This window comes from Pseudorasbora parva, chromosome 7 (genome assembly GCF_024679245.1).
Source record: "Pseudorasbora parva isolate DD20220531a chromosome 7, ASM2467924v1, whole genome shotgun sequence".
Taxonomy (NCBI): Eukaryota; Metazoa; Chordata; class Actinopteri; order Cypriniformes; family Gobionidae; genus Pseudorasbora; species Pseudorasbora parva.
In genome coordinates this window covers 35,104,610-35,248,788 of record NC_090178.1, presented here as the reverse complement: position 1 = coordinate 35,248,788, position 144,179 = coordinate 35,104,610, and the positions used below count along the sequence as shown (strand labels likewise).

Genomic DNA, 144,179 nt, shown 5'->3' with positions numbered 1-144,179 from the left:
TACGGGTAGAGTTGGGGACAGTTGTGGTGGTGTAGGTGAGTTTAAGGGTAGGGTTAGGTGTAAGGGAAGTGCCAACTGTGTAATTACAAATGTAACTACAAACATTTATTACAGACGTAATTACATGCGGGTATTTTTTAAATGTAAGTACAATTTAAAAACATGTATGTACACAATAAGTGCATTGTATCAAATGATTAATTACAATGTTAGTACTTAGTAGTTAAGGCCACCTAATATAAAGTGGGTCCAAAAAAATTTTTGTAAATGCCAACTACATACATTTTGGCACAGGTGTGTATTTTTATTGGAATACTATTTAATCTCGATTTCTTAAAAAAAAAAAAATTGCACTAGGTACACAAAATACTCCCTCTCAGCCCTTTTGGACAAAAATGTCCACATTGAACCCCATTACCCCTCTGGTCTTCTTTGTTTTAGGATCACACTTGTCCTCCTCCCGGTCAAAAGTGACCGAAGCCTTAAAATGTAACTCTCTCTTTTTGATTATAGTTTAGAATTGTGATAGATTTTTATTGATAATATGCAATATGTATAAACATTGTATTAGCTTGTTTTCCCCATTGAAAATTATACAATTATTTTTTAATTAAAACAGTATTCCATGTTAAAATATAGACAGGGCATTCAAAATAAATAAAAAATTTAAGTTAGTTATTGCCCTCTGGTGGCAGTAAAAAAAGAAAAACGGATGTAATGCCCTGTTATGACCACTAGGTTCCTATATAACTCTATATAAAGTGGCTTATAAATTCTTTAGTGTTTTTAGACATAAATACTTATTTTTATTTAGTTGTGGATTTGGATTTATACTTAGATGTGTTTTGGTTTTGTTTTTGTTTTGTGTTTTTCGTCTCATGTTTGAATGAATGAATGAATGAGGCATTTATATAGCGCTTTCAAATGTACAACTGTACACCCAAAGCGCTTCACACTCATGTCAGGGGTCTCTCCTCAACCACCATGTTTAGTGTCTGTATATCTCTTTACCGAGTAATATCCATTCAAATTCTCTTTGCAGCTGGCTTTACCCTAGATATTGTATTCCATGACTATTTGTACAGGGCCATCACCTAAAGGTGGCAATGTTACTTTTGCCAACTGGAATGTCTGGGGATTAAATAACCAGATTAAGAGAGCTAAAGTTTTTTCCTATTTGAAGTCCATCCCTGCTGACATAATATTTCTACAAGAGACACACATTAAGCATTCGGAACAAAGACGACTGAGATGTAATTGGGTCTCACAAGTATTCCAATCTACTTTCTCATCTAAGGCTAGAGGAGTAGCTATATTGTTTTGTAAGTCAGTACCTTTTAAACATATATTAACTAATAGTGACCCTAATAGCCATTATTTTTGTTTCTGGCCTAATTTCTTGATTACATATCACACTGCTTAATGTGTACAGACCTAATTTTGATGATCCTGCTTTTTTCTGCAGAGTCTTTAATGTTTTACCAAACACTCTGAATACACACCTGATAATAGGCAGTGATTTTATCTTGGTGTTAGACCCTACTCTAGATAGATTTCCTTCTCCCCCTGGCACACCCATGGCTAACTCTGCCATTGTTCTTACTGATTTGATTACTTCTCTTGATCTAGTTGATATATGGAGACTAAAATATCCAACAGACATGCAGTATACTTTTTTTCACCAGTTCATAAATCATACTCCAGGATAGATTTCTTTTTAGTCGACTCTAAAATGATTCCCTGTGTAAAATCATTGAAGCATCACAATAGAATAACCTCTGATCATTCACCAGTGACAATATCTCTAGATCTCTTGGAAATTAAGCCCAGTTATAACTGGCGTTTTAACTTTACCCTGCTCTCGGATGTTACATTTTGTGAACAATTAACAGGTCAAGTTGCTTGATGAGTTCCTCAAATTTAATGACATGGGCAAGGTTTTAGATTCGACACTATGGGAAAGCCTAAATGCTGTCTTAAGAGGACATATGATTTCATACAAGTCCAGTCTAAAAAAGCAACGGGTTAAACGCCTTTTAGAAATTGATAATTGTCTCACTCGGTTGGAGGATGCTTATAGAGATTCTGTAGACCCTGATGTGTTCAATGAAATTACAGCACTTAAATTAGAATATAACCTGATTATCTTGAATCAAGTTAATAATATGCTGTTAAAAGTCAAGCAAATGCAGTTTGAATGGGGATAAACCAGACAAATGACTTTCTCGTCAGCTGAGGGGGCTACAAGTCACAAGTGCAATTCATAAAATCAAAAATAAGAATGGTGTTATTCAAACAAATCCCAGGGAAATCAATGATACATTTAAAAAATATATATATAAAACTATAAAAATCAAAGGGCTGTTCTGACCCCTAAGCATTAGCTAATTTTCTCCACTCATTATGTCTTCCAAAGTTGGAGTGCAGATCAGACAGCACTGAATGGCGATATAACTGTAGAGGAAATAAAAGATGCTATTAAATCTTCCCCTAGTGGTAAGGAGTCTGGCCCAGACGGTTTTGGGATTGAATTTTTATAAAAGATTTGTGCACATGCTCTCTCTTTTGTTGTTGAGGATGTTTAATCATTCATTTGGAGAACACAAACTCCCCCAGTCCCTGTATGATGCAAATATTTCCCTAATTCTTAATAAAGGTAAAGAAGAAACTGACCCTTCATCATATCGACCCATAGCTCTTTTGAACTCTGACCTTAACATTTTTACTAAAATTTTGGCTACTAGATTAAATAACTGCATTGGGAAAATTATTCAACCTGAACAATCCAGTTTTATTCCTGGCCGCTTCTCCTTTTTCAATGCGAGGCATTTAATGAATATTTTATATACCCAATTTGAATCTAAAACTTTCCCTAGACGCAGAAAAGGCGTTTGACCAAACTGAAGGAACGTAATATGGGTGACACCTTTGCCTCTTGGGTGAAGATGTTATACACTCACCCCACGTCTTCGGTTCTTACTAATTTTAACAAGTCACCACAATTCCAATTACACAGAGGCACTCGTAAGGGCTGCCCTCTCTCGCCCTTGCTCTTTGCAATCGCAGTTTAACCTCTTGCCCTCGCAATTTAAAAGAGCCCTTTAATTTTGCCTTTGAATTTAGGTAGAATTAATCACCAAATTTCCCTTTATGCAGATGATATCATTCTTTATCTTAAAAACCCAGAACAGTTTCCCACCCTTACTAAATCTATTGGAAACAGTCTGTAAACTTTCCGGATACTCTGTGATTAGGCAAAAAAGTGAATTTTTAGCTGTGACGAACAATATCAATCCAAATTTTATACAAACTCTACCTTTTAAAATAGCCATAAATAGTTGGAAATATCTTGGAGTTAACATACCTAAAAACACTAAGGATATGCTTAATTATTTAACAGTGCTTGAAAATCTAAAGAACAATGTAAAATGCTCGAGGACCCTACCACTGTCAATGACGGGGCGTGTTTTTCAGAATCTTCCTATTTGTTCGCCCAAAATGTTTTTCAAAACCTTAGATTCCATTGTGCTGCCATTCGTCTGGGGCTTCAAAGCACATTGAATATCTAAATTTCACGTGTGCAAGCCTAGGATGCTGGGGGGTTTGGGTTTACCAAATTTCCAACATTACTATTGGGCTGCTAATTGTAGAGCCTTAACTTACTGGCAGGACCCACCCCCAGATGGCCTTCATCTGATGTACCTTCATGGCTTATGATTGAACGGGGGGCTTCAAATTGGTCTCTGTCTTCATTACTTTTTGCCGCCCCTGAGACATTTAAAGTCTCAGCAAGATCCCACTTTATGATAAACAATTCTCTTCGGATTTGGCTACAGATTGTGGAGACATTTAAATTGCCAAATACCTCCTTTTTTGCTCCTGTCTGTCATAACCATGCCTTTAAACCTTCGCTATTAGATCCAGTGTTCAAAGGTTGGGCTAGAAAAGGAATCCTTACCCTGAGAGATTTATTTACTGACAATAATTTCATCACATTCACCTCAACTAAAAGAGAAATATTAGACTCCCCGCATTACACTTCTCCAGATACTTACAAATCAGAAATTATGTTCGTTCCTCTCTGCCAAATTTTGAAATATTATCAGCCGATAATGAAGTACATAAACTGTTTACTTGCATTCCCAACACCCCAAAGTTAGTTACAAAATCTTTATTTTTTTCACAAGTCATTTAGATATTTCCACTAGCCATTTGAAAAACGGAACTAGATATTCAGATCTCTGAGGAGGACTGGGGAAAATGTCTTAAAAACATACACACCTGCTCTATCAATACTAGGCATCAACTAATTTAGTATAAAGTGTTGTAAAGATTGCGTTACTCTAGGGTTAAACTCAACACTTTCTATCCTACTAGGCTCTCTTGGTCATCTTTTGAATTTTGAATATTCTGATCTAATATGATTTCTGACCTGTAAGGTTGCCAGAATAATAATCATACACTGTTTGTTCGTCGGCCAGAGGAGAACTGACACCCCGACTGAGTCTGGTTTCTCCCAAGGTTTATTTTTCTCCATCATGCCCTGATGGAGTTTTGGTTCCTTGCCACTGTCGCCTTTGGCTTGGCTTGCTCAGTTGGGGACACTAAAATTATGATCTAAGTTATTCAACTAAATATACAAATAAAATGAATTAATTAGGTCTTAATTAATTCTATAAACTATAAAACTGATCTGCCAAAATTGTCGCTATATGATAAATTAAAATAAGCTGATAACATCACTGTTTTCTCCAGAACGACTATACAGCCGAATCAAATTGTGTTGCAATATTGTCCCTGTGACAATATTTTACAATTATTAACACGGTGAAGCTGCTCTGAAACAATCGTCATTGTAAAAAAGTGCTATATGAATTGTTATATGAAAAGTTGATTGATTGATTGATCTTTTCTGGGCATGCCCAAAACTTGTGGTCAGAAGTTTTTTAATTTCTTTCTGAAGATTATTTGTGTGAGCTTCCAGTAGATCTTGCGACTGCCATTCTTGGCTGGTCAGCTTCCCTGCAGTGTCTTAATCATGGTTCTCGATTGTCTATACAGTATGGTATGATTATTACCAAAAAAACAAAACTATACTCTGTGTTTGAAAGAAAAATTCCAAGCCACTATTCAAGATCTGGTTGTCAGAACTTTCCTCCAAATCTTTTAATCGTGATAACTGATTCTTCAAACGAATTAGCGGATTGGATTAAAATATCTGGATTAAGTTATCTGAGATCACTGCTCGTGCCTGTGTTCCCTGAAGAGGGCAGATGCATCGATACTCGAAACCATGATCAGCAATGCAGTGATTAGCTGGCGTCAAGACAACGTAATGACATCATATAATTAAAAATGCCTCCTGGCAAAAAAACTTGTCAAAGAAAAAAAAAGAAGACAAAACTGTACCCGAAAAAACTGTACCCGAATTTCTGGACCTTTATAAGGAAACAGACAAACGACCAAACCAACATAAAAGTTAGATAAATTAAATGTGCACTGTTTTGATGAACATGATTCCCAATGATTTATATTCGCGATTTTATAATATTTGTACACACTTTACATTTTTATTTCAATGTTGTAATTTCATTTTTAAGCAGATTTGTTATGTGACAATATTAATTAAAGATTCTTAACGGTCAAGATCAAATTATCTGCATCTCTTGCCGGCATCAAGCCATCCCATATTATCCGTCATCACTCACATTAATGCACGACAAAGATTAACTGTACAACAAGTGAGCACACCTCCAATACAACTATAAAGTAATAAATCTCTCAATCAAGTGACTGTCTATAGTATTATACGCAAATTTTACACTAAATGTAACATTTAAATTAACATATTTTATTGAACATTAAACTGAGTTAGCCACATACAAAGAACGGCCCCAGATGTGGATTACACCGGCTACTTTGATGAGGAGGATGGGGAGTGTGATCATGTGCTAGCGCCATCAAGTCTGAAAATGTTCTAGCACATCTGAAATGACTGAATTTGAATAAAGTTTGTGAGACACAATTTTCCAAAGACTCATCAATATTAATTTATTTTCAAAATAATGCAAATCACGTTCTAATCGCAATACAAATGCCTTACAACGGGGGCAAGCGCGATCAGAGCTCGATGTTTTCTGTTCGACCGTCAATCCGAGATATTTCAGTCGGTCTGATATGATATGAGGGTTTTCCAAATTTTGCTAAAATGTTGATGGAGTGGCAGTGGACACCAGCTATTATCATATTTCTTTTACAACAACGGAAAAAGTCTTCAGAAGCCATTGCAACATCTTCCTCGAAATCACAAACGGAGAATTGCTGTCTCAGATGTTTCTCCGTCGCTCTGCATACGTCATCGTCCGTTGGTGACGCTCCTTTGGAAATGATTTGTCTATGAAGCTTTGCCAGACCATAACTCAGTTACTACTGAGAATGCTCTGGTTTTAACCAGGCTATTAGGGATGCTGAACAAGGTCATTTTCATATTACCAACAGTTTCCCAATTTGTAGTGAGCCAGGGTCCTCTGATTTGAAACCTCCTATACTGATTCACAAAGATTGATTGAGATGCACCCCATGCCGCCATACCTGGCATGTGTGTTTTGTTTTGCTTTGAAATTATTTGTTTTAAGCTTAAATAGGCGTTTTAATTTTGTATTTGGTCCTCATACAAAATCAGTGTGTTGTTTCGGGAGAATATAGCAGTCGAGTATGTTGTAGTTATAGTGTTTTGGTCCTCGCTGATTTCAATAAAAACATCTAAAGCATTTGTTCAAATGATCTTCTTTTTTGTTCAGCAGTGGCAAAATGAGATTGGATCGACATGAGGGTTAATACATCATGCATATTTCCCATTTTTAAGTGAACTGTCATGGAACATTATGAATGTTTAGGAATTCCGGCTTGAATCAAACTGAACATATTGGATTAGTAAACTAATTGTTGGTATTAGAATTTCAACCAACAGGTCGCGGATACAAGTTCAGGGTGTTGTAAAAGAGACCCATGCTCTCGCGGTGAGATCGATACAGTGTTTCTGCACCATTAGTGTCGTCTCTGTGCTGATAATAGCTACAGCTCATGCTTTCTGTTGCTTTAGTAGCCTCTACTGTCTTCATTTGCTTAACATGGTCAGACTCATTTTGCTGACTCGTTTTCCATTCCCAGAAATATTACAGAAGCACCAACAGTAATGCATACTATTCACACTGTATTCCCCAACAGGTTGAATGAACTCAAAATATTTGATGAAACTGATTACCTCAAAATATTTATCTATGTTAAAGAATATTTTAAGCAACTTCTACTTAAAATTAGACTTTTTTTAATGCTCAAAATCTTTAAGGACAAGGATAAAATTAAAAAGAATAATGTGAGAAATATATGTTTTAAGTAATTACTACATTAGTCAGACAAGCTCTTTAGACTCCAAATCTTTGAGAAAATGAACAACATTAAAACAAATAATTTCTACAAACAAATATTTTAAGTAATTACTACTCTAAAGTAGAAACATTATTCACACTCATTTTTTTTGAGGAAGCTGATGAACTGAAACATAATAATTTGACAAACAAAAAATTTAAGTAATCAGTACTTAAAGTTTGGTTAAGTTCAATGAACCTGATGAATTTGAAACCATTGTTAAAACTAACAAAATTGACACTGGAAACAGAGTTGTTTTTTTAAAGTTATCACTCCTAATAATATATTGATGTTATGTTATGACTCATTCAGTTTCTCACACCTAAACATTGTCAATTCAGCCTCTTATATTTTTAAGTTAATTTAAGTCTATTAAAAACACATTTTTTTAACTGTTTATGTTTATTAATTTCCTCAAAATCAAATATATTTAAGTTGTATGATTCAAATAAAAAACTATTCAAAAGACAATTTCACTGCAGATTCCTTTTCTTTTTATTTAACAGAAAAACCTCCCTAGCAATGGGGTTCATACAGAAAATCAAAGAAATAACAACAAAGGTAATAATACTCAAAAAACAAAATTAATAGGCCAACATAATAGGCCAATCCAAAAATAATAGGTCGACAATAATAGGCACACACACATTAATAAAAAGCGGGGGGAAATGGTATTCCATTTCTTGCTTGATTACAAACATGCTGGCAGTCCAAACAATGACATTTGGAAAACAGACTTAGTACTCATCCATCATCAACTCATTTTTAAGGCTAAGCAGTCTTGGAGGTAACCGCTTCAGGTCATCCAAACCCATTATAATTTTCTGAATGAAATTGAATGTGTATGACAATTGTTTTGGATAATCAAGGTGAAGTGCATAAATTAAGCCGAACAGCAAAATGAACGCCTCGGTCAACTCCGCTATATCACGCACAACAAAATCTCCCTCAAGAACTATAGAATTGATAGCAGGACCAAACTTCACAAGGGAGTCCGTATCACTTGAGACAGTGAGAATAGCAAGAGCTGCATCCGAGATGTCTGGCAGGTCAATTTCATCTGCCTGAAGAACATGACAGTAATTAGTTAATGAGTAGAGTAGTCAATGAAAAACACTACATGTGTATTTAATATAATATGAAATACCAGTGAATGAAAAGTTCAGGTGAAATTTCCAAATATGACATTCTTGGTGAATTACTGTGGTATGATTAAATTGCTATTCTGGTGGCTAGGAAGATGGTTGGGGTTGTTGTCTTTTGGTTGCAAGGTCAGAGAGGGTTAAATAGAAAGAGATATACAGAGAAGACAAAGTAAGAAAAAAAAAAGAGAGTGAAAGAGGACAAAAAGTTGAATCAAAAACTTACATTCCAGGTCTTAAAAAATCCAGCAGCATCTTCCCGCAGGAAGATGGGAAGGGCCCGCAGAGTAACTGTCCGTCTGCTGTTGATATCGACATCTTCCTAGAAAGACAGAGGGATTGTGGGGTAATAGGAAGACAAATCAGTAGAATATTAATCCTATGTATATATTAAAGGTGCACTATGTAATTTCTTTTCAGTAAAATATTCAAAAACCACCAGGCCAGTGTTATATATTTTGTTCCGTTGGGTACTTACGTTGGGAATACCTCCCAAATGTTTCCAACTATTTGTAAATCGTGAGAAAATTGCTATTTTAACCAAGGAACCAGGACGTGTGAGGGAGTCGTCTGTCAATTGCGCCATATCTGAGTTACCCTCGGTTTACAGTTTTATTCTGCAGAAGCGCTTTACTCTCACTGCAGTGTGAACAAGAGTCACAGCAGCCGCTGAGCGAACGCACAGAGTAACGTCATAACATCATTTTAAACACACTCAGATGTGTCTAATATGATAAACAGAGTTAACTCATACTCATGAACGGAAAAGCAGAAATGGTGCCGGCAACTGTGGCATAATAAAAGTCCCGCTGCTCACAAGGCCTGTGTAGCGTTCATCTTATTAACAATCGCTCCAGCGGTTCCTCAGCTCCACAACACTCGGTCCTGCTCTGCTTAATACTACAGTAACATTAATAATCTCATCCATGAGCATGATTTCTTATCCAAATTTACTTTTTCATCGCCGATGAATTCATACTCAAACTTGGCGTCATCAAACTACACCTTTGTTTTGAATAGGCGACCTCTAGCGGATGGAAAAGTTACATAGTGCACCTTTAAATAATACTATAGTACAAATTGTCATGAGGTAGGAAATGTTACATACAAGGAGATCATAGGTCCTGAAGATGTTTCTTAGCAATTCAGAAGTTTTACCAGTGCGGGCCGCTTTTTCACGGTACATCGTCATTAGGCGTGGCATGTACTTATCAAATGCAGAATAAAATGTACTCTTTAAGTTTTTACTTGTTATTCGATGGAATTCTGCACAAATCTGAAAATGCAAAAAAAAAAATTGGTCACGATGACATTAAGTTAAATATCGCTGCAGCATGGCATCACTGCCCCCTACAGGTCAAATTACACAAAAAGTGTTGCACAACTGGGTGTGTGTGTCAAGTTTGGATTTGAACTAAATCAAGAAATTAGATCACTTAATGATAGGTGGCTTTACTGCTAAATATTATTGGCTTTAGAGCATGTACGATTTTGTTGACGGAAACTGCTACAGATAACTTTAGTGGGGGTAAGTCTGTTTCTTTAACAACAGAAACATTATGCTATCGCTGAAAAATTTGTTGGCATGGCAAAAATAGGGGGTCAACAATCCCAATGGTGTCTCGTCTTTTAAGATTTGATACTTGGTTCAAAAGATACGTACATGGGTGAAAAGCCAAATTTTACCTATTGGTGGCACTGAAACTCTTCAGCTGCAAAAATGCAATTTGGTGAAATGAATCATATGACTGACACTCATCAATCGGGTCAGTCATATGATTGGTGCAAATGTGATGTTAACATTGCCCCCATTAGTGTGCAACTTACGGATGTCTAATTATACGGTCATATGAGCTGCCGCAGACTTCAAGTGCAGTGGAGAGATGAATAATAGTAAGAAGTAGAATACATAAAAACACAGTGAGTGCATTCCCATCTTTGCTGCTAGGCCCCCAATTAAATGTTGTATCAGCGATTGTGGGTAACGTCACTACTGTTGACATTCAAACAAAACAGAGTTAGTTCGCTACTCCCTCCCTTTTCTCTCCCGTGCAATTTAAAGTCTCCTAAAGGCGCATCTTGTTGGTGATTGGTTGGAACTCTATTTATTTTGGTTTTGAGTGGTTAGTAGCACCATTTGTTTTTCTGTACAGATCTCGGAGCCTAGTTTGCCTACAGAGATGTGTTTTTTGCGGTCTGCTTATGGGGCCAGCTAGTGAATTGTGAGGAAAGATTAGATGAATGTCTCCTTTTTAGATTGGGTCACCTTTCACCCAATGCCTCCCACCTGACCATCTCAGAATTTCAGTCCATTTCAGAATTTCCTGAAAAAATCTGAGTAAAAAGATACACTTCACAATAAGAAAAATTAAGAAAAATACTAATAGCATCCAGAAATGGAATGTCAGGGGTGTAGTGCAATTATAACCCAGAATGGTAGCTACTTAAACTTCTTCCAAAATTTGGCTTGGCGAAATAAAATAGCACATTTGAAGAGTTGTTGAGCTCCCAGTTTTACAGAAAGAAGACTTAGATTTTAGAGTGAAGGCTACAGGTGAGAAAGTTTTCCAAATATTGCTGTTTAAAAATGGCTTTTCAGAGTATGATGCCAATAAATGGCTCTCATTAAAAAATAATAATGAAAAAAGTATAAACAGTATAGAGACTTCATATTTGTCTTATTAAGAAGTGTATCTTTTTACAATAATTTTTCCAGGAAATTCTGATGATCAGGTGGGAAGATTTTCAGAATTTAGGTGAAAGGGGAAGGAATGACCCTTATGTTTGGGCCTGCAATCACTGATACAACCTTTAAGCACACCAGATATAATACGTAAAAAAATTCAAATTACTTGTGACTCCATTCCAAGAGCAGGCCAATTTTCCAGGACTTCACTCACAGGTTGTGACGAGTTCTCCACAATAATGTGCTTTCTGCGCAGTGCAAAGGTACTGTTCATGAGCTTATCAATTAAAACTGGATCTCTCTCTACCCTTGAACTTTCTTCGATAAGTTGCAGTCTTAACTGTTCAGAACTACTGGCATTTTCTCCTTTGGGGAAGTTTGGCAAGTAATTTAATTCAGCTTTGCGTGCTTTTTTTATGTTCGCATGGGATGCTGCTCCATCAGGGTTAGACTGGCTTCTTTTGCCCGAGTTAACTGCTACCTCTAGACACCCAGCTCTACTCAACCTGTGACGGTAGTTACCCATTTTAAAAGATAAGCTGGTCTGCCATGCCAACCAACCACAATCACTCCCACGCTGTTTTAGGCAAGGGTGCTTGCGCACTAATGCCTCTGCAGCATTTGCCAACTCCTCATCACCGGCATAGGCATTGAAACTAAAAATGACCTCAGCCATTTTTTCTAAAACATTATGTTTCTGCCCTTTTGTGAGTTTTATGGGTGTTTGTGTGGCATTATATGCAGTGTTACCTGCCTCCAATATGTGTTCCACATCATATGAAAAGTTTGGAACTGGGAACTCATTGGGCCATCTCTGAGTGCGTTCCTGGGTCTGGGTAGTGAATTCTGTGTCTGTGGGAGGGGAGTCATTTAAATTGTCTGATCTTATTATCCTGACCACAGCCTTTGAGGGCAACTCCGACATCTCTGTCAAGACGCAGAGTTCCCCATCAAAGTCAGGGTCTTCATATTGAAGAGTAAAATGGCCTTCTAAGTTAAATCTCCCTTGCATAAATGATATAAATTCATCTAATGTGGATGGTCTGGTTGGTAAGATAACCTTGTGAGCTGTGTCTGCATTAATATAGACCCTTAGCAACAAACCAGGGGGTTGTGCCATCTAAAAAATAATAATAAAAAGAAAGGAAAAGTACAAAAAATTTGTAATTCTCAATTACCAAAACATGAGTATTATTTTATGTGCAAAATGCAGTACCTTTGTTCTTGCTTATGTGAAAGTCTTTCTACGCGAGATAAATCTTCTTGGTGTCAAGAACAATCTTCCTGAAATGTTATATGCAGAAAGAGGATATGAGTCATTGAAATCATGGATAGTGTGCACAGAGATGTTACCTGGCCATAACTCATATGCCCTTAAGTGTTCAACATAATCTGACTTCTGCTGCCTGCAAATGAAGACAACTTCACTGTGGACCGAAATAATTGTGTCAATCTTACAAAACTGAGGCAGTCCTGCTTCAAAGCCAACTGAAACATATGACCCAGTGCAGAAAGCAGTTCCATCAATTGTGATCTGTTGTGTGCTGTCAACTGTAGGGCTGTCAGTCCTTTCGCTCACAAACTGCTTGGCAACTTCGGGTAATTGAGAAACCAATACAGTGGACATGAGTGAAGTGTGTTGATATGGTTTAAAAAAGGACGGAGAACTGAGATGGTAAGCCATCATGTACTGATGTCTCCTTGCGAGTGTCAAGAGAACATTTTTAAAGTTTTGAGCATCATGGACAACCCGCTTAAAAAAGCGATGTTTTCCCTCAAATCTCATTGTCCATAGGTTGACAAGTGGTCCAAAACGTCTGATAAGTTCAGGGTAGTGTTCAATGTAATGATGTTTGGGCTTCAGAGTAAACTGTGGAAAGACCTCACTGAGAACCTGCCTGTGATCAGTGATTTTGCTCTGTAAGTAGCAAATAGTTCCTTCTGTGAATGTAGGGGACAGGGACAATTCCACAATGTCTTTCAAATCCATTAACACCTGCCAGGAATAATCACCCTCTGGTACTAGACTTCCAACCAGGAAGGGCAGAAGGCGAAGCAAAGCAGCATTTTCATGTGCATTGCCACCAATAGTCTTTTTTGCCACAAAAGTCTTTGGTATTGGTTTAGGTTTGTCAGACTTGTCAGTGCCTTTGTACGGGAATGTGCATATTTTTGTGTTTAAAAAGTCAAGTGTAAAATACTTGAGACGAATCATCTCCTGCAAGCATAACGTCAACTCCACTGGCACAATGCCCTCAAGGAGGTCGTGAAGAATGTCAGGTGGGAAACCTGTGATGGGGTGAAAATGTCTCAGGCTTTGTCGAAAGACACAATCTGCCTTCACCCCACACTCAGGTGTGCCATCACCACACAAAACATTCTGGACATTCAAGTCATGGCTAGTAATGGTTCTCAGATTGAAAGTTCCCTCTGCCACCTCGTGACTCTGAATCAGATTTTTTGTGGCCACACACCACCTACATACATGCCCTGCTTTGAAGGACTTGACAAAGCCTGCAAGTGCATGTGCAGCCAGGTTATCAGCAGCAACACAGAGAACAGTGCCTTTGATACATTTCCCAAGAGCCTCTACGAAAACACCATCCTCCTCTAATACACGAATATCTTTAATTAGTGGACCAAGTACTCGATCATAGCCATAACTCTCCACATCAGATACTTTACACAGAACTGCAAGCTGTATCGCATGTAGAGCTGATCGGTATTTGATTGGTAGATCAGCAAAAACCCAGTAAACTGCACACAGTTTGTGAATTTTCCTAGAAGTACCTAGTGGGTTGGCGATTTCTAAGTCATCAATGTATAACAAGAGAGGTATTTTAAGGTCCCCTGGCATTGATAGAAAGGTGTTTTCTTGAAAGTAAGACCCATCTCTGTGGCTACTGTAATGATCACAGCTAGAGCTATTTGCTTCTTGAATTATTTCAAGAACCGCAGTGTGTTTAAACAGAGCTTGCATCATATGAAGCACAGGGACATACACAGCTGTATGATCAGGTTGTATGATATACTGCTGAGGCATAACAACAGGGTAGTTATTCTCAAAACAACTTTTTCTCCGCTTGGAAGAAGATAATTCTGCTCCTTTAGCTGTAGCACTGACAAACACATTATTGTCCATGACAACCTTTACTATTTCGTCAAGAGCAAAATCACTTACATTACTGCTATGTCTTTGCAGTACATCTCCAATTACCTGCCTGAGAAGAGGTCTGGATAAGAAAAAAATCTCTCCGAATTGGTCCACTATTTCCTGTGTGGCCATCTCTGACACATGCAGTATAGCTTGCATTTTCAAAAATACAGTGGTTAAATTATTATGCAGCTGATCTTTCAACTGTCTACTATCACACTGACTATCGTCAACATCCAAATCATAAACAGATTGGGAAGGGCCCTCCTCAACTGGCTCTGCACTATGTTGACCCTGAGAACTCTCACCATCTGCACGGGCCACATCATCAAACTGTACATTTACCTCATGTCTATGTGCTCTACTCTTGTGTGCATTGAATGAAGAGTACACATTAGTCCTATAACCACAGCCTTTGTAAGGACATGCTACCATTTCGTTGGTTCTCAAATGGCCTCTTAAATGGGCAAATAGTGCTCTCTCTGAGAAAGGTTCTTTTAAATTGCACAGGCGACATGTAAACACAAGATTAACTCCTTCACGCTCCTGATATGCAACCTCCTGCTCTGTTTTTCGATGGAATCGTGAGAGATGAATTTTAAGGGCATTGATAGACTGGAATGTGCAAATGCATGAGTGGTGTATACATGGTAATGGGCTGACCCTTGAAAACTGACTGTGACTTAACCGATAATGGCAAAGTAACTGAGCCTGTGTCTCGGAAGAGGCGTCACACAACCTGCATAGCCAACCCATTCTGAAAATGGTACATAAAATATAGCCCAAGGAGTCATCCCTTCTTTAATAAAACATAAAAAAAATACACAAAAATAAAATATTCACTCAACCCTAGACTTTGTGTATCCCTGTGGAGAGATACAAAGGGATAAGATTAGGCTAGGCTATTGTCATTGGGAAATAAATGCATACAAAACACTTATAATAATTTATGTACACTAGTAATGGACGTTAATATAAGACAGATGCAATCACTGCAGTGTTACTTTTCATTACATCTAGCAGCTAATGCGAACCATGTAGCCTATGGCAACTAGCTAGGTAGTCTACTAATAAAATGTTTAAAAGCGTGCTGCCTGTGTGCCTGGCATGTCATGTGTTTGACAAAAGTCGTGTAAGTTATGAAACATTGCTTTGTATGGGATGATTTTAGACTCACACAATTACTCATGAACTTGATAAATGTTGAAGAGCTTTTACTATCCGTAAAAATTTACTATTTTACTATCCACAAACAAATGCCTTTTAACTTGTGCAAAATACAGAATTACATGAATGTGCAGCGATTTGTACAAATAGAGACATTGTGAATACAAAACTTCGATTTTGTATTAATGCAAGTCAGGGCCGTTTCACAACGCAAGTGTGAGCGTCGCATGAGCAGCAGTGAAGCAGGGGTTTCGGCGGCGAGCCTATTTTGCTGCGCTGCTGACGCTCAATTAAAGTGAAATAACACTTTTAATGGACAAAATAAATATGATTTCACACAAAAAGTGCTTAAAATGCACACAGAAGCACGTGTAGTGTACTTTAACAATAACGAGTGTGACAAAAAAGAAAACGAAGAATAAAAAATATCTGTAGCAGATTTACCCATTTAAACTCGTTTCACTTATTCAGTTTGGGTGAAACAATAATGGTTATGATTCTAAAAAATAAAGTAAACTGGAGTATGTCATTAAAGAAAACGAAGAATAAAAAACCTCTTTAGAAGATTTACCCATTACCCAACTTGTTTTAATTAATCCGTTTCGGTGAAAGTATGGTTATGATTATAGAAAGTAAAGTAAACTAGCCAGAAAATATAATAAACTTTCTTTAGTTTAGTATTTAATACTCAGAGGTATAGTAGGCTCTAGCATTGTGGGAGCCGCTGCACAAAGGCTTCGGCCGTCTGCAGCTGCAGTGACGGTGTAGTTACGCTTGCGGTGTGTGTGCATTCGCGGATCCGGTGACGCGCGTGCATTCATTGACTCGTTTGTGAGTCGATCCTATTTGATTCATTTGGATTTTGAGACTTTCATTTCGCCGGTTTTGCCTTGCACGACACACACACACACACACACACACACACACACACACACACACACACACACACACACACACACACACACACACACACACACACACACACACACACCTGCTGCCTCTAGATGACAGTATTCTGCCGAAACAGACAACGGAACTATGAGCGTTATTCTGCCTATAAGACGCATGTGTACTCGTTATAAAGACGAGGAAAACGCTTAAAAGTAGGCTAACATTAAAAAGGTATTAATAACGCATACTTTGTATGGGCAAGATTAAATCAAGTTATGAACATAAGCGTTTTCTCCCATAAAAACGTTTATTCCTGCAGTAAAACATTAAAAGTAGGCGTACACTTTATTGAACGTGCTATTGCATAATACGCATTTTATAATGGTTTTCTATGGGAGAAAAATGTTGTGATGAATGTAGTGTTCATAACCTGATTTAATCTTGCCTATACATAGCCTATCCGTCAACTGATCCACAAATGCACATCACGCTGCATGCACAAATTCTGACTTCTTAATATAAAATCTAAGTTTTGTTTTCACAATTATGTCTCTATTTGTACAAATCGTATTTTGCACACACAAGTTATAAGGCATTTGTTTGTGGATAGTGAAATACGTCTGCAAAATTTATCAAGTTCATGGACAACATGTGTGCATTTATTAATCATATTGAGTCTAAACTCATCCTATACCTTCAGTGTCCGTCGCCAAAGTAGGCCTATCACCAGTAACGGAAAAAAAGGATATTTGGTAGTGCTAAAACCATACGGTTTGTCTTTCCAGTTATCCCACTAAAGTAACGTAGTGCAAGGGCTGGCTGGCTGACAGCTGAGACAATTAACTTTAGTTAACTCGCTAAAACATGCAGGTAGCCGCAAAAGGTCTCTCTCACAAAGCCTACACTTTAGCTGAGGTCTGCCTGGAAGACGGTAAACAAATAAATAAACAAAGTACATTAAGGCGTGACCTTACCTTTGTGTAACAGGCGTTACGGTCAGCATGCAAGCTGATGTTGTTGATGATGGATCTCTTGATGTTGCTGCCTACATCCGGGTGCGCGCAGCAGTCCTTGCAAACAATGTAAAAGTTTATTTACATCCGCCATAATCGATCATAGACTAGGTCATTCACCATTTATTGGAATGTCCGATTTTTTTTCTTTGTTTATGTTGGTTTGTATAGGTTATTAGGTTATTTGAATTTGCCATGTTGATATGAACCTCCAATGAAGTTGCACGTCATTATTACGTCAGACGTAATTTCAATCCACTCTTGAACGAAATGAGTTAGGGGGTCAGTTCTACTCATAAACTAAGAGCTAATCTTGTCTAAATAATCAATAACTGGAAACTACTTAAGTGAACTTAAAACTTTTGTGGTGCCTGAACAATATTGCAGCTTTGAGTACAACTCTGCAATTTTATTGAGTTAAGAACACTGTTGGGGAATACAGTGCACAGTAATCCTATTCTATTATTTTCATGTGTTGTTATGTGTTTAATGGGTGTTTGTGTGTCACTGAATCAACATCACAGAAGCAACTGATTGTGTTAGTGTATGAGATATATGGGGCACTAATGGACAGATTTTGTGTAATGAATTAAGTATGTGACAAAAAAATATAGTATTTCATGACAAAAGTTAATGGTTAAAAGTTAAAAGGGCCCTATTTTAACAATCTGAGTGCATGTTCTGAATCGCATGGAGCCGTTCCGCTTTGGGCATGTCCGAATCCACTTTTGCTAATTTTACAACAAATAACCTTGTCGTGCCAGGCGCGTGGTGCAAAGGGTTGTACCTACACCGTAAAAAAAAAAAAAAAGATTTTTGTTGGTTTAACTTAAAAAAGTAAGTAACCTGGTTGCCTTAAAATTTTGAGTTGATTGAAAGTAAAAATTTGAGTTGATACAATGAAGGAAATTTGTTTAATAAATAGAAAAAGAAAAATATTTTTGTATCTGAACCACATAAAAAATGTGATAAATCATTAAAAAAAATAGCACAATTTGGCTATTTCACTGCGTCATCAGAAATAAAACACACACAATTACCTAATATGCTTACAAAATCTTTTAATAATATTTTAATAAAGGTTGTAAAATCTCAAAAAATGTTCATTGTATTAACACAAAATTTTAATTTCAATGAATTCAAAATTTGAAGGCAACCAGGTAACATTTTTTCTAAATAATTTTTTACAGTGTAGTTTCTTAAAGGGGGGGTGAAACACTCAATTTCAGTCAATCTCACGTCAATCTTGACTACATACACTCTAAAAACTAATTCAGAGGACCTTTAGTCATTACTTAAATATATATATTGTTGTGAAATAAAAAATCAAGTTCTGAGAAACTATTAGACTTTTTAATTGTAATTGTTATTTTATTGAGTTGGGATGACACACAAATTATGCCTATTGATGAAATATACTATCATGACTTGTCAGAGTTTAACATTTTCAGTTAATCAAGAAACAATTTAATTTTAAGTTCTGTTAATGTAAAAAACAATTTGATGACGTGCAAACAGCTAGCCCACAGTTTCCGCGCGCAAGGCCATGCAACGAGACGAGTGAAGCATGTGGTGAATGGTAAGTAGTTTTATGCTTAATTACACATATTCGCATTCGCTCAGGATTCAGTTGGTGACAGCCTTCAGTGGTCGGCAACTGGCGGCCCGCGGGCCAAAAGTGCATGGCCCGCCAGCGATAATATCTGGCTCGCGGCGCGCCCCGCATCTGCCGAATCTGGCAGATTGTTTTGATAGCGGCTGGTTCTGAAATATATCTGTCAGTGTAACGGAGGCGAGTTAATGAGAACTGTGCAGGTAAACTCCCGTTATTTCAAGAGACGATCACTTCGTCTAGTGGCCAGTGGAAAGTTGCACAGCATTTAGTCTCATCGTTAGAGCGTCAGACTCCCGTGCAGAAAAGACCCGAGTTCGAGCCTCTCTCAGAGCGGGTAGTGCGAATTTATTTCAACATTCAATCAATTTTGTCTTTAGTGATTTTGCCTTTTTTTTAAATACAGCAACGTTTTAGCAGTAATGTTTTATTTTAGGATAAATTCAGAGCTTTCAATTTGAAAAGTTCTGAAAGACATTCAAGAGTCTGTGGAATAGATCGCTAGACACGCCTCTAAAAGAGCCGTCATGAAATGTGTGGTATGATGACAAAACGAACAGTGAAATATTGAAACGTTTGATTATATCGCGAGGCGTCAGCACCAACACGTGAACAATAACAACTCAAATTCAGCTTCCTTTTTATCAAAAAATATTGGCAAGAACCAGCAAAAAGGTGCAATGCGTAGATTAGACACACCAGCTTTGCATTCACAAAACCAGGTAGGATGCATGCACAGATGTCTTCCCATTCTTCTTTGTATGCCCTGTTTTCGCTGTTAACTTTCCTCTTTAGACTCTTTGATAGTGCTATCTTAAATGTTAACATCACTGGTCTGCACTCGATGTAGTAGCCTAATCGTTTAGCCTGCCTCTAAAACGCAAACGATTGCAAAAAAAATGCAGTTTACTACGTGAGGATGCCAAGGAATAATTCTGAGCTAAAATTAAGCTACATGACGTCAAATAAGTATTACAATAGGTTCCATGTGTAACAAGCAAATTAAAATACATTTATAATTCACAATATGGAAAGTGGAAATAATAAAACATAGTTCGTTAAGAGCAATCAAACATGCCAATAATGGGCTTATTCAAATCCTCTTTTATGTTTTGACTTATTTTTATTTATTTATTTATTTATTAAATTATCCCTTGACTATATTCTGGCCCGCCATCTAGTGGCATTTTTTTGGCCCATGGCCAAATATACTTGTAACCAAATACTGAAATCTGTAAGTCCTTACTCTGAAATCTGCGCAGTGTTGATAGTAACGTTATAACTAGTCTGTGTGCCGAGGAGGTAAAGTTAGCTAACGTTATAGCTGTAGCCTGTCACTAAATGAGCTAACTTAGCTACACTATTTGTTCAGATACTTTGCTCAAAACCAGTCGGAATTATGTAGGGCCCAATGAATTACGTTTTATTTTTTCCTAAATTTCGTTTTATTTATTTCTCCAAATTTCGTTTTTTTTTTTTTTACCTTCTGCTCGTATTTTACCACAAAAAAGTGTGTTTTACAGCCTGCTCTCGTCTGTTAAGAATTTATTTTGGAGAACCATATTTCATAAGGTTTAATATTCACGTTAAGACCGTGAATGTGATAATTAGTTAAACACATGGGTTACAGTGGGGCTGGGCGATAAAACGACATGTCTCGAGATAGACATGTAATCAATAGGCTATTAATAAAAATGCGTTCGATAAAACGTTCGATATATATTTTTTATTTATTACATATACGTTATATTTTTCTTCGTCAGAACAAACGGGAGGCTGAGTGTGGCTAAAGATTTTTTCTCACGGTCATGACAGAAGAGCAAAAACATGGTAAGCCTGAATATCATTAGGAAAAAAAAAATATCATTAATGGTGTCTGTTTATATTTAAAAAATTGCCTCCTGGAAAACACAGGAAAAATTATTTTCTATAGGACAGGGCTCAACTTAATTATTAAGCTCATGTTACTTAGAAATGTGTTTTATTGTGGCCAAAAAACTTTTTCACCTAACTTAAAACATTATGTTGGATCAACTTAATTACTTGCATTCATGTAGAAAATTATGTCAATGTCAATGTCAATGTCAATGTCAGCTTTATTTATATAGCACCATTCAAACAACACACGTTGACCAATGTGCTTTACAACATCTATATATAAAAGAAATAAAAACAATATTAGTAATGACAATACACATATTAATAATCATAATAAAAATATTCTCTATCTATGTATTAATATCCATTTCAACACTAGGGATACGCCATGGAAAACAAGTGTGTCTTAAGTTGTATTTTAAAAACGTGTATGGAATCAGCATCCTTGACATTTATTGGTAAGCTATTCCAAAGTCTAGGTGCTACTGCCGCAAATGCACGATCCCCTTTCCGGCTTAATTTAGTCCTTGGAATTTTAAGCAAATTTTGAGTTGTAGATCTCAAAGTTCTTCCTGGTTGATGTTTAATTAACAGGTCTGATAAATAAGACGGTGCAAGGCCATGCAGGGATTTGTATACAAGTAGAAGTAATTTAAAATCAATTCTGTATTGTACTGGGAGCCAATGTAAAGAGACTAGCGACGGAGTAATATGTTCATGTTTTTTAATATTCATTAATAATCGCGCAGCAGAATTTTGGACCTTCTGCAGCCGTGCAATAGAGGCTTGACTAATTCCTTTATATAAAGAGTTACAGTAGTCCAATCTTGAAGATATAAGAGCGTGGATTGCAATTTCGAGACTCTTAAATGTCAGGCAAGATTTCATCTTTGCCAAATTTCTCAAATGAAAAAAGCTAGACTTTACAACATAATTTATCTGTTTGTTTAGATTCATGGAGCTATCAATAAACACGCCCAAGTTTTTCACACTTTCTTTAACGTTCATTGACAGCGAGCCAAAATTCAATTCTACTGCACCCTTAGATCCTCTGGGACCGAACACTACAACTTCTGTCTTGCTTTCATTCAGATATAAAAAATTAGAGGCCAGCCATGCTTTAATATCAGAAAGACAAGACATCAAGGATTGTAGGCTGTTTCTTTTAGTTAATGGTAGGTATATTTGTAGATCATCTGCATAGCAGTGAAATGCTATATTGTGTTTTCTAAAAATATCCCCCAATGGGAGCATGTAAAGGGAAAAAAGCGTGGGAGCCAGGATGGAGCCTTGAGGCACACCACATATAAGCGATGTCGCTCGCGATGTATATGCTCCATATTGTACTGCCATGCTTCTGTCAGTCAGATATGATTTGAACCAATTTAGGGCTTTGCCCTGCAACCCTACATACTCTTCTAGCCGTGAAAGCAGCACCATATGATCTATTGTATCAAATGCTGCAGTTAGGTCTAATAAAACTAACACTGCAGAATCACCAGCATCCACAGTCAGCAGTAAATCATTAAAGACTTTTACAAGGGCTGTCTCCGTGGAATGATACTTCCTAAAGCCAGACTGATAAAGTTCACCAATCTTATTCTGTTCTAGAAAAACATGTAGTTGGCTAAACACCACTTTTTCTAAAATTTTTGACACAAAGGATAGGTGAGAAACTGGTCTAAAATTTGTCAAATCAGTCGGATCTAAGTTTGGTTTTTTTAGTATAGGTTGCACAAAGGCCTGTTTCAGCATGTTAGGAAAAAACCCTGTATCTAAGCTTTTATTTACAATCTGAAGAATATTAGGTCCAATGGCGTCAAAGTTTTCTTTCAAAAACCATGGAGGAACCATATCAATAACTGACCCAGTTGGTTTTAATCCACTTACAATTTCTCCTAACTGCTCAAATGTAATACGTTCAAACTGATTAAAAATGGTGGTCTGTATAACAGGAAGTAAAAAGTCACAACTCAATTGCGGGATAGTCCCTCTAAGATTCTCAATTTTTGTTTTAAATGAGTTAAGAAAATTCTCACATATTGATGGAGATGAATCTACATTTAATATCGGAGGGTTTACTACTGTGTTTATAATATTAAACAATGTCTTAGGATTATTAGCATTTTTTTCTATTAGCTCGACAAAGTATTTAGATTTAGCTGTTTTTACGGTCCTCTGAAAATTTTTAAGTGCTTCCTTCAAAATATCATAATTAATATGCAGCTTATTTTTCTTCCACTTTCTTTCTGCCTGCCTACAAATTTGTCTAAGACCTCTTATCTCATCATTTAACCATGGATCAGACCTAGCTTTGCGTGGTTTCTTTTTTTGGGGAGCTACTGTGTCTAATACTTCTCCACAGGCTGAATGCAACCAGTGCAGGTGCTCATCAACACCCATATCCTGAAGAGAAGAGTCAGACACTTCACACACCTCATTAAACCTTGCAACAAATTCTGTACTAGTCGTAGGTGAGAAGCTGCGAAAGCTTTGCAAAGATTTCACAGACTTTACAGAACAACATGAGACAGGGATAATAAAAAGTACAGGTTTGTGGTCAGAGATAACATGGTCAATTAATTCTAAGTCTTCAGTAGGAAGTCCGTGTGTTAGTACCAAGTCTAATGTATGGCCTTGCATATGAGTGGGGCCATTTACTAATTGTGTTAGGTCAAAAGAGTCAATCAGGTTGAAAAAGTCCTTCGTCATCACAATATCTGGGCAGCACACATGTATATTAAAATCTCCTAAAATGAGCAGTCTATCAAATTTTGAAAACAGACCTCCTAAAAAATCCCCAAATTCACTAATAAAGTCTTTCTGTGCTTTTGGAGGCCTGTAAATAATAGCAATAACAATCGGACTACCAATGTCCAGTAAAAGCAGCTGTCGTTCAAAAGAAGCATATTCTTCTGTTGGAATTAGTCTGCACTTAAACTTATCTTTAAATATAGACGCAAGTCCTCCTCCTCGTCCCAATGAGCGAGGTGTATTATAGAAATTGCAGCCCCGTGGTGTAAGCTCAGAAAAAGGACTCATGTCCCCAGTTGTAATCCATGTCTCAGTAATGAACATAAAGTCTAAGCCACGTGCATTAAAAAAGTCATTTAACAAGAATGTCTTATTCATCACTGACCTCGCGTTGATCAAACCGATCTTCAGCTTTATTGTATCATCATCAGTGCGAGTTGTTGTCCGAGGCAGCGGTTTAATATTACATAATCTTACCCCGCCGAGGCGAAGACGCGGTGAGCGAAGCACTTGTTTCGATCCAGTAAAAGTAGGGAAAATCGGGACATTCCAGTTATACGACGATTCCATGGAGCGCCATCTCACAAAGCGGGAGCAGTCCTTTCCATCAACAACCAGAGCTCGAAACCCGTATCTCCTCCAGTTACTTCCAAGGGAAAGTTTAAGTTTAACCGCGAAACCACCTCTTTTCCCTCTACGCTTCCGTCGTTTCTTTTCCAGCGGCAAACATTGCACTCGACGAAGGAAGTGCGGCACAGACGCCAACAGTGGCGGAGGAGTCCCGCCAGTACCCGGCACTAACCGTGTCTGTCCATCCGCCACAAATCCAATACTCAGCAGAGTTTGCCGGTCATAAACCAACCCAGAAGACACGCTTTGGCTTAAGACAACAGGTGAATTAAAAATTCCATGGTTTAAAAGGTAATTAAAAAAACATAGTACAATCAGCTTCAGAGACTGACGGCATGCCAGGAACATCGGCGCCATCTTTCCATGAATTATTAAGTTCATGGTACCTAAAAATGCATTTTTATTGTGGCCTAAACTTCTTCACCTAACTTAAAACATTATGTTGGATCAACTTAATTACTTGCATTCATGTAGAAAATTATTAAGTTCATGTTACTTAAAAATGTGTTTTATTGTTGCATAAAAGGTAATTCACCATACTCAAAATATCGTTTAGAATTAATGTAATTTTGCCAGTAGTCTTAACATTAAAATTCTAGTGGAAAACGTTAACATATTTTTTTTTGTTGACCCAATGTTTTATTTTTTAGAGTGTAGAGTAGTATTACATCCTTCATATCTCCGAAAAGTCTTTAGTTTTATTATATTTATAAAAGAAAGAGCGGGCGAAGCTATTGCATGAGAGTGTCTGAAAGCTGTGACATCCTCAAGCGTGGAGAAGAAAACGTTACTCTAAATAAACCATGGCTATCAATCAGATTCAACTAATATATATGATCCAGAATCAGATCCGGAGGCTGAAATAAATTGAACAGGAACAGAAACAGCAACAGCAGGACGTCCGTCTCTGTGGTATGTACTGTATTTAGTGGCCTGTCAACATTTGTGTGTCTTTACTCGCAGTTTATGAGGACATGATTTGGTTTATGGACTATTGTATGCGACTAAACATTAGCTGTAGCAAGCAAAACGTTTTTGCATGTCAAAATAGTGTAACGTTATACATAAAACAACAATGGAGTAACCGTTAGCACATTTGAATGACGAAGCACGCTTTGTGAGAATGTCGCCTAGGTTTATGTTTGGGTGGTTTTACAATAATCAAACTGACACCTCTAGTGGTCAGCTAAACAAATGTATTTAAACACACACCATAGATCGCATGCTCCATTGATAAATTAACTAACATTATACACGATCGTGTTGTTTACTGATGTTTACTTACGTGACGATAGCCAACAACTTAGATATTTGAAGCAGTTTTACTCACCGCCTGCTTCCAAAGCACGACCGTGAACCTTTATCATTGGGACCGCTCCGTCAAAAACACACTTCTTTGGTAACATTGTTGATTTGGTGAAGTCATGTGACAGCAGTGACCGAGGAGATCCACTTTTGCAACATGACTGAAGAGTGATGTTGTGACGCTTCCTGTCATTTGTGCTTTCAAATCGGTTCAAATGCAGCGCTGCCTTCCCGGAATGCTAAACGGGAGTGTTGAAGTCGCTTGACGTCACCCATAGGAATAAAGTGGAGCGCGGCGCGACAGAAGTGTTGCACGGACAAGTGGATCTGCACCTTGAGAGCAGTGTTTATGGGCGTGCATTTGCTCTGGTCGCACGTGCGTGCGCACCCTTCCGGGAGGTGGGGTGCGCGCGCCCATACAAGGACATTCCGCTCTGTTGTCAAGCGGACCCATACTCGAAAAAAAACTCTCCAGCACCCCCCTATATTACTATATAGGGACTCGGAGAGGATAGTCTACTCAAGCTCCAATTAACCCCATAACAGGCAAATTGTACAAAAAGGAAGAGAAGGGGAGGAGAAGGAATGGCGAAAGAATTAACAACGTAAAGAGGAAAGATGCTGTTTTTTTATCTTGGTATTAATGGAAGATTAGAAGGGCATACTCCTTCCCAAATGATGTTTAACATACTAACACGCCCTCTTTAAATAACAAAAAATAAATAAAAAAATACTTTGCTATAGATTACCAGGAAAAAAACAGGTTTTTGTTAGTCAATGGCGCAATCATTTTCAGTTGCCTCAAAATAACAACACCAACAATGTGCCTGAACACACCCCATTTTCAGACCAGCATGGACATGGGCGAACAGATGGGCACGAGGGCATTTGCTATTTTATCAACTTGGTTCTGGATGTGAAAATGATTGAACTAGAAAAGTGAAACTAGAAAAAGAAAAAAAAAACACTTGTGTTGCACCGGGTGTATGATAGGGCCCAAACAGTGATTGCATTTTGCACAACAGCACATGTCAGCTGTTGTCATATACACACCCGAACTTTCCATTTTGTGTACATAAAGTGAATGCACTTTATTATTTTGTGAAGGACACTATTCATAGACAAAATGCACTCAGAATGTCATAAAATGTATTTAACATTCTAATTCTCTAAATATGATATGAATTTTATCCACAAAAAGTGGTCATCTGGGTCCGGAAAATAAATAAATATTGAATTCACAGAATTAATATATTGTTGACAGAATTCATTTTTTGCCATTCTGAATTATGGAATCCACATTATTTGCCAATGTGGAACTAGGCCTGTGAATGTGCGAGACTTCCAATTCATTTACAACTATAGGTAAATAACTAGAAAAATAACAAAGATTATATGTTATATTATATGTTTTGATGGGTTTTACACTGGCAAGAATCCCTCATGGTTTCACACACAAACAAGTTGTATCTTGTATACATTTTTAGAGTATTTAGAATCAATTAAATGCTAAGAACTAATTTCCGATATTCTTAAGAGCCATTCACACCAAGAACGATAACCAAATATAAATAATATAACAACTATATTAGCGACAAATATATAACTATACTAACAACAAATGATAAACTTTATTGTTATAGTTGGTGTGAATGGGCCTTTAAAATGATGTTATTCCTTCTTTTTTAGCTGATTCCAACACTCATCTGGTATTCTTGTTTGTACTGCTAAATAATCAACTAATATATATATATATATATGTCCTCGCTATCATCATCAGAACTGCTCTCATGCTGTCCTTCCATGGCCATGAAGATCTAGTCTTTCTGACAGCCCTCAGACTTTGGCCATTGACATCCGCCCAGAAGCCTCTGAGGGATCCCTGTGGCAAGAGGGTGGGTGGTGACACTAAGGCTGCAGTTTGTCTGACTCACACACTCAAAGTAATTGCTACACTTGTACGCCAGCATCCTCATATCCACTTCAAATGATGGACTCTGCCACTGGATTATTTAATGAATCATGTTGTCCTATTTTCACGGAGATTGTTTTGGAGTGTCGAACACTGGTTGGCTGCTCTGTAGGACTGAAGCTTGTTGCTATTCATTATGCAGCTGTTGTTCTGTTGAAATGCTGAGAGGAGATGCTTTAGAGGCCTGCAACCTTGACCACAGGTTAACCAAAGCCAAGAGGCAATTATCAGAAAGACAAAAGCTCTTTTGGAGTATGTGTATTTTTTTAGTGTGTGAATCATTTCATGAAGAACACTAAGTTAGGTTAAAGGTTTAGAATAAAGTTATATAAACAAAGTGTAATATACATATAATAACATTATAATACAGTTTATAGATTAAAGCTTCTTTTTTTTTTTAAGTTGCCAGCCACCGCCAGCATTTTTGATCATTTTCACAAAATGTTCATGGCCCCCAGAATACTTTATTGTAAGGATGTCTGTTAAAAAAAAACTTTAAAAAAAAACTTGTTATTCTAGCTTCATGCTTTCTTTTTTTACTCAACACTTGAATGTGGGTAGGTTTCATAAAATAAAATAAAAAATGTAGCAAAAAGCTGAGAAATTAGAATTTTTGTCAAAGAGTACATCCATCAGATTCAGAACCATGATCAAAACATAGATGGATTATATCGCATCCATCAACACCCAAAGCTTGTTCTATAGCACTTCCTGGGTCATCATTTCATTCGGTGACATTTTGCAGTTTTGATTTATTTGCTGTTTAATATGGATGATCACGTTATTTTCAATATGCACCTGCGTACGCTTGTTGCTGCTTTTTCTTTACCTGTGTTTTAATCGGGAGATGCTGTACTCTTTCAGGAGATGTATAATAGTGCCCCCTATAACTGTGAAAACATGGAAAGCTGGAAATATCCATCAATGGCAGGGAAGCATTGTTGCATAAATGACTGAAATGAAAGAGTTAATAATTAAATTTAATTAATTAAATTTAATTTAAACCACCCTTAAAGGATGGTTTGGCTGCATAAATTAGGTCAACTAGACCCAGGATCACATCCCATAACACCTTATTGATACATTGTAAGAGGAATGGCATCTTCTCTAATATTACTCTCTCTGCCTTATTTTTATCCCGAGGTTAGCGCAGTCATATTCAAGTTCAAATTCACTTTATTTATATAGCACATTTACAACAACCACGAAGCACCCAGTCAGTCAGATCTGTTCCGTATCCAGACCAGATGGTGGACATGAACCTAGAGGCGACCACAGCAGGCCTGAATGTCAGTGGAGACCATGACAAGCCCTAGATTCAGACCATCTGTGAAGACCTCAGTGATTAGACAGCTATTGACACTCCCCTCCCACTAAATGTTAACGTAATGTATCCCGATCATCAAGCAGAAGGAACTAAATGAAACATTCTGAATGATATCAATCCACAATCTGACACACCATGTTAATTCGTCTGGCCAGTGGCCGGAGGAGAACTGGTCCCCCGTCTAGTTTCTTCGTAGTTTTTTTACTCCATTTATGTCACCGATGGAGTTTGGGATTTTTGCTACTGTCGTCTTTTGGCTTGCTTAGTTGGGGACACTTAATATTCTGCAATGTTAATGATTTGCCTGCACTGACACTGTCGAATGACAACTGAACTGAGCTGGATGATGACATCACTGTTTTCTCCAGAGCGGCTTTATAGACAAATTGAATTCATTCAATAATTGATGAACGTTAGATAGTTATGGAACCGAACTAAATTAACACTAAACCGATCTAACATGAATAATGATTATTTACTATTGTCTTTTTAGATCTGCTTTAATTTAAGGCAGAATTGAATTCTGTTTGCATCATTGAATCATTTATTTATATCTCTGTAAAGCTTTGAAACCATCTAAAGCGCTAAATAAATAGAGGTGACATGACTAATATGGATAATAATAATGTCAGTTAACTTGTGCATTTGGTATCAGGTTATGGAGATGATCCTAACTACACATTATAGTCTTTGTTTGAGTAAATTCTAAACTAGTTATCTAAACTAAATGGTAATAATTTCAGGAATAGTAGACAATACAATAGCCTTTAAATCTGTTTGTTTGGAATGGAGAGACAGAGTTGAAAAATTACAAAAAAGTACACAACAATTGACTGTAAATGACAAAATCTAGAATAAATCTATTTCTTCCCACTGCCTATGTGTACAGCTATGAGAATAATAAATGAATGTAAAAGTCAATCACTGATTTAAATACAAATGTTATCCTTATTCTTACTGACAAATTAAAACATTAACTCTGAATGTTGGGCTGTAGAAGGGTTCTTTGAAGAAGATGGCTTTACTGCACATATTATTGGAATGTTAGAAAATATAGAATATTTATTCAATGTTGTTCCCACCTGGAAAATATAAAACATGCCAACCATATGTCTTTGAACCAACTCTTAGAGAATTGTAAGATATATTGTAGACATAAATCCAGTTTTCTTTGGTTTCAGTACTAAAATCATCCAATAAATTCAAAAAGAAAAGCCTTTGTCGTTATACAATTGTTATAGTAATCCCACAAGAGAAAAGACTTATAATTGATTATTATAAACCATTGTTCATTTGCTTTGTAGAGTCTAGACCCTCAAACACAAGTAGATCTTTATCTACACACATCATATTGAGGAGTAGGTGGTCAAGTGTGCCATTATTTCAGAAAAAGATGAAAACACAGAACTGCACTTGAAAAAGAGACACACAGACTCATTGAGACTTGAAATGTACCATCCTTTCCATTTTATGACTCACTATTACATGCGTCATTCACTGACAATAAATAATTTAACCAAATATTTCTGATCAAATTATTATAGGGACATGGAATTTTAAACTATTTGGAGCAAATAAAACACTAATATTTTTAAATACTGAAAACCAAACTCATTGTAACCAGAATTTCAATGAATCATGATTGACACCAGCATTGTAATTTATGACAGGTTAATTGAATAACACTGATTATCTCTTCATCACGGCACCTGTTAGTGGGTGGGATATATTAGGCAGCAAGTGAACATTTAGTCCTCAAAGTTGATGTGTTAGAAGTGAAGAAGGATTTGAGCGAGTTTGACAAGGGCCAAATTGTGATGGCTAGACGACTGGGTCAGAGCATCTCCAAAACTGCAGCTCTTAAGGGATGTTCCCGGTCTGCAGTGTTCAGTATCTATCAAAAGTAGTCTAAGGGAAGGAACAGTGGTGAACCGGTGACAGGGTGATGGACGGCCATCGCTCATTAGCCGCATTTTCACTGTTGGGCCAGTGTGAGGCAGGGCTTTCATTGGGCCGGGCTGGGCTAATATCCTCAGACCTGTTAGCCTCGAAATCAGGCCACACCCTAACAGCAGCAAATCTAATCTGTCACAATCTGTATCGTCTAGCAATTCTCAATACCTTCTGAGCTGTACAAGCCAAACTCTGGTCAGGCCAATCACATCGTGTATAGAGTCGGTGGGCGGGGCTTAACACAATGATGCCAGAGTTGCGCTTGCGTGCTACTAGTAAACACAGAAACTGGAGAATCGGCTTTGGCTGAGACTCTGGAAGACTTGGGGTTAAGCTTTTCTCTGAGAAAAGAACAAAGAACGGCACTGAAGTCATTCTTAAAAAGGGAAGAAGTGTTCAGCGTACCGGATACGGCGTAAGATTAATCTTCACATGTTTACTAGCTTCAACGAGCTCCACTTCACGTTGCTCTGGTTGGTGTAGCGCTATCCTATCGCGTGCAGAGGGAGTTTGAAAGACAACCGTTTATCCCGCTCCTCAGATTGAGCCCTGTCAATGGTGAGTTTCCAGACCAAACATCTTGATGTGGGTCTGGCTTGTCAGGCTACGGACCCGTAGCACCGAGCCCAAAACCACGCTGCATTTCCACTGTCGGGCTAGAAGCTCTGCATCACTTCACTAAAACCCGCCACTAACACATCTCTCTGGAACAACATCACACAAACCAGTCATCTCACCAACAAATGTATGATTTATCTGAAAAACAATCTTAACGAGATCTTGATCTGAACTTGATAAAAGCGGCTGTTTGTTGGCATTTTTATTGTTCACTTAAAGATTTAATGCCCAAGCATCGAAGTTTTATACACATTAGTCACATAGAAATAGTGGTATTTTTACAGTTATTTCACAAAAGAAAGAGGACATGTGTACTTATTTAGTCACATCCGTTTCTGTTTATTTTTAGTAATAGGAAAGTTTCTATATCACTTCTACATATTTTCCTACAAAAATACAACCTGAGCAGCTTTAGCAGTCTCTCCAGTGACAGCGCAATACAGTTAGGCTATATTTTCAAAGAAACAGCATGTAGGGTGCGAAGGCTGGCCCGTGTGGTCCGATCAAACAGACAAACTACTGTAGCTCAGATTACTCAAGAAGTTATGCTGGTTCACTGGACCATGGAGCAATGGAAGAAGGTGGACCGGTCTGATTACATGAATGGCCAGGTGTCACTTACCTGGGGAACACATGGCACCAGGATGCACTATGGGAAGAAGGCAAGTCGGCGGAGACAGTGTGATGTTTTGAGCAAAGTTCTGCTGGGAAACTTTGGTCCTGACATCCATGTGGATGTTACTTTGACACGTACCACACTGTAAAAAAAGAAAAGTTGACATAACTTAAAAATGTAAGGCAACTTGCTGCATAGTGTTTTTGAGTTCACTCAACTTTTACACAAAGTAGTTCACTCAACTCCATTAACTGAGTAAGATCGCATGTCTCAATTTAAGATCTTTTGTTCAGCTTACTGAGTTTTTTTGATTTTGTGTAGAATTTTTTTGTATTTTTTATGTCACCATCATGGTGATTAGTGTTTCTTTGGTCAGTTTGATGACTTTTTTAATGCTAGTGTTTCTCTGGCTGCAGAATAAGAATTGAATCATTGTGTAGTGGTTTAATTCACTGACTTTGTGACTGAGTTAAATACGAGCAATATACTATTAACTTTGTTTTATTGTGATGCTAGTAAAGATCCAGCACGATTTTAATCAGAAAAGCTGAATAAGGTTTAAAACCAATTGTACATTAAGCACTTGACCTCCTGTGAGAGTTACTCCCACAGGCATCAATAATCTCCTTATGAATCTCATCAATGGTGACATGCTTCATGCCGCAATGCATGCTGGGAGCCCTGGATGAGTTTTGAATGATGCACCCAGAATGCATTGTTAACTTGTTGCAACTTGTATGCTTGTTAACTTCCAATTACAAATCGAATTTACAAATAATACTAGGTTGGTCCAACAATTGTTGAACCAAGTTATTTTCAATGGTTAAGCCAACCTTTTTGCATTTAATTGTCCAGTTAACCAAAAATGTATCATTAGCCTAACTTTTTGTGAGTTGGATTTTTTACACTGCCCCTACCTAAGTATCGTTGCAGACCATTTACATGAACTATTTGAATTAACCAGGGTATTCCTTGGTGGCTGTAGCCTCTTTCAGCAGTATAATGCACCCTGCCATAAAGAAAATAAATGGATCAGGAATGGTTTGAGGATCACAACAATGAGTTTGAGGTAATGACATGGGCTCCAAATTCTCCAGATCTCAATCCAAATGAGCGCCTGTGGGATGTGCTGAACAAACAAGTCCGATTCATGGAGGCCCCACCTCGCAACTTACAGGACTAAAGGGATATGCTGCTAACATCTTGTTGCCAGATACCACAACACACCTTCAGAGGTCTAGTGGAGTCCATGCTTTGATGGCTCAGGGCTGACACAATATTAGGAAGGTCATAATGTTAAGCCTGATCTGTGTATGCTTTAGCAATGTTCAAATTATTATGAGGCTGAGAGGTTGTTTAATTTTTGTATTACAGTCAAAAGTGATGAGTGAACTCATATTAATGATTTAAAAGAAATATATACAGTCAAAAAAAGTACCTGCAATATAAAAAAATGACCTAATACATAGTTTAATATAAATAGTATGAAATATAAAGTGAGTATAAGATATTTGGACTGTGGCAGAGTTGTTTTTTTATTATTATTTTTATTACTCAACCAGTTGAAATAGCGCTGTGGAACATCTGTCAGGCAGAAGTAATTCCTACGCTTACAGAAGATATTAGCTTGAGGCTGACCATGTGAGCCAGGCTATAGGTACTGCATTTACCTGTGTCCCGATGATGGAGTCAATCCTCTTGAAGTCAGACTGAATGGTTCCCAGAAGTCTTGTGGAGAATTGTGCGTTATTTTCTCATAGCCGAGAGGGTCGGACAAAATTATCCATTTATCCTTTCTCTTTTTCTTTGTTCTCTTTATTGCTATATTCATTTTCTGTTCTGTTAGGATCTTACATATCATACAGATGTAGCATTGTCTTCCATACTATGAAAGTGAGTTGGGAACAGGGTCTGGTTACCAAAATGGAAAAATAAGCATCTTATAATCATGCCATATACAAATTGCCTGACATGCATTTATCATCTAAAATCATGATCAAAACTATGCAAAGCAAAAGAAAATACGATCTAAACTACATTAACTATGAATTTAAAACTTTCAATGAACTCGCAGTGTACTTACCTACGAAAGAACAAAATAATATTAGGCAACATGTGACTACTATAAGTATGTGAAGCAGGACTGAAAAATACAGTGCTAATGAAACTTCAAGGACACACACACACACACACACACACAGATGTAAAGGTTATAATGTACAAACTGTATATTCTCTCCCCTAACACTAACCACATCATACAAAATAAGCAAATAAAACCTTAATTGAGGCTCCCACTGTGACACGAGTCCTCATTGGTATAGAACAACATTTACACACACTTATAATCTCAAAAGAATAACATTAAAGGAATATCCATATCCAACTTGAAAATACATCTGTCCATGCATTGCATTTTCATACACCCTTCTTTAAGCTTAAATGACGAATGGGACAACCTACGGTCTTGTGAACTTAATGGACACGCGCACGCAATGGCCATTGTAAGTCCGTAGACTGAAAGTGCACATGAAGTGTGCACAAGATTTCCGATATTTTCCCTGATATTTAAGCATTTTTCTATAATCGGGTATTGGTTTTGTAATATCGGATTTACCCCTAAATGGTGTGGACGTTTTGAGAATTGCATACAAGCGTGCCATTAAAGGACTGCGTCTGAGTTGAGATGAGTCAACAGCGGTGTTCAAAGGTAAAATAACCTGCATACCTATATTAATAAACTTTGTGTAACAGAACAGTAATGCACAATTGAGATATGCACAAATAAGATGTTATGAGATGATTTTATGTAGTAGATTAAACTTGGCGCTAAGTAGAGACAAACTCACGGAGTCCGTCAGGTAATCCGTCATGTCACAATAAAGATATAACTTCACATTAATGAAATAAAACAGCCATGAATGTATAAAATGTGCATGGCATGTTTGAAATGAGCGGCAAACTTATTTCTGTTTCTGTTTATGCTCAGTCGCGTTCCACCGCTGTTGCTCCAGCATATAGGCTAGTCACTGTATGTAACTAAACAAGACCAACTCGTTTAAAACTCCTTAAATTATATTAACGTCTGCTATATAATACTTATATAATAAATAAAATCGAATTAATTACATCTCCGTGAAAAAGAATTATTAGACCTATCGTCACGAGACATGTAAGTTAAACACAGAGATGAAAACAGCATTTCATAGACCGACACAAACATTAGTAATCATTTTGATATCGTACTAGATGAGATTGGCTCTATAAGAAAAATAAACAAACCCGCGAATACATCATAGCTATTACAATGTTTGCATATTCCAGAGAATATTCACTCTTTAGTCTATTAGGGTTGCCAACTCACGCATTTGGCCTAAAACACACGCTTTCATGCTCTATGTCACGCTCTCACTCCGCCCAACATGATCTCACGACAAATTGCCAAAACTGCTTTTGTTTGGATATTAAACAAATCTATGCTTTTAATTTTTTTTTTTTTTTACTTAAACTTCAAACAATAAATAGCGTTTTGGCGCTAATGTGGCTTAATGTTAAAGCCAGAGGCGTTGAAAAACGGAGTTGCGACATGCTCTCGTCTCCGGGCGGCACGCAGAGTCATGTGGTTCATGGAGCGCTCAATACTTCTAGCGCAGTGTCAATACATTTTAATGGCTTAAGCGGATGCACAACAGTTTCACTATTGCATTTATATGCATTGATTAAGTCAACCATATTTACAGGATTGTTTTATTATGAAGCAGGGCCGGGTTACCCTAGGCTAGAGTTTTGCGCCCCCCAACCCACTCACTTTATCGTCTCTAATTCAGCACATGTCTGTTTACCTAGGCCTACCCCTAACCAAGAAGCACTTATTATTAAACACATGTTAGATGCTTTATGTCCACTTGTCTAATATTTTCTCACTTTTTATTGAAAATAGGCCTAAATGCCTTTCCGATCTGATATGTGATGGGAAAAGGAAAATTTTCTTCCTTTCTCTTTTTCCGTCCCTGTGCAACCGCGGGTTTAGACGCCTCATTTTTGATGAGCACTTGCCTGACCAAACGCCTGAACCAATAATCAATAATCACCATCAATTCAATCTAATAATCAGGTTGATAAGTAATTAAACATGTGGCTGAGGGGGCGCCCTATATGATCATGTTTAATAAACGCTGTTGCTGTAACTGTAAAAAACAGAAATAACAATGAATAAATATTGGTTATATATCGGTTATCGGTACATAAACATGCAAATAATCGGTATCGGTTATAAAAAATCTATATCTGTTGATCAATTTCGATATAAGAGAAGAGGGGTTTTAAGTGTGTTGCCCAGCCCTATCCACAAGAGACGTCAAAGCTTGCAATGCTCCCGTTCATTGCATCATGGGTTACTCTTTCCAATGCTATCATGACCAGCGCATCCCTGGAGTGTCTCCTCTGAATTTCCCTCACCGACATATCACCCTTAATAAACCCGTCTTTGGCGCGATGACTCCGATCCTTTAAATATTCGTATTTTTGTTTAATCGACGCACCATCCTCAATAAATCGCCTCTTGTGTGATACCTCGAACTTTTGAATATTCCGATCTAATATGATTTCTGTCCTGTAAGGTTGCCAGAATAATAATCATAAACGGTGTGTTAATAGGCCAGAGGAGAACTGACACCCCGACTGAGTCTGGTTTCTCCCAAGGTTTATTTTTCTCTATCATGCCCTGATGGAGTTTTGGTTCCTTGCCACTGTCGCCTTTGGCTTGGCTTGCTCAGTTGGGGACATTAAAATTTCGATCTAGTTTTTCGATTTAGTTTTCAACTAAATATCCAAATAAAATGAATTGCTAAATTAACTGTATCAACTATATTACTGATCTGCCCACATTGTCGCTATATGATAAATTAAAATAAGATGAGAACATCACTGTTTTCTCCAGATACAGCCGAATCAAATTTTGTTGCAACATTGTCCTGTTTAACACTGTGAAGCTGCTTTGAAACAATCATCATTGTAAAAGCGTTATGTAAATAAAGTTGAATTGATCCTTTTGCCATAAAAAAGTCGACTCGTGTGCCACTGACTGCCCGAAACTAGATATTTTTTTTATAAAGTTTGTATATATTTCTTACAAAAATTCTACAGAAGGCCTTTAAAGGGATACTTCACCACTTTTTCATATTAAACTGTTATTCCCTTAACTAAAACGAGTTGATACATGTCTCTCTTGTCTCAGTGCGTGCACTTAAAGGGTTACTTCAGCGATTAGCATATGGCTTTTGTATCAGCAGAAACCCTGGAGTATAATCAAATAATTGTGCTTCCCCCCCTCCTTATATCCCCCTGAGACAAGAGATTTATGCATTTTATTTCTGGAAAAATTCTTCCTATGACGCAAATTGACGATATTTGCATCATCGGAGGAATGTTTGGCCAAAGGCTAAAGACTACAGCCAGCAGAGGGAGCCATTTCCGCATGTTTTGAACCCACGCATGGGGGATGGGAGATCACACTCAGAGCTCAGCTCGCAGCTACAGGCACTCATTTAAACGGAGCTATGGTGAGCAATGTAAGTCTTTTAACTTCTCAAATTAATTTCTATGAAAGTTAAGCTTGCAAAGGCATGAACTGAAACACGCCAGACTGAACTTGCGTTGTGAATGTATGGCGCGAATGTGGTCGCGATTACCTCAGCTCTCATCATGAGAGCTCAGCTCATTTATCTCACTCCTGCAGTTAGTGCTCAGTGCTGTGATACTCACGCGGTGACTCACTCATTATATTGAACAGACACGTTCAGTTTTTAATTGGGGTGTCTTCTCCAACTCAGTCAGTGTAATCCAGTAGCGGTGGCTTTGGGAATGGCCTCACAGGGCAGCGAAGCAATCTGGGAATTGTAGTTTTTCATCCCCATGAGACAAAAATACATTTTCTGTCTTTTTTAGTCTAGAAGGCACCAAATTCAAAAATAATTTCACATTTCTACTACATTAATGACCCAGTTTAAAAACAGATTTATCTTCCCAGCGCTGAAATACCACTTTAATCTCTCTGACGTGCGGTGACGATCTGATAGCATTTAGCTTAGCCCAAAAAGCCCAGTTCATTCACTATGGTACCAAACAGAGATCAAGTTAGAAGCGACCAAACACCTCCACGTTTTCCTTATTTAAATACAGTTACACGAATAGTTGAACGATCAAAAATGATGACAAAATAAAACGTGGCGCTTTTCTAAGCGGATTAAAAAGGAGAACTATAATGTATGGCGGAATAGCACTTCTGAGAGTACTTCGACTCGGCGCAGTAAAAAATCCCGCCTGAAACATCCTCCCTCACATATCCCCCCCCCCATTGACAGAAATTAGAGGGGGAGGGGGGAGACGTGAGGGAAGATGTTTCAGGCGGGACTTTTTACTGCGCCGAGTCGAAGTACTCTCAGGCTAAGCTAAATCCTATCAGATCGTCACCGCGCGTCAGAGAGATTAAGTGCACGCACTGAGACGAGAGAGGTATGTATCAACTCGTTTTAGTTAAGGGAATAACATAGTTTAATATGAAAAAGTGGTGAAGTAACCCTTTAATTACTCACCAAAGCTATGTGAAGCAGTTATATGAAGGATAGATGCACTTTTATGGGCTTTAAAAATGACCCAACAGTCACTGTCATTGTAAAGCCTGGAGGATCCAGGATATTTTTTATATAACAATTTTTATATAACTGTTTTTTCTTTTTCTGAAAGAAAAATGTCATATACACCTCGGATGACTTGAGGGTGAGTAAATCACGGGCTTAGTTTCATTTTGGGGTGAACTAACCCTTTAATACTTGTGGTTACTGATGATACATTGAGGTCTTATAAAGTGAAACGATCGGTCTGTGCAATAAATGGAACATTTTACCACATTTTTACCTGTAATCCACAGCCTCAGCAAACAGTCCTGAGCGCGTTCGTGACAGTCTGCAGCGCAAGTATTCATTTTGTTTTGCTTGCAAGTGCCAGGACCCATACTTGCATTATATGAATCAGAGAGGACCATGGTTTCAGCTAATAATCATCTTTACTGTTCCACTGAAGAAAAAAAGTCACCTACATATTGGATGGCCTGAGGGTGAGTAAATTAACAGCATTTTATACATTTTTGGGTGAACTATCCTTTTAAGATGTGTTCTTCTCCTACATTCTCCTGAGTGCTCTGTTTTTGGATTTATTATCGACGTTTGTTTGATTCCCCATCTTCGTGTGCTTTACCTCATTCCAGAAGGATGTTTTGATTAAAAGATATTAAAAAGACCTATAAAACCTCAAGTTTTTTTTGTTGTTTTGTAGAAACAAAGCAATAGGATCACACACACACACGCACATACACACACACACACACACACACACACATATATATGATGTGGCTGTGCCGCCTTTCTTCAGTCCTTCAAACCCCTCAGACACTGATACAATCTGTCATGTCTTCTACTCATGTTGAGATGGTTTATTCTAGTATTATTTTGTGATTCATACAAAAAAATGTATGCTAATTGTTTGAAAAAGGCTATATTCTTGGCATAAAAAAACATTAGATTTCATGTATTAATACATGGTGTCTATATTACAGTGGACAAATGTGTAATTCTCGCAAAATACAAAATTTCGGACAAGAAAGGAAAACAATCAAATTTCCTCCCTGATTTAATCAAATATTATTTATTTAAAATGTAATAGTTTTTTTATATGAATATTTAGTATATGATATAATTCATTAAATATGATTACTGTATATAAATGTTATACATATAAATGTTATGGCTTTTTTGTTAACTTTAGAATAATAAACAAATTTTGTACTGTTATGGGTTGTCACTTGCATGTCCTTTTTAAAATCTGGGTACTGAGGTAAAAATAGCTGAGAGCCACTGGAATAAGAGTCAAACTGTGCCGTGCACATTAAAGACATCAGTATCCATAACATCATAATGTGCATGGCCAGAGAGGGATGGACTCTTGTATAGGGAGGAGGAAACTCAGTTTGTTGTGGAGGTGTGTGCATATGTGTAATTAGGATGGCCTGACCTCTGGAGATCCCCCGGTTCCCCTGAGTGACAATGTCACAATCTGTATCCTGTGAGAATACCTTGCTACCCTCGGTTCTGCGTCAAGCCTGCGCAAATACACAACCTCATTCAAATACACAGACAGTGGAATTGCGCCTGCCGCTACGTGGGTCAAACAGGGCCAGCCCACTCAGAGCTCTATTTAAGGGCCTCTCTTACACAGTGCAGCGAAGTTGTGCAAGCACACTTGTTCTGCAGTCAGCGTGTGTTCTCCATCTGTCTCTCTCTCCTCCTCTCTGCCAGAGTTTCACCCGAAGGTACGATCTCAGAGTTTTTTTTTTTTTGTCTTAGTTTTGAATGTGGAGTGTTGCATGCTTACAACGGCTGTTGTATTTACTGTCTTTTTTAAACTTGGCATTGTGTAAAATATACTGTAAAATATTTCAAATGTGTGCTCGTGCTGCATGTCCTAAAATGTTGACATTTTTGTAGATTTTAATGAAAGCAAAGAGGATATAAAGTGAGTGAATGTGATTATTTCTCTGTAATTCTTGAGAAATTGGATCCGTTTTAAATTCCCATTGCTGTTGCTGATGCTTCTTGGCTTAAATCCAGTTAGGGTTATTTTTTCAGATCCACTATTTTTCCATTCTGAACCTCTTCATTGCTTGATGATGATGATAGCCTAAATAAAACATACAAAAATGTGGTTAAGTCAAATTTTGGAACTCGGAAACAACAACTCTCGGGGAAATGTGTTTTAATTGAACCTTGTGTCCTGAAGAGAAAGAACACAGACAGTTTAGATTAATACCCATTTTACAATGGAATGTAGTCCATCTATCAGGTGTTTAATACAAATGTATTTAGACTCTTTGTCGATAACTGTGCATGATTTATCATCTTTGAGTTGAGGCAAAAAGGACCATATTATCTTTCTTATTTTGTTTGGTAATGGGTTTTAATGTTTGATATTTTTAGGTAAAATCTATTAAAAAGCAACGGTATGTGATATGATTAAAAAGCAATCTCAAAGCTCTAATGTGTGTGTGTGTGTGTATGTTTCAGCTATGAACACTGGAATCTGTGTGTGCGTGCTGCTGGCTGCCCTCTCCACCAGCAGTTGCCTTTCTCTCCCTTCACAATCAGAAGATGGGGTTCAATCTGATCCCGGTGCCATAGCGAAACACACACGCCACACCCGTGCAGCGCCCTCTAGTGGACAACTGAGCCTGTTGTCTAAACAAGAGGATGATGAAGAACCCCGCAGCAGCTTGACTGAACTACTGGCCAGAATCATCTCCACCAAAGGTGGAATTCTTCTTTCAGATTACTTTATTTTATATTTATAGAACTTTTTATCAATCACGCACAATCTTGACCAAATAGTCGTTTCTATTTCTAAAACAACAACAATTTGTCCTTGTCCTCCCATGCAGGTACATACCGCAGAAGTCCCTTACCGAATAGCAGATCCATGGGCTCCACTCACAGAATAAAGGACAGAGATTACCTAGGATGGATGGATTTTGGCCGACGGAGCGCAGAGGAGTATGAATACTCCTCATAAGACCCATTCAACCACTGACATGAATCAACCTGATTAGCCGATCATCTGTACAGAGTCACTCATTTTAATGTCAATCAACCACAGTCTGAGCTCGGTCTGATGTAAATTTGTTTGTACAATGGAGATGATGCAATATATGAATACATTTGTCCATCTATATACATTTATTTTGCAGGAAAAAAACCAGAGTGAGAATGTAGTCTCTACTGCTTTTATTCTCATAACTCATGTAGATATGATTTTGTTCTCACAGATGTCTATGAATAAATCATTGCCTTAACTCACTCATTCGAACTCTCACGGCTCTTGCATTAAACGATGGCAACACAGACAAATAAACAACAATAAAATTGTTAAGTTAAGAAAAACTAATCAGCAGCTGAGTCTATTGTAATGTTTCTTGATCCTGTAGAGAACTCGCTTTTATTAGCATGTAGTTTTGATTCACCATCTTAGCTGAATCCACCACAGCTCAGTGAAGCCATTTGTGCGGCGTTGAGGGACCAAGCTAACGAATCACGGTTAATGATTTTATTATGAAAGCTTTCTCTTATTTGAAAGCCGAACGGCTAGCATTACAGCACTAGTGCCACGAGCAGCCTTCCGATCCAATTCTCTTCCCATTGCTCGAGGGACAGATTAGAGTTCAGGCAATAATACCCGATTCTGCTGTAAAAGAGAACAGGGTGAGAAACGGAGAAAGAAACACATGCAGACAGTTCGACGGGGAGACGGCGTTCCCTGGTTTATTGCGCAAAACACTTGAGTTAGCACATAATGGATGAATCGTAGGCTGATGATTGCGAGCAAATGAAGGGCTACACCAAACAAAAAGAGCAATTATGCCACAGGTGTGCCTTAGTGAAAGAGATTTCATTCTGTTAGACAATATAAAGTGAACCAATAAATGCTCTCTTACACACAGAGTGCCAAACATGAAAAGGTTTGCAACCAGGGCAATTAAATGCGTTCTGGCAATGTAGATACATTGTGTGAGCCAACTAGCCAATTCTCTTGTTTTCCCCCTCCCTCATACATAGAAGCATGCATCTTTGAAGTGTTTTTGTACTGTCTCAACTAGTATCAGCTGACCCTGATACTAAAGAGTGTAGTTTTGCCTTACTGAACACAGGTAGGATAACCTTAAAATTCTCTTGGTGAATAAAACAAGGCCTACAGAGAAATATGTTTGAAACACTGCCCATCCTAAAAAAAGTTACTGTTTGGATTTAAATAGGCAGCTTTAGAGTCAATGACCGGATCATTATTGCAGTAATTATTATGTTTCTAGCTATACGTTTGCAATAGTTCTTCTAACCCTAGCTTTTCATTTCTTAAACAACCATGTAGGAAGACATCATGGCCATATTCCAAGATATGACAAAATGGTTAGTTCACCCAAAAATGAAAATGATGTCATTAATTACTCACTCGTGTGTCATTCCAAACCAGTAAGACATTTGATCATTTTTGGAACTCAAACGAAGATATTTTGATGAAATCGGAGAGCTTTCTGAACCAACCATAGGCAGCAGCGTCATTGCAACTTTCATGGTCCAGAAAGGTAGTTAAAGACATCGTTAAAATAGTCCATGTGACTACCCCGCTAGAAATGTCACGTTCCCAGAAAATTCAGAACGCTCTCAGAATGTCTCCACTGGTATCAAGGACGTTTAAAGAACGTTTAGGATGTGGAGTCCTTCACTGAACAATTAGGACGTTCTCTGTTTAGGGGACCATATTTTATTTGGAAATTTGATGTTCCGAGAACACTGGTGTCAAGGACGTCACCCTTTTAACGTTCCTAGAACGTCCTGATGAGGATTTCTTTAAAGGGATGGGGGACGTTATTTGGCGGACCTTCATGGAATATTCAGGACGTTCTCAGAACGTTTAGGGTACCATATTTTATTTGGAAAGTCATCTACAGGTCCTGCAAACGTTATGAGAATGTACTGTAGTGTAGCGACCACTGCAACAAATAGCAGCACAGTCTGAATAAAACGTTCTGACTAACAGGAAAACTTATGGAAACATTCTGTTAATGACAAATGTCCTCTTTGTAACGTTGCTGTTTGACAATAAAATAACCAGTATGAACTGTCCCCCCTAAAGTCATATCAGGAAGGATATTATATGAACCAACAGAAGACCATGTGGTAACGTTCTGCTAATCCCAGATGTCCTCTTTGTAATGTTGCTATGTGACCATAGAATAACCAAAAAGGAACGTCCCCCTAAACTCATATAAGGATCCTTGAACTGCAGCACTTTCAGAACCAAAAGATACGTTTTAGAAACATCTCTAATGTTCTATGAAGGTTTAGGATTTTCATCACCGTTAGAGAACTTTTAGGGAACGTTGCGCAAGGTCGCAGGAATGCCCCTTCCTGTGCAAGTACAGTGGTTTAACCCATTTTTTGTGCGCAATAAACAAAACAAAACAAAAACAAAACATCTACGGCTCACCATTGGCAAGTTCCTGTATCAGCATCACATGCCTGTGTCATGGTGCTAACGTGAACAGCGCTGGCCAATGGTGAGCCGTCGCACTGCCGTAGAACTCGGAAGCGTTGCACTGTTTACAACAGCATAGGAGAATGACACAGACGAGAATAAATTGTTGAATAAAGTCATTATTTTGGGGGGTTTTGCACACAAAAAAGTATTCTTGTCCCGTCATAAAATTAAGGTTGAACCACTGTAAAAAAAAAAATGTTGTTGGGTTGACTTTAAAAAGTAAGTGACCTGGTTTCCTTATCATTTTGAGTTTATTGAGAAAAAAAAATAGTTGATACAATGAAGGAAACTGGTTTAAATAAATAGAAGCAAAAAATATTATTGTGTCTGAACCACATAAGCACAATTTGTCATGTTTCACTGCATCATCACAAATAAAACACACAATTATCCAATATGCTGACAAAATCGTTTAATAATATTTGAATAAAGGATGTTGATTCTCAAAAATATTGTATTAACTCAATTTTTTTATTTCAATGAACTCAAAACTTCAAGGCAACCAGGTAACTTATTTTTGAAATATTTTTTTTAGAATGTGTATAGTCACATGGACTATTTTATCAATGTCTACACTACCTTTCTGGTCCTTGAAAATTCAAAAAGCTCGCAGATTTCATCAAATTAATGACTTAATTTGTGTTCCAAAGATGAACGAAAGTCTTACAGGTTCGGAACAGCATGAACGTGAGTAATTAATGACAGAATTTTCATTTTTGGGTGAACTAACTCTTTAAGATTCATCAGGCTCAAATTGTAAAGAAATGTTTGCGAGGGAGCATGAGGAAATATTTTCACACATGAATTGGCACCTCTGAGTCCAGACCTAAAATTCATTGAAAGTCTTTTGGATTTGCTGGAGGAGACTTGACAGAGTGCTTGACACTTGGATTGTCAATACAAGAACTTGACCAAAAAAAACTGATGCACTTCTCCTGTCTTGATGGGAAAAAAATGTAGTGATGTTATGACATTGTCATCTTGGAATATGGTCATGATGTGCCTTCCTACATGTTTATTTAAGAAATGAAAAGCTTCACACTCCATCAATTAGAGTTGGAAGAACTGTTGCCAAACAATTAACATGCTAGAAATATAATAATCACTGCAGTATATTTGGGAGTAATAATTTACTGCCTAATAGGTGAAGGTAACTAAGATAATGAGAACATAATATCGAGCTGCAGCTATGGACGAAGTTCTTACCCTTAAAGTCAGAGAACCAGACCTGGAGATTTGTCCTGAACTTGCTCAGTGGGTGTAGAGATGGCTTCTGATAAAATGATAAAATTGATTAACAGACAAACGGTGGCAATAATTTACTGGCTAAAATACTTTGATCAACATGTGCTGTGACGTCATGCCCTAAAAAAACTGCTGCGTTAAAAACAACCCAAGTTGGGTTGAAAATGGACAAACCCAGATATTGGGTTGTTTGAATGAGTCCATTCAACGGGTTCAAACAACCCAATTTCTGGGATTGTCCATGTTACAGTTCAGCTCACAACTGTAACAAAAAGGATCACAACGTAGATACGATTGCAAAGATATACATTTATTACATAGTTCTAGGGAAAACATAATAACATTTTTTTTTAAAAAGCATCTAAACGCCGACCGATCCAAACAAACCCTGAGGAAGACAGGAACAATGAGGATTTCAGGATAGAGGTATTCAACTCCAAGGGCACCTGCCACGAGCCCATTCCTGCAAACTGCAAGAAGAAACACAATCAAGAACAACCCCCAAAACTCCAGTTCGTGAAGGAGCACTTTAAATACCCACAGCCCAGGTGTCCACAATCTCACATCACAGATGGACAGTGACAAACAACAATCAGAAGCAAAACACGGTAAGACCGTGACAGTCCATTTTCAACCCAACTTGGGTTGATTTAACCCAGCAGTTTTTAGAGTATGGATGTAACCAAATTGTTGTGTCCATAGTCACAAGCGGCACAGGCTTGAACTTATACCTTTAAAGTCAGGAAGCCAGATCAATCAATCAACTTTTTTTATATAGCGCTTTTACAATCACGATTGTGTCAAAGCAGCCTCACAGTGTCAAACAGGACAATATTGCAACAAAATTAGATTAGGCTATACAGTCGTACTGGAGAAAACAGTGATGCTATCAGCTTATTTTAATTTATCATAGAGCGACAATGTTGGCATATCAGTATTATAGTTTATAGAATTCAATAAAATCTAATTCATAAATTGTATTTGTATAATTAGTTGAATAACTTAGATCATAATTTTAGTGTCCCCAACTGAGCAAGCCAAGGCAAAATCGGAGGAGACACCAATTGACACGGCTCAGCAGACACTCCAGGATGCGTTGGTCATGTCCAGGCAGGTCCACCATCCGATCCGGACAGGGCCCAGATCCGGGATAAACCTCGGGATAAACAGATCTGGAGCTTTCTCCTGAACTCATCCTTCTCAGAGGCTTTAGAGTCGGCTACTCGTGACATCATTGCGGAAAGAGTTGGGGAAAGGCAAACTCATTTATCAGACAGTTATCATTTATTAGACAGATATCAAGAGACAGTTATCAATTATCGACCATTATTCTGTATATCTGGGCAAAACGTGTCTCCCTTTCGATGTAACTGATGGCCTAAGACACGAAACGAGCGGTTTGTGTGAGAAAACGAACATTATTTATGTCGTTTTTTCCTCTTGTACACCACTACGTCCAACTGATCCGAGGGTGCGCGTTTCCTGTTGTGACATTCGCGCGTTCTGGCTTTAGTCTGCGCAAGCGCGGAAAGCGCCTCGTTTCGTGTCTTAGGCCATCAGTGTGTACTTACAATGGGGGATTGTTTAATTTGGACTTCTCTGTGTATGCTCTTTGAGGTGGTGACCATAGACCTGCATTATGTGAGGCACAGACAAGAACGGTTTGACCTAAAATGATCAAAAATTGAAACTACTGGGGAAACAAATGCTCCTACATCTCGGATGCCTATGAGGTAAGCTAAGACATATTACAATTTAATTTCAAAGTGAACTATCCTTTTAAGTTTGAAAGTAGGAGTACATTTCATGAACTGTCTTCTAGCTTTCGATCAACTCCTAACATGCCACACAGAATCACAGTTTTCCACCAATGTGGTGTGCTGTAATGAGATCATAATGTCTATAAACATTCCACAGAATCCCGCCACAAGATATGGACACCAACATCTCTCACAAACCTTTATGCACATTCACATTATTCAAACTACAGTATGTAAGGATTAGGCTATATACCTTGTAACCCCTTCACACTGTATTTTAATGACAGGGACCTTTCATTGACTTCATTTCTGTCTCTTAAACTTAACCATCAAAATGAAAAAAGTACAGTTGTATAAGTAAATGTTCACTTAGACAACTGTATTATTAATATGTGCAGTTTTGAAGTTCCCAGCATGCTTTGCATAGGACTGGAAGGAGAGAGTTAATCTTGAGTGGCCTGATATGCGGATCGGTGATTGTTATCAAGAAATATCAGACCGCAAAAGTATTCCAGAGAGCTATGAAATACACAATGTAGGATGCATGTGGTATTTTAATTTAGCCAATAATTATCCATTTCCTTCTCAACCAATTTAACATTGGAAAACTGAACAAAAAATGCATTCTTTTTTATAATGTAGAGGGTGCTTCCAGATTCTACAGAGAAATTGCACAGAAAATGAAGTATGGTTAATTTTGTCTTTAGTGGGTCTTTAACGCTCCTTATGTTTTGCAATTTAAATATAATGATGCATTTACAAGTGAATGGCCAAACATATCACAAAAGTTCACAATGCTGCTGCAGGTGAATTATACAGTAATGTGGATAACACTGAAAAAGTATATTTTTGTCAGGTTTAATACTGATAATTGATCACTGAAGACCTTTATCTAATGCCGCCTCCACGTGCTTTCGGAAATGTGATAATTCTCACTTCTGAAGTCGCAATTACGAGCTCACCGCATTCAAATTTTAAAAAGAGTTCATGAGTACGCCAAAGAGTACGTTCATGTGCAATTTTTACCACTGTAAAAAAAAATTGTTGGCTTTTGTTGGTTTAACTTAAAAAAGAAAGTAACTTTTTGCCTTTTGAGTTTATTGAAATAAAAAAATTGAGTTGATACAATGAAGGAAATTTGTTTAATAAATAGAAACTCAAAATATTATTGTATCTGAACCACATAAAAAAATTTGATAAATCATGAAAATAGCACTATTTGGCATGTTTCACTTCATATCCTTACAAAATCTTTTAATAATATTTTAATAAAGGTTGCCAAACTCAAAAAATGTTCATTGTATTAACTCAGTTTCAATGTTCTCACTCAGTTTTAACTAATTTTAAGGCAACCAGGTAACTTTTTTTCTAAATAATATTTAAAATGTAGGACACTTGTATTTATGATAATTCCGAGAGCATGTGAAGGCAGCATAATCCTCTCTAGTCTTAATCCTCGGACTCGCACATCGCCATGCTTGTAGTTTTTTAACACTTTTTGTAGTTCTAATCGAATCCTTCAACTCGCAAAGGGCTGTGGGCAATATCAGACATTAGTGTGTTGATCTGCACTTCGAATTCTGACCAGAAATAGTAGACCATCCGGGTATCTTTGGAATACACTTTTCAACAATTTAGGATGTATATTATGCGAATTAGGATCCAGCATTGGTAATCCTGAAGACCTCGATTAGCTTTAGGTGTGTTTGATTAGGGTTGGAGCTAAACTCTGCAGGAGAGTGCCCCTCCAGGATCAACATTAATAAGAGCAAATTGGGAAAGAGCTTGAAAACGTCCATCGTGGTGTGAAACCCCGATGGGAATGCCAACTGGTTCCACAAAAAAAAATCTTATTTAAAAATATGATGAGACACTAAATTGTAGAATGAATAATCAACTTTTTATTTTATTTTATTTGAACTGTTGAAGAAATAGACTGTAAATGTTAAAACCATTTTATATAAGGAGAATTTTGTAATTGTTTAGGAGCATCTAGCAGATAAATATGGAAGCGTGTTTCTGCCACAGATTAATAAATAAATAAAAAAGATATATAAACTTTTTCTCTTGTTTTCTATTTTTTCAAAATTGCGAATTTTTATCTCACAATTCTGGCTTTTTTCATGCAATTCTGACATACATAAATATGTGTTATATTAAAAAAAGTTGTTACCTGTACCCATGAGTTGTCAACTAAAGTCTTTTGGACAGCCCATATGACTTATTTTGCATCATCCAGCTGACTTTTTCTAACAAATGAACGTGGATATCTGGATGCTGGTAACATTTGAGCAAGTAGGATTTCACTATACACTAAACATTCAGCTTTTATCTTTTCAAAGAAAGTGTTTGTTTGTTTTGTTTCTCATATCCTTTTATATTACTGCCATCAATCTGAGACAGGTTTGTTCAATAGTTTGCCAGGTCGTAATGGAAAACCTACTTACAGAGGTAAGCACAACTCTTACACTCTAAAAAATGCTGGGTTACACAAGTTGGGTTGAAAATGGACAAACACAGCTATTGGGTTGTTTTAAGCAAACATTTAACCCAACCACTGGGTTAAAACAACCGATTCACTCGGTTAACAATTTTTAACCCAACTTGGGTTGTTTTTAACCCAGCAATTTTTAGAGTCTATGTAATATGGGGAGGAAGAGAGATATAAATCTTTCTAATGACTGCAAATTCTAGAAAAAGGCATGAATCTTCTAATATTTTGGGAAAACTGAATAGAAATGTTCAAATTATCAAAAGATTTGTGAGTTATTTAGATCACCGAAGAACTTGGTCAGATAAAGTCTTAGGCTCTGTGAAATTGATCGTATTAAAGGATAGCTATTTAAAAAAGCCACTGTCAAGCCGCAAACAGGTATTTGAAGCTGCTGGTGTCTGTGGAGTTTCAAGAACCTCTCCATGCAGACTGGCAGTTGTGCATGAATTTGCATTTCAGCCACCTCTGACCAAAGCTTACAAAAAGAAAGAATAAAGTGGGTGTATAAATACATTTTCAAACTGTTTTATTGTCGTGTTGTTTTTTATTTTATTTTTCAGCATGGGATAGTGCATTATGCCTGAAAATCCTTATTATTTCAGAAGGCACAATCCTTCTTTTTTATACTACAGCAGAAAATTGTCGGCTCTAAACCCCACATCTCTTTCAAATGTCATTTTAACACACTCTGGGACTCTAAAGGGACCTTCCATCTCACTTCCTAATATTCCAGCCCAAATCATCACCCGCTAGCTCCTTGCTGATGACATGTGGTGGCCATTCACCAAACATCTTGAAATCCATCCATAAACTCCATCCACCGTGAACAAAAAAAATAAAAAAATAATCCATATGCTCCTTGCTTATGGGATGTGCCATTTACCAAACATCCAGAAATCCATCCATAAACGGCATCCACAGTGAATATTAAAAATGAGTCTTCGTGCATTTCTAAACCCACACTCTCAACAAAAAAACTGGGACAGTACTCCAAGGAACAAAAAGTGAAAAGGTATCTTTGTACCTTACTTACCCCTAAATGGTATGTAGTAGTACCTTAAAGGTAAATATTAGTAGCTTTTTTGCTTTTGTACCTCATAGGGTATTGCCCCAGGGACAGCGCTATACATTTTTTTTCCTGACAGTGCACTGTGAACATTAATCTTTGAGAGCTTTGGTTAGAGGTGGCAGACTTTATGCAACTTTATGCAGCGTGGCAGCCCAACCGGTTCTCATGCAAATGTGTATTTATGGCATGTATTGTATTTATTGTGCGATTTATACGCATAATTTTTTTTTACATGCATATTTTAAGCCGTTTTCAATATATGCTATATATACGCATTTCATTAAAATGCGTTGGACAGCCTGCATGAAGAGGTTCTTGAGACTCCAGCCACTTCAAATACCTGTTTGCTGCTCAACAGTTTGCTGCTATTAATTTGACAGAACCATTCCTTAATAAGCCTTTATGTGACTTGAGCTCTTCTGTGCTGTGAATCACTCACAGAAATTTAACTAACATTTATATCAAAACACAAAACATACCAGAACAAAACCTCCAAAAGGCATCAGGTCCAGCAGAGATACAGATGGGCTCAAGACAGCCCTCAATCGGAAGATGGTCTTTTAGATGCATCCAGAATTTGAGGGATCTTTTGTGCATCTTTATAATGCGATCGGCCTAATTCTGCCCAACATGCGTTATTGAGTGTTTTTCTTTGTAGTTTTAGAATCATTTTGCCTAATTGTGTAGGGCTTCTGTTGGATGTATTTCCCATCTAGTGTAGCTCTAATCACTGAGTGGACCCCAAACCTCACTTCCATACAGCGCTATAGAGCTCTGAAATTTGAGAGCATTCACTGCCATACTGAAACTCCCAGATGCAGTGATGACCAGGCTGAGGTAAGTGTACTGCATAGGGCGTATGTGCTCTAGGGCGGTGCTGACTGAACTGTATCTGTGTTCCGGACATCTGGGCGTATTTCGAGAGACCATAAGCTCTTTGTGAGGGTCACTGCCAGGGCCCAGTTCTGGCAGTAGTTCTCCAGCAGGTCCAGGTCGCCTGCATACAGCAGGAGCTTGATGTTTTTGTCTTCTAGAGTGAGTCCAGGGCCTGTCGACTGTTCCAGCTGCACTGCTAGTTCATTAAAGTAAATGTTGAACAGCGTTGGACTCAAGCTAGAGCCCTGTTAGAGCACTCTATTCTGGGTGAAGAATGCTGTATGTTTGTTGCCGATTCGTATTGCACATTTGTTGCTTGAATACATTGTATAATGTTGTATAATACATTTTATAATGTCATAAACTTTACGCCCTACACAGCTTTGTAAAAGTTTGTAATATAATACGTTGTGCCTTTTTTGAAATAGACAAAGCATGCAAATATTTTTTGGTCTGTTTTACGTGTTTATTTATTCGGGTGTGTAGGGTGTAAATGTGGTGAGAAGAGCCAATCTGACTCAGGACATTATGTTTGTTAAGAACGTTTTCAATTCTATTGTTTAAAATACTGCTAAATAACTTTCCCAGGTTACTGCTCCACAAATGTCTCTGAAATTATAGGGTCCAATTTATTTCCACTTTTATGAATAGGAGTAATACGTCCTTGGCTCCAGATGTGAAGAAAACAGCACTGAACTAAGTACAATGTTGAATAGTTTGAGCACAGCCGTGTGCAGCTCAGGTGTGCTGTGTTTCAGCATTTCACATCGTGTCAGGACCACAGGATTTGATATGAGATATGAGTCAATTCCTCATGTATAATTAGGAAGTCAAGTGGTTTCTGAATATTTTGAATTGTCTTCATAAGTTTTTGTTTGATCATATTTTAATTGTCAATGATTTGTTTTGATGGGATTTCTTTATATAATTTTCTCAAATTTCTCCATCTTGTATTGGTACACTCTAAAAAATGCTGGGTTAAAAACAACCCAAGTTGGGTTGAAAATGCACCGACCCAACAATTGGGTTGTTTTAACCCAATGGTTGAGTTGTTCTTACCCAGCAATTGGGTTGTCTTAAGCAACATTTAACCCAACCACTGGGTTAAAATAACTCAACCATTGGGTTAAAACAACTCAATTGTTGGGTCGGTGCATTTTCAACCCAACTTGGGTTGTTTTTAACCCAGCATTTTTTAGAGTGTACTCAGATTGTTCCACATATCCCAGAACTGATTATGATGGATTGAGTGTTCTATTTCTTGTAAACTTTTGGTTAGATGGTGTTGCTTTGTCTCTCTAATTGTGTTTTTGTATTGCTTTAGTTTTGAACCGTATTCAGATCTTATGTCTGTGTTGTTTGGTTCTTTATTTTTCAGATTTTCTAAGTTGTTTTCTTAATGGTTTGCATTCTGAGTCTAACCAATTGCTCTGTATTTTCTACTGCACAAGAGGCGTGATAAATGAGCATTATTCAAATGACTCTGTATGCAATTGGAAAGCCAGTTAAACCAATCAGACCAAAAGAAGCGTGATCAACAGACAACGACCCATCACTTCTCTATCTGTCATCATGTTAAACCTGCCAATAGAATCCAGGTGGATAATCCAGTCTGTGATTGGTTCGTGCAAAAGTGTAACAGAAGTTGTAGAAATTAATATACCGATTTCCAAACTGAGTTGCAGGATGAAATCAAATCGCTGGCAGATCAGGCTGGGTTTACCCAGTCTAGTTTTTTTTTTTAGCATTTCTTTTTCAATTCACTTTTATATGCTGCTTTTTTAAATATGTAATTGATTTCACAAAAACGCTACATTTTAAAACTTAACAAACCTAAGAAGTGAACGCCTGAAAAGAGTCCCCTCGGTCAGCCGGTTCTGAGTCTTTCTAACCAGACTAACTAACACTAACCAGTCTCAGACCAGCACTGCTTATCACACAAACGTCAAAATAAACCAAATTATCAAACAATCCAAGAATACATATATTTTCAAGACATTGCACCATTTCATGCTTTTCTTCCTCAGAAAGAGAGTTCTTCCTCCCCATTTTGCATAATTGTGACTTCATGCAAACCTCTTTATAGGTTTTCCATTTACCAAAACAGATATGGCAACAAACAAACCTGTCTGAGATACGAGAAATAAAACACACCAACACTTTTCTTTTTATAAATGTTTTTTGAACTGAAATCCTACTATAATGTTATATGTTACTTTAATTATTTGGAACGTAATTTGTTTATATGCCTTTTTATATATCAGGCATGTCATTATGATCACCTACCTAATATTGTGTTGGTCACCCTTTTGCTGCTAAAACAGCCCTGACCCATTAAGGCATGGACTCCGCTAGACCCCTGAAGGTGTGCTGTGGTATTTGACACCAAGATGTTAGCAGAAGATCCTTTAAGTCCTATAAGTTGTGAGGTAGGGCCTCCATGGATCGAGTTGTTTGTTGGAGGCCAAGTCAAAACTGCAAACTTGTTGTGCTCCTCAAACCATTCCTTAACCATTTTTGCTTTGTGACAGGGTGCATTATCCTGCTGAAAGAGGCCACAGTCACCAGGACATACCATTTTCATGAAAGGGTGTACATGGTCTTCAACCATGCTTAGGTGGTACGTGTCAAAGTAACTTCCACATGGATGTCAGGACCCAAGGTTTCCCAGCAGAACATTGCCCAAAGCATCACACTGCCTCCGTCGGCTTGCCTTCTTCCCATAGTGCATCCTGGTGCCATGTGTTTCCCAGGTAAGTGACGCAAACGCACCCGCACCCGCCAGCCACATGATGTAAAAGAAAACGTGCTTCATCAGACTAGGCCACCTTCTTCCATTGCTCCGTGGTCCAGTTCTGATGCTCACGTGCCCAGTGTTGGCACTTTTGGCAGTGGACAGAGGTCAGCATGGGCACCCTGACTGGTCTGCGGCTATGCAGCCTCATATGTCACAAACTGCGATGCACTGTGTATTCTGACACCTTTCTATCAGAACCAGCATTAACTTCTTGAGCAATATATTGCTTGAAATATATTATAATATATTGTAAATACATGGAATAATATATTGATGGTATCATACAATATATTATATATTCCTGTAATATATTGCAAAACATACAAATGATTGCCGCTTTCATATATTGCAATATATTGGAGAATATAAATATTAAATCCCATATATGTGAATATATTGCCTAATAGAAAAATAGGGTGTTAAAATTGTACCTTTAGCTTGTCGCCGGGCAGTACCCTGAAAAGGACATCTTTGTACCTTTTTTACTCCTAAAAGGTGCATATTAGTCCCTTTGAGTACAAATGCGTACCTTAAGGTACTACTATGAACCTTTTTGTGGCAAAAAATGGTACAAAGTTGTCCTTTTAAGGGTACTGCCCCAGCGACAAGCTGTTGTACCCCTAAAGGTACAATTTTGACACCCTATTTTTCTGTGTGTATTACATGATATTTTCCAATATACTGCAATATATTTTTGTTTCGTAAGGGTATAGTAATTTGTCTGTTTGATCTGACAATACGGGCCAGCCTTTGCACCACACGTACATCAATGAGCCTTGGCCGCCCATGACCCTTTCGGCGGTTCACCACTGTTCCTTCCTTGGATCACTTCTGATAGATACTGACCACTGCAGACCGGGAACATCCCTCAAGAGCTGCAGTTTTGGAGATGCTCTGACCCAGTCGTCAAGCCATGACAATTTGGCCCTTGTCAAACTCGCTCAAATCCTTACACTTGCCCATTTTTCCTGCTTCTAACACTTTAACTTTGAGGACTAAATGTTCATTTGCTGCCTAATAAATCCCACCCACAAACAGGTGCCGTGATGAAGAGATAATCAGTTTATTCATATATATATATATATATATATATATATATATATATATGAAACATCCTCTCTCACATCTCCCCCTCCCCCTTATGACAGAAATAAGAGAGGGAGGGGGAGATGTGAGGGAGGATGTTTCATGCGGGACTTTTTACTGCGCCGAGTCGAAGTACTCTCAGAAGTGCTATTCCGCCATACATTATAGTTCTCCTATTTTAATCCGCTTACAAAAGCGCTACGTTTTAGTTTATGTCACCATACTTGATCATTCAACTATTCATGTAACTGTATTTAAATAGGGAAAATGTGGAGGTGTTTGGTCGCTTCTAACTTGATCTCTGTTTGGTACCATAGTGAATGAACTGGGCTTAGTGGGCTAAGCTAAATGCTATCAGATCATCACCGCACGTCAGAGAGATTAAGTGAACGCACTGAGACGAGAGAGGTATGTATCAACTCCTCTTAGTTAAGGGAATAACATAGTTTAATATGAAAAAGCGGCGAAGTATCCCTTTAAGTTTGTAACTTGCACAGCATTTCTGTGCTTCTATGCACTGTAAAAAATTATTTAGAAAAAAAGTTACCTGGTTGCCTTAAAATTTTGAGTTCATTGAAATTAAAATTTTGAGTTAATACAATAAACATTTTTTGAGCTTCGACAACCTTTATTAAAATATTATTAAAATATTTTGTAAGCTTATTGGGTAATTGTGTGTTTTATTTATGATGATGCAGTGAAACATGTCAAATGGTGCTATTTTCATGATTTATCAATTTTTTTATGTGGTTCAGATACAATAATATTTTGAGTTTCTATTTATTAAACAAATTTCCTTCATTGTATCAACTCAAATTTTTAATTTAAAAAAACTCAAAAATTTAAGGCAACCAGGTTACAGTGTGGAAACTCTCTTCAGCTGGAGAATGTCATCTGAATATCATCACATTGTTATAGCTGGTGCTCTTCAACACCAAGTGGTCTGTTGATCAGTCAGCTGTGGTCTGGTCACAAGCATCTACTCACTCCATGCATATTTGCAAGACAAGGGCCCTAAAGGGTTTCTGTCATCTCAAGATCAAACAATGACGAATTCAGAAACGTGAACTGGCATATTTTGGACCTACACCATATGGATATGTCGTTGCTGGGCTAATATGTAGATTATAAGGACCAGAATTTATAACCAAACCAGCTATGCTGCTGAATCCAAATTGCTGTTGAGCACAAATGTAGAGCTGATCTGCATGCACAATGTTGGTGAGACTCCCTCTTGTGCTCAACAAGGCTAGTGCATCTCATGCTAAAGAATGTTGAGAATGGATATTTGTGGACATATACTTGAACAAAGATTTGATTGCATCAAAATAAGACAACCTCCACTAAATTATCGCAACTGGTTTATTGATCCTGCAAAGGGGAGCTTTTAAAACTCATAAACAAAAACTCCACTTTTCACCAGTGTCAAGTTGTCAATGCTTTTCCATTTTAAATTTTTTTTTCCCTTCAAGTTTAGGTTTTTTTGCTTTTTATATATAAAACGTTAGCAGGTTCAAACTCTTTGCATATTTACCATTTACAATATACAAGTAAAATGTCCTTGCTGATGAAATAACACCATTGAAATCAATGATCAGTCATGGCAGATACCTCTGAAACGCATTCAACGAAGGTCATGCTATGATTAAATGCGCACACACAAATATGCACACGTTTTCACCTAACAAATTTGATTTTGCCTGAACTAAAAGAAAAACCTTTTCTTTAGAATGACTCATGCACTTTCAACTGTATATGCTCCCTCAACAATACATCAAATATAATATATCTTTCAAATATCTGCTTTGTCAGGTAAAAACAATTGTTAAGTCAATACATCACACATAGTTACAGTATTTATGCCAGTGCATACTGTGGCAGGTCAAGCCATTATGATACAGTCTGTCCAAAAAAAAAAAAAAAAAATCAGGCACATTGTATAACTTCCTATTGCACCCTTGAAATCTTTAAAGCTCACAATACATACTTCACTTGCTTTACATATGACACATATCAGTCAGTAGGTTCCAAAACCACAGCAGATGTACAGTATTTTTTTCTTCGGTTTAACCTGACATCCTTTTGACCAATGAAATGTGTTGTGCAATTTTCCCATCAAGTCTTTGATGCTGCAGTTCCACACGCCATGTACATCCACACACATACACGTATAAATAATGTTGGTCTTCAACAAAAGGACATTAAAAGATGACAACATGATTGTGTTTCAAGTTTAAACCTGCTGCCATTTCTTTATGCAGCACCTTCACAGCCCTGTGGTCTCGGTTTCTCTCTGAAGCATTTCATTCAGTCGATTTTTGGGGATGTATAGAGCAGAGTTTGTGCTAATGTGCAAATTATCACCAATTCATGCAAACAGCGCCCTCTACTGAGAGTCATTTTACTGAACTGTGTTATTACACTGTAATGAGTGTTATATTATGCATTAATAAGCCATTTTAGACAATGAACATTACGCTGCATATATTTATTTGTCTGGACTAGATGGAAAAGGCTTCTGTGAAGGTATTTGTACTTAGTAAAAGCAGATTTTCAGCACACTATATGAGCTTGATAAAAAGCAGCACGTCATGGCCTTTAAAAAGTGTCATATCAGACCAAATAATAAATAAGAAATGACAATACTTCATTGTTCACCAATGTTTGGGCTACCATTAGCATTAAGGTGCTATCAGTGCTCTTGCTAGCATCACAAAACTAACACATTTTGAAATGTCACACCGGAAGACCAGATTTAGAAAAAAAAAAAAAATGAATTTCTTGCCTCAAAAAGTGCTTGAACTGGAAATCATTTTGGGGCATGAAGTTTCTGCTCTGTTTGTATGCTACGTTTCCTCACAGCCAGCAAGTGCAAACTGTCACATGACGACAAAAAGCTTGGAATATGCCAAGCTATGTGACAATGCTGAATGAAATGAATTGTATATGTTGGTCAGACGGAGAGAAATCTGTTATAACAAAATAATCTATACAAATATCATCTTAATAACAGGCACTCGAGTTGTCGCAGGGATGATGTACTGTATCAATGCAAATTTAAATAAGAGGCAAAAGGGGACGACAGAGGCAACATTCACTTTTCATTGAGGCTTGTTTGTCTGGGTGGCCCTGGGGCCAATAGCAAGTCCTCACTGGGAGGCCCCGGGCCCTTCATAGCCATACTAGCCCCAACCATAGCTGGGTAACTGCGGTTTCTTCTCATCCCTGAGTTTAGCACTGGCAATCCCCCGATAGGGGAGGTCACGACAGCGTGGGCTCCGAATGGCGGTCCTGGCTTTCCGATCCCTGTGGCCAATGTTCTGGGAGCCAGGCTAAACTTCTTTACCTTGTCCACAAGTCTCAGATTCTGCACACTGACTTCAGTCTGACACTGCGTATCTATTTGAGCCCTTTCGTCCGCCTCCCGCACTTCCTTTAGAATCGAGCTGGCTGGCCGCGAAGCAAGGAAAGTTTCATAGGGGGGGTCTGAGGGGCTGTAGTCTACAGGGAGCACGGGTCTGGTGGGTTTGGACTTGCTGGGGGAGTTTGGAGGGGTGGAAGGGAGCGTGTCCAGACATGTGTTTAAGGGGGTGGCAGTGTGTGATGAGCAGGGGTCTAGTGGATGGGCCCGATCCGCCCGGTCCCAACTAAGAGGGTTATAGACAGATGCAGATATACCTCTCTCTTGTAGGAGGCGCACTAGGCCCAGAGAGGTACTGGTAGTCTTGGTTGAGTCGCGGAGGTTGGTGAAACTCTCCGCCAGGCTGAGGCGCCGAGGCGTGCAGGGGGTGGAAACAGGCGTTGAGCGAAGACTGCTGCTGGACATCACGCAGGAGGTCAGTGATGAACCAGACATAAGACTGAGAAAGAAACAATTGGTTAGTTTGCATTATCTTGCCATATAAGTCACATGCCAAACCATGCAATGGTAATTCTGTGAACACGGTTGAACACACTGAAATATTCAAGGCAATTCAGGAACATTTTGCTCACAAGGAAAGCATGGTTAGTGTGTTTTTTCATTTTAACTGGGATAGATAGGATGTTTTGGATTGTGAGAGTTTAGAATTTCAGCAATAAGGCACGGTTGAAGCACGTTGTTACCCTTATTGTCACCTTATTGTTTTCATAAAACAGTTACCACACAAAACAAATATTAATGCCAAAAAATATGCATCACTATATGCAACTTTAATGAAGTAAAATCACTAAAAGCCTTCTTTCGCTAGAAAAAAAAAAGTCCCCAACCATGAACAGCAACAGAACTTATATTATCACGCCATTAGATGTTGACAAAAGCCATATTCAGACGGTAATTGTTTCTCATGTGGACGTCCATAAAAATAAATTTGCTTGCCACCTATTCCATGCCATTTATTCACGGCGGATGAGCGAGTTTTGTGATCCTGCGCACCAGTGAATATGCTCACCGTGGTCAGTCGAATGATTGTTTGCTGTAAAAATGTCATATGCTTGGAATAATAAGAATAAAATCCTATTTAATTTAATAATGGGAAAATATTAATTATGTTTAAAAAAAGGAAAATGTAATTTTAAAAACTTGAAAATGAGCGGAAATAAGTTAATACAATGCTTAAAATTGTACCTATACACCGTTAATTACTGCTGTAATAACAGCCCATTTCAAATGTTTTTCTTCTCTTTCTCTTTTGAGCGGTGATGAAAGCTATTCTTGTAAATACTTTCCAGCATTTCAGTAAAAAAAGTGTAGTCTAGATCTTTAAAATGCATCCAAATTACAAGGAAACGCAACAATATGATGCTTCGTAGGGGTCAAAAAGGATATAAACAGTTAATTTTAAAGCAATCTTTTCTTGAAAACTCAGAGATGTGGATTTGGACGGCAATTACATCACTACACGACCTTGGTGTTTGTAAAAAAAAAAACAGTAGGTAATTCGGTTGGGGAACAACACTGACATTCTGGATTCTGACGGCAATAAAATCAGAGACTAGCCCCTGTAAATGATGAAAATACCTTACGACCCCACGAGAAACAATTACCGTCCGAATAGGGCTAAAGAATGTGTTTATGATTTAGTCAGTCAGTAGAAAAGACTTTTATATTGAAAGGACCGAAACTAATGAAGAACGGAACAAGATGCAACAGATAAATGCTTTGACTAGCGCAGTCAGTGTCAGGACACGGGAAACCCCCTTAAGTCTTAAAAGGACGCTGAGAAGATATCTCAGCGGCCATTCAAACTGATTTTTTATAATGAACATGGGACTGACCTGAAGGAAAATGCTAAATCTAAATGCAGGTAATACACTCGCTCACTTGATCTCTCTCTCAATAGTCTTCTATATAATACAGAAAGTTTCAATGAGCAATATCAATGAGAACAAAAATATCTTAAGTTGCTGAGAGTGGTTGCTATGGGTGTTGTGTAGTGATACACAGAACCATTGGGTGAAGCGGTCATTGCCGACCAATCAGAATCATGGACTGGAGTTAGCAGTTTTATAAAAGAATATAAAGTGGCCCTAAAACTAAAAGCTACACTGAATACTATATGAATTAGGGCTGCATGATTTCATCGGAGCAGAATTTACTGCATTTACTGCTCACTTTGAAACATGCAGTGCATATATTTATTTAATTAAATTGCTGCCTTTGCAAAGTTGATTTTTGCCGTATCACGATATCATTTAATTTAAAATAATCATGCAGTCCCAATATGAATTTTAATGCAGAAAAGGAATTTTGCAATATATTAAACCAACTGGCATCTTCAAATAAATGATGCCTTGTCTTACAAAAACTTTTAATTACTTTTTTTTGGTAACTACAGGTAAATAAATAAATTCATTTATTGTGGCAAATACTCTTATCCAAAGCAACTTCTAACCAAAATCTAACCAAGACCTTGTCGTTAATAGCACCTTGCTCTACTGTTTGAGCTACAGGAACACAATTGATAATTTTAGGTTAATATCTAATGCAATGGCACTCATGCATTATAATTTTGGAGGTAAATTCTTAACATTTTGTCCTCTCACGGACTCTGTGTGTACCGTAAATCAGTGGTAAAGTACACAGATAAAACCATAGATTTATACACAGTTTGTATGATAGGTCACGTCACACTGCATATAGCCTCCCACAAAAAGGTTCTAGTGTTAGTTGAGAAACATCCAACAGGTCAGTCAGTTAGAGTGGTTTGTGTTTGGTTAGAGAATAGCATACTCTCATGACACAAGTTCTAATCAGGACTAGGCAGGTCATGCTATTCATCCTCACCCCCAGGGGGTGCTGGTCAGTGAGTGTGCTCTAAGCCCGTCACCAGAACAACATGATAGAGAGCCGCCTCATCATCCTCGTCATATGACCTGCAGTAGAAGCCAATCACACAGCTGTACAGTATGGCTGCTATAAACACAAGCTATTTGTAAGGTGCCATTGGTCAGGTACCCTCAATACAGATGGTGATATAATGTTGAAGATTTTGTATGCTGATCTTTCATGGAAAACCTGAATGATTTCAATAAATTTTATATTATTTAGGACTGCAATTAGGTCTGGGTTTCAAATTTCATAATTTGATTTTATTTTATTTCACAAGTGCTTGATTTGATTTGATTATTATCTTCAACTGGTTTAAATGACCATATTGATTCATTTGAATATACAATATATCAGGGACAGTACATGTGAATTTTTCTCAGAAAAAAACAAACAAAAAACTCAACAAAAGCTGTAAACTATACAGGGCATCCAGTCAGTTTGGTACATTACTATAATATTAATGGTTCTAATTACCAACAGAGTCCAAAATCACTTTAAACAGGCTATTAAAAACGTGTTCTATGTTGAATTATGTTTTTTAAAACATATGTGCAGAGCGTTACATCATATTGTGTCCTTTTGATTCTTTATTTGAGGAAAACGGAAGAGAAGACGATGCTGAATAAAGTCGTAGTTTTTGTTATTTTTGGACAAAAATGTATTTTCGATGCTTCAAAAGAGTTTAACTAACCAACTGATGTCACATATGGACAACTTTGATGATGTTTTCATTACCTTTCTGGACATGGACAGCAAAGTGTGCATACACTTACATTCAAAGGACAGAAAGCCCTCGGACTAAATCGAAAATATCTTAAACTCTGTTCTGAGGATACTGGGGTGAGTCATTAATGAAATACATTTATTTTTTGGGTGAACTAACCCTTTAGAGGCTTAATTTATGTCACGTAGACCGGTCCATTGCATTACGATTGCAAGCAGTATCAATAAAGTCGAAAATATGATATGCAGTCAAATGTCCTGAATATGCGGGGAGTATTCTCCCTGATACACTTGTTGTGCTTCGTCGAGTTTTGACATGTTTTATACACTCGATATTGTTTCAGCTCTAGAAGCCTCTCAGATATGATAATGACTAGTAACTGGCCTGTCTGACCAATCAGAGCGGAGTAGGCTTGTGGAAAGGAAGGGTTTAGAGAGACTGAATCTTCAAACGAACCGTTTTTAGACTCTGAGAAATAAGGTGATGTGCAATGTATGAGAAAATCAAAGTGTTTTTTGACCTCAGTAGCATGCATACCTATTCTAAGAGACCTCCAAAACAAAATGAGGAAACTTTAAAATAGCGTAATAGAGGCACTTTCAGGGTACAGCCTAGTGACACACTGTTGTAGTCCTAAAGGTCATTTCTTTTGCACATATTTATGGCAGTGTATTTATTAGGTGTCTAATATTATCCATGAACCAATAGTTGTTAGGATGGTATTATGAAAAGACCACACTCTATTTACCTGGGTGTGACTCTGGTGAGTTCATCTGAAGGGTGCAGTATCCTGCAGGTGGTGAAGGTGTACGTGGAGCTGGTGTGAGACATACATTTACCAGGAAAATGCACTGAGGAGAGTAAGAGAGGAGAGACAAATATCAGCACACAACACCACAAACAAACTAATGTAAACTAAGGAAATTAAAACTGCGTCAGGATCTGAGGAGACCTAATGCAATGTAGCGTGGTATACTGCAAAATTGTTTAATTGCAGTACAAATCATGAGTTTGTGGTGGTATGATTCATCCTGATGAAGTTTTAAATAGATTCACACAGTAGGAGAGAACAGTGGGAAAGAAGAAAGATCAAATGATAAATTCCATTATCAGCTAGAATTATGTTTTTATGTAAGAAACATTAATTGTCTTTAAAGGGACAGTTTCTCCCAAATCAAACCAAATGAAACTAAAGCAATAAACAAACATGCGATATTCACACAATATCTTCTCTATACATCTTTTGCAGTTAATAGCATGTACTGTATGTGAGCCTTGTGTATACATCTCCAGATAAACTGGGGCTGTCAGTGTGTGTGTGTGTGTGTGTGTGGCTGACAAGTTTGACTTTGAAAGCATGTGGAGTGCGTTTGTGTAGCTACATGTGGCGTCAATGTGACCTCTGTCCAGTGACTTAAGAGTATGTTCACTCACATGACTGCGACTCACACCTCCCTGTTTTTAATAGAACTCTGTAACATGATCCTTTAAAACACACTCTAGCTGGACGTTACACGCTGGGGCTCCTGTTGGGACTGTGTGATGTGTGCCAAAGGGACGTGTATGTGTTGTACACACACTCTGTGCCCTCGGGGTGGATGCCAAACCTAAATCTCACATACAGGTTTACCAGGGGACAAGTAGGCTTGCATATGTGTGTGTGTGTGGAGAGAGAGAGTGAATAAATAAATATTTATATGTTTCCCCTCCACCAGGCATTATAAAAAGATAAGGGGAAAAAGAATTAGCTGAGAAGAGTAAGGAGTCTGGAAATTTAACGAGTGCTGAAAATGAGAATCAAGTCTAGAAGCACACACTTATCACTTATTATTATATTCATATTCATAAGTATCGGAGAGTAGACCAACTAATAATATATAGTATCAATGATTTGTTGTGAAGTATTAAAGGGTTACTATCATAAAGCCTGCCAAAACCATGCCTGTGTCTGCAAAATGCAAAATAAAATAAAATAAAAAAATTGTCTTGCATAAAGTTATGTTTGTTTTTTGTTTGTTTGTTTGTTTTTTTAGGATCATTCAGATTCCCATTGCTATACTGCAATACATTAGTATTCTTCAATATTTAAATTGTATATAAACATAATTATTAAAATGTAATTCAATTCAAATTAAATTATAAAAGTATGTGTTATTTTATTATTATTGTTAATAATAATAATAATAATAATAATAATTTTGGGATGATAACCTAATAATAATCACTCTTTGAACAACGAGCATAACAAACGGAAATGATGACACATTATACTAGGGGTGTGCATTGGCACTGCCTTCACGATTCGATTCGATTACGATTCACCAGGTAACGATTCGATTCAATTCGATTCTACGATGCATTGTGATGCATCAAAATTCTACTGCACACAAAGCAAATTTTTCATCAGTCATGAGGCAATACAAGCAGATATTAAACAACAGATTGTATTGGCTGCTGTGTGTCTCCTGTATCTTTGACATAAAAGTTATTAAATAAAATAAAATGTAATTAAATAAAATTAAATAAAATGCAATTAACCCTTAAATGCATGACTGTTTCACCAAACATTCTTACATATTCAGGTCGTTAGCGACCCAGATCTATATTTAACATGGATAGACCTCTACCTGTCGTGATAATATATAAAACTCCTGATTTTAGAGTAACAGCTACAGAAGAATAAAATAAAACCTATTTCGTTACCTTTTGGAGCTCGGAAGGATTCAGTTTGAGCAGATGTTTAATACCATCATCATATGACCTCGTCAGAGCTCGTTTACCATATTCAGCATCTGCTCATATTCGCGATCTCCAGCATATTCTCAAAACTCATTTTCAATGTCTTCAAAATCAATATTTTGATCACTGACAGCTTCTTGACCACATCCATCATCAAGAGACAGTGACACTAACATATGATTGTGTTTAGTACTTGCTCTCTGAAGTAAATCACTAACCCATTTCAAGTTTTGCAGATTATAATTATTGTTTCGTTTTCTGTCAGAGGTAACGATGAGTGAAACGTCACTTCATCATTGGGTATCAGACATTGCCACCTTGTGGAATAAAGGTGAATTGCGCCGTATTTCGTCATTATAGATTAATTTATTATTGTGCAAAAAATATATATACGTACAATCCTACACACCTCGGGTCGTTAGCGCGTTTTTAATAACCCGTCTATCGCGGTCATCTCCCTCCGCCTCAGCCATCTTCCTTGTTGTTGTTGTTATTCTCCCGGAACCGGAAGTATTTGAAACTTCACAACTTTATCGTCCGCCAGAAAATAAACAGTGACATAATCGATTATGGCACTTTGCCACATCGATGCTGAATCGTTCATGCCCCGCATCGTGATGCATCGCCGAATCGATTATTGTTGACACCCCTACATTATACGTAATAAAACTGGGGGTAGGGATTTTTTAATTGTAATCGATAGGTCACAATGTTAAAAATCTTAGCAAAAATGGTTCCAAAAACGTGACCCAAGCTGAAAGGTAACCCCTGGAAGAAATGTGTTACTGCTGTTACTTTATTTATCATAGAAACTTAAATTTATATTATATTTTATATTATATATTTAATATATACTATTATATACTATTATATTATATACTATTATATTATATTATATTATATTATATTATATTATATTATATTATATTATATTATATTATATTATATTTATTTATACATAGATACATAAGGCATGTTCACACTTCAGTTCGGTTTGCTTTCCTTTGGTCCGGAACCAAAAAACAACAAGAAAATTGATTCCTGGTTCACTTAGTATTTTAACTCCGAACTTAAAGATACGGAACCTGAAGGCAAAAGGATGAGTTCAGACTTTATCTGCTTTTTTAACGTATATTTCGCGGTGATGGACCTTACCAAACATCCAAAACAATGCTGCATTGCTGTGTGCTGGACTAAATGTGCTAAAAATATGGTGTTTTGACCAGCTGAGAACTCACAAAGATCTTATTAACTGTGTACAGGAGTCAAAACAGCGACGGGAATCCCTCCGTCACACACAGAAACGAAGATTTGCTTCGGTTCTGATGCCTGTACTGAACGGTGACGGGCAACATCACGACTACGACGAGAAAAAACACTGATGCTCGAGCATTCTGTCCTTTTTAGGGTCGCATCTTGTGACATCATGTCCTGTTTTTGGTTTGTTTGGTGTTGCGTTCATATTTCAATTGAACCGCGATGGTTCGTTTAGTAGCGGACTGAGACCCATTTTTCAGACATCTTGGTTCACTTGTTTGGTGCGCATGAACAGAGCAATTGCACCAGTTTTTGTTTTAATTGAACCAAACATGTCAAGTGTAAACACACACCCTTAAAGGGATAGTTCACCCAAAAATGAAAATGTGATGTTTATCTGCTTACCCCCAGTGCATTCAAATTGTAGGTGTCTTTGTTTCTTCAATAGAACACAAATGAAGATTTTTAACTTCAACCATTTCAGTCTGCCAGTCATAATGCATATGAATGGGTAACTCTATGAGAGTAAAAAAAAACAAAAAAAAAACATACTTAAGCACTATTCGCACGGGAGTAGTATTATCTAGGGACCTCTGTGATTTAGAAATGACTCCCCCACATCTGAGTTTTCCGTGGCGCATTCGCACGGGATAAGCAAAGCCTGTGATTTTACTCGAATTTACTGACTTCTCCCGGATATGATGTCAAGACTTTATTGTTAAATAGACGTTATAGATATAGCTGTATGAAATCATAAACAGGCATTGATATCGTTTCGATTATTTTATAGTAATAAATAAACAATTTAGTTCTGTTAGATAACAGACACCATGAACTGAGCAGACCAGCGGCAGGAATCAGATTTCATTTATCACGAGTGAGAAGCTGACACACGGCGGATGATTCAGTTTCAATTCTAAATAAAAAGCGCCTATTTAAACGATCTTGACAATGTACTGTTCTGTTTTTCATTAAGAATAGTATTGATGTTAATATTAAACACACCATTCAATCAGTTTACTCCCAAATTGGTACTCATTCTAAAATGAAAGTATAATCCGTGCGGCTGCATGGGAATTCATAACGGTGCGCATTATGAATGCAGACTCCATTCTCCGTGAAAGATAAAGATAGAAATGCTCACAGGGAAAAAAAAAACCTTGCAAAAATTACATACGATCCGCCTAATCCTGGCCAAATCACAGAGATGTCGATTCGCACGGGACTACTATTATCACAGGATCTCGGTGTTCGGCGAAAAATGGTAGGTAATTTGCGGGGGAATTTTTACTTTTGCACGGGATTATGATCACAGACATTCTCTGAAATTATTACAAATCACTAGAGGTCCCTAGATAATACTAGTCCCGTGCAAATAGGGCTTTAGACAACATGCACAAAAACCCTACAGCTCGTGACGGCACATTGATGTCTTAAGACACGAACCGATCAGTTTCTGTGAGAAACACAACAGTATTTATGTTATTTTTACCTCCAGACGAATCTCATCTAGTGTTCCCATCTGCTAATACTTCAGTCTGGTAAGGTCAAACTGGCTCATTCATAGATATATATTATGTAGATGCCTCATTCGGCTGATCTGCGCAGGCACTAATAAGGAATCTATATTTACCTATCTATACATCTGATCGCACAAGTTTGACCTTACCAGACAGAAGCAATAGCGGATGGGAACACTAGATGAGATTAGTTTGGATATGAGGTAAAAAACAAAAACAAAAAAAAACATAAATACTGTTCGTTTTTTCACAGAAACCGATCGGTTCATGTCTTAAGACATCATTGTGTTGTCAGGAGCAGCAGGGTTTGTGTGCATGTTGTCTAAGCATGTTTTTTTTTTACTTTAGTTGTTACCCATTCACATGCATTATGACTGGCAGACTGCAACGGTTGAATTTAAAAATCTTCATTTGTGTTTTACTGAAGAAAAAAACATCTTGGATGGACTGGGGGATGCACTAAGCAGATAAACATCACATTTTCATTTTTGGGTGAACTTTCCCTTTAAAGTATTTCAACTTTATGTATTCTAGAGTATTCCATAGACTGATTTCTCATTTTCCAGCACAAGGAGCCAGAGAGATGACAGGCAGAATGACAGTATAATATATAAAAAAAATGACTATACTCAAAAGAACATGGCAGCCTTCTTCAGGGGTGAGGTAGTGGTTGGTGTGCAGTGGGTGTGTGCCTGCAGATGAACAAGGAGAGAACCAGCTCTTCCTATAGACCCTCACAGGCACAATACAACCGGGGCTTATGGATACTCCACTGGGGCATCGGTCTGTTTTATAGTGAGGCATTATGATCCCACCACCCTAAGCCTGTCCAGAGGGTTAGTGAGGTTATGAGGGTCCCTCACCAGATGAGACCTCTTCCTCTCTAGCCTTCATTCGGTCTGGCCCCACTCCAGGGGTCCCTCCATTTTCTCGGAGCTGCTCTTCCTGGTTGTCAGGATTGTTGGCACGGGGTCGTCGCAAAGCAGGCGAGCAAGGCAGAGAATCCAGGCAAGAGGTAGAGATAACGGATTGGGAACGCTGTCCTGGCTCATCTTCCTCCAGGTCGGTGAATTGGTACACCTCCTCCAGGTCCAGCTCCAGGGGTCGGAAGCCCTTGGTCACAACACCCGGCCGTGTGTCCAGGATGCCGCCCAGGTGTGGCTGCGCAAGCTGCTGCCAAGCGTGCAGAGTGGCCGAACCTGAGGATTGGAGGGAACGAGAACACAGATCAAAAACAAATTGCCACACAACACACTGAATATGTAGTGAGATAATGAATTTGAGGTGACATTCATGAAGTGTGACGTCATATACATAAGAGTGATTGGACTCTGTGGAATTTCAGATCGGTCTGATTGATTTAAACTTAGCATCCAATGTTGTCCAAGAGAAAACAGACAGCATGAGATCGCTTGCCTCAGAAATGTGTCAAAACAAGAAAGTACTATTGGATGATCATTGAGCATGTGTCATCGATAAATAATCGGATTACGCACAAAACTCTGCAATACTAAGAGTGAAAACCAATTGGTTTCAATGCTGAGAATGTCTCGGTTACGTATGGTAACCCTCGTTCCCTGAAGGAGGGAACAGAGACGTACGTCGGTGACTGACGAATTGGGACGTATGTCGTAGTGACCGACTGAAAGGGAACGTCTCGGTTACGTATGGTAACCCTCGTTCCCTGAAGGAGGGAACGGAGACGTACGTCGCTGACCGACGAATTGGGACGTACATCGTAGTGACCGGCTGAAAGGGAACGTCTCGGTTACGTATGGTCACCCTCGTTCCCTGAAGGAGGGAACGGAGACGTATGTCCCAATTCGTCGGTCACCGACGTACGTCGTAGTGACCGACTGAAAGGGAACTGATTTATATGTGTTTATATTGCAGTATGTGTTCCAGTACATTTAACAAAATATATATTTTAGAGGCAACCAGATGTGGAGACATGCATCATAATTATATTGCTTATATCTGTTGCTTTCTGATTATAGTTACTTATCTTATTTATATACTCAATTTAATAAGTGCCCTGGAAAATAGCTCTTGAGGAGTAAACAGAGTTAAATTCCATGATATGCTAACTCTGCTATGGATATATTAAAGCAAGAAAAGAAAGAGAAAAAGGAGGGAGAAAATAAAGTTGTGTTTATTAGAGAGGCATAAACACACTAAAAGACAAAAAGGTAAGAAAATGATTTCAAACATCCAAACTGAAAACTGACAAGAGACACAGGAGGAGTAAACAGTAATGAACACAGTGGGGGAAACAGGGGCTCAAGTCAAACAATATTCCTTTAGGAGCTAATCTGTCAGATTACTTGCTAGTACCATTGAAAAATGTTCAATATGGTAAACAAATCAGAAGAAAACAGAGGAATCCCTCATTAAAATGTTTTCTGCAATTCCTAGGTTTTACTTTTGGGCAGGCAATGTCAGACAGCTTAGCTCTAGAAGTTATAACCAGCAGGGGGCGCTAGAGGTGTAATTATGAGATCACCACAGTAGCTGTAATCATGCTGAGGTTAAAGGGATAGTTCACCCAAAAATGAAAATTCTGTCATCATGTACTCACCCTCAAGTTGTTCCAAACCTGTATGAGTTTCTTTGTTCTGCTGAACACAAAAAAATATATATATTTGGAAGAAAGTTTGTAAAAAGCAGAGAGAACAACGATTCACTACCATAGTAGGGGGACAAAATACTATTGTAGTGATTGGTTGTTCTATCTGCTTCGTTACAAACATTCTTCAAAACATATTTTTTGTGTTCTTCAGAACAAAGAAACTCATACAGGTTTGGAACAACTTGAGGGTGAATAAAATGATGACGGCATTTTCATTTGTGGGTGAACTATCCATTTAAGTTTAAATAAAATAAAATAGACAAACTACAATCAGTTGTAACTGTGTTATATACAACTAAATGAATTCCATCATCTCATTGTTGGCGTAAAACTGAAAATCTACACCGAAAACGAGAAGGGAAAGATATACATTCAACTTTGAGGAGGTATGTGTTCGGCTTTCTTTGCAAATGAGCAACACCATTTTAACACGCGTCTTTTAAAATATGTAACAAAGTGCATAGTGGGTAGTTTTATGCTTACAAAGGTCAGTTTGCTGACTCAGTATTCACTCTCTTTATAATGGTAAGTGTGATGTGTCTAAGGCCTTGACACACTGTGAAGGTTCAGGAGTGACAACCACATTTACATACAGAAGCAAATCCTAATCGCCCATGTGTGTACAGAACATACACTTGCCGGTAACTGGAGCAATATTCTGGCATCTAGTTTGCTTGGTTTCCACTATTTTTGACCAAAGAAATATAGTGAACAAAGACTTGTTATGCTCTACAAGTGTTGCCATGTCCACTAATTATAAGTGTTTTTGGCCTTGGCTCATAACGTAATACAATTTAGGGATTTATTAAACTGGGAAGGTGGAACATGAATGGTTGAATATTCAATTTGAATGTTTTTGATTTATTTTGGCTGATAATGTGCTTGTTCTTTGCAACATGAACGAGTCAAGACATGCAGAAAGAGAGACGTCTCGGGTGTGTTTAAATATATCAACGACTAGTTGTTCAGTTCTGCACAATTCATAGAAAAGTGGCTCATTGTGACAGTTTGGTGGATTTTTGACTGGGTCTTTGCAGGTCTTTGTAATATAAATAGTAATTACATTTAATTTATACTTTATTTTGACAGATACATACTATTTACACCTCAGTATTGTTGTACATAACAGGATGAAAAAATAACAGAGTGTGAATTATTCATTTTTATTTAAATTATTAAATGGATGCTGCCTTAAAGGAACACTAACACCTATCCCTAACCCTACCCAATAAATGCTTTTATTATAATTAAACATTTTGTTTAAAGGTGCTCTATGCCAGGACCGAGTGTTGTGGAGCTGAGCACGGCTGCTGGAGTGATTGTTATACAAACACACGGCTCACGAGCACCGGGACTTTTATAATGACGGGACGGGACACAGTCGCCGGGTGCCTGCAGTATTTCTGCTCTTCCGGTTATGATTATGAGGTAATGCAGCTCTGTTTATTATATTAGATACATTTAAGTGTGTTGAAAATGATGTTATGACATTACTCCGTGCGTACACTTGTTCACACTGCTAAGAGTACAGCGCTTCTGCCAAATAAAACACGACACCGAGGGTAGCGCAGATATGATGCAATTGACAGGCGACTTCCTCAAACACTATGCTGACACATCCCGGTCCTTAGTTAAAATAGCAATTTTCTCACAATTTATAAATAGTTGGAAACATTTGGGATGTTGTAGTTACTTAACTGAACAATATATATAACACTGGCCTAATGGTTTTTTGATATTTTACTGCAAAAATATTACAGAGTGCACCTTTAATTATAATAATGGCACTTTATTTCCACATTTAGAACATTTTCTTAATTTTGATTGAAAATAAATGCCTTTCTGATGTGATTTGTGATGAAAGAGAGAAGAGCAAGCTCTGCAAAAAGCTGATTCGAACCCGTGTTCGATCGTGACAAAACAATGATCCATTAGCCATACACTTTACTGATTGTGCCGCTGAGAATGTTGAGACGGGCGTTTTTTTTATTTTTTTTATCTTGTTCGTCACAGCCAGGCATTGTTAGGCGAAGCCTAACTTGCAAACAAGGCACGCTATTTGCACTTAGTGTGAATAGACACTTTCTACTCACTACTACTCACTAGTCTTTTCAGAGGGAGAAATGTCTGTCTATCATAAAAAACACTGGGGTCAAGCTTAGGCTAGTATAACCTAATAACCCTGACCAAATATTTAATATTTCACATTCACATTCCATGGAACTTATCCTCCCTGTTACATGACAATGCAATTGACATTAAGCTAATAAAGGCCATTACTCACTAAGAAAGAACATGCAAGCAGAAGATCAACATTTAGAACCATTTTGAATCGATATATAAAATCTATTTATAAAAAAACAAAAATCACATCCAGTAAATTGACAACAGGGTGGACATGCTATTTTTGTGCTAGTAGATAAGTCACCTAATAATAAGGGAAAAAGTTAATGTTTATGACTGTTTCCTACTTTATTCTTGGAGTTGCTTTCTCTCCAAGTGATGATGTCACTTCTAGAAAGTCATGTAATTTAGGGCATACGCTTATGATTTTAACGGGTAGATAGCACCAATAGAACTGGAGGTTTGAGGGACATTAACACATTTAATGTATCGCAATGTATGTATCAAAATAAATTGTCTTGTATGTCAAAGACAGTAAGTGGCATGCACATACTAATTCTTAAATTGTTCATTGAGAAATATATATGTAAGCTTTATTTCAAAGTGAAAACATGTTTGGGAAATTGCCTGTCAAGTGCTTAAAAAAGTTTTGTTTTAATTATTATTACTCTTAGGTACTAATCATTATGAAGTTTTATTCATTGGGGTACATCTATGCATGAAAAACCATGTGACGTTAAAGTTGCTTAACATTTTATGTAAAATATGCTGTATTGTTTCATGGGGACATACAATCCACCAAACTGTAGCAATGACCCAAATGCGATTGTAACAACTTGAATTTTCCCGGAGATAATTTGGTTGTAAAATGTGGTCGCCGCTTCCATAAATGACTGAAATCTTTGAGTACAGAACAGGATTAAAGCACTTAAAGGTGAAGTGGCCTGTAGTATGTATGTAGCCTATATCTCAAACCAGCAGCGAGGCTGTGTGTGTCTGAAATAGAAGGAGTGTTGTGTAGACAGATCCTCAGCACTGTGATGCATTAACGCCCACAGGGCATCAAACAGTAAGAGGGTGAAAGGCCTGGCTTTGGCTCGGTCACCTTCCAGAGGCTTGACGATCTGGAGTTTCTCCGGCAGGTAGGATCGGGCGCTGTAGATGGAGTAAACCGAGTGCAGGGTGCCCAGAGACATGATGCTGTCTGCCGGAGTAAGAGGACCACCGTCTTCACTGCCACTGCCAACATCTCTGTCCTCGTATAATTCGCTTTTTTCTTCTGCCAGGGCGTTGAGTTTACGCTCTCGCTCATCCTCAAAGAAGCGCCGCTCGCTAAGGTAGTTGTCCCGTCGAAGGGAAAGGCGACGCAGTGCCGCCTCCAGGTCATGGGAGCCAGGTGTGCCAGGCGTGCCAGGCTTTCGGTTGGAGTCGTTAGAGCTAGAACAAATATTACAGGAAAATATCAATATAATATGGTACCATGTCAACTAATCTCATTTAAAAAAAAAAAAATTTTTATTTTTATTTTTTATCAGTTCTTTCATGGTTATAGCCATAGAAGAATAATTTCGGGTCCCCCTAAAAACCTTTCAGTGTGAATAACATTTGAATAAATGTAAAGAACCCTTTTCCACTTTAAAGAACCTTTTGTGCAATGAAAATGTCCTATGGATGTTAAAGGTTCTTCATTGAACCATAGAAGCCAAAAAGGAACCTTTATTTTAAGAAAGTAATGAAGAACTTCCACACACACACGCACACACGCACGCACGCACGCACGCACGCACCTGTTTACCTAAATGTAATGACTTCTATTGTTTTAATATAAATAGAATCAATAAACAAATATTAAAATTCTTAACAATACAGATAAGCTGATAATTGTTTCCATGTTACTATATAATGTTAATGTACGATAAATTACAAATTATATTTATTATATAATATAATGATATTTTGATACTATTTAAGGATACTACTTTTAAAATAGAAAACTGAAGTTACATTAAAGTCAACTTTTAAGTGCTACTAGTGAATTTGCGGGGTCACAATATTATAACATACAGAATTAAAAAAAAAAATTAATTCTGAGATTTACTAAATATTACATACAATATTAGCAAAGCCAGACAGTAACAGAGTATATTTACTTGAGTACAGTACTTAAGTACAATTTTGCGGAATCTGTACTTTACTTGAGTATCATTTTTGGGGATTACTCATGACTTTACTCAAGTACATTTGAGAGGCAAATATTGTACTCTTTACTCCACGACATTTCTATCCATAACCGTAAGTACCTGTTACTACTAAATAAACAAAAACAGGAAACTCGGAAACCCTCAATTTGCTGTTTCCCTTTTAAACGTGATTGGATTGTGGAGGTGCCACTGATTGGGACAGCCTATCAGCAATCTCCTTCAGCATTCCACCAAAGTTAACTCCATGGTCAGATTTAGATAAGAGATGAAACCATGGATGAAACAATGGATGAAAATACAGCAGGTCCATCCCTGGAATGTGCCAACCCATGATGTTCTTGAGTATGCTGTGTTTTTAACAGTCAGGTTCAAATGTGGGTGCAAAAAATCCCTTGCCAAGGTTTGTCAGAGCATTGCCCTTGTGCTATTGCCTTGTGGGCAAGTGAGAAATGTTAAATAAAGCAACATGGTAAAAAGATGAAAATTACTTGATTTTACTTTCAATTCCTTTGACATTTTCCAAGGTATTAACATTAAAGATTTTCATAACTCCAAGTAGGTAGTTTCTGTACATAAATGTAAGCACTTTGGCAGTAGCAATGCAGTATTTAGTAAATGTACTCTTGATACTCAAGTACTTTATTACTTTTACTCAAGAAGACATTTGACTGTAGTACTTTACTTGTACTTAAGTAAAATTTAGCAAGGGTTATCGGTACTTTTACTCAAGTAATGAAGCTGTGTACTCCGTCCGCCTCTGGTTATTAGATTATTAGCGTTTTCAAAGATGATTCAATAACAAGCTTTAGTTCAAGTTATAGTTACTACAAAGTAGCCCAAAGACTAACCCAAACATTAAAAGTAACCACGAAATACAGTAAAAACAGTAAATGTCTGAAATATTATCAGCATCATTTCTCCAGTCTTCAGTGTCACATGATCCTTCAGAAATCTAAACTTATCTAATATGCTGATCTCAGTTCTCACCGATCATTAAAGTCTAACTATTTCGAACTTTTTACCGGTACAAAAGCTTAAAAGTCTGAGGTCAGTACGATTTTTTAAAGAAATTAATACTTTTTTTTATTTATGAAGTAAATTGCTCAAAAACATTACTTATACAATATTACAAAAAAGATTGTATATCACATACAGTAAATGCTGTTGTATTATTTCTCAATATTACTGTTGTTACTTTATTTTTGATCAAATAAATGATGAGCCACTTATTTCAAAAACATTCAAAACCCTTACTGGCATGCACGGCACAACACAACACAACACAACACAACACAACACAACACAACACAACACAACACAACACAACACAACACAACACAACACAACACAACACAACACAACACAACACAACACAACACAACACAACCCAACACAACCCAACACAACACAACACAACACATTTCTATCATCGTGAAAATCGCGTTTGATGCTCTTACCCATCTTGAGGTGACTGGGTTTCCAGCAGCATACTGCTAGTGCGGTTGTCCATCTCAACACCGTCCCCTCCGTACATGCTCGATCGGGGCGTGCTCAAACAACTAGAACGCCTGGAGTTCATAGAGGACGTCTGATTGGACCCTGGGATGTTCATAGGGGACGGGCCCAAGGAGCGTTGCCGAACCGTCTGGTTGATGTTACGCACCGTCTCAAAGACACGTTTTGGGTGCAACCTGGAAAAAAAGACAATTACTTTTCTTTCTTTAAGAAGATCACATAGATTAAAATGACACCCTTGAAGGATTTGAATCTACAAACTAAGCGAAACTGATGAAAATGTTACAGGAAAACATTTTAAACACACACATATATATATATATTACATAACTAAATTTGACTGCATGCAAATCCTTAACTTATGCAGAATATAAGGCAGGACACAGGAAATGACACACAAACATGCCTTTGTTCCTCTACGTCAGGATCAGACATCTGAATCTCTTTCCTCATGGTGCCTTCAATTTCAGCAGCTAAAGAGTCCTGTTACACACAGAACAAACACACCATTAGCCAGGGGGATAAGAGCAATAGTGTATATTATCATTATTTGTTTAATCATTTTTCACAGTATTACTGCTACGACATGCTGTACTGCAGAATGTTCACCTATTTGTAGTCAGACAAAGACTCACAAAAGCATACTAGTGTCCTTGTTGTGTGTTTCTCACCATGGGGAACAGGCCGAGTGAGTGGAATCGTCGCGGTGTACTGAGAGGCAGCGTTTTATTCCTGAAGTTCTTCAGTTCCTCCTGAGCTTCATGAAGCATCTCCATACACTCAGCATATTTATCCTCCAGCTCTCTCAGCTAGAGAAAGACACAGATAAAGACTGAGATAAAGACACTGATGGCAGATAAAAACAGCAGTAAAAATCATTTAATCAGACATATATCATGGATTCAAATCAAATATTCACACCTTTCATTTTGATAATGCAGTATTTTAGTTGAATTACAGTTTGCGGATATGCTGGTAGAGATGTGGTATGTTTGAAAGTGTGCATGTTACCTCTGCTGTTAGTGCTCTTTGGGCATCTTTAGCAGCTCCCAGATGCTGGGTGAGCTCTTCATTTTCTACTGCATACTGAAAAATTACACATGAACAACAAGTGTGCTTCTTATAACTGACAGTACAAACTAAATGAAATGAGAAAACAAGAATGTTTCATTACTACATTTCATATTATGAATAGCACAGAACACAATAGCATGAAATAGCATCCTAAATTAAAAATAAAGAACCGAACCCTAAAATAAAGTGTTACCCTATTAACTTAAAATATATTGTTCTTATACATGATATAATCAACATTTGTAAATTAACATTTTTTAATTTGACTATGCTGTTCGCAATGCTTCATGGGATTGTAGTTGTCCTCATTAAGGTTTAGTGCAAACCCTCTTTTGGCATTCAAAAATTACAGTCAGGATTTACTAAAGACATGCAGTAACACTAGAAAGGCGTGGACAGGGTTATTTTTGCAGCTGACCTTATTGCATATGCATTTGTAGGAGTTTCCCTTTCAGGCACAACATTTATGAGAGGAGAGAATTTAAATGAATCATGCGAGGCGATTTACTAAGGTTTGCGCTTGTCAGTTTACTGGTATTATTTTTTTTTATAATGAAAAATAAAATACTTCCAGAACAAGTGGCACTGAAAAAGGGGATGGGCGATGTGGCACTCTATTGAACTTTACCTGGAAAATGTAAATAGTGTGTCTGCAGTAGGGTTGGGTACCGAAACCCAGTGCTAATATATCACCGGCACCTATACAACCGCTATGTACCGGACCGAATCAGAACGCAGATTTCGGTTCCTCATTTCGCCGCCATCAAACCTGTCTTCTCGCTTTGGCTGGCGCTGAGCCAGAGACAGACGCACTCAGCGCTCGTCACATATCACAACGATTCAGTATTTTAAACTACATCATGTTTATTTTAGGTTTCAGACATTTAAGTGCACATAACTAGCAGCAAAAACACGCTAAAGCCTATGGAAGTGGCAATAACTCTATGGAAGTGGATTATAACTTTCTGACAGTTATAATTTGTGTTTTATTCATATCAGACACACATTATATAAGTTACTATATAGTTTACTCTATTCTTCTCAGAGTTCACGAGTCATTCATGTATTTCGTGAGACGAGGATGAATTTACGTGATGTAAATCCGACATCCGATTCTCTGAGGCGCATTATAGATCAACTAACATGATCATTATGACAAAACACATTCACTTACACATATTTGAAAATCAGATTATCAGATAACTTATGACATGGGTAACAAGTTTGTGAATATTTTGAATAAAAAAGAAAAATACTAAATAAACCGATACAGCTGAGCGGCTGCTGTGTGTCATGTGATGTGAGAAGCACAACGCGTTGCCATGGAAAGAATAAGGCGATGCGTTCTAAGCCAGAGAATATGGTCATATTAATGCAAAATAAGGCTGAAATGAAGCTGGTTTGTAGACCAAGAATACAGACTAGTTTGCTGTTATTAGAGCTGTAATATCACTAGTATTAGGGCTGTTATTTAGTGTTACATTAGGCCTGTTGTAGTTTGGTTAGGTGGCTTTAGCTTTAAGCAAATTGTGTTTTGTCTCTATTTATATATTTAGGTATATGTTCAACTTTTAATAAACTGTTTAATTTCAAGAATTAAAACAAAAATCAATAAAAAGCCATTATTTAATGTCATCCCCCGTCGTTTTGTGGCTCTTTTTAAAAAAAGTATCGGTTCAGGGACCGTTTTGACGGTAAGGCACCGGAATGGAAAAAAAACAAAACGATACCCAACCCTAGTCTGCAGGATTCAGCAACTGACCAATCAGAAACAAGTATTCCAGAGAGCCATGTATCAATCGTGTCTACTGAATATCATGAGGAGAACTCACAGATTTGGCTTTTTTCTGCAGGTCCACGATCTGAGAGAGCAGGTGTGTGATTTCCTCTTGCTGGCGAGCGGCATCCTCTGTTTTCTTTGCTAGCTCTTCCGCAATGCTGGACAGCTGTATGTTAGCATCTCCTGAGGAGGAAAAGATACACTTCATGGCACATTCGAATACACCTTTGGTAAACACAAAACATGGAAAGTTCCTAATCCCCATTAAAGGCAAGTTATACAGTAGACTAACCCATCGGTATCGGTAGTTCCACGGCTAATAACCGCACTGTTACACTACAAGAGTGGAACAATAAAGTAATGAATAGCGTACATGAATTAAACTAGTACAGGATGGGTTGTAGTATATTGTTAACTGGTGGGGAATGTGATCGTTGATGGTGTGATAGATGGATCTACTCACTGAGCTCTTTAACACAGTCATTCACAAGCTGCTGTTCTTTTTCTTCATACGAGATGGTCTCTGTCTCCAAGTGATTCGCCTATAAACACACACGCACACAATAAAGAACGATCTGAATAAACAATGGAGGAATCATTTTACATAGCTGCTCCTTTGTTTTAGGGTGCTGGTCAGAAGAACAGGTTTTGTCTAAAGAGCCCATATTGTAGAACAAAACAATCTAGGTAGAATATCATCTACACCAACGGGCAAATCTATGGACTTGCCATCTAACTCAAGCTTTTTTTTGTTTTCATGTCATGGCCCAGTTTAATGGGGCTCACATTCACTGAGAAATGTTATATAATGATGTCTTTAGGTTTGGGTTCACTTTCTAAAATCTTTAGGTGAATAGGTCTGCTGTGGGGTGTGGATGTAGATTTTGTAGTCAGTGAGGCATGGAATTCCATCTGTCTGCAGGGGTCAGATGACCGACACGCGACCGTCACTGCAGATCTATAGTTACAGTGAGTAAGAGCGAAAAGGTGGATGATAAAAGCCATTGACTTCCATAGCATTTCATTTTCCTACTATGAAAGTATATGGCTACCGTCAACTGTTTGATTACCGGCATTCTTTACCATTTCTTCTTTTGTGTTTTGTGTCTTCCTTTGGCGGGCTATTTTGTTGAATGTCTTTGCTGGGGAAGTTTGCGTAAGGCAAACCTGCGCAGATTGGGTCTCATTCATGAAACTTTCACAAATATACAAGTAAATTCTGATTCATTTGTGCATAAAATGGGGCTTTATGAAAACTCTCCTCCAGATTCACTAATGCTTATTTTACAACTGATTTTTTTACCCAAAGTTGAACAGAAAAAAACAAGAACAAAAACTGTACTGTATTGATCTGTCCACCTAAAATATATATATTTTTTGTTAAAAGGATGCGGATGAAAGAGGAAGGGAGAAAATGGCTGAATGACAGGATTTTGTTTGAATAAGAAATTAATGTATGAAATCCAGATTTTAATAATAATATATATTATTAACTAACATGAACTAACCATAAGCAATACATTTGTTAATGTATTTGTTAATCTTTGTTAATGTTAGTTAATAAAAATACAGCTGTTCATTTTTTGTTAATGTTACTCAACAGTGCGTTAACTAATGATGACAAATACAACTTTTGATTTAAACAATGTATAACATTAACAAAGATTAATAAATGCTGTAAAAGTGCAGTTCATTATAAGTTCATGTTAACTAATGTAGTTAACTAATGTTAACAAATGAAACCTTATTGTAAAGTGTTAGCTTTCCCCCTTCTTTTAGGCTAGTTGAAGTTTTGAATGGCTGCTGGTAACTTAAATATTTAGTAGTCAAATTGGCAGATGAGTGTAAAGGTTCATTTTAAACTCTGATCATACACCTAGCACTAAAAGCTGCTACAGTTCAGTGTTAAACGTTATGATTCTATAATCTAAAGCTGTATTTTTTTATGATTTTTATACAGTTATTATAACCACATATTAACTGAAAGATAAGATAAAATAACATTTTCCTTTGAAATATATATTACATTTGTACTTTTCCTTTCCCTTTCTCACATATGTAAATAGATTTTATAATAGAGTTTCTTGTAAGGGTATTAAAGTTCTTATTTTACTAAAGCAAACAGATTATGCTTAAATGTACCTATTGTGTTTGTCTTGGACACGTGATATGCCTGGAAGCCTGATAAAGTTTGACTGGAGGCTGTTTTGAATAATATAATGCAAAACATTCTCTCTCCCACCTCTGATCGCAGGACGATGTTCTCTTCCTCCAGGTCCTTGAGTTTCTTCTGCAGTGAATCCAGAGGGAGGTAATCTGGGACGGTGAAAGACGAGTCATTTCTGCGAATACTGCAAAAGAAAAACCACAGACTGATGTGCCACCTTCAGTACACAGAAATATCCTCACTGAAAATAATATATTTAGCTAGATTTGTACATTTGACAGGCAAATATAGAACAATAATAGTATCCACATGATTATCACATAAGTATCTACAGGTATCAATCATGCCCATGGCACAAGTATCAAGCTAAGATGTTGTCTAATATATGGACTCACGGTGTGGTAGAAGCAGACTCTCCATCGCTCTCCTCAGCTGCACTGGTGTAGAACTGCAGGAGTTCATCCTTCATTGAGAGATCATGACGCAGCTGAGACACCTGCACGCACACATACAAACTCACTGTATGCTCGCGACAATAACTGTGGACTCAAATGGTTTGTCGTTTTGTTCTGCAGTATAAGACGTTTGTCACTAGTTTGGCACTCCTTTTAGATATTGTCCTTTTTCATATCACATATTTTAGCAATCATCATACATTGGTCTCATAGGTCTTATTCAAAAGCGTAAAAAAAAAAAAAAAAAAAGCATAATTTTGAAATTGGAAAATTATATATATTTTTTGTTTGTTTTAATCCCTCTCTCTGCTCATTTTTCATCTGCTTCATCTTAGTGTTCCAAAACCCTAGGACTTTTGTCACACTTGAACCACAAATGCACAAAAAATCAGGGAGTTATCTGGTTGACATTTTAAAAAGTAACAAATCCTTCCCTCAGTTTGACCACCACAGAAATAAATAAAATGCAAGGAATAACTTTAGAATACATAGAAAAACCTAATAATGCTCAAAAATCTAACTAAAACGGCTAAAACTACCTAAAATGATTTTATGTCTACATGTGTATCTGAACGCATACTGAAGAAAAATGACTTTAGGACCCAGTGGAACAGATAATTTGCTCCATAGATCTATAAGGCCATCTAGTGGCAAGAGTCACGAAATATCATGTTATGCTACCTTCATTTCACAAAAGCTCAGCAAAGACCCCTGGGGGCGATCGAGCCACGGAGGCTTCAGTTTCAGAGAGGGGGGCTGCAGGCTTGATTTAAACAACAAAAGTGACTTCATGCCACTCACATTGCTGTTTCTGTGTGGCGTTAAAAGGGTCTAACTCTGTTCCACCTCATAACTTTCGATGTGTTAAAAAAAACAAAAAAACGAGAATATACATATACATCCGAGTCCTGATCGGGAGGTAACGTCCGATACCGATCGAGTCTGAAATTACGTGATCGGGTCCGATTTCCGATCACATGATCGGATCGGGACATCCCTAGTGACAGTTAAGGGGCTAAAAAAGATGGTCTTTTAAAAATTCTTTACACTTGTCATGAAGAACCACTTTATGTCAACATTTTGTTACACTGTCTTAACCAGATGTGATGCGATATGGTTCCAGTGACAAGCCATTTATCTGTCCACACCAGACACGACATGACTCAGAAACGCAACAAATCAATCAAAAATCACAGCCAATAAGAAAACAGTGTAGACGGGCTCTCTGCAAGCGCCCTGCACTCGCAACTAATTTGTAAGTACATAATCAAACTCATAAATATACCATTATAACATCAATAAAAATAGATGCAGTCGCTAAAACCATTTTGTCATGGTTACACTTGATTGTTCACATTGAGTTGAACATTCTTGCTTACTTTCATTTTTTTTTAAATTCTGAGCTGAGTTATCCAACAGTATATTCTCATTATGTTCATTTAAAACAGGTGCAGTCATCGCTAAACAGGCAAAACAAAACAAAAAGTTGACATTAGCCAGCAGACTTGTTTCACCTTTCCATTTTGTCATCTTACCTCTTCTCGTATGTGCTCCACCTGCTCCTCCAGGAAGGTGTTCCTCTCACTGAGGGTTTTGTTCTTTTTCAGCAGAGACTGCCCAATACGTGCCGCCAACTCCAAATCCCGCTCTTTCTGAAATTACACACAGACAAAGTGATGCCATAAGTTTTCCTGTAATTCACGTTCGCTTTGCACTATTAAACTTTCCTAAGGTGCAGTTACATTAAAGTTTCAGGACAAAAAGGTTAACTGTATATAGATATATGAAGCATAGCTCACACAAAACTCCCATTCAAATCAAGAATCACCCCGCTGGATTTGCATGATCAACTTGAACATGAGCAAAATTAGTGGGGAACCTTTCCGTTCATGTGGATTCCTATTAAAATGACTGGAATTCGCCGACAAAATGTTGCAGAACAATGGTAAATGTGACTACCGGCATGAGGTTGTCATGTACTTGCGTACATCTTTATGTTTTACAAAAATAAATATCTAGGATATAGCAATAATTGTAATCTCATAAAAACATATGGAAACATAACCCAGTGCAGGAACACAAGACTGTGGATCATACTTATGTAAACCGTAACTATTACGGTGCATTGTAAGATCACACATGTGGGATATAAAAATACACCCTCCACTCAATATTTTTTATTTTTAAATGGCTGCTATGACCCATCTTCCCACTTCACACAGCTTACCTCCTCCAGGAGACGTGTCACAGCATCTATGTCATTATATGTCTTAGTCATCTGGCCCACTCGATCGGCACATAGAACTGTGGAAACAGAGAAATGAAAAATGAAGTAAGTGTTTCTAAGCTAAAGCTACATTGCATTCAAAACACAAAAGTATCAGTATGTAATATAAAAGGTGCATATATGCTTTTTACATGCTCCCTTGAGAAAAAGTATACTTGAGCATACTTTAAATAATGGGGGCTCGTCTGGGATCATAAAAGAGCCCTGTATGTTAGACAACACATCAAAATACGTGCACTTCTTTTAAAAATCAGCAAAATATTAATACATGATTTAAAATGTTCATTAATATAAAAATATGAATTTTAAATTTTTACAAAAGCAGTTTTTAACTCTTAAATGCATAACTCGGGTAATTAGCGACCCGAGACGCCATTCACTACCCTGCTCCTCATTATTTTTTTAAAGTTAGACATCAACTTTCTTAGTATTCCTCAATCAATCCATTTTAAACAATATAACAAGAAAAAAATAGAATTATAATTGAATGCCTGTTTTTTCACTAGTTTTTTTGTCAAAATTGTATAGGGTCGCTAACGACCCGAGGTGTGTAGGATTGTACGTATATTTTGTTTGCACAATGATAAATTAATCTATAATGACGAAATAGGGCGCAATTCACCTTTATTCCACAAGGTGGCAATGTCTGATACGCAATGATGAAGTGACGTTTCACTCATGACAGAAAACGAAACAATAATAATTATAATCTGCAAAACCTGAAATGGCTCAGTGATTTACTGCAGAGAGGAAGTACTAAACACAATCAAATATTAGTGTCGCTGTCTCTTGATGATGAATGTGCTCAAGAAGCTATCAGTGATCAAAATATTGATTTTGAAGACGTTGAAAAAGAGTTTGAAGAATATGCTCGAATTTGCGAATATGAGGCAGATGCTGAATATACTGGTAAACGAGCTCTGACGAGGTCATATGATGATGGTATTAAACATCTGCTCAAACTGAATCCTTCCAAGCTCCAAAAGGTAACGAAATAGGTTTTATTTTATTCTTCTGTAAGTGTTCCTCTAATATCAGGAGTTTTATACTGTATATTATCACGACAGGTAGAGGTCTATCCATGTTAAAATATAGATCCGGGTCGCTAACGACCCGAATATGTAAGAATCTTTGGCGATACATTCATGCATTTAAGGGTTAAGTGGCACTTAAGTGGCCTTTTATTTAATTCATATTATATTATCTGCAAGTACAGTTTTTTTAAATAAAAAATAAAATTTGAAGTACACTACAAGTACACATCCAATACAATGAAGCACACTTCTTTTACACAATGGATAATGGATTCTGATTATCTTTGCAAGTGATCTAAAATTTAAATAATGATTTATAAATATATGTATATAAATATGCTTTAAGACAAACATTAAACCAATGTTTTATACCATAATATTATCTTTGCTATCATAGATCTATTTTCCAGGGAAATCTTCTGAGTTATCTCATCCCAGTGGAGATAAAACCCAACAATAACAACCGTCATATTTTCTCATTATCACCAGGTCAGCTTATTTCATCTTATAAATAGCTCAGTGGATGTATTGTTGTCACATCCAGCAAATCCTTTCTGACTGTTCATTTGAAGCAAAGCTGAATTAGCACAATATTGTATGCTTACAAACTAGTGTTGTAGTCAAGACCACCTAAACCAAGACCAAGTCGAGACCAAGACAAGACCAAGACAGGGATCAAGACTAAGACCAAGACAGAGACCAAGACAGAGACCAAGATAGAGCTCAAGACCAAGACAGAGCTCAAGACCAAGACAGAGACCAAGACAGAGATCAAGACCAAGACAGAGCTCAAGACCAAGACAGCGACCAAGACAGAGATCAAGACCAAGACAGAGCTCAAGACCAAGACAGTAACCAAGACAGAGATCAAGACCAAGACAGAGCTCAAGACCAAGACAGAGATCAAGACCAAGAACAAGACAGATATCAAGACCATGACAGAGCTCAAGATCAAGACCAAGACAGAGCTCAAGATCAAGACCAAGACAGCGACAGAGATCAAGACAGAGATCAAGACCAAGACAGAGACCAAGACCAAGACAGAGACCAAGACCAAGACAGAGACCAAGACAGAGACCAAGACAGAGACCAAGACCAAGACAGAGACCAAGACCAAGACCAAGACAGAGACCAAGACAGAGCTCAAGATCAAGACCAAGACAGCGACAGAGATCAAGACAGAGATCAAGATCAAGACCAAGACAGAGACCAAGACCAAGACCAAGACAGAGACCAAGACCAAGACAGAGACCAAGATCAAGACAGAGACCAAGACCAAGACAGAGACCAAGACCAAGACAGAGACCAAGACCAAGACCAAGACAGAGACCAAGACCAAGACCAAGACAGAGACCAAGACCAAGACCAAGACAGAGACAGAGACAGAGACCAAGACCAAGACCAAGACCAAGACAGAGACCAAGACCAAGACCAAGACAGAGACCAAGACCAAGACCAAGACAGAGACAGAGACAGAGACCAAGACCGAGACCGAGACCGAGACCAAGACAGAGACCAAGACCAAGACCAAGACAGAGACAGAGACCAAGACAGAGATCAAGACAGAGATCAAGACCAAGACAGAGACAGAGACCAAGACAGAGACCAAGACAGAGATCAAGACAGAGATCAAGACAGAGATCAAGACCAAGACAGAGACTAATGGGTCCTGCACACTGTGCGATTTTTCAAAATCCTTTGTGAATGTCCCTTGTCAGACTGTACGAACATGATCCCCGTGTCACACTGTAAGATCTCAGTTGTCATTAATGTCAGACTGCACGATAGTTTAGGTGCGCTAAAAACGGACGCGTGCAAGAAATCTCACCCGGAGCTTTATATCATCAATGAATGTCGCGTTGGGTGACAGTGAGGTGCATTACACGCGGGACTGAAATGCTGGCTACAAATAAATCTCTAGCTCTCGTTTTGGTCATAGTTTGTCTTGAAAAACAGAGATATTTGACTGTTGTCGTAGGAGAAGTCACACTGCAGGATTCTGTGCCAAATCTTCTGACACTGCCAGAATTTCGTCTGAGGTAAAATTTGATCGCAGCGCTCATTAATCGGCGGCCGGTGAACATGTCAAACTAACGACCAAAGACGTCAGATTTTAGCCTAGGATCTGAGGAATCTTTTAGGATTTCCTAAATTTGTCTCAGACGGCCAAATCGTGGCCAAAATCGCACAGTGTGCACCCGGCTTAAGACAAGACCAGCACTCATTAAATTAATCTAAAAGATGAGATCCATATCTATTGTCTGAGAAATTACTTAAATTTAACGAATAAATGTAATTAGAATAGTAAGAGCACTGTTACCAATCAAATCACTAACTATAAAATTCATGGCACAGAAGTTGCATCTGAATTGGTACATTTACACCAGCATAAATAATGTTTAGATTAATTTAACATTAAAACATTAACATTAGTCACGGAATCATTTATTCAACCAGTTTGTTTAAAGCAGCTGATTCATTTAATAACGAAATGTTGCAGAATTAGCAAAGACAGTTTTAAATGTATATATATATATATATATATGTATATATATATATATATATATATATATATATATATATATATATATATATATATATATATATATATATATATATATAAAATGTATATATATATATATTAAATGTATATATATATATATATATATATATATATATATATATATGAAATTATTATATATAGATAAAATTTTCCAATTTTATTAAAAAAAACTAAGCAATATAAATAACTCTAAAATAAATAAATAATGGAACTCCCATTTTTACATTACATTAACATTTTAAGCAGTGTGTCATTTCTGTGCCAGCAGAATCAACAACAAAAACCCAGCAAAATTAATCATTCATTCCTTTGATTGCAGAAACAGATCAACTCTAAACTCACGTCAATGGTTGTCTAATCAGGAAAGGAAAAAAAAAATGGCCACAGTGTTTACTCTTTAAGGGGAAAGGCTTAAAGGGTTGGTTCACCCAAAAATGACATTTCTGTCATCAATTGCTCACCTATGTCGTTCCAAACCAGTAAGACCTTCGTTACCTTCGGGACACATATTAAGATATTTTTGATGAAATCTGAAAGCTTTCTGACCCCCCATAGACAGCTATGTTATTACTACTACTTAATGTCATGAAGTGACGAGAATTTTTTTATGCACAAAAAAAACCAACAACAAAAATAACATCATTATTCAACAATTTCTTCATGTGAGCAACACAACGCATGTGTGTGATCCTGACACAGGAGCCGGCCAATACTGAGCCGGAGTACTGACGTAGAACCCACACTGTGTTTACGTGAACAGCATCAAAAGACGTACGCGGAAGACACAAAGTATTTTTTTTTGTACAAAAAGTATTCTCGTCAAGTAAAGTATCTTTACTTCCTTTCTGGGCCTTTACAGTGGTAATAGCATTCCAGTCGATGGGGTAGGGGTCAAAATATCTTAATTTGTGTTCTGAAGATGAACATGAAGATGAAGAGGAAGTCTTACAGGTTTGAAACAACATGAGGATGAATAATGACAGAATGTTCATTTTTGTGTGAACTAACCATTTAAATTGTTTTGTATATCCATCATTTATAATATTTTAAGCTGTAATAGGATAAGGTTTTTAACAATTTTACATTTACATAATTGCTGCACTGAAGGCTATCTATGACACTGGACAGCAAAACTACAGAAACTTTATGAGTTATGTGGGATGTTAAAGAATCAAATGCAAAGCAGACATTTCCATTTGCGTCACACACAGTACAGAAAGAGCAGAGACTCTACCAGCACCTGTATCCAACACCGCCAACAACACCCAGCTATAAACCCCACAGAAGCATTCCTCTAGCAGCACTCATTCAAACACACACACACATCACCTTATTACAGGTTTTCTTGTCCTGAAACGATCAACTCCATAAAAATACAGAACATTTTCCTTGTTATTATTTGACCATGCTTAACAATATTGATTCAGATCAGGACCTACACATGCTTTCACTATACAGTAGGTTAAACTTAGAACTGTGAGTCACACTACAACAATGGCTAATAGGATACGGCTCAATGGTAAACCTAACCACCCCACCCAGTACATTTCAAAAAGTGCTGCTGGAGTCATATTATTCTGACCACTGAATCGTCCTGCTCACAAACCAATACAGAACAAAGTCCTGAAACAGATCAGCAAATGACCACCCATGATCAATAATAAAAAAAATCAGAATGTTAAAAATCTCACTCAACAAAAGCTTTACATGCATTAAATATCAGATAAAAAGGAAGAACAACATGGATAAAAATGCATTTAGCAGGTTTTTTTTATACACTACAACCTAAAAGTTAGAGTAAATTAGTCCTTTTTTGTAAATAATTTTAGATACATTTTTATCTAAAAGCTTAAATGTTTGAAATTAATTGAATGAAACAGAAATGGTAACAAATATACACTATTCAAAATGTGTTAGTAAGATTATTTGATCAAAAACGCAGCACTGCTGTAACAAATTATTACAATTTAAAGTAACTTTTTAAAGTTTTCTTGTTAATATGAAAATGTATTTTATTCATGTGATGGCAAAGCTGAATTTTCTTTTTCACTGTTGATTTGGTGCAGATGAAACGTTTCTTCTTAATATTAATGTTCAAAAGAGCTGTGTGACATAATAAAACTTTCTGATGCCGATACATTTTAATTAATATGTTTAACATGGTTGGCTATTTTAAAGAAATCAATGTAAAATAAATAAATAAATAAACAATATAAAGGAAGGTAAATAGTATTTATAAAATATTTAGTCTCAATTCCCCATTAAGCTAAAATAGTCATAACAAGAATGAGCAGGGGTGTTTAATCTTATGACTAACAATGTACATTTATTTGCAATAAAATATCATTCATTTTTCATTGGCCAGAGGAGAACTGGCACCCTGACTGAGTCTGGTTTTTCTCTCCATTCTGGCCCTGGTGGAGTTTTGGTTCTTGTTGCCTTTGACTTGGCTTGCTCAGTTTGGGACACTAAATATTAAACAAAATATTCAAATACATTTTCAACTATAATACTAATCTGCCTGAATTGTCACTATATAATAATTGAAATTAGCTGATAACATCTTCGTTTTCTCCAAAGCGACTGTATTTTCCTGTTTAACACCGTGAAGCTGCTTTGAAACAATCGTCATTGTAAACGCGCTATATAAATAAAGGTGACTTGACTTGAGTAGGTGGCATGTTGTTATCACAAAAAAGTAATACATCTCAAAACCTCACATATTTATATACCATACAGATACCCCATATATCTCACGCCACATTTGAAGGACATCATATTATGTACTGTTCATGGTTCAGTGGTCATCAGAACAACATTTGCTTAAGGTTTATTTACATGGGTAAACACTCATCTAAGATTAAGACTATTAACAGCTGCTGGTCTAAGCTCCCAGGACAGTGTGTTTCAAACTAATTTTTCCATCCACCAGCATGGGTAGAGATTTACTTCAATCACACTTGTACCATGACGCTCAACACCAGACAGAACAACAAACCAAGATCAACCGTACACAATGACCTGCCATCGCATCAGCTCCCAATGCACAGAGATAATTATTCCCATAGTGTAAACTGGACACAAAGAACGCAGCCAGGCATTAAAAGCTCCCGCATGTCTTGTTTGGTGTGTTAATAAAGGTGAATTTCTTTGTCCCGAATAAAATTAAAGGAACACGCCACGTTTTTTAGAATTATGGCTTATTCAACTTCTTTCCTACATTTAGATATGTGGGCAAATGCATTTATTTCTTAGTGCATAAATTGTTTTAGTTTGGCTGGGTTGCCGCTAGCTTAGCTTAGCATAATGAATGGAATCCTATGTTGCCAGCTAGCATGTCCAGAGTAAAAGTGATCCAAAAAAAACAACAACACCTAATTATTTCTTGTGGCCTACGTATTCATGACGTGTACAAATAGCGATGCAGATTAAGACTATGCGATTTCCTAGGCGGATATTGTCTTGGGACTACATTATGGGGAAGCACTGCTACTTGGGCGCAGTCCTCTGGCTGTTGAGCGATCGCAATGTGTTGCGTGATATCTCTGCGCCCAAGTAGCAGTGCTTCGCCTGTGCTTCCCCATAATATAGTCCCAAATCTGCCTAGGAAATCACCTAGTCATAATCTGCATCGCTATTTGTACCCATTGTGAATACGCAGGCCACAAGATGTAATTAGGTTTTTTTTTTTTGGGGGGGGATCACTTTTACTCAAGACATGCTAACTGGCAACATAGGATTCCATTCATTATGCTAAGCTAAGCTAGCCGCGACCCTGCCAAACTAAAATAATGCATGCACTGAGACAAAAATGCATTTGCCCACATATCTAAATAGGAAAGAAGTTGAATAAGTCCTATTTCTAAAAACGGTGGCGTGTTCCTTTAAAGTCAGTTTGCACTCATGCACATACTCATACAGAAACAAACATTCCCAGGTTTTTAATAGCACCTGTACGTATAATGCATTATAAATGTATTGGTAGTGAGTTATAAAGGTATTTTACTTTATTTATTGAACTTAACTTTGCTAATTTATGTATTGAACATTTGTTTTAATGCATTACAGAGTATAATAATGAATAAGTTTGTAATAAATTAATAAATAAGTAAGTTTGTATTACAATAAATTATAACTTCAATCAAGGTTCAAGTTTTCAACGAGAACATACAGCTGATTATAAGATGCATAATGAACTCCACCTAGACATGTTGGACATACATACATACATTTGATGATTTATAAAAAAAAAAGAAAAAAAAAACACATTATTAGGGTGTCTGTGTGCACCAACCTCAGGTTGCTCTGGGGTGACGTTAATAAATCTGATATAATATAGAACATGATATTTAACATTGCCTACAATTACATATGCAGATATAGATAAATACAGGAGGAAAAACATACTGTATGTAGATTTTTTTCTAAAAAATCCTTTCTTTGTATTGGTCTTTGTATCCTTTCTTTCCTTTCTTTGTATTGGTCTTAATATTAATGTCATATTGGTCTTAATATTGGTAATATTAAAATTTTCTGAAATACTGAATTTGGGATTTTTACTTACTTGTCAGTTATAATCATCAAAATTAAAAGAAATAAACATTTGAAATATATCAGTCTGTTTGTTGTTAATGAATATAATACACAAGTTTAACTTTTTGAATATATATATATATATATATATATATATATATATATATATATATATATATATATATATACACACACACACACACACACACCTTTCAATTATGTTTAAATTTGATTACTTGTCCTTTCTTTGTAATTAACTTTGTTAATATTGTCTACACAATGTTTTCAATGTACCGCTATAAAAATAAACGTGACAAAATGTATTATTATTGTACTATGTATTATTTGTACTTATACATAATAAATTGTACATTTACCATAAATAAATGTACTATATATAAATATGCAATTTATATCGTACTGTTGCTATTTATTACTATTGTCAATTCCTAACAACAACAACAACAACAACGGTTATTATTATAATTATTATTATTATTATTATTTTCAACACCAAAGCCAGTTAACAGAGCAGTTTATGGAGTAGAGTGACAAACAATAAACAAACCCTTACAGAAGTGTCAGAAAAAGGCCATATTGACATTAAAGACATTTCTGAATAAAACTTTTGCCTAATGATATTAAAAGCAGGTTAGTCTTAAAGCTAAAAAGGAAGAACAGGGTTGATATAGTCGATTCATACTATAGTTACTAATGGCATGTGCGCAGTGCATGTTGTACCAATATGAGGATGGTCTGTGTAGTGTTGACATGATCAACCTGATCAAATGCTCTGGGACAGTGCACTCTTACAATAAACCCAAGCAGCATCCCATGACCTAAATTAGTCATTATAAAAGCTTAATCACATTTGATTACTTCTTAAAACGTTATGATTAATATAGTGAAACTGAATGATTCAAACTGAGTAACTCACTCATTTCCTCACAGCGCAGACACTAATAAAGATGTTCAAACACAAATGATCAGCTGTGTGTGTTTACGCTCATGTCAAATAACATGACACGGGCAACACATAGTGATTAGATCTGGGCACACAGAGAAAACCTAAAAAGAAGAGGAATCTGATGTGTACATTTTAAATGTCCTAACTAGGTATGTCATCACCTAGCAAGGATGGAAAAACCTGTTCAGATATGATCTCAGAATAAGACATTCTTGACAGTCATTGAGTTCCTTTGACAGTACGTCTCTTTAACTTTTACTGTCAAAGGGCACAGGTACTGTACCTTGCTCGAGCGTATACGGCTCTTCATCTTCACCATCACCCTCCTCCTCATCAGCAGCACTGTTTGAGCTTAAGTAAGATGAGGTAGATATTTCCAGTATCTCTGAAGAGGAGTCAAACTCAAAGTACTCCTCATTAGAGCAAACAGAATGCAATGCCATGCTGTCACTGGGCTAGTTAAGCCCAGGCTGGCTCAGTCGTCTCAGGTCCACAGCCATGAGTGAGACTGTGACGATGGGCTGGACATATAACCTCAGAGATCAGATAGACAGTCTCTGACTGACACACACCTGTTACAGGAGACTCAATGCTCGGACGCTACCATTTAGATAAGAAACAGTAGGTGAGCTGTCACTAAAGTAGGAAGAAATGAACAACATTTTAGCAGGTGAGCGTGCATCCATGTAAAAGATTGAAAAGCACATTGACACATAAATGTACTGATCGCATAAGTTTTTATGTCAAGATTATTTAAGCTTTAAAAGATAATGTGACCCATCCCCCCTTCTGCAGAGGATACAATGGTATTTTCCACTGACGCACAATGGCAACCTATCAAGGCGTGACCGAGTTGTGTTTGACTACACCTGTCGTCTGGGTGGAGCGTTTTCATTGCCATAGAGAAGACAAACAGGAGATTTGACACAACAGGAACCATAAAGTAAAAACACAAAAGACAAAATGACACACAAACTGTGATGCACTGTGTATTCTGGCATCTCTCTATCAGAACCAGCATTAACTTTGTGAGGAATTTGAGCTACAGTAGCTTGTGTTTGATCAGACCACACAGCCAAGCCTTCTCTCCCCATGAATCAATGAGCCTTGGCCGCCCATGACCCTGTCGCCGGTTCACCACTGTTCCTTCCCTTAGACCTTTGATAGATACTGACCACTGCAGACCGGGAACATCCCTTAAGAGCTGCAGTTTTGGAGATGCTCTGACCCAGTCGTCTAGCCATCACAATTTGACCCTTGTCAAACTCGCTCAAATCCTTCTTCACTTCTAACACATCAACTTTGAGGACTAAATGTTCACTTGCTGCCTAATATATCCCACCGACTAACAGGTGCCGTGATGAAGAGATAATCAGTGTTATTCACTTCACCTGTCAGTGATCATAATGTTATACCTGATCGGTGTATATGGTAACACTTTACAATAAGGTTCCATTACCGTAGTTAACATTAGTTGACAAGAACTAATAATGAAGTGCACTTCTACAGCATTTATTAATCATAAATATTAATTTATTAACACACTATTAAAATTAAAAGATGTATTACATTAGTTGCACTGTGAACTAACATGAACAATCAATGAACAGCTGTATTTTGTATTAACTAGCATTAACAAAGATGAACAAATACAGTAACAAATGTATTGCATATGTTAAGTTCATGTTAATGCATTTACTAATGTTAATGATACCTTATTGTAAAGTTTAGTGTGTTAATAATATTGTATTGTACCATATTTACACATTTGTTATATTGTATAACATTTAATATTTTAACTTAACTGTTATTTTGCCACACATACATTTTCTTTGTTTGCAGTGTAGATTACCTACAAATTGCAGTCTGTTGTTGATTCCAAATTACAAGATAAACAAATCAATATCACATTGATTTGAATATGACAATCTTGTACCATATGGATATTAAAATATATTACATTCTACATTCAAATTTTACATAACATCAGGGTTTTCCAGACTGGGGTTCATAAAGGAGCAGCTGGGGCTTTATGAGTTGAAAGAAAAGATATTAAGTAATTAAATCATAAAAAAATAAAATAATAAAATAAAAAAATATTTAAAAATATTTAAAAAAATGTGTCTAAAAGGAAAAGCCTTCCAAAAACATAGCAATATAGTTAAATGACTCACTGAGTGATAATTAAAATTATAATTATTATGTTCGTTAGGAGCTGATCCGATATGCAATGTTGCGATGTATATATATATATATATATATATATATATATATATATATATGCGATGTATAATATACAAGTACCCATGTATAAGACCAGGCTGATTATTTTTAGAGCTGTAACAAATTACATTTATAAGAGCTAAACAACATTACTTAGGAACCTATTGAAATCATTTTAGTTTATGATAGCGTTATATGGTGATGACAGACTTTACCCTTTAAACTCCAACAACCTGACAACTGGATTGTGAAGACATGAGATGTTTGATAACAGCTGCACTTCTACACTTGTGCAACTCCACCTAGTCTAGCAATGTCACCATGAATCACACATTAAAAATTCGGTTTGCCTATGGGTTTGTTGTGTTATCATTTTTCTTGTTACATTGAAAGAATAAATGCAATGCAATTTGGTCCTTCTGACGGACTTCATTCCTATTGAAATACAATAGTGTGACAGGAATTGTGCGATGGTACAATGGCTGTGGCCGTGAAAGAGGCGGGTTTCTCTTTAGTGTGAGCTTAAGCCTTTGTGCTTTAACTGCATTGAAGGGGAAAATGGAAAAGCAAGAAAAGACAGCCAGAAGAATATGGTGAAGGGCAGGGAAAACTTTGAGAGGGGAGGAGAAAGAGCGAATGGGAGTGGGAAATGTAAAAGAGGTCAGACGTGAATGGAAAAGAGAGAGAGTGTGTGTGTGGGTTTGTGTGTGTGAATTCTGCTCCCCCCCTGCTAACGTAATCAATATGCTGTGTGAGAGACCCAAACCCCAACACAGAAGTGGGTCAACAAAAGATAAAGTCCCGAATAGTATTCTGAATCACCAGCTGTACATTTTAAACACAAACATAACATATTATATTATTTTTTCTTTCAAGCCACGAATACTCAGATCACCTCTTAAAAGAAGAAAAGCAAATATGTGAATAAACTGCAAAATCTGGCCACTTGTAATCCACATATGGCAGCCACTGCATTTTATTCATATTCTAGGTTTATCTGCTTGTCTGTATACAGGGTTTTAAAGCACGGCACAGTCATCATGGGTATGATTCCCAGGGAAAACAAGAAACAAATAAAAAAATTAAATGTGTACCTTGAATGCAACGCAAGTTGCTTTGGATAAATGCATACATGTAAATAAAGTGTATACTGTATTTGGGGTAGCATTTCACAGTCCTGTTCCCCATCTACATACTATTAATTACATAGTAATTGTAATAACTGTGTATTAACTATAGGTACTAACCCTGAACCTACTCCTAAACCTACCCTTAACCCATGTAGTCATCTTATATTAACCAGTACTTTCTTAGGTAAGTACGCTATGTACATGTAAGTGTACTGTAAAAAATAAGGTGCAACCAAATTTGGTCTTCCAATATCATGGTCTTTAATGTATTACAGGTAGTTCACCCAAAAACTAAACTTTTGGTGAAGCGAAACAAGTCTGTTTAAGAAACTGAACATTATTTACAACATTATTATCTGTAATTTACAGCCTCTGCAAACGGTCCTGAGCACATTAATGACAGACCAATCTTTTCGCTTCATAAGATGTAGGTGTGTGCTATATTGACAAAAAAGTATATCTCAATACTTTCTAGGATTTTCTTGTTAACGATAATTAGAAAAAAAAAATTCTATGTGTGTTATTGTGCTGGTATCTCGGTGCTGATGATCAGCTGACTCCTAAAGTTTTTGATATTCTTCATATTCTGTGTGGTGGTCAGTTCACAGCAGTGACTGGTGTCTAAAATGTAAGTCACGTAATATTAAATTCTTAAACTTGTATCAAATAAATATCACATTTAAGATATATAAGAATATATATATATATATATATATATATATATATATATATATATATATTTATAGACTCATGCAGTGAAAGTGTGCACCCGCACTATATTCTTCAAGACTACACTCTCTGGGTGTGTATGTGAGGGATATACTTGATAATGTCAGATTGCACATCTTTAAAACAACAATTACGATATTAAATATCACACACCCCTACATTAATGTATCAGCATGAGCCATGAGTATTCATTTTGTTTGCCTGTATGTTTTTTATTAGCATGCCCACCTCCCATGCTGTAAACACCAGTTCAAAACCCTCTTGGAGTGGTCTTTTAACATCACAATTCATGATATAAATACTTAATACAAACTGGTTAAAATAACTGGCGGGCAGCAGAGAAAAGCCTTGCTTTGCCCAACAGGTGGGTGTTACTATTAGGGTGTGATGTCAAGTAAAAACTATGAATAGTTTGGTCTAGATTAAGGCATGATGGGATCTCTGAGTGTTATGATGAAGTGAGTTTGGGACAATATAACATCAGTCATCTGGGGTAAATGCAGTTCAGACATGGGAAACCGCACTCTTATCTTGTCAATGAGCCATTAAAAACACAAACAATACTTACATATCTCCAATAATCTTTAACAAAGGATTTCTGGTCTCTCTGCCTACAACAGTCTGTGTGTTTGAAAACGTACACATCCATCTAGCACTTCTGCACTGTTTATCAAGGTCTTTACACTAGATTAAAACAATCCATCACTGTGAGTAGGTGATTTTTTTTTCTTCTGTTTGTGTCCCCTATTTAGCTAATGTGATCAAACTGAGACATTGAAATTCTGAAAGACTGAGAAATGCATTCACAAAATCCATCACAGACCAGAGAACAAAATAAACATTGCATATGCATAACTTAAATCCAAAACTTGCATAATATGCTGCATGGAGACACAACAGCAGTAAATCACTGGGATCAAAGCAGTGCAGTTTTATGCATAGGATTACGCAACCACTCCAATTCTAAGGAGAAGTATTATAAGGAAGGAAGGATAAGGCGGCGATCAGTCAACAAGAGACCAATAAAACATGCAACAGGTATAGATCAGAGTGCAGTTCTGTGATATAACCTGCTGCTTGTGAAACATACGGTGCATGACTTCATAATGTCAACATACCAAATGGCCAAGGCTGATCAGTGAGAGACAGCATTGATTTAAAAGAGCAGAGCATGACTAAATGTGTGCGTGCGTGCGTCTGGCATGTGAGAACCGAATAATTTCAGTGCTTTGGAAAAAGCTGCACAATGATAAAAAAGCGTTTTAAAAGAAGAGAAAAATAAGATTTGATGTCTGATATTATCAGGTATAACTGACTAGGGTGTGAATGTGATTTAAACCATGAATACAGACAGTCATGAACGTATGTGACTTTTTTGGGGGACTTTTTAGACTATGAGTCAAGTCAATACATGTGGTTATTGGACAGTTCTGCTAAAAAGCGATGGATGGATGGATGGATGGATGGATGGATGGATGGATGGATGGATGGATGGATGGATGGATGGATGGATGGATGGATGGATGGATGGATGGATGGATGGATGGATGGATGGATGGATGGATGGATGGATGGATGGATGGATGTGATATCTTAAATTATCAATCCTTTATGGGTGGATGAATAGACCTGAGTGGATGGATGGACTGGATGAATGGAACTGGATTGATGGATAGATGGGTGGAACTGGATGATGGATTGTTGGATATCTTAAATTATCAATATTTTATGGGTGGGTGAATAGAACTGGGAGGATGGATTGATTTGGATTAATGGAACTGAATGGATGGATGGGTAGAACTGTATGGATGTATGCATGTACTATGTATGTATGGATGGATGGATTTGATATCTTTATCAATCCTTTATGGGTGGATGAAAGAAACTGGGTGGATGTCTTTATTTATCGATCCTTTATGGGTGGATGAATGGAACCGGATGGATGGATGGATGGATCTGGATGAATGGAACTGGATTGATGGATAGATGGTTGGATGGTTGGTTGGATTTGATGTCTTTATTTATCGATCCTTTATGGTGTATGAATGGAACAGATGAAACTGGATGTATGATTAGATGGATAGATGAATGTGTTGGAAGAGAGGAGGATAAGATGCTGTTTGGATCATTCTCAAAAATCATGCTGGATTATGTTCATCAGATGGTACACATTTGTGAATTTCATATCAGCTTGAGTGGTGCTGTTATTAAAGCAAAAGACATTGTTAATTTTTAAATCAAACTTTCATTCAAGTTAAAATAAATAATTATAAAAAGTTGTTTGCTTCAGCCTTGGACCCCAGTGTATATATTTTCATTTAGTGATTATTAATGTAAATTGTAAAGCTCTACCCTGGTGCTGAGTCTGATGCAACACAGGACTGAGAGGCCAGCTATACTTAGTCACCCTCAACGTTTCCTCCATCATTCTTATGTCACGGCCCAAATATTCTTTCACAGTCTCGTCTATGGCAGACTATGATACTAACTAACTTTGTAAAAGTATTTAACTCTCATGGGTAACTCTCCCCACCCCTCCGCCTCCTCCCTCCCACCCTAAGAGGCAGCAGACAGGATTTGTCCTTCTTACCGTCAGTGCACTCTTCATAATACCAGTCCAGCTCGTAGTAATCTGCCTCCACAAACCTCTGCATGCTCAGTCTCCTTCAGTCGTGAGCTGCAGCCTCTCCTGTCCGGCGTCTGAGGTCACGCACGCATATATATACCAGCGGCCGCCCATTCTCCCAACAGCTCGTAGCCCGATCTACCGCTAACTAATCAACAATACAAACACAAGGTCAGAGAACAAGAGATGATAGAGGGAGAAATGCAGTGCCCCTAAAAGCCAGCAGTGTTGCGCAGGAAACTGTACTGCTATAGTCAAGGTTGTATCACACTCCGGAGGGCGGGGCTTAGCCCCAAAGCCAGCCAATCAGAGCACACTACATCAGAGCTGCTCTCTGCTCTCTGTGCCTTCGTCACAGCCCAACCCAGTCTCCTCATCTCTCTCGTTTCCAAGATGCCTCCCTCTAGAGAGGTTGCCATGGCAACTGGCTCTGACTCCAGGCTGTGTTGGTGTCTGCACGTGCTCTGTTGCTTAACTTTCCCTCTGCTTTTTCTCATCACCCCTCTATTGCTCTTTTCTGCCACACGTTTAGCAGCGGTAGTGCTGCATGCATGGAATATTTCAGCTCAAGTGTTTGTGGCTGGTACAGTGATGGCAGGCTTTTGCTGTATGACTGCCAAAAGAAGCAGCTGACTCTCTGCAATTCACTGCATGTGCCAAGAATAGCTACAAATAAGCGAAAACATGTTATTTTTTCCAACCCAAATTTCTTATTTTTCTTTGCTAAACTAAATACTTAATTGATTTAATTTGATACAATTGGTTGTTTGAGTCTCCTTAACACCGCAGACTATTCCTGAATGGTGTGAATCACCCAATCACAAGCTTGCGCTCAGCTGTGATGTCATTCTCCTGTGCCGCAGACCTGCTATTGATGACTTTCCAGTTGCCACCTCACCAGCTGATACCGGCAGCAGGCTCACACCGATGACATCATGATGGCTGGATAATGGATTTATGGAGTGGTGTGATATGAGGAACGATTTTAGGAAACAAAGGTGAAAATCATGTCTATAATTACCATGGGTGACCTCTGACTTAATAAAATAATATAATATAATATAATTAATATAATATAATATAATATAATATAATATAATATAATATAATATAATATAATATAATATAATATAATATAATATAATATAATATAATATAATAATATATATATGACAATTCATCATCATGTTTTTTTTTCAATATTTTTTATTATTATGATGTTATGACAACTTTTTTTATATATATATATTTATATTATATATATATATATATATATATATATATATATATATATATATATATATATATATATATATATATATATATTATTTATTAAGTACAAATTAAGAATAAATTCAGTATCTTTTCAGTATCTTACAAATCTGTTTTACAATTGAAATAAAACTAATAATAATAATAATAATAATAATAATTAGATTTTTTTTTCCACATGATTTTGAAAATAAAGATAATTGGGGTAGGTGCCAAATAATTACTAAATAAACAAACAAACAAACAAACCAATAAAAAACAAACAAACAAACAAACAAATAAATAAAGAGCTAAAATTAGGCTTTATTTACTAAAAATGTTTGGCAGTATGCAAATATAATTTCTTATTTTGTAAATTTGTGGTGAAATATATATGTGAGATAGCAAATTGCCTAGAACTGTGGTTCAAAACCTTTTGTCCATTAAGCCCCCTTTCTTACAACCCTGAGGTATATATATACCGGTATAATATATCATTATAAATATCTAATACGCCTTCATACTACTGGCAACCCTTCACCCTAAGCTCTAATTAGGAGAACACGCTACTGTGTGAGGGAAAGAGTAATAATAAAAGTAAAAGTAGTTTGAACCATACACACCTTTTCACTGCGTTATTTTTGTATACAGATGATATACAAGCTCACATCATTTGCGATATAAAACAATATAAATGTGAACGACAAACTGAGAGACCATGTATAGAATCAAAGGAAGTCATTGTCAATAATTTTTCGGATAAGTGGCTGATCATTTGTAGCATTCCTAGAAACTACACAAAAAGGGTTTTCGTGTCCATGTTTGACCTCAAAGCATTTAAACACTCACGCCCCCAACCGCCACGATCTCTGGCGTAAAAAAGGCGTAGCTTGATGACGCTGAATGAATGTGGAATTATGGGAATTGTCACCTTGACTTCAACATCCGATGGAAATCAATCCGACGGGGACTCACAATTCATGTTCGTGGATGAGGTAATGAAATAAAGTTTTATAACCGTTATGTTTGATCACATGATTTTATTTTATTCTAATGATTAGCTGAAAGTAATGCAATGTATAATTCTAAATTACTACTCATATATATCACTTTATTTTTCAAATCAAATGTTGGGGTAACAGCACAGATTTACCTGTTGAAAAAAAAAACATACTAAGAGTACATCTGAACATACCCACAGCATTTGTAAAGAGGCTGACTTACTATTTATGTATAACACATGCTGTATTCAATTACACTGCCATAGACTTGTTCACCAGACTTGTTAAACAGTGTTAGGAAATTCCACACCGATATTGATCCATGTTTTATTTCTCCTCTTGTCCAAAACTCTCCTTTGGTCATTAGATTCACCTGTACGTTTATGTTTCTTGGAGTTATCTTTGGCAACAGAATGCGCCAGGACGCTACAACTACTACTTCTGCTTTTTTTCATGAGATTCACTGTTGCCAAGGTTTCTAAAACAAATTTTAGCAATTTTATTCTGAAGTATGAGGTATAGCACAAATAGGAAAAGTCACAAAGTCTCATGCCATTTAGATGACATGCGCCTTACCCCTACACTATAGCCACGGTTACGGACTTTACCCATTTCTCTATCTGTATCCCCTTCGAACAGACTCACAGTACATCCATTAAGAAGACCCTGGCAAACAGAAAGTGTGCCCGAACGACTTATTTCATTGGAGGCAACGAGATTTACAAGAATACTTTTCTGTATGGGGTGTGTTTCCATAAACACCAAAGTTTGTCGTTTTGTGTTCATTCTAAGAACACGTACACGTTATCTCATGTTTAGACCTTCAAATAACTACCTATTGTTCTTAACTGTCGTTTTAATTGTAATCGTTAGCATCGTATCACTTGCCAAAAAAACCCATTACTATAATGGGCTTTTAGATGGTAATGTTAGCATTTGCTACCCTTTATTATTAATAGTATGCGGTCCGATTTTTCCCGTTGCGTCTGTCGTTACTAGCAACCATGCAGCTTTACAGGGGGTGTGGCTTATCTAAATGAGATGTAAATGAGCCCTATTGTCACTCTCAGCAGGTGAGAACAGGTGAGAACTGCAAAATTTTAGAGGCTGCTTTCTCTCGTTTAAACTTTTCTAAATGCCTACATTCAGATGGCCACAACTTCTCCAAATATTATCAGATTTGTTTTACACATCGTTGGAAAGCTTGGAGACTACACTTTCAGAATCTGTGAATAACTCAAAATGCCCCAGAACCGACTTGTGTCCCTACTCTCCGTGACTGGTCACATATTGCCAATCTAGATAATTGCAGTACTATAAAGCCTATATACATAATGAACATTAACCAATATAAGCTGGTTATATAAAATTATTACAAATGAATTCAATATTCAGGGATCGACTTGATGGGTGTAGAACCTACTCTATTGTTCATCCCTACCCTTGAAACATTATATATATTTCAATCATTCTACCACTGGAGGGTGATTCCCACTAATATTGAATTGCTGAAATCACCCCCGGTATTGACAGTCCATTTGCTTAAGAAAAAAAAAAGCTCCAAACAAAGCTACAATATTATTACCTATTTCCAAGCAACAAACAGTAGTGGTGTCTGTTTCCAAATGAGTTGGTTTTTAACAAATCAGAACTTTTGCATATATTACAGAACATCATGCATTGTGAAAGGTTTGGATAAAATCATGTTAGCCACAGTCCCTTTCCAACTCAGAGCTGGGCCTCCGTTTGAACTATTTTTAGCTAATATGTGAAAGAGCGGTATGACAGCTCATAAGATCCAGGGCATCAGCTTCTAATGAACCAATTACAGACAAACACACTCTGCTGTAAAACTGTGATCTACAATGTCAGATGTCTCTACTGTAAACTGAAGGACAACTATCAAAACCAGCAATTATTATGTGTCAAGTCATTTCTCCACTCTATTTATAGCACTGGGAATTTTGGAACACGTGTACATATCCATGCAAAATAATTTCCCAGGTAGGCCAAAACCTCTAGACTGTTGAGTGCATTTATTTTACTATTTCAACACAGTGGTTAAGAGATTGGCAGGATGTAAGGTCGACTGCAGATCTGCCTGTTAAATACGGAATATTTTTGGTCAAATGGTGACAACCCAAGTGTTCAATCTCAAACTCAAAGACAGATCATGGAAAAGGAACTGATCTCATAGACCTATCAGCTGCTCTGGTGCTGTGAGTGACAGCAGACTCAGCCAATGACCAGCAGTGTGGGGCGGTTGCCTGGCAATGTGACCCAGTGTTGTGGCTACCAAACACAGCTGTCACATGGCAACAATTGTGCATGTATTAGCCAAGTTATATCTCAAGGATCTTAAGTTTCATGTCATGAACAGTTAAAAAAAAAGTCCCATCTTTTTTTTTCTTATTATGACTATAAAGAATGTAGTTCAAATCTTATATGAATGACTATAGGGAAGGGTAAATCATTTTTCACAAATAATCACAAGTAATTTTACAAGTACAAATATTAATAAAAATATATTAATAAAATATAAAAATCTCTCAATTAATAGGAGGTCCGCATACCTAAATATTTTAGATGATTCACTAATTAATAATTAAATATAACAACTTATAAGCATATAATAATAGAAAACACTGTTTGAAATAGTTTCTTAAGTATTATACCGTGTTAAATTTAAAGTAGAAAAATATTTTGTCTGTTGTGCATAAAAAGACCCTTCTGATTTAACTCGCACACACAAATTTCCCATTAGCAATTCAAATGAACCATTTCAAATCTTTCTGCCATACTACCATGAAGATTTGAATGGTTTTATACTTTAGGCTTATTGAAATGAACTATAAAGCAACACGGTAAAAAAAACTAAAACAAATTCAACATAAAAAGTGTTTGTGCTGCCTTAAAATTATAAGTTTAGTCTACTTGAAATGTGAAGTTGTACAGCTTGGATATTTGAGTTGACTAAACCTAAAATTAAGGGAACATTGAACCTTTTTTAAGCTGAAACAATTTTACTGTGAAATGAAATGAATACTGTGAAACCCGTATGTAAACGCATAGTTAAAGCATGAATGAAAGGTGTTTAAGTGATGTTTAAATGCATGTGTCAGTGAATGTGTGAGATATTTGTTGTTACTATTTTGAGTATTGACTATTTGACTATTTTTAAAACCGTGTCATGGGAAAAGACAACTTCATCATGGTTGACAGGGAAGGAGACTGGAACAACAGTGGATGGAAGAGAGAAAAATAGAGGAACTGGATGAGAGCGAGAGATTCTGTGCTTACGGAAATATTTGAGGGTCTCCTCGATCTGTTCTGTGGTCAGGTCGAGGTTGACGTCGGGTGAGATAAGAGGTGTGTGGAGCCAGTCGTCGTGGTCATAGCCGTATATTGTGTCAGCTCTCAGCTTATAATGAGGCAACTGCTCCTCAAGCAAACTGATGATTTCCACCTCAGGAAGATCAGTGCTGTTACACACATCTGACAAGAGAAAGAGAAAGCAAAGAGAATGGTGAGACAAGGAATGCACAGACATTTGCTTGATGAATCTGAACAGAAGAAAAAAAAACTGTACTAAAAATAATCATGTTTTACATAGTACAACCATGTTTTCCGGCACCATGGTAGTCTTTGAAGTCAGTAACACCACAGCATCTGAAGTCATCAGCAACAAAACGTGACATTTCATGTGATGTGACAAAATGTGACACCCCACCCCAAAGAATTGAAATAAAATTAGATTTGAAATGATAAAATAACAAATAAATTTTTAAAAATGAAGAGAAAAATACTTTAACACTTTATGGTAGCTATGGTACGGTTTGTGTGTCATCAAAAAAAGAACCCTTATTATTTCATTTCAGTACTATGTTTAGTTTGATCATGTTTTTATTTAATATTTTTAGGGGATTTTATGGTACTAAATTATATTTATGTAATAGCTAGAAGCTATAATCCATTGAATCACTTTTTGAAAATCTGAAAATGACATTTCTATAATGCTTTGAGGCACAGAATTAAGTTTGGTCTGTCGTCCATTTCCAATGTGGTTATTTTTGACTGCAAACAATATGTGTGACTTTTTTTCAGAACCATTTAACCTTTTTGACTAATGTTTTTTTGTGAGTGTGTTCAGAAGTACACACCTTGGGGTGAAGTAGGGTTCAATTAATTGCAAAAATAGCCCAGAAACACCCATACACAGTGCAGAGAGCATTTAAATAGCATTCATTTTGGGCTCGATATATATAAACAAAAAGTACCATGGTATTGTCATCTGATATCATCACTGTACTATCGCACCACCACAGTACCTCATAGGCCTACATTCTTTAAAGCTAATAAGCACATTTCAACATTTCAGGGATAATACCCGAAAACACATAAAAAAACATGTAATAACTGTATAATAACAGTGCAACAACAAAACATTAACAATTTTTTAGATGTGACATCAAAAACCCATTTGGGGTCAAAATAAATGCTTATGTAAATATATACAGTGTGAGTCTAGGCTGATCTCTAGTGGTCTGATGACGAACTACACAACCAAGTTTGTGCTTTTTCTGACAAAATGACCATGAACGCTTACAAATGGCAACACTTTTAAAATGACAAACCAGAACAATAGATAAAACAATGATAAAGCCCACAGATGGTGGAAAAATACTGAGGTTTAAGCACAGAATCTCTCTTATCAATTCATAAGCACACAACATTAAAGCTAATTATCAAGCAGCCAGTCTTAACGGCATATTTTATTCTGCCCATCCTCCCTTCAGACAACACGCTGTTGTTCAACACAGCAGCCTCTCCTCCGTCAGACAACCAGCCCTTATTTCAATCCACCAATAGCATCATAACAACTCTCTTATGACTAAATTACTGCAAGCAGAAATGTAAGACTGAAATTAAACATGTGTGGCAAATAAGAGAGTCAACCACTGTGTGTGCTGGAGGCCGCATGCTTGTGTTTAACTAAGCACAGGAGTTTAACCTCTAAAATGGGATCGGCCTTGTGGGTACATTATTGAGAGCACACAGACACAATGCAAACCCTTACAGCTGTAAGCACAGCACAGTTCTGTTACATGTAGCACAGTTCTGACTCCTTCACCCATGATAAAAACAGAATTCACCTTTAGACAAGGTCACCAAGTTATACAAAAATAATGCAACCAAGCATGGACTTTGCATGATTTTGAAGCTGCTGTTTGTAATTTTCTGTTAAAATACTACTTTAAAGTGAAGAAACATTTGAATACAATGGCCACATTCACATAGCATTAAAAAGGGGTTGTCTATTTAAGTGCTAATTACAGTTGTTCACACATAATATTGCCAAATATATTCAGACAGACACCCCTCCAAACCAATTGGTGTCTGTCCCAATATCTTAGGCAATATAGTAAAAAGAAGTTAGTTTTAAGAAGGTAATAGTCAGATAATGCCATAAACCAATGAACCGATTGAACCAATGAAAGACCTTCAGTCACAGTTTCACCATTTGAGCTGAATCAGGTTAGCGCAAAACAGTACTGCTAACTTTTGTTTTCCCATTCATTCCTTCGCTACAGATTTCAAAATTCATGCACGAACCAACCGATCAAACCAACATTATAATCTTTAATTTTAAGCAAGAAAGTACATTAAAGACTGGTAATAAAAGCATATGCAAAATCTTTACTTAAAACACTGATTATATGTGCAGAACAATATATACACAATATATTAACAATATATTTAATGTTTATTGCAAAATATTCCATTACAAATATTTAAGTAATGTGATAATAGTAGAGGAAGATACAATTTTGGTGGTGGATCTCTCTTGAGGATTGTCGGAAGTGTAATTTTTTTTCAGAAGTTTACCAGAACATGATGCTAAAAACAATTCATAAATAAAAATGATTCATAAATAAGTAAACTTAAATAAATAAATAAATCTCACAGGATTCTATAGAAAACACATCAGCGCTGTACAATTCTCTGAGCTCATGGCAGGTCAGTTTAAAAACCTTTTTTAAAAGGGGCCTTCTATGGCCTTTTATGAAGTCTTGATTTTGTTTTTGAAATAATAAACACAGTATTTTTCACATACTTTACATTAACGGATTTCATGCACAGACTCTGCAAGCACGGATTTCACAGGACATTTCAGTGTTGTTTTGTTGTTGTAATTTTCTCATACATTTTCGATATGATGTTATAAAGCATTTAATCATGATATTTGTCTAAAAAATATGGTAATACAAACAGTAATTAAAGGGTTACTTCAGCAATTAGCATATGGCTTTGCATCAGTAGAAACCGTGGAGTATATTCAAATGATTGTGCTTCCCCCCCTCATATACCCCTGAGACAAGAGATTTATGCATTTTATTTCTGGAAAAATTCCTCCCATGACGCAAATATCATCAATTTGCGCCATCGGAGGAATTGTTAGCCAGAGGCTAAAGACTACAGCCAGCAGAGGGAGCCATTTCCGCATGTTTTCAACTCACGCGTGGGGGATGGAGATCACACAGCACTCAGCTGCAGCCTCAGGCATTCATGTTTTTTGTGCGGCCAGCAGAGCAAAGTAAGTCTTTCAACTTCTCAAACTAATTCCTATGAAAGTTAAGTTTTCAAAGACATTAAGGGGGGGGGGGGGAGGAGAAACACTCAGTTTCAGTCAATCTCACATCTTGAGTAACTATAGAGTAGTATTGCATCCTTCATATCTCCGAAAAGTCTTTAGTTTTATTATATTTATTAAAGAAATATAGGCTGTACCGAGTCTTTCCGGGAAAAAAACGAGCGGCTGGAGGCGTATCGTGTGGGCGGAGCTAAAGAATGACGAGCACACCCAAAGCGGTGACGTCCTCAAGCGTGGAGAAACCCAAGTATGCTATCGATCGGATTCAGCTAATACGTGATCCAGAATCAGGCTGAAGTAAATTGAACAGGAGAAACAGCAACAGCAGGACGTCCGTTTCTGTGGTATGTACTGTATTTAGTGGCAAAAACACACTTCTTTGGTATGATTTGCTGAAGTCCTGTAACAGCATTGACCGTGGAAATACGCAATGTTGTGAAGCTTCCCGTCATTTCTGCGTTCAAATCAGTTCAAATGCAGCGCTGCCTTCCGGGAATGCTGTGCTGAAGCGTTGAAGTCAGTAATCTAGTAGCGTTGGCTTTGGGAAAGGCATGGTAGGGCAGCGAATGAGGCAAAAATACATTTTCTGTTTTTTCTCTGTATAGAAAGCACCAAATTAAAAAAATAATTTCACATTTCTACTACATTAATGACCCAGTTTAAATACAGATTCATCTTCTCAGTGCTGAAGTACTCCTTTAATCACAAAACTCTGGTTAATGTTCCTAAGGGGCGGTGGACTAACAAAAGCTACAGTAAACACTATATCAACACTAATGGATAAAGCTGGATAACATCATTGTTTTCTCCAGAGTGGCTGTACAGATAGATCAATTTCTGTTGCATTATTTTCCTGTTATCACTGTGAAGCTGATTTGAAACAATTGACAACAATTGACAAAAAGGCTATATAAATAAAGGTGACTTGACTTAATGTTAGCTAGAAGGCTAGCGGAGGTTAAGCTTTTCCCTTTATTTACATCATAGCAACTACATAAAATGTATAATTTTGGAACTATTAATAGAAAACGCAACTAGAAATAAGACATACTTCCAAGTCGTAAACCACAAACAACAAATTGTCCTGACAAAGTGGGAACTGCTCCATTTCAGAAGCTTTCGTGTGTAGCCCATTGTACTCTCTTAGGCTCTAGAAGCTGTTCTCCGTAATAAACGTTGGGGTTACTCCAAGTTCATCAGCAAGAGTTTTGGAAACAGGATGGATAAAACAGTATCTTTAACGTGGCATAACGACAACACTGTCTTTTCTAATGCAGCTCAACCAGGTCTCGTATCCTTTTTTTACATATTCTGTGGGCGGGGATCATTTATGTTGCGTTCATATATCAATCGAACCGCACCAGAGTTCGTTTGGAAGCGGACCGAGACCCATCTTTTTAGCGGTCTCGGTCCGCTTGTTTGGTGCGCACCAGAGTTCGGGTGGCAGCGTTCACATATGTTCAAATGAACCGCACTAACCGAGCAACCGCACCAGGGTTCGTTTTAATCGAACCAAACATGACAAGTGTGAACGCACCCTTAAATGAGGAACGGAAGAAGATGCGGAAAAAACACATTGTAGTCAAAATGTGCACTTTGTAGTTCTTGGAAAGTGGATTCTGTTGAATAAATGATCTCTCTTTGGAGTGGACTTTGAGCTTTGCAGATGTTTTTCATGCTCAAAAAGCAACATTACACACTAACTAAAGTTTAAAAAGTGAAAAATCATAATAGGACCCCTTTAAAGGGCTTACTATGAAAGGGTTTACTAAAGGGTTACACAGACTTAACTTTCCTACTGTACTGTAGCGCTCTGCTTGTTGAATGACTCAGGCAGTCTTCTCTACACTACCCTGAAAAGCATGGGGCCCATGAGAGGGAAACTTATGCCGTATTGTACAGAATGACATGAAGGCATATCTGCCACATAAACAGAGAAAAAAACTGAGAATGGAAATCACATCTTAACAAGCATAGGGAAAACAGAATGTATTTTTTCAGATTGATGAAAAGAAAATCTGCATACAGGTATCGGGTGAAGGTTTCATTCTATTAAACTCTGACTATAGAGCAGTTTATCTAGAGCCAAATGACAAAAAAATAACTAAAAACAGAGCAGGTCAAAACTTGTCAGGACTTTGCTGAAATGAGGGGCAGGGCAAAAATAATGCAGCATTGCATAAAATCTATTAAACCATTACTGTAAATTAAACTAAGAAAAAATACAAATTCCTGACAATAATCAACAAGTTATACTGGTTTCATACTGTGTTGAAATATAGTGTCCTTTTGCCCTGGAAAGGGACAGGGCCTGTGTGAGTGTGTGTGCTGGATGTGGATGACCAGTGATTATTTCAGGCGACAGCACTAGTGAAATCATGCCGTCCTTCCAGTCTCCTTCACCTTTAAAGACTCTGTGTGCCACTGAGAACATTATCATGCATTTACGGTGGGGTCCAATTTGTAAATGATTGAGTTTATACTTTTTATTAGAATATAATATTTTATCAAAATACTTTCAGTGACAAGCTGAAACTAATATATATATATATATTATATATGTATATATATATATTATAAATATAATAAATATAATATTATATTATATTTGATAAATTGACCAATTTGTATGATTCCATGTGTATGACCTGATATTTCACACACACACACACACACACACACGCACGCACGCACGCACGCACGCACGCGCACGCCAAAGTATGCAACATAGTAAATTATATTTATTTTATTTTCCTAGAAAAACTGGCCAGAACACATAAATTCCTTATCCATTTTAAATATTTTTTAATGGTTCTTAAAGTCCAGGTTTTAATAGAGTTTGACTCACAGACTTTCATTGTGAAGCCAGACTTTTAAATCCCACTTTATATGTATTACAGACAGACAGACAGACAGACAGACAGACAGACAGACAGACAGACAGACAAGGATAGATAGATAAATAGACAGACAGACAGACAGACAGACAAGGATAGATAGATAAATAGACAGACAGACAGACAGACAGACAAGGATAGATAGATAAATAGACAGACAGACAGACAGACAGACAGACAGACAGACAGACAGACAGACAGACAGACAGACAGATAGATAGATAATTAGATAGATAGATAGATAGATAGATAGATAGATAGATAGATAGATAGATAGATAGATAGATAGATAGATAGATAGATAGATAGATAGATAGATAGATAGATAGATAGATAGATAGATAGATAGATAGATAGATAGATAAAAACAAAATGTCTAAAATCCCTAAAAGTAACACAAAATAAACTTAAAGAAAACTTTCAATCCAAGACAAAATTTCTCTTTGACAGCATTTGAAAAAAAATGAAGGCTTCGAAAAGGTTTTTAGCCAACTTAGTCCCAGTTCAACGAACCCTAAAGATCAACAACTTAGCCTTTACACTGAGGCACAGATGAACATCTACTCAAAATCTCAGCCTACAGATAGAACAGTGAGGAAAAGTCCAGAGAGAGTGAAGAAGCAGTACTCACTCATGGTGCTGCAGCCACGGGCGCTCCGTTCCCTCTCCCAAACTTACATTTTCCACTCCTTCGAGATCGGACACGGCGTCGAGAGAATGAGTGATTATGAGAGGAAGAGAGGGAGAGTGAAAAAGACGAGGGAGGAGGCAGTGAGCAAACGCGGACACAGCCCAGCCATGTCTGGCATGCTGATGACACCAGTCACATGGCCCCTCACTAAACATAGACCGAACTGCTCTCGGACCAGTTGACTTCAGCGCTCATTGTTCCTGTCCTTCTGACCCTGGATCAGTTTTCTCTTTTCATGAAAAAACATGTGGGACTTACAGTACTTTTCTCAGAACGGGCAGCAGATCAGGGGTTTTGGGGGGTGTGTGTTATGCAGGAAGTTAGACAGCCTCAGGGGAACTGCCTGAGAGATAAATCTAGGAGTTTAACAGCTGTTCAGTGTGTTAGTAAGTGTAAGGGTAAAGACAGAGAAGCAACCCAACTTTCTCAACACATGCATTATTATACACAATATTTTTAATGCAACAGAAAAAAATAGCATACTATAGTACAAACTACAGAAATGCTAAATAATATTATTAACAAATATTTAAACATGGAAATGATTATGATTTTTTAATTAATTATTTTTACTCAAATGTTTATGCTGATAATATAAATGCAAAAATGGTTAAATATGATAAAAAAGCAAAAACAGCAGCATGTTAATATATGAAACGTGTGTGTGTGTGTGTGTGTGTGTGTGTGTGTGTGTGTGTGTGTGTGTGTGTGTGTGTGTGAACACACAAGAAATATTTATAACGTATATTTATTTATATAATTTATATTATATATAAATATAACACATTATCTTAAATATATACACATGCATATGTGTATTTATATATACATTAGAATCATACGCAGTGCACACACATATGTTACATGAACTTTTATTTTGGATGCAAATAATCACGGTTAAACGATTTGACATCACATATACATAGTTGTGTGTATGTTTGCGTACATTTATGTACAACAATGGAAAAATTTACATTTTTTATGTAAAAGCAGAAAAAAAAGACAATGGCTCTGCTTAGACGATGATCTGTGCAAAAGTCTTTCAGCAATAACAGTTTCTCTCTCTTTGTACAAGCACAAGTCAAACAGAGAATGTCAAGGTGGTTTAATGTCACGGACTGCTACTTTAGTTTGACATGAGCTGGAGTTCAGAACAGGGTGACTACACTTGAACAGTTAAAAACACAACACACACACACACACACACACACGCATGCACACAACAACAGTAAAAGTATATTTAGTAGATCACCTTTAGCACACATTACCTGCACACTTAACTCCAAATAAAAGACGGAATTTACAAGCTAATATAAACGAACAAAGTCAAAACAGGATTTTAAATACAGTGTATATATACATTATATAGACTTATAGACTGTATTAAAAATCTTATTATGATTAAATATATTAAAGTGGTGATTCTGCACCTGGTTATTGAAGCCTAATGTATTCTCTATTTATTTAAGGACACAAAAGGTTTTCATGACTCAGCAGAAAGAACATGAGAGGACACACAAATGTGCATCGCAACACATATGAATTGGAATCTTTGGGAAAGAGCCAATCAGACGGTAGTAGAGACTAGAGAGCTGCTGAAATGAAGTGTAATGCCATCTTACTGTAATTCTCGAATACATTTTAAAGATTTGCAAACAAAACTGCCAGTTACTGTTGCTCTCAACAGACGAGCTGTTACACAGGGAGCAAGGCTTAAATTCCTTATTCCACACTTTACTTTCAATATCTGTAAATCAAGGCTAAGAAGCAGAATAAAATAAAATGATTCAATATTAATAATTATAATAATAAAAGTAATAATAAATCAAATTAAATAAAAAGACTGATAACCAATATGATATATTGTGCTTGCATATTATATTTGACCAGCCTTGCCAAACCACACATCAGCGGTTCATTACTACGGCAACAGCAGTCAAACAGTCTCTCTGTTTTGGGAATTCTGAGATAATCTTTCCTGTGAGTCAGGCCGGCAAAATGACCTTGGAAACTGTGTCAAAACAATACTAAAGTTGACTTTACAAAACTGTATTAAGCTTTAAACATGCATATTTACACAGACTTGACCCTGAATGAGTTTGAGTGTTGACTGAAGACAGTAAGGGGGAAATTCAGAGTCTACTGTAATTAAACAAGTAAATGGGCTAAAGTGAAGATAAAAATGTGTAGGAAGAATAAGAGGTGCTTGACATGTAGTGTTCAATTGCAACGCTAATGATGGTGTTACAAGAGCAAAGTACAGACTGCAAGACTGTTTCATTCTTGCTGATCTTGCAACATGTGACACAAACATCACGATTTTTAACACTGTGTTCTATCTATCTATCTATCTATCTATCTATCTATCTATCTATCTATCTATCTATCTATCTATCTATCTATCTATCTATCTATCTATCTATCTATCTATCTATCTATCTATCTATCTATCTATCTATCTATCTATCTATCTATAATTTTTTTAGTTGACTTCACTCACTCTCACTCCTTCACTTCATCCATTTAGGTTAAGCCGGGTACACACTGTGCGATATTGGCCACGATTTGGCCGTCTGAGACAAATTTAGCAAATCCTAAAAGATTCCTCTGATCCTAGGCTAAAATCTGACGTCTTTGGTCGTTAGTTTGACATGTTCACCGGCCGCCGATTAATGAGCGCTGCGCTCAAATTTTACCTCAGACGAAATTCTGGCAGTGTCAGAAGATTTGGCACACCATCCTGCAGTGTGACTTCTCCTACGACGACAGTCAAATATCTCCGTTTTTCAAGCCAAACTATGACCAAAACGAGAGCTAGAGATTTCTTTGTAGCCAGCATTTCCGTCCCGCGTGTAATTCAGCTCACTGTCACCCAACAAGTTTATAATGCCATTAAAAATAAATACGGGTGAGGGGTTTGAATGCCGGTCGCCATGTTGCCAATCCATCTTGAAAGTACATTAGCCAAAGAGGGACATTCCCGTAAATTCAAGCTTGGGCTTTCGCGTTTTAACACTCGATGGCACCGTGTCGAATGTGAAGAGGGGGATTGCTTGAGACTGCTATATGAAAAGCTAAAAGCCTTTTTTTTAAATGTCTGTTGCTGATGGAGGATCACTCTTATTCTCGAGGATAAGTATAAGAGTCGCCAAGGAAGTGAAAAAAAGTGAAAAGGAGAATTAAGACTGCAACGTAATAGTTTTCTAAAGTAACCTCATCACTTGAAGGAACACTCATGGACGAGGTCAAACTGGAAGCCATGGTAATCTTGGACTAAATCGGCCACCGTAGGAGTTAAAACTAAATTGGAATTAAAAGGAACAGAAACTAACCCTGCCTCCCAATTCGCGTACTATCCATACTAAATAGTATTAAAAAATAGAATTAGTATGTCCCAAATCGTAGTATGTTGAAAAGAGTATTCCAAAGATTCCCGGATGGTTTACTATTTCCGGTCCGAATTCGAAGTATGGATCGATGGGCACTCTAACGGCTGATATTGCCACAACCCACTGCGAGTTGGACGAGGATTCGATTAGAACTACAAACGCGGATAAAAAGCGTTAAAAACTACAAACATGACGGATGTGCGAGTCCGATGGTTAAGTAGAGAAGTTTAGATAAAGGGGTTTGAGTGACCAACTATCAATATTTAACCTGACAAAAGTATATTTATACTTTTTATTTTTTAATTTATACAGTGTTGTCCACATTATATTTCACCTGCAGCAGCGTTGTGAACTTTTGTAATGACACGTTTGGCCATTAACTTTTAAATGCATCATTATATTTAAACTGTGATCACATTAGAGGAGTGTCTCTGTATTAAAGACCCACAAATGGCAGATCAACGAGCGGCTACATTTCTCTCCGATACGGTAGGAGATTAAACTTAATGTGGAAGATTTTAACTGTGATGAATCTGACGATGATTGACAGGGCAGATAAACGGTGACGGGATGCACGTAACTAAGCGACAGAGTCCGTTAAAGATGGCGAAGTAGTATGTCCCGAAGCTTGCATACTTTTCTGCTACACATGCAAAAGTATATACTTTTTCTTCACAAAAAGAGTACATACTTTTAGGACGTAGTATAAGTAGGCGAATTGTGACGCAGCGTAATATTCACTGGATGGTCATATACCTTTTCATCGCTATGGGGGAAAATATCACACAGTGTAGCTTTAAAACATGAAGTGTTTTGTTTAAAAATGTTATAGAGCTCAAAATCATACAGACATTTGATATAAATGCCATTTCAATGTCGAAGGCCTTAGCAAATTGTCTGAATCATAAAAAGAATATTTACCTACTATCTGAATTATAAAACTATGTAAAGCCACAATATGTTTCTATTTACAGCACATCCCGGAGTGTCTGCTGAGCCCGTGTCAGTTGGTGTCTCCTGAATTTGCCTCACCGACACATCATCCTTAATAAACCCGTCTCCGGCGTGATGCCTCCGATTATTCGAATATTCATATTTAATAATTGTTTACCCGACACGTCATCCTCAATAAACCCGTCTCCGGCGTGATGCCTCCGATTATTCGAATATTCATATTTAATAATTGTTTACCCGACACGTCATCCTCAATAAACCCGTCTCTGGCGTGATGCCTCCGATTATTCGAATATTCATATTTAATAATGTTTACTTGACACGTCATCCTCAATAAACTCGTCTCTGGCGTGATGACTCTGATCCCTTTAATATCCATATTTTTGTGTAATCGACGCACCATCCTCAATAAACCCAATATTCCGATCTAATATGATTTCTGTCCTGTAAGGTTGCCAGAATAATAATCATACACGGTGTGTTAATAGGCCAGAGGAGAACTGACACCCTGACTTGAGTCTGGTTTCTCCCAAGGTTTATTTTTCTCCATCATGCCGTGGTGGAGTTTTGGTTCCTTGCCACTGTCGCCTTTGGCTTGGCTTGCTCATACACTAAAATTATGATCAAAGTTATTCAACTAAATATACAAATCAAATGAATTTATTAGGTCTTATTTAATTCTATATACTATACTGATCTGCCAACATTGTCACATTCGATATGAGGTATGGTAATATCAGATTTAAACAATAAGAAAAAAAAAGGAAAAAACTGTATTGAGCTATATAACAATGATTCGTTTTCTGTCGATGAACCTGTCCAATCAGTTTCTCCCGTCTACTAAAACGCATAATATATTCAAGCGTCTTTGGTGTTTCTATGGTTTCTACAAAATAAAAACCGGAAAGAGGGTAACGCGATAGGCGATCATTGATAGGCGATGCACGGACACGGTTCGTGTGCTGGTTAAAATAGCTTATTTCTCTGGATTTAAACATTCTTAGAAATATTTGGGATAATGTAAGTACATAAGTCAACTAAATATATAACATTCTTCAGGTTGTTTTAGGATTTTTTAATTTAAAAACCTTACATAGTTTGCGTTTAAACTCAAACTCAAGTATTTAGTGCATATGGGTCAAAGGTCAAAGATGAAAGCCAGCTCAGAGATAAGAAACACGCCTGCTCTGAACACAAGCTTGACTGGAGCATCTCAAACCCTCATTAAACAGAACAAGTAAACATAGGTTATGCTGCACTGCTCAGAGCTGTTTGACCTGCTGTAACAAAATACTTGAAAGTGGAACATAACGGCCATCACCATTAACTCTGGACATCCACTAGATGGCACTGTGCCATGACATTGCATCCAGACAGTTTAAAGAAAAGTAGGTTAAATGACCTAAAGATTTGTATATGCTAATAAGATGCCTGTGGCATTACAACACTCTAACCCGACGTATCTTTTCACATATGAAAGCAAAACACTGAAAACACAATGCTGTGAAGGGGGTGGGGCGATGATCTCACTCATTCACCACCTTGTCCTTCAGTGGAGGAAGGGCTGGTCACAAAATCCCAACCACATTTCCTTGAAGCAATGTTTCATCAAGCTGACTGGAGACATTATTGCACTGACCTGGGACCAGGGTTATCATCAATAACTACAATTAAAAGCATAATAATGTTTATTTTCATTACTTCAAAATAAAACAAACATTAACTGAAATAAAAGAAACTGAACAGAAATGAAATGTTTAATAAAAAAAAAAAAAAAAAAAAAAAAAACATGTTTGTTGACTTGTGTATTTACATTATCCCAAAGGTTTCCAACAATGTTTAAATCCAGAAAAATCAACTCTTTTAAAGAGATAGTACACACAAAAAATTACCCCATGATTTACTCACCCTCAAGCCATCCTAGGTGTATATATTGCATTTTTCTTTCAGATGAATACAATCAGAGTCATATAAAAAGGGGTTTAATAAAGGACTTCTAAAGTGAATCGATGGGTTTGTGTAAGAAAAATCTCCATATTTAAAACATTATAAAGCAAAATATCTAACTTCTGCCAGACTGCTACTGGAAGTTTCTAGTATGTCTCTTAATGCCACGTTCCAGGCAACCCCTTAAAGTAATAGTTCACCCAAAAATGAAAATTCTGTAATTAATTACTCACCATCATGCTGTGAGACCTACACCCATTAAACCTCCATTCATCTTCAGAACACAAACTAATACATTTCTGTTGAAATCCGAGGGCTCAGAAAGGCCTTCTTTGACAACAATGTCATTTCCTCTCTCAAGACCCATAAAGGCACTAAAGACGTCGTTACAAAGCCCATCTCACTACAGTGATTTTACAATCATTTTATGAAGCGACGAGAAAAGTTTTTGTGAGAAAAAAATAAATAAATACGAAAAACAAAATAATGACTTGCATAGTGATGGATGATTTAGTAACTTTTGTTACTGTGTTTGATAATCTTTGTTAACGTTAGTTAATAAAAATACAGTTGTTCATGGTTTGTTCATGTTAGTTCACAGTGGTGCATTAACTAATGTTATCAAGATTTTAATAAAGAATTAGTAAATGTTGAAATGAACATTAACAAAGATAAATAAATGCTGTGCAGCACATTATTAGTTCATGTTAATTAATGTAGTTAAATATAATGTTAACTAATTAACCTTATCATAAGTGTTACCAAAACATTTTTTCTTAAAATCTAGCTATGTGTAGTAACGGTACTACACACAGTGAGGAAAATAAGTATTTGAACACCCTGCTATTTTGCAAGTTCTCACACTTAGAAATCATGGAGGGGTCTGAAATTGTCATCTTAGGTGCATGTCCACTGTGTGAGAGAGAGACAATCTAAAAATAATAATAATAATCCAGAAATCACAATGTATGATTTTTTAAAAACTATTTATTTGCATGAAACATCTGCAAATAAGTATTTGAACACCTGAGAAAATCAATAGTAATATTTGGTTCATAGCCTTTGTATGCAAGTACAGTCGTAAAAAACGCTACCTGTATTTTTTCACCAGGTTTGCGCACACTGCAGGAGGGATTTTGGCCCACTCCTCCACACAGATCTTCTCTAGATCAGTCAGGTTTCTGGCCTGTCGCTGAGAAACACAGAGTTTGAGCTCCCTCCAAAGATACTCTATTGGGTTTAGTTCTGGAGACTGGCTAGGCCACGCCAGAACCTTGATATGCTTCTTACAGAGCCACTCCTTGGTTATCCTGGCTGTGTGCTTCGGGTCATTGTCATGTTGGAAGACCCAGCCTCGACCGATCTTCAATGGTCTAACTGAGGGAAGGAGGTTGTTCCCCAAAATCTTGCAATACATGGCTCCGGTCATCCTCTCCTTAATACAGTGCAGTCTCCCTGTCCCATGTGCAGAAAAACACCCCTAAAGCATGATGCTACCACCCCCATGCTTCACAGTAGGGATGGTGTTCTTGGGATTGTGCCCATCAGTCTTGTGGAATTATGACCAAAAAGAAAACACATGACTTTCTCCCATGACTCCTCTGGATCATCCAAATGGTCATTTGCAAATTTAAGACATGGACATGTGCTGGTTTAAGCAGGGGAACCTTCCGTGCCATGCATGATTTCAAACCATGACGTCTTAGTGTATTACCAACATTAACCTTGGAAACGGTGGTCCCAGCTCTTTTCAGGTCCATTGACCAGCTCCTCCGGTGCTCTGAGCTGATCTCTCACCTTTCTTCATTGAGACCCCACAAGGTGAGATCTTGCATGGAGCCCCAGTCTGAGGGAGATTGACAGTCATGTTTAGTCTCTTCCATTTTCTAATGATTGCTTCAACAGTGGACTTTTTTTCACCAAGCTGCTCGGAAATTTCCCCATAGCTCTTTCCAGCCTTGTGGAGGTGTACAATTTTGTCTCTAGTGTCTTTGGACAGATCTTTGGTCTTGGCCATGTTAGTAGTTTGATTCTTACTGATTGTGCGGGGTGGACAGGTGTCTTTATGCAGCTAACGACCTCAAACAGGTGCATCTAATTTAGGATAATAAATGGAGTAGAGGTACATTTTAAAGGCAGACTAACAGATCTATGAGGGTTAGAATTATAGTTGATAGGCAGGTAATCAAATACTTATTAGCAGCTGTTTCATACAAATAAATAGTTAAAAAATCATATATTGTGATTTCTGGATTTTATTTTATTTTTTTAGATTATGTATCTCACAGTGGACATGCACCTACGATGACAATTTCAGACCCCTCCGTGATTTCACAAGTGGGAGAACTTGCAAAATAGCAGGGTGTTCAAATACTTATTTTCCTCACTGTAAGTAACAACAAATCAATGGAAAACTCTGTTGGTAAATGGGACATTTTTAGAAGGCATCGAGTAGGAAGCCTCTCACTGTTTCATTAAGGACTACTTGTCAGGAGCAGGAGGAAATGGCAGCCCATTATTTGCACTATGCAAATTAATCCAACTGAGAATCTGTGATAACAGCAGAGGAAATCTCTCAAGTGCCTTGAATGGATTGTCAGTTATTACTGCTAAAGTATTCACCCTAGACAAAACCAACCCACCACCCTCAACTCAAATATCTGGGGCCTCAGTCAACAGTAGGGATGCAATTATATTAAAGGGATAGTTCACCCCAAAATTAAAAAATGACCACTCTCAAGCCATCCTAGGTGTACATGACCTTCTTCTTTCAGTCGAACAAAAGTAATCATAAAAGTCATAAAAGTAATCCACATGACTCCAGTGGGTTAATATTCCGATTTAATAATTGTAATAATAAAACCCATTAAATCATATTTTAAAAAAAGCTGATTCGAGATCTCTTTCCCATCCTCCCTTTTTCTCTGGGGACATTGTAAACTAAGGAAGTGACCAAAAATGTTCATCTTCAGTTTACATTCTCATCACACGTAAACATAATACTGTTACACAACTAAAGGCCCTTAAAGACGAGCAGAGAAAATCCAAGAGAGGCTTTTTTAAGGGCTCACACAATGTGTCTCCAGGAGGCGACAGGAAAAACGACGACAGCCTAAAGCTGGTGCCAAAAATCCAGTTACACTTGCCAGTTACGTTAATTTGGTGTAAGGCATTTATCTCCAATGAATGGAACGAAAGCAGTTGGATGTGCAGTCCTATTCAAACACACTGCTATACTATTGTCTATGTATCCACAGTATAGCACACACACACACACACACACACACACACACACACGGTTTACGTCAACTGTCCACTGGCATAATATTTTTTTTATTGTACATTGTTTTTTTAAGACATGTGGTTTCCGAGGACACAGAAAGTGTCCTTATAAACCATGTTTGCATTGTAATACCCACACACCCACACGCCAGACAGTGAACACAGAGCAGTCCAAATGTACATTCTAGTAATTAGCGTTAACGCATGACAAGAACTTTGAACTTTAAAAGCTTGTTTCAGGCCAGATTAGATTAAACCACCAGTGAAGAGATGTTCCTTTCAAAACCATAATGCTAACTCAGACACAAAAAGCTAATCAAACATGATCAATTAAAGGGATACTTCAGCACTGGGAAGATGAATCTGTATTTAAACTGGGTCATTAATGTAGTAGAAATGTGAAACTATTTTGAATTTGGTTCCTTCTAGACTGAGAAAAGACAGAACATTTATTTTTGTCTTATGGGGATGAAAGACAACCATTCCCAGAATGCTTCGCTGCCCCACAAGGCCACTCCTGAAGCCACCGCTATTAGATTACTGAATCACTGATCGCTTTCCCACCGCGTTAATCTTCATAAAATCAGTTCAGTTAGACACCTAACAGACCCTACACTCAAAAAATGAACATGTCTGTTCAATATAATGTGATTTAGCCACTGAGGGAGTGTCCAGGCACAAACGAAGCAGGAGGGGGAGGGGGGATAGGGGGTTCTACTGATACAAAGCCATATGCTAATCACTGAAGTAACCCTTTAACAGCAGTTCATGTCCTAGTACTTCACAGATATGATTGAAATCACACATGTGCACCAATGGCATGAATTTAGGGTATCTGCATTAGTGTTGTCAAAACGGTACCAAAACACAGACTTATCAAGGACATTAATCACCCGGCCAACCCCCACTTCACCCGGCTGCCTTCTGGTAAGCGCTTCCGTAGCCTGATGGCCAAAACTGAAAGGCTCAGAAGGAGTTTCTTCCCACAGGCCATCAGACTCCTGAACGCTGTCACTTAACAACATGTGACTTCACCTCACTTCAGTATTAACAAACTCACATACTGATATTGCACTGCACTTTATTCTTGTGTTCCATGTAACTCTCATTATAATGCTGTTTGCACATTACACTCCTGCACTTCTGTTATCCACGTATTTATTTTTATAGTCTCCAGTTTACTTTATCTCACTTATTTTATTTCACATCTCTTATTTCTTTTACTTGATTTATTCATAATTCTACATATGTATATATATATAGCACCTTATCCTATTCCTATTTTATCCTATCCCTATTTTATAATTTATCGTGCTTTTTTTTTGTTAATTGTTATTTGCTGTCCATGGAGCGGACCTGTTTACATTTCACTGCCGGTTGTATTCTGTATAACTGTGTATGTGACAAATAAAAACTCTTGAACTTGAACTTGAACTTGAAAACCAGTCAAATTTCACGGTTCTCAGCATACTAATTTTGTTACTTATTAGGGCTGGGTTGACAATACTGATTTACCATTTTGAACCGATAGTGATTCTTAAATCTCAAGACCAGTCTTTCAAATGTCTTTGTGGTTTTCAGATACTTAAACAAACCTTCACTAAACATTATTTGTGACCCATCTCTGATCTATGAACTTTGTATTTTGTTGCTTTAGATATGAAACAAGCTTTCAAATTCTGTCAGTTTTGTTATAGTCGGCATAGTTCAACACATTCACTGATCATCACGTCCTTTATTTATAGCTGTGCTCGAAATCACCCCCTATACCCTCATCCACTGTTCCATACATTACTCTACTAATATCGTCTACTTGAAAGAGTGAATGAAAACGAGTGAGTGAATCCGGACACTTAGTGTGCCGGATGGGCTCCTGCTTTAGCATAGTTTGTGCTTGCCGTTTAATAATCTTTTGAAACGTAGAAAACTGGCAGCTCCATTAATGAAAACATATATCTGAACTCTGCCATGGAATCTATCTATAAACCTTAATTAAACAATTTAATAATCAATTAAAAAGGAATTTATGTATAATATTATGCTGTAGCCACATGGGCTGAGCAGTTTGGAAAATTGATGGATTGGCGGTCACCATCTCCTGGTCAGATGGGGAAATTATTTTGCCGCGACTGTCACAGTGCATTATGGGTATAATCTAGCCATTGAGTGTACATCAGTTGTACATTCATTATTGAGGTGCATTGTGGGATCGAATGAATTCATGTAATAACATCCACTATGGTTTTGGACACCACTACAAATGGCTGTCCCCTCAAATTGTGCTCTATTTAAGGGTATAGAGGCAATTTCGGACACAGACCTAGAGCTTGTGCGAAAAAATTAGGTTATAATAAAAACCACTGAATTCTTTAGACTTAACTTAAAAGCCTTTGATTGGCCACTGCATTCATAGACTCAATTGGCTAGAATGCTCAACGCTTCAAACACACTTAAAGAGAAACCTTTGACGCTTTTCACGCAGAATGCACACAAATAAGCATGAGAATGTGTAAAAACAGCCGCCTCTCAGTGGGTACCAGATTTGGTACTACTGGTACCGCTAAAGAAGCTGGTACTGTTCAAACTTGGTACCGCAGTTCCAGTACTTTTCACACTTCTATAATGTATTTATACCCCAGAAAGCCAAAGTGATCTGTATGCCATCACTGAAGTCTAAATGCTATACCTGAGCATCTCTACAACACTATAACAAAGAGCCACAATTCCAGCTAGACAACAGCTATTTTTAACAATAAAAGCGGAAAACATCTGACTCTGACAGCTCTTTCCTAACGTATTACCAAGGGGGAAAACAGTTTGATTCAGTCTTAAGGAAAGATGTAGACTTTTACTGCTGGCCCAAGATTAGTTGAATGTTTCACAGTAATAAATCATCATCATAATCAAGATCACAATGACAAAATCCAGGAATGAAGCTGCAGAAACATGAGACAAATGACAGCACAGGCCAGGCATCAGTGTTGGCGCAGCACAGATAATAAACTTTATGCCTCTTGAAGTGACCTAGTTTCATAAATAATGGAGTCCAAACGGCCCTGTGTGTGTAGGCTGTCCGTACAGTATTACTCATGCTGAAAAACTGAAGGGAGGTACTAAGTTCAGAAAGGCTTATTAGAAGCAAACAGTTACTTTGATAATTTCTCACTTTTTCCAAAAGTGATGTACTGTACATGCATAGTCCAAGAAACATTTTTGAATGTTTGTTCTGTAAAGCATTCCAAAAAATACTGGTTTATTGAATTGAACGTTCCAATTTGTGCAAGAATAGTTTTACCGTTAAACATTCATAAACGCTAAATCACTTTAGAAATGTTTGGTTCCAAATTGAGACAATAATGCTGCTTTGCAGGTTAACAGATGCAGCACATACATTTTTTTGTTCTATTAAGAGTGAATTTTGAGTACTAATCAAGTATAAAAGAATAAAAGTGTAATTTTTTTTCTTTTTTTTAGCTTTTGTAACCATCAGCTCTATTATCAGTTAAATTACAGTCTACATTAGTCTCAAGTCTACATTAAAGTTAAAGGGGGGGTGAAACACTCAGTTTCAGTCAATCTCATGTCAATCTTGAGTACCTATAGAGTAGTATTGCATCCTTAATATCTCCGAAAAGTCTTTAGTTTTATTATATTTATAAAAGAAATATAGGCTGTACCGAGTCTTTCCGGAAAAAAAATGAGCGGCTGGAGGCGTATCGTGTGGGCGGAGCTAAAGAATGACGATCGGTGACGTCCTCAAGCGTGGAGAAACTCATGGCTATCGAGCTCAGCTAATAGATGATCCAGAATCATTCGGAGGCTGAAATAAATTGAACAAGAGAAACAGCAACAGCAGGACGTCCGTCTCTGTGGTATGTACTGTATTTAGTGGTCTGTCAACATTTGTGTGTCTTTACTCGCAGTTTATGAGGACATGATTCGGCTTATGGACTTTTGTATGCGACTAAACCTTAGCAGTAGCAAGCAAAACGGTTTTGCACATCAGACTAGTGTAACGTTATACAGAACAACAATGGAGTAACCGTTAGCGCATTTGAATGACGAAGCACGCGATCGTGTCGTTTACTGATGTTTACTCAAGCGACGAGCCAACAGCATAGACATTTGAAGCAGTTTAACTCACCGGCTGCTTCCAAAGCAGGACCGAACCTTTATCGCTGGGACCGCTCCGTCAAAAACACACTTCTTTGGTATGATTTGGTGAAGTCCTGACAGCAGTGAACGGTGGAGATCCACTTTTGCGACGCGACTGAAGCGGTGTTGTGAAGCTTCCCGTCATTTCTGCGTTCAAATCGGTTCAAATGCAGCGCTGCCTTCCCGGAATGAAGCGTTGAAGTCGCTCGACGTCACCCATAGGAATAAAGTGGATCGCGGCGCCTGGATCGCCTGGATCGGCACCTGAGAGAGTGTTTATGGGCGTGCATTTCCTCTCTCCCTCTAGTCACGCGCCCGCGCACCCTACCGGGAGAAGAGTCCGTCTGGCCCATACAAGGACCTTCCGCTCTTATTAACGTCAAGTCGAGCCATACTCGAAAAAAACTCTCCAAAACTTGTGAGAAACCGGAAGGAGTATTTTTAACACAGAAATACTCCATCAAATGTCCAACATTAGTTTTTGAAACTTTGTCTATGTTTAGGATGGAAATCCAAGTCTTTAACAGTGTAAAAAGCTCAGTATGCATGAAACAGCATTTCACCCCCCTTTAAATTAACTTTTTTGGCAAAAGTGTGCATTGAGGGCGTATATCGACCACAATAAGGGCGTTCTTGAGCAGCCTAAAATGACAAAAGACCATTTCCCAAATGGCACCCTAACCACTCATGGTCTTCTTATGAGTTGGGAAAGAAGTTTGCACCAGGGCAAAAGTGTGCATCAAGGGCGCATATCGACCGCAAAGGGGGCACTCATGTGCAACCTTCTGAATTCTAAAAGGACAAATGGGACACCCTATGGTCTCATTGACTTATTGCCATTTGGGATAGGGCCAAACCCTGCATTTTGTACACTCTAACCTGTGATGGTTCCTGCATCTCTGCAAATCCTGGAGTCATCATTGGCCGTGGTCTCGCTTACATACTGCTCCTCCTGGCTGTCTGGAGCAGAGGTGGGTGGGTTCCAGGGGTGCTGGCAGGTACGATGAGGGTTCCGGGGGGAGAGCGGGACAGGTAGGGCTGAGGCTGTGGCAGTGGGGGGTGATACGGCGGTGTCCAGCTTGACTGCTTTTCACAGGTCAACCCCAGGAGCCATAGGGAACAGTCCAACAGGGCCGTCTGGCAGACACGTGCTAACCCTCTGTCAGCAAATCAAGAGCATCTCTGATAGGACGGATCTGGAGAAGAAGGGGAAGGTAAGAAATGTAATGTCAACAGGCACTCAAGTCACAGGATGGAGGTTAGTTCATACAAATAATAGTTCTGACAGATCAGTCTCAGTCTCAGCATCAATATCATTTTGCTTGTCAAAAATGTCAGAACAAAACAACTTTCCTGCTATCTTATTTAAGAGGCAATCCTTATTGAAACAATGGAATTCTTGAAAATCAAACCTTATTAATTACTAATAAAAGGCATAATCTTTTATTATTAATTCTTAAAAACAAAACACCAAAATTATTAATAATATGTATTATTAATTCACACTTTTTTATAAGGAATAATCAGAAAAGGTTAAGCCTTTTAATAAATATTTAACTTGTGGTGCAACCTGATGTGTGTACAATATTTTAAACTTAAACTAAAAATATGATTATTATACATTTTTTACCTGACTGTTATAACAAACAACATTTAAGCAGTTACATTTACGATTTTTGTGAAAAATGGCATGTTTTTTTATTTATTTTTCATTTTTTTAAATATATAACAATTAGAACAAAGAACTTAATACAATCTTTGATTTTTAAAAAGCTTTTTTTATTTTGGACACATTATTAATCGATAAACAAATAATCACATGTGTTGCACAATAAACACCGCAAATAATCTCTTTTGTAGAAGCCCTACAAATCAATACAACAATTAATTTAGCTCATAAAGATTGAAATCAGCCTGTGTTCCGCTTTCACTTCCATTCAATAAGTGCTGTGATTTACTGCTGTTCTGGGATCAGCAGTTAACACCAAATCGACAGAGTGCCAAACTAAGCCATTAGGACTGCCATGTCTGCTAGAGCTGTGCTCCATGTTACAGCTATCAATCCCAGTCCTGGTCAACCAAGGCCACAACACAAGTCGAATTAACTGTTTAAGGAGTACTAAAGACTAATGCTTATAAAGATCAGGTGGAGCATGCTAAATTGATATGCTAGTGAAAAGTAATGTGTGTAATACGCATAAGTGCATGAAGCAGATTGTGGGATCATTATGGTCTAGAATGGTCAGGCACATACCCACAGTGTAAGGGCCCATGCCTAGACACACCCAGCTCCACCCACGTCCCTCCTCTTTGCCCATTTTTAGTTATCCGTGCGTGACGCGCTGCCATGACAGTGGCCGACTTTTAGGCTTCAAAACTGCTCTTCGGAACCCTACGGGTGGCGTCCCAGACAATACGTCCATATTTGTTTCAGTCTATGGTTTGAATAAGTCCTTGGCTTCAAAGTATGACAACAAGGCTTACACAATGTACAGTATGTGTTAATACCAGTGTGATTTATTAATATATAAATAAAAAAAGAGAGCTTTTGCATACAAAAATCTACCCACAATTACACTGGATTCTGTGTTACTAGATGTTCATTCATCAAGAAAAGATGGGCATTATAGATCAACTTTAAGGTCCAAACAGTGATTGAATAACAATAAAAACCTTTTGAACTCTAAAGAATGCCTTGCCTTTGACTCTTATCTTGTCATTGCATTCCTGTAAACATGACTTTGTGTCAGATGCTGTAGATTAAAAGGTTAGTTCAAACTAAGGCCCTGTCCACACGAAGCCAGCGCTTTCCCAATCCAATCTTTTTTTTCCTCGTTTCAAGAAATATCTGCGTCCACACGAGATTACAAAAACGGACTAAAAACGATGTAGTTTGCATGCCAGGCCAGTGTGTGGCGCTGTAATTCTGCCACAGAAATACACTAAAAACAGAGAAGAAGAGTTGTGGCTAGCAGGGGTATAGCAGTGATCGGAGGTGAGGCAAAATCTCACAATAAAATAACAATAAATACATTTGCTACTTAACAGATGTGTTTTATTAATGCCCACACCTACCCCAACCCAAAACATACCCTTACATAGGGCTGGACGATATGGCCAAAATTTATATCACGATATATTTCTTAATTTTGGTCGATACGATATAATTTCGATATCGATATGAACTATATAAAAGCTTTAGAAAAACGACCAAGAACTGCCACAAAGGATTTCTGTACCTACAAACTTCTGACAAATTAATTTGCCAAGTCTATGAAACCTCCTCCTATAAAACTATATAATATTTTAGAAATAAAAACGGTACAAATAAATTAATGTTCACCTTTTATTTGTATTTAGCCTTTATACGAACAAGAAATGTGAAATCACCATCAAATAAACAAGACTCTCACTTCGCAGACGCAGTTTATTGAGCATTTTCTTTTAAGTTTTAAATTTCAGTGATGAACGATTCATAGCGCTATATTCTCCTTTAATGCAAAACTATACCTTTATCTACTGATGCACACAAAATAAATAAAAGAAGACTCAATTCAGTGGCCTATTTGTGCTCTGTTTGAGATGAGTGCATGCTGCTTTTTGCAAGGCTTTAAACAGGAGAAAATGATACATTTTCGTGAAGCCATGTCTGACCGTCTTTCACAACCTTTGAAAGGTAATTTAAACGAGAATGAACGCATTGGTGTTAATACATGACATTGTGTGCAAATGTGGAAAGTATTAAAACAAATGTGCCACTTGCCTCTTACATAAATAGTCTACATGGATTATTTGTAACGGTTGGCATCGTATCGTTAGACATTAGATTGATGCATCTATGTCGATGTATTGTTACACCCCTAGTCGGCACCTCTCCGGCACAAGTTTAATATCAGCCCCATTCGCACGGGATTCGTATTATCTGGGGACCTCTGGTGATTTGTAATAATTGCAGAGAATGTCTGTGATCTTAATCCCGTGCGAATCGGCCATGTCTGTAATTTGTAAAGTAAAATCTCCCCCGCAAATTAGCCTACCTACCATATTTCGCCGAACACCGAGGTCCTGTGATAACATTAGTCCCGTGCGAATCGACATCTCTGTGATTTGGCCAGGATTAGGCGGATTGTATATACTTTTTGCAAGCTTTTTTTCTCCCTGTGAGCATTTCTATCTTTATCTTTCACGAAGAATAAAGTCTGCATTCATAATGCGCACCGTTATGAATCCCCGTGCAGCCGCGCCCACACGGATTATACTTTCACTTTAGAATGAGTATCAATTTGAGAGTAATCTGATTGAATGGTGTGTTTAATATTAACATCAATACTGTTCTGAATGAAAAACATAACAGAACAGTAGGCCTATACAATGACAATCTTGTTTAAACGTGCAGTATGCAACTTTTGGCCACTAGGGGTCACTCATTCAAAATAATAACAACAGACGTACTTTAATGACGTCGGGAAAGTGCGTGGGCTCATGGGAGTTGTTGTCATTATTGCCACTGTCAACCAGCGAATCTGGCATCTCCAGCAGAAAACATGTTCACTGACAAGGTAATTGTTATATTACATCTCTATTATTGTTAAGTTTAGTTACGGCTTTTCACGTTATGTAATGCCAATCTAATGAAATAGCAGCGAGCTACCGTTACTTAACAAATTTATCAGTAACATTAGCTAATGTGTGAGACAGAATGTTGTGCGGGCGGTCGCTATGTCAACATACCTATAAGTTGGTAGGCTATGTTGACATATTAACCGTGCATCATAATTTGAGTTACTCAAATTATAGATATGTTGACATGGCATCCGCGATTGTCGAACATTCTGTATATCAACTGTTCAATAAGGAAATACATTTCAATTTAGTTTATCATTACCAACATAAAACAGTAAATGAGAGAACCAGGACCAGCAATACGTTGTTTATTGGAACACGCGCTGTGTCGCTCCCCACGTTCATCAATCATTCTAATAAACATTTATTTTGGAACTCAGAGATATATGAATAAGTAGATCATTATTAAATCAATATTATATTTAGCTAGTATTAACATATGATAAAAGTGACGGTCACCTTATATTAATTGACCAAGATAGTGGCATATTACCTTATGAAGCTAACGTTACTTTCTCCAGCTACATATAAAACCAATAATAGCTAGTCCATCTGCGTTTTACACATGACATCATCGTCTCACCAAATATACGGATAGAAATATACTTTTGAATCAGTTTTAAAAAGTCTCAGTTTCAGTCTCCAAAAACACAGAATCCGCCTGTTTGAAAAGCCGATGCAATACAAAATGTAATGTTATACGTATTCAGCTAAACGCGTCTCAATGTGGTCAAGATCGCTATGCAATATGCAAACATACAGCATGTTATGATTATATGATTATTATGTTAGCTGAATGGTTACTTAAATTACCTGTTTATTAAAACGAAAGCGAGATCAGCATATCTCTCTGCAGTCCGAGCTTGTCACGAAGATTTCGCCATCTTTCAAAGGCTTCTCCAAGGTTTACACGTCTCTTGCTTCTTCTACTGTCCCAAAATCTTCTCGGGTCATTTTTTTTCACCCGTACGTTTGCGCTTTGTTGAGCTGGCAAAACGTACAGGCAAAGAGTAGTCATGATCCATTATCATACAGACTTTTTTATACGGGTGTTCCCCTTATACTGTCAGTGATCCTCTTTGAGTTTGGCGGTTCCGCCGAGTTCCGCAGGAAGCAAGACGCAAACGTGGATATGACGTGAAAGACGGGCGACATAACGGAAATAAAGACACGGTTCGTGTCTTCGAATTAAAATATTAATTTCTCTGGATTTAGAAGTTAATTGGAACTGTCGGGATAATGTAAACACACAACTTTAAAAAATATATAACATAGATATAGTGATCTTTTATATTTTTAATGCTGAAACATTACATATTGTGCCTTTAAATAGGCGCTTTTACATTTAGTTTTGAAACTGAATCTATTGTCAGCTTCCTACTCGTGATAAATTAAATCTGATTCCTGCCGCTGGTCTGAGCTCAGTTCATGGCGTCTGTTCGCTAACTGAACGAAATTATATTTATTTATTAGGCTACTGTAAAATAATCAAAACGATATCGATGCCTGTTTATGATTTCATACAGCTATCTATAACGAACATCATATCCGGGAGAAGTCAGTAAATTCGAGTAAAATCACAGGCTTTGCTTATCCCGTGCGAATGCGCCACGCAAAACTCAGATGTGGCGGAGTCATTTCTAAATCACAGAGGTCCCTAGATAATACTACTCCCGTGCGAATAGTGCTTTAGATAGACGAACCACTTCCACGCCACTAAAGAAAGTTAGTCTTTCTTCTCTTATCAACTATTTATTTCTCCTTACTTGTGGAAGCTCGTTCAGTCACATTTGTGTTTGCGGTCAGGGAAACTCTCTTTGTAGCTAAAACGTGCCGCGTTGGATCTATCAGCCTACTACTGCTGAGCACTGGCTGCGTGTCCGTGGTGTACGTCATCACGCAAGAAGCCAATCGTGTTCTGCTCTTTCTGATGGCATGCGCCCTGAACGTCAGTCATATCGAAATATCGGAAATGTGTTTAAAAATCATATCACCGTTATTGAAAAAAATTATATTGCGATATATATTGATATTTAATTATTGTCCAGCCCTTACAATAATGCAGATACGTTAATTAAATGACGCGATATTGAGATTTCAGATTTATCCGCTTTGGGACCCGGTTTCGAAAAATATCGGATGCATGCTTCTAAAACGCCGGATCCGTGTGGACGAAACGCTGATACGGTACAAAATGAATACGTATACAGCTAAACGCGTCTCCGTGTGGACGGGGCCTAAAACTATCCCAAGATTTACCCACCCTCAAGCCATCCTAGGTGTATATGACATTCTTCTTTCAGACGAACACAATCAGAGTTTTTGAAAAAACGTCCTGGCACTTCCAAGCTTTATAATGGCAGAGACTGTTGAAGTCCATATAAAGTGCATCTATATCCATCATAACTGCTCCACACATCTCTGGGGGGTTAATAAAGGCCTTCTGAAGTGAATCGGTGCATTTGTGTAAGAAAAATATCCATATTTAAAACTATATTAAGTAAATGATCTAGCTTCTGACGAATCGCCTTCCGATTCATAATACATACATACGTCCCCCTTATGTTGTTTAAAATCTGCATGACTTTATGTATTCTGTGGAACATAAAATAAGATATACTGAGTATGGTTTGAACGAGTCAATGGTGACCAAAACTGTTTAGTTAACAACCTTCTTATCATCTTATTAATATCTTCTTTTATGTACTGCAGAATAAATAAATTTATAGAGGAATAACATGAGGGTTTGTAAATAATGATAAAAATAAGTCATGTGGCATGACCAACAAAATCATGTGCCATCATCTGAAGTCCTCGTACAACTCGCATGCTCTCAGGAAACTTCTATATCTTCTTAAAGGGATACTTCACTGCTTTTTCATATTAAAGGTGCACTATGCAACTTTCCGTCCCCTGGAGGGCACCTATTATAAACAAAGGGACTTTTATTATGACGGGACGGGACACAGTCGCCAGGCGACCTCACTTACGTGTTTCCGATCATGAGGTAAAGCAGCTCTGTTTATCATATTAGATACATTTAAGTGTGTTTAAAATTATGACGTTACTCTGTGCGATCGCTCGTTGCTACTGTGACACTTGTTCACACTGCTAAGAGAAAAACACTTCTGCAGAATAAAACCAAGGGAAACGCAGGTACGACGTAATTGACAGTCGACTCCCTCAAACGCTATGCTGACATGTCCCGGTTCATTGGTTAAAATAGCAATTTTTTCACAATTTATAAATAGTTGGAAACATTTGGGATATTGTAAGTACTCAACTGAACAAAATATATAACACTGGCCTAGTGTTTTTTGGATATTTTACTGTAAAAATACTACATAGTGCACCTTTAAACTATGTTATTCCCTTAACTAAGACGAGTTAATACATACCTCTCTCGTGTCAGTGCGTTCACTTAATCTCTCTGACGCGCGGTGATGATCTGATAGCATTTATCTTAGCCCACTAAGCCCAGTTCATTCACTATGGTACCAAACAGAGATCAAGTAAGAAGCAACCAAACATCACATCTCCCCCTCCCTCTCTCATTTCTGTCAATAAGGGGGAGGGGGAGATGTGAGGGAGGATGTTTTAGGCGTGACTTTTTACTGCGCCGAGTACTCTCAGAAGTGCTATTCCGCCATACATTATAGTTCTCCTTTTTAATCCGCTTACAAAAGGGCTACGTTTTAGTTTATGTCACCATACTTGATCGTTCAACTATTCGTGTAACTGTATTTAAATAGGGAAAACGTGGAGGTGTTTGGTCGCTTCTAATTTGATCTCTGTTTGGTACCATAGTGAATGAACTGGGCTTTGTGGGCTAAGCTAAATCCTATCAGATCGTCACCACGGGTCAGAGAGATTAAGTGAACGCACTGACACGAGAGAGGCATGTATAAACTCGTTTTAGTTTAGGGAATAACAGTTTAATATGAAAAAGCGGTGAAGTATCCCTTTAAGTTTTAAATTATTAAAATACTTCTGGCAAAGTAACCATTAATAATATAGGATAACAAAAAAGGGGAACTGCTTTTAATGTTTAACTTTGAGGCTAGACTGGAAGAATTCAAATGTGAATGAATGTGGCTCATAAATCGAATTTCTGTCAGTAAACACACCCATAAGAACAGACTTCCATTCAGAAAGCACTGATGTCCATCACTGAAAATTCTGAGCTCATATGTAATATGAAGCCACGAAGAACATCACCATGACGTGGATATTCGCTTATGGTAAGCTTACCAACTGACAGAACCACACTCTGTCAGCTTTTCCCAATGACTCAGTAGAGCTGCACAATTTTTGATAAACTGAGAATCAAGATTTTTTTGTTGTCGTTTCAAAAAGAGATCACATTCTGAACAGACAAGAGACAACGAAACTAAATGTTCATTACTGCAGTCTATTTAAAATGTTTCATTTCATTAATTGGTTTAAATGATTTGAAACTCAATGACTCACTCATAAATACTTCACTTGTTTCAGTACTGGATAAATCAGTGTTTTTGAACAAATCTCTTCAATGAATGATTCAGTGAATTTCAATGCAATCAATAAAATTAGTATTTGAAGCACCACATTTTTGCTCTATTTGGATTACTTCTGTAGACATCAGTGCTTATATCAAAGCTATAAACTCTTATCCCAGTACTGTAATAATTTGGATATTTATAACACAGAAGTAATGATACTATTCGTGAAGCAGTTTCATATCTATAAATTATACAATTACTGTAAATTATACAAATGTTCCAAGTGGTTTTTTAGACATAACAGAATCGTTTTCATTTAGGAATGAAATCAGGTGGGTGTTTGAATCGAGATCACAATCTTTTAATGGTTAATCATGCAACTCTACTCAATAGTGCATCTTCACTATAGAATTTTTTGAGGGTTGCCTAATTCAAACGATCATTCTGAATCCAAACGGAGTGCTTTAAAGGTTCTGTAAATCAACAGTATGACTCTTGATGCGGTGGAGAAACTTGGTGCAAAGGTCAAGTACATGATTAATAGATTACTGAACGAAGAGGGCAGTAAAACCTTGGGACGCTATGTCTCACTCCCACCAAAGCATCAAACCCCTCTTCATACTCATCAATGCAACAAATAAATGAATCATTGTACACAAACGGGAAGGTGAGATCAGATGGAATTTAACCATACAGAAGGTATAGTCTGCCAAAGCACTTTTTCTAAGGGTTTTAAGTGTAAAGTCACTATTTGCTGCTTCACCTTAAATATCAGATATTTTGATCAGAATTGTATAATTTAAAGGGATGGTTGCATGCGATTTCACTTTTTTAACTTTAGTGTGTAATATTGCTGCTTGAGCATAAACAGTATCTGCAAAGTTACAGCGCTGAAAGTTCAATGCAAACGGAGATATTGTATTTTAAAGTTATGGCAGTTAATTGCCTACAAAAATGTCTGGTTTAGACTACAACAAGCTTCTTCCCAGGTTGGTGACATCATAAACCCTAGCTAGTCACCACAGATGTGACTTCTGCCCGTAATGGTAAGGGGCGTGGCGTTTCCGGACAACTTGTGCTTGGCACTTCAGCCAATAAAAATACATCAAACTACATTTGGGTATCCAACCAATCTAAGACCGTTGTGTTTTTCGGAGGGATGGGAAGCAGGAAGCAAACGAGCCGTTGAAAGGACAGTGGAGACAGCGGTATGGAATAAAGGTCAAATATAAGAAAAAATACGCTGTTTAAAAAAAAAAAAGAAGACAGACATGTTACACTGTGCCCCATAAACACAACCAAGCCTAGAGAAAAAAACGGAACCACCCTTTAATAGAAGTGAGAGAGAGCTGACAGTTATGCCAGACAATCTTGGTCGTCATGTCCCATACAGTCATAAAAAAAAATTATAAGGAATATTTGTGTACAATAACCAAATATCCATTTACCAAAGTTGTAACTGGATGATTTTAGCATTATACTATTATGAGATGTTCAAGGGTGATTATTTTATTTACACAACATGCATTAGTATGTTTCCATTTCAAATAAGTCTTAATAAAAAATGTGAGGAGATTTTCTGGTCTATGTGAGATTGTGTTTGAAAGCTCAGCCTCAGAGGGTTTTGGTCACACTTTAGTCTGTAAGAGTCTTTCAGTTTGGTGACCGAACCAAGTGCTGCTTCCATGGCATCCACACATTGTAAAAGAGGACAAATAGCTCCTGTCACACACGCACAATGCAAAATCCAAAACTCTCAAACAAAACAAAAAAATGGGGTAATAGGTCATTCTCTTCTCTCCAAAAATGTTCTCCTCATATCCTGATAGCAATCACCATGCTAAGCGCTCTAGATCTATTTTTATAAATATAGGCTATATCTTCTGTGGAAGTAATGCTGTGGATGCAATCCAATAACACTGTCTATGGTTGTCTCGCTTCTAGACTGTGCACAGTCATTTGTTTTGGATAGGTGGTGTGGATTTGCAGGGAGGGTGGAATTGTATGCTTTCAATGCTAGCAGGAAAAAGTTAGCATTTCTCAGATCACCTAGTGCACCTTTAAAACAACTGGTTACTTCTGTGTAATTGACAACAGTTTAATCAAATGAAACTGTAAAATGCTACTCTTAGAGCAGCTCTGGAGATAAGTTCATGTGGAGTAGGGCTAAGCGATATATCGTTTTAGCACCGACTTTGCGGTGTGTGCATCTGCGAAAGGATCTCAGGATGTTCAGTGTCAAGTATAGGGATTAGCGTGGATGCCGGCCAAACTTAGCCCCACCCACAACATTTGAGGTCAGGAAGTTCGATCTGGACGTGATCCGTTTTGGAGCAACTATGCTTGAACCAATCAAATTGTCAGGACGGGCTTTATATGATTGATGGACAGATGATCAACAGTAACGTAATCATCCACGTCACCAAAGAGTGCTTGGGTTGAATTTGTTCTAATTCTAAACAAAGAACTTGTTCGTAATTGCATTCACCTTTACTATTTCTCTCAAAAATGATGATCGTGTTAGCAAGTACTCTTATTACAACACTAGCAAAGACCGTTTACACTCATCATCTTCATCTACTTCTTCCAGTGTGCATGCAGTTGAGTTCTGTTTGACTGTTTTTGTTGACTAATCTTAAATATGTCTTGTCTCAGAGAGCGAATCGTTCATTTATTATGTGTTGACCGTCCATGCGCTACATGGCATTGCTTCTGTACAGGATCTTCTGCACTTAGCCTATGGGGCTTGTGAGTCGGTAAACGAATGACTCGAACCTGAAGACTCGAGAGGTTACTAATCAATTTGGTTTCCGGGACTGCATGCATTGCATATGGAGCTTGGCCCAGATCAGACACTGATGATGTAACAAACTAGCCGAACCCGAAGACAGGAGAGGTGTACTAATCTTTCCAGGGAACAGACGTGATTAAATAAGAAGTGACCAAAAAAGAATGACTCAGATTCAGAGGTGATGTGAACTAATGCTGAGTTCACACTGCCTGATTTTACCCCTGATTTTGACTTGCCGACAGGTTTTGCGAAATCGCCGACAAATGCCCAAAATCATAGGCAAATTGGTGCTCGTGCAAGCAAGTGACAATCACGCAGTGTGAAGAATCAAAGACGCGATTAGAGAAATCACAGGCGATTTGCCGACGCCCGCGAGATATTTGGCATGCTAAATATCTGGAGCTGTCTGCGATTCAAACTCCTGCTGTGTGAAATGAGTTCTAACTGAAAATTACATCGGCGATGACCGACAGCCAATGAGAGAGTGAGTTACGGGGCAGCGGGAGCTTCAGGGAGGAGTTATAGACAGAATACCGGTATTTTAATAGATATATTTACAATTCTATCAAACAGAAACATTTGCACGTCCAGCCGCAGCAGCAGCACATTACAAAACGATTCATTTATCTCAAACTCTCTTTGCAGAACACAAACCTTGCTCCCTCTGTCTCTCCAATAATTTCCTCCACCATAATCTTTTTTTCTTTTTCTCCACAAGTCAGCACACAGACAATTTGGAGCAAACTTTGTTCATTTTTAATAACAATTCCAAGTCTTATGTGAGAACGGTCTGCCGCACGTGTGATCTTGCGGTGTTTACTTGTCACATCGCACGTGTAGTTGGGAAACGTATTTTGCACACCGGAGAGAGAGAGTCGGCGATTGTTCCTCCTGTACAGTATGAACCCCTCTGTCGCCGATCCATCGGTCAGTGTGAACACAGCAGTGACTGAATGATACCCCAGATAGTCACGCGGTGTGAAAAGAGCAGTGACCTGACGAGTATTTTGTAAAAATCGTGAGGTCTGAACTAGGCTTTAAAGACTGCATAGCCTGAAGACCCAGCTAAGCAATTAATGAATCATTTCTTTCTTAAAGTTTGGCCATGGCTGCATTAGCTTATAATTATTTTTTTATTCCAATTGTGATCAACGTTTGCACAAGCACTAGATGTGTTGGAGAATTTAACATGTAACATTTTGATTATATTCTGCTGACGTAAATGAAATTACTTGACAAAAAGATTTGTTCATTTTGCTGAACGAGATTCAAAGATCCAAGTCCGTAAAATGATCCAAACTTTCCACTAATACAATGTGTCGCTCAAAATACATCACTTACTCCATTGCTCTGATTGGTTGTTGGTCTGTCCAATTAAGTGCAGAGGCATTTTCTTTCCTGGTTTGGTTTAAACAAGCCCCGTAATCACAGCCCAATGGAGCAGTGTCAGACTCGCATTCTGACTAGAATCTGAGTATGACGACATCAGGCTGCATTAAACTCAGATATACATCAAAATATAGGGAAGAATATAGTATTGCAACCTTGTTTCATGCTGACTTTAAAGAGCACAGAGTCATCCATGTGTCAGGAGAATTCTCATGACATCATCAGCCCGGGGCAGGTCTTGTGTTGTGGCCACGTGAATGCAAGCTGCTATAAAAACAAACCTGCCTTGACATGAGCACATTGCATTCACCTTAAAATCCAACATTTAGCAAGAACAGACATGGGATTACAAAACTATTTTAGTTTTTGTGCCTGGAGCAACAAGATACTGCATGTTCATATCAAAGTCAGTTCTTCCCTGAACAGGCCATAAAATGCCTGTCTCAGAGCGATTACACTTTTACAACGAGGCATTGCCTAATCATTCTGATGGTAATTATTTCAAAGAACCGCACACAAATCCAAGAAACTGTGAATGGATCATCACGACATCATAATCAGCTGCCATGGGCAAATATTGAAGCCTTTGTGCAAACTATGGTCACATTATTATACTATAATAGTCTATTTAAGAGAGTCTATTTAACAGCAATGCTGTAAATGTAGGCGTTGGAAAATTCTGAATGTTTTTAATTTAGTCATAATGAAAAATTATCTTTCAGTGCACCTCCCTACATTTCATAATCAGATTTACCGTTGTATTTTGTACTAAACAATGGCCTGGACCACCCTGTGGTTCTGCTGATTACACCATTCAGAGCAGATCCTACTGTAGAACGACAGCATGGGAATAGGATAAAACACAACACTGCAGTGGAGGGAACTTCCTGTATGCTTGGCTGTGTAGTTGATTGTTCACAATGTACAATGTTGTACTTTTACAGAGACACCCTTTGCTGAAAGAGCACATTTCCTATTATGCGTGATATCGCCTAGTCACAATTTATCAACATCAAATTGGTGGCAAATTTAAACAAAAAGATTAGAACCTTTTAATTCTAATCAATGGATTTCACACTACGTTCACACTACAAGCTTAGTGCTCAGGTTTTTTTTCTTCCAATTTCAGATTCCAGTGTGAACAGATCCTGGTCCTTACCTGAATCGCATGCGCAAAAGATAAAAAAAGTAAATACATAGGACATTAAAGTATACGTGTTTATTTAAGTGTGATCAGCAAACTTAGCGCAGGCAAGAAACAAAAACAAAAACTAGAGTAATTAAAAAATACTACTGTTATTGTGTCAAAAAATTTAGTTTTAATACTTTTTCAGGTGAGAATGTAGTTGTTTAAAGCTCAAATATGTCGTTTGTTTATTAAGAGAGCTCCTATTTGAAAATTTGATCTGGCGTTTTCGGAGGTGTGAGACCCTGGCGATCAGCGGAGCTCAGCGCTCATCAAACACGGCGAGAGCTGCCTTAACTCGGCTAGTCCTTCTGCCGACTGCCGCTGCCTGGCAGAAGCCACTCCAATTACACTAATTCGCGTCTGTTGTAGTGAAAGTCACATGCGAATGAAGCAAATTTCATGCGCGAATGGATTCAAAATGTTCACGTGATTTATCCACGTCATTCACGTGCGATGTGAACGCAGCGTAAGAGACCATTTTTTTGGTTTGTAACTGCGTGCGGCTCCGCAACTGAAGAAGCACGAGTTCCAGGTGAATCTGGCCGAGCATGACGTCTCATCACGCCGCACATAAACACCTCCTCAAACGAACGAGGCGCGCGCAGTCAGCGAGAGAAACGAGGAAAACAAACAAGCATGCAAATGGAGTTATCGCGGCTGGAAAAAAATATTGAGAATTTTATTGCGTGATTAATTGATTTATTGACTATCGCGACAGGCCTAGAAATAAGGTCTGTGGTGAACACAACCTCAAGACACTTTGACGTTTTATTCTACGCCATAAAATACATCAGTATTACCCCACTCGTGATTTTTTTAAGCTGCTACGTGTCGCAAAACGGGTGTTGCATACAAATGGCTAAATGGAGCTACAGAGCCTGTCGGGGAGATTAAAGTTGATGCTTCCACAGAGCTGACTGCTTTACGCTCGCTTCACGTGACCAGTGTAATCGCAGCCTTTGTGGTAAAAAACAAACAAAAACGATTTAGAACGCGGGATATTATCGCAAATGTGATTAGTCGATCAGCCCATGGCTGCCAGCAGCCATATCACCCTGTAGCCCAAGGCTGGTTTCCCACTGAAGCTAAGCAGGGCTGAGCCTGGCCAGTAAATGGATGGGAGACCAACTGGGAAAAACAGTTTTCTGCTGGTAGAGGTGTTAGTGAGGCCAGCAGGGGGCGCTCACCCTGTGGTCTGTGTGGGTCCTAATGCCCCAGTATAGTGATGGGGACACTATACTGACAAAGAGCACCGTCTTTCAGATGAGACGTTAAACCGAGGTCCTGACTCTCTGTGGTCGTTAAAAATCCCAGGATGTCCTTCGATAAAGAGAAGGGGTGTAACTCCGGCATCCTGGCCAAATTTTCCCATTGGCCTCTGTCCATCATGGCCTCTTAATAATCCCCATATCCAGATTGGCTTCATCACTCGGTCTCCTCTCCACCAATCAGCTGGTGTATGGTGAGCGTTCTGGCGCAATATGGCTGCCGTCGCATCATCCAGGTGGATGCTGCACATTGGTGGTGGTTGAGGAGATTCCCCCTTCTATGTAAAAGCGCTTTGAGTGCATAGAAAAGCGCTATATAAATGTAGTGAATTATTATTATTATGTATATTGTTTCCACACACATTCAAAATGATGTTGTGATTTATGCGTTTAGGAATTCTGAATGCACTGTGGTACGTAAATCTAGTCAGGTCAGTGTTTTTTTTTTGTTTGTTTTTTTCATCTCCATGTGGTCCTGTTCAGTATCACAAGCTATTTGCTGTTGCACTGTACACATATTATTCAACGTGAATATTTTAACATAATAATTAACATTATACAAACTCCTTATATCATTTGGTTATTTGGTGTCCTTTGGGAGTTCTAATTGTCCTTTTTTGGAAATCACCTGGCTTACTTGGATAGGTATAGCAAATTATGATAAAATTAACGAGTTAAACAAGATAAATGGTGTATGCTTAATTTCACAATAAGTGTGCAATTGATGACAATAAATGTAAAAAAAAAAAATAATCTACTGCCAGCCCATATATTACTGATTGCTGTATTTTTGATCAACTAAATGGTTATTTCAAAAACATTAAAAAAATCTTACCAGTATGTACATTTAAACTGTTAGAAAATCTTTAAAGCATAACATTAGACATGTCTAAGATATAGGCTACAAGAATAATGAGCCAACTAAATTTGTTCAAAGTGTTACACATGGTCAAACCAAACCAAAACAAGATTTTATGTCTTTATTTGGCAATAAACCACATGGTACTATTCTGCTCAGCATTCCATTATCATGATGGTGATACTGAGCCGGTATTCCACTCCTATTTAAAAAAAAAAAGAACCCAATACATCCTGATTACAACCCAAACAAAAGATGGCCAGCTGTGAGGTTGAAACTCTTAGCCTACTGACCTTAAACCTGACACATTTAGAAAGAAATGAGAACAGATTATGTTTGTATCGTAATCTAAAGCTGGTTGAACAAAGCCTCCAGACAATACACAAGGTTTGCTATGATGTCCTGCACTGCTAGTGATGCATCAAATAATGCTGCTTTTTGGCCAATTAACTCATTAATTTGCTTATCAAATACCATAATTTCTTAACTTTCAGCAAATATTTTGGGATCTTTCAGCTAACATATGATATTCAGTCCATGTGTGAGTAATGGATTGCATTCACCACAACTCCCCTGAGATTGATCAATGGTTTGGTCTCCATTCAACACCATTCTCCCACTCTTGCAGCCCAGAGCCGTCTCATGGTCTAAAGGGATATGTAATGCTTTTAAACTCGTCTGTCTATAAAGCCCAGCTATAAAAGATCAGTTGCAGGAAAATGAAAAACACATCAAAGAATTCTATGCAGTGTATACTCAAAACCAAACACCTGCTGACTCAACAGGATCACACATCAGAAACAATTGCCTCATGCTGGTGTTATGAGTGGGAATTTCAGTTCCTATGACAACCAACAGACTGCACAATATCTTCAATAACTGCTCACTGTTTGCCCTAAAATATGTTAGGAGGACCTAAGTTGTTTTTGTAAGAAAATCAAGAGTCTCAAGTTTTAGACTTTATCATTTCAGATGTTGATGATGTTCTGCAGATCTTAATTCATGAAACATTCCCAGGAGTCACATTTCTGATGTCTAAAAATGTGTTGGATATATATATATATATATATATATATATATATATATATATATATATATATATATATATATATATATATAGTCATTACGCTTCCTACTCCCTTTTGGGCAACAGTAGCTCATCT

General features: G+C 37.4%; 2 protein-coding genes across 5 annotated transcripts; one reads left to right on the top strand and one right to left on the bottom strand.

The window, feature by feature from the left end:
• The first annotated feature begins 40,358 nt into the window (after positions 1-40,358).
• On the top strand, positions 40,359-42,047 carry ccka (cholecystokinin a). The gene is made up of 3 exons (XM_067449786.1): positions 40,359-40,510; positions 41,262-41,504; positions 41,633-42,047. Exons 2-3 carry the CDS (start codon positions 41,264-41,266, stop codon positions 41,761-41,763), a joined length of 372 nt encoding a protein of 123 aa, XP_067305887.1. The 5' UTR covers positions 40,359-40,510; positions 41,262-41,263; the 3' UTR covers positions 41,764-42,047.
• A 14,907-nt stretch (positions 42,048-56,954) lies between these two features.
• Positions 56,955-127,496, bottom strand: trak1a (trafficking protein, kinesin binding 1a). Of its 4 annotated transcripts, XM_067449196.1 has the most exons (17): positions 112,630-112,800; positions 105,750-105,944; positions 84,333-84,409; positions 83,641-83,757; positions 82,046-82,146; positions 81,726-81,834; positions 79,947-80,025; positions 79,536-79,666; positions 77,641-77,715; positions 77,301-77,438; positions 77,036-77,112; positions 76,572-76,805; positions 74,019-74,350; positions 69,024-69,359; positions 63,393-63,495; positions 61,876-61,964; positions 59,332-59,470 (listed from the first exon to the last, which is right to left on the bottom strand). In XM_067449196.1, exons 1-16 carry the CDS (start codon positions 112,631-112,633, stop codon positions 61,892-61,894), a joined length of 2,181 nt encoding a protein of 726 aa, XP_067305297.1. In that variant the 5' UTR covers positions 112,634-112,800; the 3' UTR covers positions 59,332-59,470; positions 61,876-61,891. The 4 variants fall into 4 exon arrangements, with proteins under 4 accessions (XP_067305296.1, XP_067305294.1, XP_067305295.1 ...); XM_067449195.1 differs by lacking the exons at positions 61,876-61,964; positions 112,630-112,800 and adding an exon at positions 127,296-127,496 and having other exon boundaries at positions 56,955-59,470; XM_067449193.1 differs by lacking the exon at positions 61,876-61,964 and having other exon boundaries at positions 56,955-59,470; positions 112,630-112,792.
• Positions 127,497-144,179: the final 16,683 nt, after the last annotated feature.

Bases quoted from the DNA above. Each gene is read 5' to 3' on its own strand.
- trak1a (XM_067449193.1), bottom strand. The intron at 77,113-77,300 runs GTGAGAAACACA...TGTGTGTAACAG, and splicing joins CACTCGGCCTGTTCCCCATG to GACTCTTTAGCTGCTGAAAT. The intron at 74,351-76,571 runs GTAAGAGCATCA...TATTTGTTCTAG, and splicing joins ACCCAGTCACCTCAAGATGG to CTCTAACGACTCCAACCGAA.
- ccka (XM_067449786.1), top strand. From the start codon at position 41,264: ATGAACACTGGAATCTGTGTGTGCGTGCTGCTGGCTGCCCTCTCCACC. The intron at 41,505-41,632 runs GTGGAATTCTTC...CCTCCCATGCAG, and splicing joins CAGAATCATCTCCACCAAAG to GTACATACCGCAGAAGTCCC.